The sequence below is a fragment of the Rhineura floridana genome, chromosome 9, assembly GCF_030035675.1.
Source record: "Rhineura floridana isolate rRhiFlo1 chromosome 9, rRhiFlo1.hap2, whole genome shotgun sequence".
Classification (NCBI taxonomy): domain Eukaryota; kingdom Metazoa; phylum Chordata; class Lepidosauria; order Squamata; family Rhineuridae; genus Rhineura; species Rhineura floridana.
The window spans coordinates 119657626-119767440 of record NC_084488.1 but is presented as its reverse complement, the minus strand read 5'-3'; the positions used below and the strand labels follow the sequence as shown (position 1 = coordinate 119767440).

Below are 109815 nucleotides of genomic sequence, written 5' to 3'. Positions count from 1 at the left end.
TTGAGTGATTTTTCCCTGTTGTGATACCTTGATGAGCATTACCACCTATAGTCTTAACGCAGGAGCGACTAACTCTTTTGGGGCAGAAGGTCACTTTGACCCATGGCCAGTCCTCTGAGGGCTACATAACTGGGCGTAGCTGAAATGGAAAACTAATTCATTTTATTTTCATCCAAAGTCAATTTGTTCCCTTACTTAATCCCCTCCAAATGCATTCTATTTGCATTTACTTATTTCTTTTATTTTATTTATTAGTAACTGATTTCCCCCCCTCAAAGCCTCTTCTCCCTCACCCAAATTTGCCCCAAATAAATTTATTTTTTCTCACCAATGTGAGTAATAGGTAATGCTGATTTCATTACTTCTATTGTTTATATTAAGTGCTAGCTTCTGAAGGCATCACAGCAGGAGAAACAATGCAGGCAACAGTGAACAGAAGTAAATAGGCTGCTAATGAGTAGCACAGCATTAGTAACAGCTTCCCTGGAAACAGCTACAGGAAAGATTCAATTGGATGTTTTGGGGGTTTTTTAGAAGCCCCAATTGACTTGAAAGTAGCAAAAATTACAGGAGAGCACTTGGGGAAACCTGGGAAATGGAAATGGACTGCCTTCAAGTTGATCCTGACTTATGGCGACCCTATGAATAGGGTTACTTGGTAAGCGGTATTCAGAGGGGGTTTGTCATTGCCTCCCTCTGAGGCTGAGGGGCAGTGACTGGCCCAAGGTCACCCAGGGAGCTTCATGGCTGTGTGGAGATTCGAACCCTGGTCTCCCAGGTTGTAGTCCAACACCACTACTACTTCACTGCTAGTGAAGGTAATTAACCAAAAAAAAGGGGGGTCGCAAAAAATGTTTAAAAAAGGCCAGAGAATTGCTGGGTGGCCTACATGGGCCATATATAGGCCATGGGTTAACCCCCTGTGGTCTAACTGAATGGGGCAGATCATAAATGCATTATAGATGGAAAGGGATGGAGTTGTGTGTGGCATCTGACCACATTGCATGGTTATTACGTTTGATCTTGAGCTCAGCTTTGCTTTGCTTTTTTCTTCATTGTTTCATGGCAGATGCCCAGCTCAGTTAAAAACAACCTTTTTGAAGGAGCCAGGGTCTTCAGGAAAGTCAGCAGTCTTTACAGTGGTGATAAGTTTCTGGTTAATGAAAAGTAGGTCAAGGGGAACTTCTGTGCTTAAATAGCTTTGTTTTTCATGTTTTATCATTAGTAAACACAGCACATCCTATTCAAAGGCAGCAATTGTTGAAGAAGTAGGACAGTTGATTGATGGGGGTACGGAATTAGAGCAAGTGAGGGGACAGCTCTTCTTCCATCATTGGAGTCATGCAGTATGTTTCTGAATTATCAATTAGCGGAAACCTCAGGAGGGGAGAATGCTGTTGTGTTCAGGTCCTGCTTGCAGGCTTCCCGTATTATTGTATTTTATCTCTTTTAATGTACGTTGCCTAGAGTGGCTAATTGCCAGATAGGCGACAAACAAATTAAATATTATTATTATTATTATTATTATTTAGTTGGCCACTGCGAGAACAGGATGGTAGTTAGGCTGTGGACCTGATCCAGCAGCCAGGCTCTTATGTGGTTATGACTAGAAAAGGAAGTGTGTTGCATTTTTGGGGAAATCATTTCCAGAGGGTTGGAGAAGATGAAGAGGTGGGTAATCTGGCACAAGTAAAGAGGGAGCAGAGATTTTTCTACTGAAGGCCATCAGTGACTTTTAATATAAAGGGAGTAGAAAAAGAGGAAGGCCAAACAAGCAGGGCTGGTTCTAAGGGGCGGCCAGGTGGGGCACTGTCCTGAGGGCCCCTGGAGCTACATGGGTCCCTCCGCTCCCCTTCTGTGATCCGTGGCAGGAACCGCGGATTGCAGGACAGGAGGAGCTTCTGAGCTGCCTGCTATCCCCAGCTTCACCTACCTTTCTGCTGGTTTTGCAGTGCGCGCAGGGTTGCCATCAATCAAGATGGCAGCCGAGGTTTCCATAAGGGGCTGAAGCCTTTGCCGCCATCTTGGTTGATGGCAGCAATGCACACATGTGCGTGCCATCAACCAAGATGGCGGCAGAGGCTTCAGCCTCTTACGGAAACCTCGGCTGCCATCTTGATTGATGGCCATCCTGCGCTCGCAGTGTGCGCAGCCACAAAAAACAGCAGAGAAAGGTAGGTGAAGCTGGGGGATGGCAGCAGCTCGGAAGCTCCTGTCCTGCGATCCACGCTCCTGCCGCAGATCGCGGAAGGGGAGCGGAGGGGCCCGGGGCAGGCTGGTGCCCAAGGGCCCTGGCATGCCTGGAGCCAGCCCTGCAAATGAGATGGATTAATCCCATAAAGGAAGCCACAGACTTGAACTTACAAGATCTGAACAGAGTGGTTCATGACAGATGCTCTTGGAGGTCGCTGATTCATAGGGTCACTATAAGTTTTAATCGACTTGAAGGAACACAACAACAACAAACCCTCCCAAATGTCTGAAGCCTCAGGGCAGATGAGAGTTGCAAAAACAGCATTCCAAACAGCCCCCTCCAACCTGTGGCCTTCCACAGGTTTCTGGATTCCAAATTCCCCCAGCTGCCATGGCTGATGGTCAGGGATGATGGGAGTTGTAATCTTAAAAAAAGAAAAAGAAACCCTGGAGGGCACCAGCTTGGAGAATGCTGTACAAAAACAAGATCTAAAGAGATAATGTTTTCACAGCAGGGATGTTGAAGTTCAAGGCCCACTCTCTGCTGTGTTTCTTGCAGGAAATATATCCACACATTTAAAATCTGACCAGGTAACAGCTGTGCTCCACTGTCTGGGCATGATGGAGGAAAGCCGGCCCTTCCAAAGCTCTGCTCCTTACTCGGCATAGTCACTAGAGGGCAGTATCGTTCCACCCAATAACACTTGCCGACAAAGGCCACATTCACGCTGTACATTTATTTCACTGTTATTCCACTGCAAGCAGCCGTGGCTTCCCCTAAAGAATCCTGGGAAGCATAGTTTGTGAAAGGTGCTGAGAGTTGTTAGGAGATGCCCTATTCCCCTCACAGACCTACAATCTCCCAAGTGGTTTAATGGTCCTTCTTCCCAGAGAACTGGGAATTGTAGTTCTCTGAGGAGAGTACGAGTCTCCTAACAGCTCTCTGCACCCTTCACAAACTGCACTTCCCAGGATTCTTTGGGGCAAGCCATGATTGTTTAAAGTGGAATAATAGTGGAACAAATGTAAGTGTGAATGTAGCCAAAGTCTTCGGTTCAGCAGTTTCCGAAAAAGGCATGAAAACTATGGTGGCGTTTATTTTATTAAGACATCTGCAGCCTGGTCTTCTGGTGGGAGCGAAGATGTATCTATCTCATCCATTTCAGCTGACAAGCTCCAAAATGCAGTTGATTGTTTGAAGAAAGGGTTGCTCAGTTTTGCCATTGTGGCAACCGCATCCAACTGAATTCCTGAGGGATACCTGAGCTTGCCCCCTCTCAGGTCACCTGTTCTGTGCCACCTCTCGTTGTGAATTAAGATTGCCGAGGATGCAGAGTTGAATCTTGCCAGTGGCAGTCATCTCCATGGAATTGCATTTGCAGGGATTTGTTGCAGCAGAGAGAAATTCCATTAGAGTGTTGCAAGAACACCTGCACTTGGCTGACTTTCTCTTCTAAAGATACAGGATCAGTCTCAGGCCCTGAACCTGGCACCCTAGAGCCAAAGTGCAGCAGCATCTGGAGGGCCAAAGGTTCCCCACATCTGCCCTAATGCCAGTCAGTGCTGCAGTGCCCATCAGCCTTCTCCGTGGGCCATTGCAGTGAAGGGGGAGAATTTAAGGGCCTGGGAGGTCACCAGGTGATGTCCAAGTAATCAGAAGTGCAAGTGATTCGCTCTTTGATGAGAGCCTTTGTACTGGGCCTCTTTAGGATAGGAAAATGTTTCAACAACAAACCAAACGAGCACTGATATGGCTGGGAACACCAGCCTCCCCATTTTAACTTCACAAGAATCCTGTGAGGTAGGTTAGCTGAGAGATTGTAGCTGACTGGCCCAAGGTCCCCTAGTGAGCTTCATTGTGGATGGGTTATTTGAACCCTGTTCTCCCAGGTCCTAGTCCTGACTTCCCAAACCTGGTGCCCTCCAGCTGTTTTGTACTACAGCCCCAGCCAGCACAGCTGAAGCAGGCTGTCCTACTGCATCACTCTCCTAATCCAGGTATGGGGAACCTTTGGCCCTCCTGATGTTGCTAAACTACAACTCCCATAATGCCTTGCCATGGGCCATGCTTGCCTGGGCTGATGGGAGTCAGCTCTGGATGCCACCCAGAAATGTGCCCAGTAGAAAGGCAAGACTCCGCTGTTTCCTTCAGGACACTGCTTACGTGGGTCTACCTTGGCGGAGAGTTGGTCTCACAAGAAGATGGAGGCGAGAGGCCCACCTTTAGCTTCAAGTTGCAATGTGTGAGCTATTTATTCATTTTTAACTATATCCGTCCAACGTCCTCGTCCTTGTTTTCTACTCCTGCTTTTCTCTCTCTTTTCCACAGGCTCTTTTCCCTTCACGTAGTCAAATGCAAACCGAAGGGAAACAAGAATGTAAACGCTGACGGTAAATGGCAATTAAATGCAAAAAAGTACAGCCTGTGAGGATTCAACTAGAGCTCAAATGTGTACAAAATCAGCACAGTGATCCTTTCTGACAGCAGTAATTTGTGATAACATCAGTAATGTGTGAACATGCTCTTGTTAGTCCTCCCCAGGGATAGCCCACCAAGACTTCTTGTGGGTCTCTCTCTCTCTCTCTCTCTCTCTCTCTCTCTCTCACACACACACACACACACACACACACACACACACACACACACACACACACACACACACAGAGTTAAAGAGGAAAACACAAAAGCAGGACTACAGCTGAACATCAAGAAGACTAAAGAAATGACAACAGAAGATTTATGTAACTTTAAAGTGGGCAACGAGGACATTGAACTTGTCAAGGATTCGTACAGTCATTAACCAAAATGGAGACAATAAAGAAATCGGAAGAAGGCTAGGACTGGCGAGGGTAGCTATGAGAGAACTAGAAGAGGTCCTCAAATGCAAAGATGTATCACTGAACACTAAAGTCAGGATTATTCAGACCGTGGTATTCCCGATCTCTATGTATGGATGTGAAAGTTGGAGAGTGAAAAAAGCGGATAAGAGAAAAATCAACTCATTTGAAATGTGGTGCTGGAGGAGAGCTTTGCGCATATCATGGACTGTGAAAAAGACAAATAATTGGGTGTTAGAACAAATTAAACCAGAACTATCACTAGAAGCTAAAATGATGAAACTGAGGTTATCATACTTTAGACACATAATGAGAAGACAAGATTTACTAGAAAAGACAATAATGCTGGGAGAAACAGTCAGTCTTCCCAAACGGGTTAGTGTAAGACATAACCAATTGCCAAGGGGCATTTTGCTTCTTGTGTATGGCACACTCACACAGTTTCATGAGGGCTGAGCAAGAGAGCTAGCTGCACTAGCACAGACCTCTCTCAGGGTGCTTGTGGGACTTAATACTGTAAAATGGGTCACTGAAGAATCATAAACGTGTCATCAGCACTATTGCCTGAATTTCTGTTTTATATGCTTTTAATTGTCTTTATATTGCGGTTTTACTGCTTTGAGGTTGTGTGTTTTGTTTTAATGATATATTGTTTACTTAGACTGCTTAGAGATTTCTGAAATGCAAAGGGCACAGAAATGCTGTTAAATAAAACAAACAAATATTTTATAAAACATACCCAATTTTCCCTGGAAAAAGCAAACCTGGATTAAATGAGGGGGCAAAATACTGGCTGGCATTATTTTTTCCTTGTTGTTAAGTGCCTTCAAGTCGATTACGACTTATGGCGACCCTATGAATCAGTGACCTCCAAGAGCATTAGTCGTGAACCACCCTGTTCAGATCTCGTAAGTTCAGGTCTGTGGCTTCCTTTATGGAATCAATCCATCTCTTGTTTGGCCTTCCTCCTTTTCTACTCCATTCTGTTTTTCCCAGCTTTATTGTCTTTTCTAGTGAATCATGTCTTCTCATGATGTGTCTAAAGTATGATAACCTCAGTTTCATCATTTTAGCTTCTAGTGACAGTTCTGATTTAATTTGTTCTAACACCCAATTATTTGTCTTTTTCCCAGTCCATGGTATGCGCAAAGCTCTCCTCCAACACCACATTTCAAATGAGTCACTTTTTCTCTTACCCGCTTTTTTCACTGTCCAACTTTCACATCCATACATAGAGATCGGGAATACCATGGTCTGAATGATCCTGACTTTAGTGTTCAGTGATACATCTTTACATTTGAGGACCTTTTCTAGTTCTCTCACAGCTGCCCTACCCAGTCCTAGCCTTCTTCTGATTTCTTGACTATTGTCTCCATTTTGGTTAATGACTATGCCAAGATATTGATAATCCTTGACAAGTTCAATATCCTCATTGTCAACTGTAAAGTTACATAAATCTTCTGTTGTCATTACTTTAGTCTTTTTGACGTTCAGCTGTAGTCCTGCTTTTGTGCTTTCCTCTTTAACTTTCATCAGCATTCATTTCAAATCATTACTGGTTTCTGCTAAGAGTATGGTATCGTCTGCATATCTTAAATTATTGATGTTTCTCCCTCTGATTTTTACACCTCCTTCTTCTTGGTCCAATCCTGCTTTCTGTATGATATGTTCTGCGTATAGATTAAACAAATAGGGTGATAAAATACAACCCTGTCTCACACCCTTTCCAATGGGGAACCAATCGGTTTCTCCATATTATGTCCTTACAGTAGCCTCTTGTGCAGAGTATAGGTTGCGCATCAGGACAATCAGATGCTGTGGCATCCCCATTTCTTTTAAAGCATGCCATAGTTTTTCATGATCTACACAGTCAAAGGCTTTGCTGTAGTCTATAAAGCACAGGTGATTTTCTTCTGAAATTCCTTGCTCCGTTCCATTATCCAAGGTATGTTTGTGATATGATCTCTAGTGCCTCTTCCCTTTCTAAATCCAGATTGGACATCTGGCATTTCTCGCTCCATATATGGCAGGAGCCTTTGTTGTAGAATCTTGAGCATTACTTTACTTGCATGGGATATTAAGGCAATAGTTCGGTAATTACTGCATTCTCTGGGATCCCCTTTCTTTGGACGTGGGATATATATTGAACAATTCCGGTCTGTGGGCCGTTGTTTAGTTTTCCATATTTCTTGACAAATTTTTGTCAGAATTCGGACAGATTCAGTCTCAGTAGCTTGTAGCAACTCTATTGGTATGCCATCTATTCCTGGTGATTTGTTTCTTCCAAGAATTTTAAGAGCAGCTTTCACCTCACATTCTAAGATTTCTGGTTCTTCATCATATGGTTCCTCTGTGAATGAATCTGTCATCCTTGCATCTCTTTTATAGAGTTCTTCAGTGTATTGCTTCCATCTTCCTTTTATTTCATCTCAGTCAGTCAGTGTGTTCCCAGTGTGGCATAGTGGTTAAGGTGTTGGACTATGGCCTGGGAGACCAGGGTTCGAAACCCCACACAGCCATGAAACTCACTGGGTGACGTTGGGCCAGTCACTGCTTCTTAGCCTCAGGAAAACCCTATTTATAGGGTCGCCATAAGTCGGAATCATCTTGAAGCCAGTACATTTACATTTAGTGAATCAGGTCTTCTTATTATGTTTCCAAAGTATGATAACCTCAGTTTCATCATTTTAGCTTCTAGGGACAGTTCTGGTTTAATTTGTTCTAACACCCACTTATTTGTCTTTTTCGCAGTCCATGGTATGCGCAAAGCTCTCCTCCAACACCACATTTCAAATTAGTTGATTTTTCTCTTATCTGCCTTTTTCACTGTCCAACTTTCACATCCACACATAGAGATAGGGAATACTGTGGTCTGAATGATCCTGACTTTAGTGTTCAGTGATACATCTTTGCATTTGAGGACCTTTTCTAGTTCTCTCATAGCTGCCCCCAGTCCTAGCCTTCTTCCGATTTCTTGACTTTTGTCTCCCTGATTTGTCTGCCCAACATTTGCAGAAAGATTGGACAACATTGGCTATTTGTTGAGCATTCATTCTAATTTGTTTGTGGGGCAATCATATGATGTTGCAACCAACAATTATTATCCTACACTTTCCAGTACATTTCCTCATCACTGTCTTTATTGCAAAAAGGCTGATTTTTTTTGGGGGGGGGAGTGGGTTTGTTGTGCAAGTGTGTCAAATCAATTTACAACCTGAATTTGCTGGTATGTGATTGAATCCTACCTGAAAATAGGGACAGTCTGGAAACACCCACAGTGATGGTGGTGTAAGCGCCACTTCTGTCTTCCATGCCATGCTCAAAGGCATTTGCTTATATCCTGCAAACCATTTGGGAAACTTGCACTGGGAGATTCCAGGTTGATTTCCATATGATGCTCATTGTTTGGCTTCCTGACTGTTTTTTTTGTTTTGTTTTGTTTTGAGCATTCATGGGGAACATTGCTGCATTATAACGCCCATTCCCTCTGACCATTGGCAATGTTGGCTGGGGCTGATGGGAAATGAAGTAATTTGGAGGGAAACAGGCACTTTCTGTTTTGACTTTTAACTGCCTGTTGAAAACATTTCTGTGCTTCCAGGCTTATGCAGGCAGTTGAGAAGGTATCTTTCTGTAATACTTAGTGAATGATTCTTGTTTTGAATTTTTTCATGGCTTTCTTGTATGTATAAATGATTGCTGTAAACCACTTTGATTTTTTTAATGAATAGCAGTATATATATATATATATTTATTTATAAACAAACAAACAGGTTCCTTTCCTGTTTTAAAGCTAGAATGCTTGATTGCTTGCATGTATTTACTTATATTTTGGGTAACAATGGCTCTCAAAATGATCCATTCAAAGTGGGATCAGGCATCAAACAGGGATGTGTCATTGCTCCGACCTTATTTGCCATTTTCATTGCCATGATTCTACACCTTGTTGAGGGGAAACTTCCCACTGGTGTGGAAATCACATTTCGAACAGGTGGAAAGCTTTTTAATCTCTGTGGGCTGAAAGCAAAAAGTAAGGTAATTACAACCTCTGTCATAGAACTTCAATATGCTGATGATAATGTTGTCTCCCCACATTCAGAGGAAGATCTTCAAACTATCCTAAATGTCTTTGCAGAAGCATATGGAAAGCTTGGCCTCTAGCTCAATATCAAAAAAACCAAAGTGCTTCATCAGCAGGTGTGAACTAGTCCCTCTGTAGCACCACCAATCCAGCTAAATGGAGTGACACTGGAGAATGTTGATCACTTTTCTTATCTTGGCAGCCATCTCTCTGTAAAAGCTGACATCGATGCTGAAATTCAACATCATCTGAGCTCTGTGAGTGCTGCATTCCCCCAAATGAAGCACAGAGTCCTTGAGGATCGGGATATTCGCAGGGAGACCAAAATACCTATCTACAAAGCCATCGTACTACCAACCTTACTGTACACCTGTGAAACATGGACCATCTATAAACGCCACTCCCAACTTCTTGAAAGATTCCACCGATGCTGCCTCCAGAAAATTCTGCAAATTACTTGGGAAGATAGATGAACTAATGTTTGTGTATTGGAAGAAGCAAAGACCAGCAGCATTGAAACAACGATCCTTCAACATCAACTTCACTGGACCGGCCATGTTGTTCGAATGCCTGATCACCGTCTTCCAAAGCAGCTACTTTACTCCCAACTTAAGGATGGAACACAGAATATCGGTGGACAGCAAAAGAGGTTTAAAGATGTTCTTAAAAATAATCTAAAAAAATGTAACATGAGCATCGAGAACTGGGAAGTCTTGGCCCATGAGCATCCCAAATTGAGGTTGGCTATTATCAAAGGTGCTATGGACTTTGAAGAAGCACAAATACAGAGTGAAAGGGACGAACAAGCAAAGCAGAAGGCACGTCAAACAAATCCTCATCGCAACCGTCTTCCATTTGGAAACCTATGTCCTCACTGTGGGAGGCTGTGTGGATCTAGGATTGGCCTCTTCAGTCACTTACGGACCCACTGTTAAAGACTTTATTTTGGAAGACAATCTTACTCGGTCACGAGTGATCATCAGTGAAATGAATTTCTTTATAGGTAGGTTTGCAAGCTACAGTTCTGCATTGAGCTTGAACTTTACCGCTTACGTATAAGGCAGCTTACTATGTATCTATGTATTTTATATATTCAGGCGAGAGATTTCCACTGGAAACCAGTCCTTTGGTTTCAGTTTGGCAAGGCCAAGTGCAGCAGCTTTTGTTTAAAACAAATAGCACCACACAAACAAAGCCACTGTTCTTTCTGTGGACAGATTTTTCCCTATCAGCAACTTGCACTCACCACATTAAAAAAAACCCCTCTTCTTGAACACCTGCAGAGAACAGCTCTAACTGCCAACAACATTTGGCACCCGTAGGATATTCTGGAAATGGGCCAGGTCCCAAGGCCCCTGCCAGCTTGCTTGTGGTCTGTCCAGCTAGCAGCAGAACACCTCACCTGCCATCACCCACCCCGAAGGGCTGTTTTGTTTCATTGCTCACCTGACAGGCCCTTGCTCTGCTTACCTTCTGCACACCTTTGCACAGCAGGATTAGTGCAGCCGGTGGTGCATTAGCAAACGATCAAACATGCAGGGTTCAGAAAAGGGGCAACCCAAATGATCCTGTGATGAGGTAGAGGCAGTTGTGATAGCAAGGGACACTCTTCCCCCCCCCCGCCACTCCCCCTGGCTTGGAATACTGTGTTCTAGTTGCCTCACCTCAAAAAGGGTATTGTAGAGCCAGAAAAGGGCAACTGAAACAAGCATGGGTATGGAGTAACTCCCCTATAAGGAAACATTGTAGTAGCATTTGGGGCTTTTCAGTTTAGACAAAACAGGCATTTTAGCATGTATTTTTAAATTGTTTTTAAAAAATGTCTTTATACAGAGAAGGGTGGGCAGAGAAAAAAACAAAGCTGGAACCAGTATCTATGGTGGCAGCAGTGAATGGTTAGTGTATCAGTAACAGGTATCCAAAGGCAACCCAGGGCTGTAGTCTTTAAAGACATAAAGATATGGGTGGGGGGTTGTGGCCTGAAAGTGTACCTAGACACTTAATAGCAATCTGTAAAAGGAGGAGACTAAGGCAGTCTCGGCAGCATTGCTTTACTGCGTGTCAGGTAGTGATGCCTAGTGGTGGGATTGTGAGAGATCCGTGCCGGGGCCAGCACAAGAGAGGAGGTCTGACAGAGACTTGACAAAGGGAGGGTTGGCGGGTAAGTTAGGTTTTGGGTGCCTCATCCTTAGCCTTGCACAAGAATTGGCCATGGCATTACAGTGGAATTGTGACACTATGGAGTAAGAGGTGCAACAGGGGCCTGCTGTACAGTGCTGCATTGTGGGAGTGCTCCTGTTCAGCCGAGCAGCCAGCTGAGCTCCTTTCTAGGATATCCCAGTCCATCCTCTTTCTGTCTCCCCCCCCCACCTCCAGATGCTCACCCCTTCATGGCCACTGAGCATGTTTGCTGAGGGTAGGGATGGAAAGATCTGTCAGTTTCAGTTCTCTCCGTTTCTCATTTTCCCAATATTAAATGCACTTCTCCACATTTCTGCAGCAATCTGCGGATTTTAAAAAAATCCTCATGAAAATTCTTCATTTTAGTGTGAATTTTTCCAAACACACACATTTTTGTAGGCAATTATGACAAAGGTACACATTTTTGCAAGCCATTTCTCAGCATTTCATGCCTTTTTGCATATTATTTTCACTCGTATTCATTTTTATGTACACTTTCCCGATACATGTATTTTTTGTAAATGTTGTTTAGTTGGTGAACTGCATCCCAAAATGGTAACAAATGCGAATTTCAAAGGATGGCTGTGTTTCAGTTCTCAAATTGCGAATTTGATAAATTCTGCTTGAAATGCGAACTGAATCAAAATTCTCACCCATCCATAGTTGGGGGGAAGGAGAACGATTGCTCCATTTTTTCTTTTGTCCCTCTGCAAAGTTCAGAGTTCTGAGCCTGCTAATACCAGCATGGGTGGTGATGTTTTGGCTACCTAAAGATCCACATTCAGAGAATCTCTGAGTGTGATAGTAGTCAGTAGGGTCACCTGTCACCTAAAGGGCATCCCTTCAAGTTATACAAGCCCTGTATTATCTGGTTTTCCATACTTCTTGCATGTGCAAGATGCTGCTGCTTACCTGACATGTACCGCACATGCGCATGCACAGAGCCTTGTGAAGTGAGCCTGCACATAGAATGCTAGCACGGCATGGAGGGAGGCTCTTGCATAGCTTCTCCCCGACATGCTAGTTAAAAAAATTCCAGGCAGTTAAGAATGTTCATAAACATTCCAAGACTCCTCAGCACCAGAGTTACCAGTGAACTTATTTCAATGGACTGAATTTATTAGACTGAAACCAAGGCTCTTACAGAAAACAGGTATGGAGATTTTCAACAACTGCAGCCTGTGTTTGTTCCTCCTCAGGTTCATTCTGTTCCATTTGATGTCGAGTTTATCTGATTTTTGGAGTAAATTGGCAACTCTCTTTTTCTCAGTGTCTTACATGTGTTCTAACCCCTCATATGGCTCTACAACCATAGTCAAGATTATTCCATAGAGAGTAACCAAAGCTGGCTTTGACTTTTCAAATGGATATATAGATTAGTAGTAACAGATTCCACCACACTGATGTTCTTTCAAAATCTGCCTTTATTTACAGTTCAAGTCAAATCACATGCACACTTCCCCCCCACATTTAAGAACAGCGATTAGCAAAAAAGATGCATTAGAATTTTAAAATAGCAATTAAATATACAAAAATATAGCTTACAAAATAAAAACCCAGCATACATTTTCTTTGTCTTTTTTTCTTAAAAAAAAATTCTGCTGCAGAATTTCATTTATTTATTTTAGTGTACAAATGTGTCTATGAATCCAGGTGGATCTCTAAGGTCCATAAACTCTCTCAAGAGTCACACACTATTTACTAAAAAGGTTGCCGGGTGGTGGGGAACGGTAAGACTAAACCTGGATGGTCTCAAAAGGTAGAAGACTATCGTAAGCCTAGGCAGCTATCACTGCAGCTACTGAACGTCATGCCATATTATTAACCGGCTACTTGGAAATGTTACCCTATTCTAGAAGGGCTAGGAAGAACAGTCTGTGCCAGTTTTAGAAAAGAAAACTCACACTGTACAATATAACACTGAAAAGTCCCTTCCCTGTATCCTTTGAACAACTGCACATATTGACAGATAAACAAAACACACTTCCCAAAAGGGAGTTCAACGTTTGGGACAACATCCTGACTCCATTTGTGTACACCAATACACAGTTAATCCTGACCATGGATTCCCCACCCTCAGAACTTGGTGAGGGCTAGAAAGTTGCTGTTTAAAAATTATGCTATCTGACATTTTCAGGAAGCCCAATTTATAGCAGAAGGAAAACTGGACTCTAACCTGCCCTGATCGGCTACCTAGTGGAGCCAAACAGGAATATTTTTACTAAATCCAATGAATTCCATTGCTTGGAGCCTAGATAATTTTACACAGTTCAGATTTTGGCCAATGGAACTGAAATACCAGTTGGAAAAATGTGGGTTCCACTCAGTAGTGTAGTGGCACATTCAGAAGTTCAGGGTCCCTTCATGATAGTCACAGCCACGCTCCTCCCATCCTTTTTTTACCTGCTGGGTTGAGAATGAGATTCTTGTTAATGCCTCCTCCCACAACAACAGATGTCCCTAGGAGCCAATCAGCACGAAAGGGGAGAGTTTTAACTACTAAGAAGAGTCTTCTCAGTGGGTGACTCACCCCCTTTCACACTGTTGGCTCCAATCAGCAAGGAAGGACAAGGAAGCACGTTAGAAGGCTCTTCTCAGTGGCTAACACACTTTCCTTTCATGTGGATTGCCTTGTAGGGTGCTGGAGACAAAGGGACCCTGCTCCCAAAAAAGTAAAGGGTCTAAGCGCCTGTGAGACCCTGGACGACTACACCCCTGGTTCTACTGCAGAGACTCATCCATGGCTACTAGTCACGATGGCTGCCTCCAGGCGAGACGCTGGATGCCCACTGCTGTTCCCCAATTGCTCAGGAACTACGTACAGTGGGAGAGATTTATTGCCCTCATGTTCTGCTGCAGGCTTCTCGTTACGGCATCTGGTTGTCTGCTGTGGGAAACAGGAAGCTGGACTGGAAGGGTCTTTGGTCAAGCTAGCAGGGTTCTTATTATGTTCTCACACCTCCTCTCGCCTGGATTTCACAGGCGATCTCCACCACCAAAAAATATCTGCACTTAAGACTAGCAAAGCTGCTAAGACTTCAAATTCCAGGGCCACCGTATCTGTCATCTTCATTTTATTTATTTTCAATTCAAACGCATTCTAACTCTACATGTGTGTGTGCCCTTCTGTGCTGGCATATGGGATTCACACTGTGGGATAAAGGGCCCCCCTCCCCTATTCTGGTGCTGGACCCAAGAGATTGATAACCTGCCTCTTCTGCAGGATGCGGACAAGGCCTTGTTATTTTCCAGGAAGTTGTCCATTAATGTGACAGGAATTTTTGAGATCTGCTTCTCCTTCCCTCTCAGAGAACTTGAGGAATCCGAGGCAGAAATTGAGCTAGCGTGGCTCTCAGGGGCCTAACAGAAACCATCAGACCGCTGGTGGATGTTAGCCTAACTTTTAACCAAATATGTTCTGTGCATCATTTTGGGGTCTCTAGGCACTCGCTCTTCCTCAGAGAGCTGTGGGTGGGCTTGGCTCTATTAGTGCTCTCTATCCCACATATGAGAGAGAGAGAGAGAGAGAGTTCCTCAGCTGTTATGGATAATTCTGAAACCATGTCAGGATTTTCCTTGCTGTTGTTCTGCTCCAGAAGCCACAGGCAATTCGGCATGAGGTAACCACCGGCAATGGAACTGTGGGGCACAGTCCCCCCCCCCCAAGGAGCGCATGGAGTCTCTACATCCTGAGATGTGAGGGGGCGCATGTCACATGCAAGTTGCCTTCTGCGCTCCTGACGTTTGTCTCTCACATTGCTCTCGGCTTTAGGCCTCACCCCATCCTTCAGCATCCATGCCACTCAATCCAAAGACCAGCACCTGACTTATACACACGTCCTTTGTAAAGTGCTCTTGTCAAAAAAGTAAAGCCAAACCCACAAGGCTTGCAATTTTGCCTTCTGGAGGCGCTGGTGGGCTCTGCGCTACGGATGTTTCCGCAGTCCGAGCACCTGTCCTTTCCTCCTTCGAGTGTGTCCTGGAAGCTCTTCACGAGACAAAAGGAACCCTGGCAGAGCCCCCAAGGCCAGAAGCGGCAGGTCCAGAGAGCGGCGAGTGTCCACATGGCTCTGTTGGGCGATGGGTTGTGCTGGAAAAGTGTGCGGCTTGTGAGCAGCTATACGATGCTTGCTGCCCCGGGCAGGGGCTCCTGTGGGGGTCCGTGGGGGTCCGGCTTGCTGTGAAGCTGGGCCAGCTGGAGAACGGCCATGTTGCAGAGGGGACACACCTTCCGCACCTCCAGCCATTTAATGAGGCACCTGTCGGGGGGACGCAGAAACAGCACGTTCAGTTCAGGCAGCCTCTGTCAGCAGCCATAAGGGTAGGGCAGCCCCCCAATTAAATAACAACAACAACTATTATTATGTTGTTTACTTTTAAATTGTATTTATTATTGTATAGTTTTAACTGGTTTTTATTTTCACTGTACTGAGTTGTTTATACACTGCTTAGGGAGGATTGCAATTAAGGAGTATATAAACTGCCAAAAACAACATATGTATTACATCATGATCATCATTATTATTAGGTATATGAATTTATTATCATTATCATCATCCTCATCATCATTAATAATAATAATAACAGTGATGATGATGATGATAATCCATGGCGGGGGCACCCTAACCCTAAAAGGTCCTCTTCCCGGTGGCGTTTGCAGGCACAGAGAAAATCTCCAGACCATATATACAAAATCCTTTAATCAGAGATGTTAGGGATTGAACCTGGGATCTTCTGCATGCTAAAGTACAGCCCTGGGCTATGGTCCCTACCCATGTGACACAAGGTCAAGGTCATTTGTCCATCTTCCCCAGCAATGCATACTCTGACTGGCAGTGGCTCTCCAGAGCCTCAGACAGAGAAGGTCCTTTCCCATTAACTGGTACCTGATCCTTTAAAAAGAGAAGCTGAGAATTGTACCTGGGACCTTCTGCATGCAAGGTCGGCACATATCCTCTTCCCTAAGGCTTGGAACCCTTACATTGCCATGCTGAGTGACAGGATAGCTCCAGGTACCAGATGCTGCTCAGGGAATGCGTCTGCCTTCCTCTGCTGGCGAGATTCTCAGCGTCCTCCTCTCGGCTACTTTTGAAAGTTAGAGTACTGATCTAGATAGGCCAGTATAAATAGTCCTTATACCAGGTGTGGGCAGCCTTTGGCCCTCCAGATGTTGCTGAACTACAACTCCCATCAGCCCCAGCAAGCATGGCCAATAGCCAGGGATGATGGGAGTTGTAGTTCAGCAACAACTGGCGGGCCAAAGGTTCCCTGCGTCTCCTTTGTATTCTTAAAAAAGCCCTTGTATTTGCAACTTCAGTCTATTGGCTATGTCCCATCTACTTTCTAAGCCCTGCCAGCCATGACCCTTTTAATTGGAGGTCTCAGGCACGTTCTCCATGCATGTTGATGCTCTACCACTGATGCTCCTTTAATTGTGCATGGCAACAGATGTACAGAACTGGGTGCCCCATGGCCTGAAATTGCATGACAGGCTTTTCCCTCTGGGGCTACCACTGTTATAGGACCTGCCTCTTAGATTTAGGCACAATGCTCAAGGAAAAGAAGGAGTCAGCAGCCTCACCAGCTGAGGCCCATCTGCAGAGATTTCCCTTCCCTTTCCCCGCTCCCCCAAATGTACAGGTTGCCAACAACACAGAATGCCCCAGAGGTTTGCAAGAAAGGCTGGAGGCTTTGGCAAACATTCATCTCTGAATTTCTGTGCGCTTACTTTCTGTGGAAGGCATGCTTGCATGGACAGATTCCCAGCTCATCTTTGGGCTTGAATTCCTCCAAACAAACAGCACAGATCTGAAAAACGCAACAAGGGAAGGAAAAAATAAAGATCAGCTAATCACATACAGAGACAGAAAAAAAACCCATTTTGCATTCATAATGGCCGTGGACAGATTTCAAAAGAAAAAACAAAGCATTTCACACTTTCATAAAAGGACAGGGAAAGACTGCTAATGCAGCTCACAGAGTCAGTTTATTATATTTGTATATGCAATAAAACAATAGAGGAATGCTTCCAGAATTTTAAAAGGGGGAAAAATCAAAATGCAAGGCATCTAACCCCACCATACAGGATGAACATCAACAGAAATGTCCTCTACACAACTCAGAAGATACAGCTTCATCAACACAGAGCCAACCAAATCTTTGTATTTAATGTGTGTGTTGTTTAAAAGCAAGTGGCAGTTGCTTGTAAAAAAACCCCCAATCCAGATTGGTAAGTAAGCAAGACTTCTGCACGCTCAAAGTCTTGAGCTCCTTGTGAAAACCAACATGAAATAAGGAGAAACAATCAAACAAATGGTATCCTAAAATGAAATAAGAAGCATAGGATGTTTCTTGGGCCCATATCAATATGCCTTTCTTTGTTAATATTTTTAATTTATTTTTTAGGTATAACAAAACAAACAGAACAGTGGGGTACAAAACCAGGAAATTAAAAATATTGTGACATCGTGTTAAGAATCAAGGAAAGTATGTTAAAAAATACAGGTTTTTCTGCACCTAGACACAAAGAAAAAGAAAACAACAGAAGGAGAGTTGTTCACCTTTACAAAATCCATAGACTGCGGAATATCTCGAGACCCTTCCATCCTGTTCCTGTGGGCAACTGGCTGGACACTGTGGGAACAGGATGCTGGACTAGATGGGCCACTGGCCTGACCCAGCTATAGGGCTGTTCTTAGGTTTAACCTCAATATTACTATCTGCCTCGTTAGTATAAGAAATAAAGCTCCACCATTCTGTGACAAATGCATCCTTTTCTGTTCTACCTTTTGCAATCTTTATCTTTTGTGTTTTCCTATCAATGCTAACTGTCAGATTTGGTTGTACCACAAGAGGATGGAGATGCCCTTCAGGTCTATACACCACACATTTAAAGCAGCTGTCACACTACTCTAAACAACTCATGGTTTTCCCCACCCCAAAGAATCCTGGGAACTGTAGTTTGTTAAGGGTACTGAGAGTTGTTAGGGGACCTCCTGTTCCACTCACAGAGCTACAGTTGCAGAGTTCCCTGGGAAGAGGGATCGATTGTTAAAGCATTCTGGGCCTCTCTTATCTGCTTGACCTTGTATATGATGAAGATTATCATCACCATCCCTTTCATATAAATACAGAACCCAGTGGGGCTTCTCTTGGCCTGTGGGCACTGATGCCTCCATCCTGAACTGGTTCAAGAAGTCCAGGATTGACACAAGCTGAGTTACAAAGGTGTGAAAGCAAAAGATGCTCCTCCGTAGAATGCACTTGCTGCCTTCAGCATCAGTAGAACCAGAAGGAGAGGGGGGGGGGGTCGGGGGGGATCTTTGCACCTATCCTATGGTTCTCCAGGAGTCTGAGTCAGAAGAGATACAAAGGGAAGACATGATTCACTAGAAAAGACAATGCTGAGAAAATCAGAAGGGATCAGAAAAAGAGGAAGGCCAAACAAGAGATGGATTGATTCCATAAAGGAAGCCACAGACCTGAACTTACAAGATCTGAACAGGGTGGTTCACGACAGATGCTACTGGTAGTCGCTGATTCATAGGGTCGCCATAAGTCGTAATCGACTTGAAGGCACATAACAACAACAAAAACTCATCTTTGGCCAAGGCATTTTGCTGCCTGTGGCGAAGGACAAGATGGCTCCTCCTGCCCTTTGCATGCACCAAAGCCAAGTGGACAAAGAGCTCCCTACTAGAGATGGGACGGCATCCTCCACTGCATCTGAGGCAGCAGCCTTGCTTGGGGTGGCCAGGACAGGCCATGCAGGACATACAGTGCTGTCCTCCAACAGAGGGGACTGGCCACGGTCGCTTTGTTAGTAACAACCAGGTGGCTGTCTCTGCTGCTCCTCCCCAGGATGTGCTGCCTGAGGTGGTTGCCTCACAACAGGGCTGGCCTCGCCTTTCACATATGTGCCTGCCAGGTTCCCCTGCCCCCTTTCCAGAGTTTCAGAATGAGGGGGCTGCCCTGCCATGAGGCAAAGCGAGCAAAGGCAGGTGCTTCAAGCGGCAGATTCTAGGCACCAGTTTAGTGTTTTTGTCTGCCGCCCAGGGCTCTTTCTGGGAGGAAGGGCAGGAAATAAATTTAATAAACAAACAACAACAACACTGGTGCTAATAAAAGCGTTGGACTATGGCCTGGGAAACCAGGGTTCGAATCCCCACACAGCCATGAAGCTCACTGGGTGACCTTGGGCCAGTCACTGCCTCTCAGCCTCATGAAAGCCCTATTCGTAGGGTCGCCATAAGTCGGAATGGACTTGAAGGCAGGACATTTACTTTTTTAAGGGTGACAGAAGGGAAAAGGGAAGACCACAACCCAACTGGGCATTTCTCTTGCACATCTCCTGTGAGTTCAAAAAGAACCTCCTAGTGGATTGTGCCCCACGAGGGATGGATGTGGGTCCAACTTGGATTTTTCCCCATGGGCACTGATGCATTTGTGGGTCATCCCTATTCCAGGCTCCCTAACTGCATTTTTTAAAAAAAATAAAGATTTTTTAAAAAAACCATTCAGGCCTGAAAGCTGCTGGAGGGAAAATGCCACCACTAGGTGCCATTCCCCGCACCCCGCTCCATCCCAAATTTCCTTTAAACCTAATCCCCAGTCAGCATTTTGAAAGGAGTTTAAAGGGCACAAGATGATAATGGAATACTGGAGGCCACTTTCTGTCAAAAAACGCTCTGGAGGATAAAAAAAAATATCTCTGTCCATATATTTCCCTGGCGAAGGAGGCAAGTTTTCTGATTTCACTAGGTTCTTCGTCAGATAGAAAAGTGAGCCATGTTCTAACTTACATTTGAGAAGGCTCTCCACACTATTTAGAGCTGATGTGAGCACAGAAAAGGGAACACAATACCCTCTGGATCCCAGGCCTTAACCTGTACCTCGCAGTTCAAAAGCAACTTTGTCTCTTAGCAAAGCTGGGACTGGAGGAAAATGTGCCCAAGTAGGAGCCACTTCTTTTGAGAAAGACACATAACTCCTTACCAGCCGTCTCCAGGGCCCACTGGGACTCTCCAGCCAGCATAAGGATTTATAGCATATATAAATAACTTCATCTCTGTGACAACTGGCAAGGGCAGCCCAGTTGCATAACCAAACTTCTTCTTTTTTTCCTTTGCTTTACTTCCTCTGAGCAGCAGGGTCGTGTTTGTGCTGCATAAAGTCTGGGCTTTGAGCTCATATAGTGGGGGCCAGCACCGCCCACCCTCCCCCCTTGTCTCTCTGATGTCCCAAAGTTTAAATTTAGAGTCTTTGCGACTCACTCTGTCAACGCTGATGGCGCCACAGTAATTTAGGAGGGCTCAAACTTCTCTTCCCTCCTTCCCAGATTTCAACAGTTAAAAGAGATCAATAACATCCTTGTTGAGCTCAGAAATAGGTCAATGACAAGGTGATCCAGATGATGTTTCATTTTACTGGTGAAGGAAAGAGGCAAGCTTTCAGACAACACTGGGCTCTTCTTCAGACAGAAAAACGAGTCATGATCTAACTTGCCTTGGGAAAAAGCTCCAAGTTATTTATAAAGAAAGTTCCCAGGTCATGTGACAGAGTACTGAATGTTAGAAGGGTTTAATGCCTTTCTGGACATATCTAAATTTTTGTGTATGTTTAACTGTTATGGTTCCCCAGCTCTCCACGAAATCCTAGAAACTGGAGTTTAGGGAGGGTATTCATAATTTTTTTAATGGAGATACCCTACTTCTCTCACAGAACTATACTTCCCAGAATTCCCTGGAGAGATGGACTCATTAAACCAAGCTGAGTCTGTTGTACAGATCTGCCTGGCGTGTTCTAGCTAGGGATGGTCTCATCTGTTAATTTTGATTACTCATTTTTTCCAATCAACTCTCCACATTTCACAACAGTTTGCAATTTTTCTTTTTTTTTTTAAGAAAAGATCTCATGAAAACTCACTGGCATTTTAGTCAAATTTCTCTTAATACACATATTTGCATGCAGTTCCCTGTCTCCAATATCCACACTTTTGCATGTTATTTTCACTAATATATGCATTTTTATGCATGTTTTACCACAGTATATACATTGTCTCTTGGCTGGAGAATTGTACTGCAAAATCCAGAAAAGTGCACATTTCAAAGGATGGCTGTGTTCCAGTTCTTATATTGTTTCAGACAGTGCAAATTCTGGGAGGAAAAGCAGGATATAAATTTAATGGACTGCCTTCAAGTTGATCCCGACCTATGGCGACCCAATGAATAGGGTTTTCATGGTAAGCGGTATTCAGAAGGGGTTTACCATTGCCTTCCTCTGAGGCTGAGAGGCAGTGACTGGCCCAAGGTCACCCAGTGAGCTTCATGGCTGTGTGGGGATTCGAACCCTGGTCTCCCAGGTCGTAGTCCAACACTCTAACCACTACGCCACACTGGCTCTCATAAATGTAATATAAATAAATAAATAAATGTGGACTGAGTTGAATTTCTCCCACATCCCACTATAGTGGCACTACTGGTGCAGTTGTGACTCCTTTCAGACAGAAGTAACTCGGCCACCGCTATCCGTGCCCCGGTACTCTCCAGTTTAGGCAACTGTACCAAGTATGTGGGGCTGCCCTTGGAGACCATTCAAGAGACGTCAAATGGCTTGAAATACAGCAGCTAGGCAACTGACTGGCAACGGCTGTTTGGAGCATCTTGCTAGTTTTAACAGAGCTTCAATTCCCCCCCCCCAATACATCTCCAGATGCAATTCAAAGTTAATCTACAACACTCAGGGCCAGGGTTATCTCCAGGACTGAATGCTGCTGTACCAACATGTCTGTGCTTTGCAATCATTTTTGGTGTCCCTTTTTTGGATTTCTGTGGTTGCTGAGATCAGGGCCCTTCCAGACTGTTGGTTTTCTTGTGGGTGTATTCTGCAACAATAGTGCATTAGTGGTGGATTTATACTGGGCTGTCCACACGTCGTTCTGCTTTATTGTTGCTCTGTGATGCATCTCCTGTGTTATTGCATTATTGCCATCAGGAGGGGACAAATGAGCTTGTTGGGGTCTTACTTCACTCTTGTTCTTATATTTGGTTTTAATGTTTCTCGTTCTTACATCCTAAGTCACTTTGAGATGCTTCCATGTAAAATGAGACAGATAAATATAATTATAACAATAACATCCTTTGAGATACAGCTATGCCGGCTTTATTGCCAAGGGTAAAAGGATGGATGGCAGAAGAGGATGAACTATGCCTTGGTTGTCCCCCCAGCTTAGCAGAAAAGGAGGCAGTTGAAATTGCATGGCAAGGAGGAAAGTAATGGCACTGAGAACTAGGGATGAGAGAGATATTTGGTGCACAGTTTAATCTGAACCTACCTAATTCACAATTCCTGAAGCACCATTTGCACTTCTCTGCATTTTGCAATGCAGGACCCCAACTAAAACATGCATACAAATATGTGTATATATTAGGGGAAAATACATGTATTAGCAGTGGAGGCTGGTGGTTCCGTGTCAGTGGGGCAGTGGAATCTGCTCTGGGTTTTAGTTTGAACTTTCAAGGAGCTGCCCAGGGTGCAGCACTGACATGGAGCCACCAGCAGCCACTGTGTATTAGTGAAAATAACATACAAAACTACCTTGCAGATTAGGGGAAATGGCTTGCAAAAATATGCATGTTAGGCAAAAATTGCATATAAAACTATTTTAATACTTTGGATTTTTATTTTTTGACATTGCCTTTTTTCTTTTTTCTTTTTCTGTAAACTGTCCTGTGACTATTTTTGTGAGGGGATTTACAGAAATGTCTTAATACATAAATATAATCAAATAAATAAAGATATGAGACAAAATGTGATCAAAAACGCACATGAATTGTCATGCTGACTTCTGATGCAGACATGAGGAGAACTGAACTTAAGACTAGAAAAAACAGGAGTCTGAAATAGACAAGATTTGTCCATCCTATTAGGAACATTACAATAAAGGCTTTAAAAGGCGTCTAACGTGATTTGGTCCCCAAAGTGTGTGCCTATCTCTTTAGTTCCACTGCTCCCTCTGGCCAACCAGGATCACATCCGCATGATATATTTAAGGCACACGGCTCCCCCCCCCAAAAAAAAGAATCTTGTTCAGGGTGCTGGAAGTTGTAGCTCAGTGAAGAGTAAACTACAGTAAACTAAGAGTAAACCAAGTAACTCATCAACAACAAAGCATGAGGCCACCGTGCAACTGTTCCAAGACACCACCAAAATGCAGCACACAGATCACCACATAGGCTGAAATGGCATTGTTTCCTGTCCAAGCTCAGACACGGGTCCCATTTGCACTGCAGCTTTAAAGCAGTATCATGCAACTTTAAACAGTCATGGGTTCCCCCCACCCCGAGAATCCCAGGAACGGCAGTTTGTTACATATGCTGAGAGTTGTTTGGAGACCACTATTTCCCTCACCCCCTCTAGGATGCACACCTTAATGTGGTGAGGGGGTTTGAGAGTGCTGAAGGAGCTGAGAGCAATGCCGTCCGGAGCCTAGACCAAGAGGCTAGACTCCTAGCAGGGGCACCCAAGGCGGAATGGTCAAAGCTGAGACACCAGACTAAGATGCATCTAAACTCAGAGGAAGGCAATGGTAAACCACCTCTGAATATCTCTTACCATGAAAACCCTGTGAACAGAGTATCCAAAATGCAACACGAGATTGTGCTGGAAGATGAGACCCCCAGGTCAGAAGGCACTCAACGAGCTACTGGGGAAGAACAAAGTACAAGGAAGCCACAGACCTGAACTTCCAAGATCTGAACAGGGTGGTTCACGACAGATGCTGTTGGAGATCGCTGATTCACAGGGTCGCCGTAAGTTGTAGTTGACTTGGAGGCACATAACAACAACAACAACAAATGTCCCTCACAGAGCCGCAGTTCCCAGAGCTATTCTGGGAATTGTAGATGGGACCACGCTCACGCGATCAGAGGGATAAGTAAGCTAAAAGCCATGGAAACAGCCTTTAGATCAGGGGGTGGGGGAAATCTTTTCAGCCCAAGGGCCACATTCCCTTCTAAGCAACCTTCTGAGGGCCACTTGCCCGTGGTGGGCATGGCCAGAGGCAAAAGTGGGCAGAGCAATGAATGCAGATTCTATCTGTGTACAACAGTATAACTTCTACACACGCTCCTCTCTATCCTGCATCCAGGCAATCAGGAAGCACTGTCGGAGTTCAAGGACACATTGCAGCCAGGCAAAAACACTCAAGGAGAGGGTGAAGTGGGGCTAGCGAGGGCCCTGGCAAGAGTTCCAAGGGCCAGACAGAAGGTCCTGGAGGGTGGGACCCTGCTATAGACTCCATTCTACATCAAGCGTGCATGCAGATGTTCAGTTCTGAAAAAGCAATGGAAATTGTTTTCTCCATTGTGGCATAAGCCCATGGCACTGGTAGCCCTTCAGAGTTGTAAATAGGTAACTTGGGAGGGCCTCCCCACCATGGGTGGGGCAACACCAGCTTACCTCATGTAGGTTGAGCTCTTTGACTTTTTCCTTTAGAATAACCTGCAAGGAAAGAGGATACATTCAAGACGGAGGGACTGTACCAGCACAAACATAATGAAAACGAAAATAAATATTACAAAACACGATCTGCTGGCCTGATATTCACAGCAGCCCGTTGCTCCAAAATTCTTGGCTGCAAAAGTCTAAAAGCAGCTTCAAAATTACAGCAGCTCACCATAATATAAGTGCAGGGCAGGCTAAAAAGGACCCCCACCACACAGCCAATGGAGCCGCAAACATATTACCCATTCATAAAATGTAAGGAGAAAAAAAGACGTATGTATTGAATGGCTTCTATGGGATCCTTAAAAGGGAAGCATAGTACATTCCTCTGCATGTGTTACTGAGTAGTAACTCTCAGGTCCAGTTTGCATGCCATGTTAAGCCAAACCATGGTTTAATGTGGACAGGCAAGCATGCAAAGGTTGTATCCAGCAAAGTCATTCCGTTCACATCAGGACTTCTGCTTGTGCAATGGAACTTCTTCTCCTCCCCCAGTGACCCTTCCAAATCTGTTCTGAGGTTCTCCCCAACTCTCCGGAGCAGATTTGGAGGGGGACATGGGGACAGGAAGTTCCATTGTACAAGTGGAAGTTCTTGCTCTAACAGGACAACTTTCCTGGGTAAAACCCCAAACTCCCAGAGAGAAGATCGCAGCTGCTTTGCTCTGTGCCTGGTCCTGCTGTGCTGCTGTAAGCCAAGCAGAGGTTTGGCTTAGCATGATGCCCAAACACAGGTGTTTGCTTTATCTCCCTCCGGACAAACAACAAGCCATGGAACAAACATTGGCTACAGGTTATGGTTTGTCAGGAGCAAGATAAACTATGCCAGTACGCGTCACAGAGTCATTCCTAGTTACCCCCATGTTCATCTTTTACCCCTCGGTGGCAAATTCTAAATTGCAAGTTCCCTGGGGCAGAGGCCAAGTCTTCTGGCTTGTTAACTCGGCAAAGTGCCATGCACAGTGTGTGGGAACTGTATAGCTTGAAAACCTCTTTTAGTCACAAGTGAAATTGTGGGCAAGCTTTTCAACTACAGAGAGAGCGAAAGCGAGACTTACCTGTTTGTAGGCATACAGCTCTTTGTGGGCTTGGTGTCTAAGTCTAGAAGCCAAGGAGAAAAAGAAGAATTAGTATGAGGAAAGCAGATTAAAAACATACACAAAGGAAGAGAGCACAAACCAGGAAGGTGCTTTTCAACCTTGTCTGCCCAAATAAAACCACACAGTAAAATGCTTACTCTAGTTGGGGTAATCACAGCATTGAATACTTGCCTAATTATTATTATTATTATTATTATTATTGGCTTCATATAGAAAGATTAGATGCCAAGGAAATCATTATTGCCTTCTCGCCTTTTAACATTAAGGGGATTTTCCCCCCCAAAAAGTATGAACATTCGCCCACACAACTTCCCGTCTGCATGGCGCCTTTTGAAAGCAGGGATGGGGAACCTGATCTCCCATCATCCCTGCCCACTGGCTACGGTGGCTGAGGCTGATGGGAGTTGGTGTCCGACAACATCTGGAGGGCCCCTTGCAGGTTCCCCACCCCTGTTGTAAAGGGATCTGGTGCAAAAGTCATCCCCAGTGGAGAGCGCTCTGATTTACCACATGGCCAAGCAAATGTCCCTGGGCACCCTCCCTGTGTTGAAACATTGCTTCCGTTTATCCAGAATGCTGGATAGAAGAGTCTAGATTTTTCACCCTTTGCTAACCACCCCGCCTCCATCCTCCAAGGACTCAAAAGGACACATTGATATCACTTCACACCCATGGAATTCCACAAAGAATGCAAGGAATTGTAGTTTGGGGAGGGTGTCAAGAACTCTGTTAGGACTTTTGCCTTCCCCTCACCGAGCTAGAGTTCCCAAGACACCATGGGAAGATGGGAATGACTGTTAGATCTGTGGGGTAAACGTGTGCTTAGTCTCCCTGGGTAGTTTCCAGGTTCGAAGGCGATGCCAGTTGACAGCAGGAAAGTGAACGATTGCAAGTTACCAAATGTTATCATACTGCAGAGAGGGAGAAAAATAATTTTTTTGGGGGGGAGGTAGATTTACCTCCATGGATAGTACACTTAACCTCTCCGAGTTCAAAGAGAAATCTGTAACCAAACAGTCAGCACAGTCTAGAAGAAAAAAAGTAGTCAAAGCCTTATAGTTTGCAACAGGGTTGTGTTTCAAGATGCAGTATATCTGACTAGAGAGCTTTGGTGGGTCTAATACACACACACACACACACACCCCTCTCTTTCAGAGAGGAAATGCTAACAATAATAACAGTGCCCCTTTACCACCTGGAAAGTCACTTTTTTAAAAAAAGAAAAGAACCATCTGTATGATGCAATTATTTTTCTGCTTCTTGTTTCACTGGCTCTTGAACAGGCAGAATTCTGAAGAATACCGCAAACACTTTTAAAGACCAGGAACTTGTTTTTCCAGCTATAAATACTCCTGGGGTGATTTTTTTTTTTTTAAACAACTGATGCAAAAAAGAGCTACATAGATTGAAGCCTGAATTGGTACTTCTGGGTTTTATTTTAAATCCTGCATTTTCTTCAGGCAGCATGCTTCTGAAAAGCAGTTGCCGGAAGCCTCAGGAGGGAAGAGTGTTCTTGCACTCGGGTCCTGCTTGCGGGCTTCCCCCAGGCACCTGGTTGGCCACTGTGAGAACAGGATGCTGGACTAGATGGGCCACTGGCCTGATCCAGCAGGCTCTTCTTAGGTTCTTATGTTCAGCTACAGTTCTAATGCAAAAGAGGGCTTTATCATTCTCGCCACCCAACCCCACCCCATTCCACTGGTGCTCCTTGCAGGAACGTGTACTTTCTTGCACAGGTATTCTGCCCATCAGAACACGGGAACATGGACATTCTGCACAGAACCAGTCGAAGCAAGGATAGGAAACCTGCAGCCATCCAAAGGATGTTGGACTCCAACTCCCAGGAGCCCCAGCCAGAATGGCCAATGGTCAGGAGTGATGGGAGTCCAACGCTGTCAGGAGGGCCACAGGTCTCCCATCCTGGAGTTAAAGGGTAAGGCTAAAGTTTCCAAGTGGTATTTCTATTTAAAAGAGACCTTTTTCCAAAATCCTGGATAGGAGCTGCTACGCCAGGTCGACAGCTCTGATTTAAAAGAGGTCACATCCCCAGCATACATTTAAAGCACATGGCTTCCTCCAAAGAATTCTGGGTACGGTAGTCTACTCTTCACAGAGCTACAATTCCTATCACCCATAGTAAATTACAGTTCTCAGGATTCTTTAGGAGAAGCCACGTGCTCTAGGTGTGCATTAAATGTATGCTGTGGATGTGACCATAAGCTAAAGATGGTTTAGGACATTACTGGAAGTGCACAGTACAGCTTCTCATGAGATTGTACCTCCACAATATAGACAAAAAGGAATCATTCATGCTCCATATCAGAGTCTTCCTATGTGTGAAAAAGTTATTCTAGCTTCTTACGGGTGTGCTGGCTTTTCCATGCAGGGAGATTTTGACAAAAGCAAGCAAACCTCTACGCACATTCCGTGGTGTGGTACAGTCTCATGTAGACTCCATCATGCGCCTTTACTAGATGTCTCCAAAAAAAAAAAAAAGGCTGTTCACAACCCATGATAGAAATCTATGGACAAATGTGCTACACACAATGAAGAATGGGAGATCTATGCAGCGCTTTTAAACCAGATGCTCTTTTTTCTATACGAATTAGCAGAATGCAATCTTTGTAGACCAAGTTGTCAGAGACTCCATGCAATAACAGTGCATTAGTACAAAGGACTGGATTTAACAGTGAAGTAGAAATGGCATCTATGTACCTCGTGGGACAAAGACATCCTGCATCTTTAGCTTTGCAAAAGGAACAATGAATGACTTGTTTAATCTGTGCACAATTTGAGCTGACAGCTTCGTGTTCTAATATCCATTCGGTTCTGCTTGCAAAAGGCATTAACTGCAAAATGAGAATGCCACAAATTTGGGATAGAGCAATGGGGGGGGGGAGTCAACCACAGCTGGAACATTTCCATTGACCTTGTCAACCTACGGACACCTCCTTGAAAGTTTGGCCTAAACCCACTGACATGGTGCCAACAGCCTCTACTGCATTAAACTAATATAGTGCTCCTTTAGGTTTCTCGAACCTGCTCTTGATCCTGTATCAAGAAGGCAACCCTCAAAGTAGCCCTGTGCCAGCCTTCACCAACCTGGTGCCCTCCACATGTTTTGGGCTATAGGTCCCATCAGTCCAGGCCATTCTGATACAGGGTGCAGCTCACTCTAATTAAAATATTCACAGTGATGGGAGCATAATTTACGGGAACTCAATGCTGGCCAGGTGAGGTCAGAATGGTTAAAAACAGAAAGCACTCTATTAAAAACAATTATATAATGGGAAAACTAATGAGAAGTCTCCCTGTTCCTGTTTCCAGAAAAGAATTATCTTTGTGTCATGCCCATATCACACAGGCACATAGACAGATTGGACAGTGGAACTTCCTTCCACTGGAGATTTGAATCTTTTCTAGAAGTGGTGTACAAATCACTTGATTTGAGATGGGTTTTAATGGCAGGTGCAAAATCCACACAGTAGTTTGCATTCTTTTTTATCAATGCTAATACTAATACACCTCATTTATAGGGCTGAATGATTATGGCCCAAATAGGGAACAGGTCACCTCTTGGTGCCATCTCCTAAACAAACCTCAGCTGTATATAAAACTATCTCAAATCACCCTTAGTTCTTGGAAATGCTACCTGTAGTCCTTTAATGTCTGCAATCCAGAGTACGCTTCACAGGGAGTAAGCTCCATTAAACTCAGTGGCCTTCACTTCCAAATAGACATGCTTCAGAGGGCACTGAATTCCCCCCCCCCCCCGAAAATAAGTAATCTTGCTGAACAACAGTAGTTCCCAAACCACGTAAGAAGAGCTGCACTGGATCAGACTAAAGGCCTGTCCAGTCCAGCCTCCTGTTTTCCACAGTGGTTAACCTGTGGACAGGATCGCATGCTGTCCTCAGCCAAATTTCAAAAGTCCTTTGCAAGCACCCAGCTCAGACCTCTGGCAAGAGCAACCTGCCCCCTCACCTGGCAGCCCACAGGGCAGGTAAGAGCACGGTGAGAGAGAAAAGGGGGTGTCAGAAAGGGATAGAAAAAAGGGTGCCTCATCCAGTTTTTGTCTCTGGCACTGCCAACTTCTGGCTTCACCCTCAGTTGACACGTGGCCCCTGAAAGATTACCCCTAGGGGAATGTGGCCCTGGACAGGAAAAAGGTTGCCCACCATGCGCTAAACCATAGTGTAGTGTGATGAGGACAAGCCACAACAAACCTTGGACTCCTATGTTTCCCTTGCCTCCTCCAACATGGCCACGAGGTGGAGTTCAGAAACGTTCACTTCCAATTAGCCACAGATTAGTGTCCAAAGTCTCAACTGCAGTTAATGTTAACTGTTGTTCCTTTAACCAAGTCAGCATTAAAACCAGAGCTTGGAAAAGTTACTTTTTTGAACTACAACTCCCATCAGCCCAATCCAGTGACCACGCTGGCTGGGGCTGATGGGAGTTGTATTTCAAAAAAGCAACTTTTCCAAGCTCTGATTAAAACCCATAGTTTAAAGTTAGCTTGTTTCAAACAAACCATAGTTAGCATCAACCACAGTTTGTCAGTCTGGATAACAAGACAATCTGTGGTTAAGAAGACCTGAATGCTTCCAAAGTTTGGTTGTGGCTCATTCTTGACGCACTAAACTATGGTTTGGCACGATGCCCAAATACAGTCTCCACTTTTACTCTGAGGGACACAACATGCAGAGTTACTGCCGAGCAGATAGTTTGGAAAACTCCCGTTTGAAGCTAAGCTCCGTGCAAGGTACTACACAAAAAGAGCTAATTCCAAACAATAAAAACCCTTTGTTTCTGACTGCCAACAGCAGCCAAAATGTGTGTTGCCCACTGAATGAACATCCATGGGGTTTCCCTTCTGCTTCAGTGGCCGGCATGTAGATGATCTTAAAACCAAACACAAAACTCCCTCCAAAGATCCCACTTGAATCCATTTTATCTCCAACGCTCAAAGTTCCCAAGGGGCAGTCATTTTGCAAAGGGCTGCTTTTTCCCACTTTGTTCGGGCTAACAAGTCAATCCTGTTTCATTAACCTCTGAGCGATGCTGCTGAGTGATCAGTTTGCACACAGGAGACTTTGGAAGGGGAGAGTGGAGGAGGGAAAAAAATACCAACCATTTCTTAACCACAAAATATGTTAGTTATTCATTAGAGGGAAGCAGAGTTGCCTTGAAGTGTTAAAAACAACAAACTACTTGACCAGTTTGTTTCTGCATCCCAGCACCTGTGAAACTGAGACGCCAGGTGCCTGTGTGACAAGGGGCTACACCCTTTTGAAAGGGCCAAATGAAAAGGAACACAATTTTTCCTGAGCACGAGGAAACAAACAAGCAGATAAAAAATAAAGCCATTCACAAACCAGCAACTGCACTGTCAAATTACTTTTCTGAGCAAGCATCCTAAGATCTGCTTTGAACAGTGGTAGCCAACGTGGTGCCCTCCAGATGCCATTGGACTCCAGCTCCCATCAGCCTCAGTCAGCATGGCTAATGGTCAGGGATGATAGGAATTGGAGTCCATCAAACATCTGGAGGGCACCATATTGACTACCCCAACTTATAAAAGCAAAGTACTTTCTGTACGTGATCTGATAGAAGCAATCGTGCAAAACGATTAAGAGGGCATCTAATTAAGTGACTGAATGAATGATTCTGCTGTGAAAGCGGAGCGGGGTGGGGAGAATTAAAACAATTTCTCAGGTGTCAAAGAGAATAGAAAACCAGATAACAGAGCGCCAAGTGAAGGAGGCAAATACATTAGGGTGTACTTATGTTTGCATAAGATGAGAAAGTCAACATTAAATACATTAAGCCTGATGGGATTTGGAGTACCTGGTGGGGAACAGGTGAAAACAACCAGTTACTGATGGAGAGAACAGACAATTGCTCTACGTGCAAAAAAAAAGTTCTAACTTGGTAAACATTTCAAAATAATGGTGTTAAGGTAACAAGAATTCCCCACCACCAATTTTATTTTCATGCAGCGTGTTTTCTGCATGCATCTCGTGGTTAGAGTGTCAGACTAGGCCCTGGGAGACCAGGGTTCAAATCCCCACTCAGCCATGAAGCTCGCTGGGCGACCTTGGGTCAGTCACCAACTCTCAGCCTAATCTACCTCACAGGGTTGTTGCGAGAATCTGGAAGGGTGGGAGAGCTATGTATGCCACCTTGAACTCCTTAGAGTAAAGGTCAGATATAAAAGTAGTAACAACAGTAACAATAATAAATCCACAGGCAGCCTAGTCTTGTAAATGGGTCATAGAATCATAGAATAGTAGAGTTGGAAGGGGCCTGTAAGGCCATCAAGTCCACTCCCTGCTCAATGCAGGAATTCAAATCAAAGCATTCCCAACATATGGCTGTCCAGCTGCCTCTTGAATGCCTCCAGTGTCGGAGAGCCCACTACCTCTCTTCAGCCTGTACCCTGATCACAAGGAGACTGGCAGACTTGGATTATGGGTGGGTCTACTCTGAGTAGGACTGAGCTGAATACTGCCCTACCTCCTTACTTGCTGTGCCACTAAGACAGCAAGTCAGGACTGGTGACTACAGGCTTGTGAACTCTATCACCTGCTACCTGAACTTTGCAATTGGAGATGCCACGGAATGAATTTGGAACCTTTTGCATGCATCTATTACCGAGATGCTGTGCCCTTCAAATCTTCAGATGGAAACCTCTGAGCCAGGGAGTTGAGCAATAATCCACCTCCTCTCCCTACAAACGACAGGATTTGGGGAACATGCCACCGCTATGGGGAACATGCCACCGCTATGTGGCATGTTCCTCCTGGCACAAAGCCACACCTCACAGGTGGTACACAGTAGTGTAGCGGCAAATTCAGAAGTGCAGGGTCCCTTGATGACAGTTGCACCACGCCTCCTCACAGCCATTCCCCCTTCTAAGATTACACAATAAAATGAGCTTTCAGTCTCCTACTTTGTTTGGGGCACCTTCCCTAAGTGATGCCTTGCAACAATCAGTGCAGACCTCCATGTGTTGCCCCTTCAGCTACATCTACTAAATTCTGTGCACATAAATGGGTAAATGTACTAAGATGTTGTAAGGTAAGGAACATCATTTGCTGAGTTGAGTTTCTTTTCTTGGTTGCCATACTAAGGGGAGTGTGTGAGCTACTGAGAAGAGACTTCTCGGTGGCTGATTCGCCTCCTTTCACTCCAATTGGCTCCAATCAACAGGAAAAGACACTGACAGAGTTGGGACCCTACTCCCCCCAAAATAAAGGGTCTCAGACCCCCCTGGGACCCTGGACGACTACACCTTTCGGTGTATACATTACAAACAGGACCCTGAATAATGGTTCTTCACACTTGTTGAGTTGAGCACAGCTTCCCTCTTTCCACATGGCGATCTGCCTGGCGAAGTCAACGTGGGTTTCCTTCTGTGTTTTGCCTCTCCCAGCTTCTCCATGTCACACTGTCCTTTGATTAATTTCCAGCTGCTTTGGACTATAACTCCCTAGTTGGCTGGGGCTGACAGGAGTTGCAGTCGAAAACATCTGGAAGGCAACAGGCTTGTGAAGGCTGGTTGAAAGTGCCGCTTGCGCAACTGTACATTTAAACAATCACAATGCCGAATTACCATTCATTTAACCTATTGTCTTTCAGCCTTGAGTCTCTGGATGTTGTTGGACTACAACTCCCATAATCCCCAGACAGCTTAGCCAATGGTCAGAGTGATGGGAGTTGCAGCCCATCAACATCGGGAGACTCGCGGGTGCCACTTATGGGCTTCCTGTTAGGGCATCTGATCAGCACTGTGAGATGTATGTGTACTGCCTTCAAGTCGATTCCGACTTATGGCGACCCTATGAATAGGGTTTTCATCAGGCTGAGAGGCAGTGACTGGCCCAAGGTCACCCAGTGAGCTTCATGGCTATGTGGGGATTCGAGCCCTGGTTTCCCAGGTCGTAGTCCAACACCTTAACCACTACGCCACACTGGCTCTCTCGGCACTGTGAGAACAGGATGCTGGACTAGATGGGCCATTGGCCTGATCCGCCCCCTGGGCTCTTCTGATGTTCTTAAATGTTCTTACCTGATCAAGTAGCAGCAGAAGAGTAAACTCAGGATGAAGACAAATATGGCGGTACCAAAGACCACAATGTATATGTTGAGAGGCAGGTTCTGGAATCCAATGTTTGGCATCCTGAAACTGTAATGCTGGAAATCTGAGCTCATGGATGGTCTGTCAAGAAAAAGAAAAACAAGGCTGTGAGAGTTCTGAATTAGTTATTTATTTAAAACATTTTATAACCCACCTTTTGACTCAATGAACCCCAAAGCCGATTACAACATCATTAGAAGAAATGACGATGCAAATGATTAACAGGAAGATGCATAGCGACAGTGCAAACAAATTGGGATGGACGCTCAGTGTCCTATAACAGTATTATAGCCATATAACCTCCCCAGAAACAGAACAAGGGCTCACTAAAGGCCGGATGTAGTCTAACCTCTGTTAAGCTTTGTGCAAAGCAAATCGGAAGGAACGCTCAATAAAAAAGGTCATCTGGAGGAGTCCCTAGGCCAGGCAGATACCTCTGGGAAACTTATTAGTGAGGGCCAGTAACAGCATTCTATCGCTGTTGTTCCCAGAGATATATTGGCTTTGAACATGGAGATTTCATTTAGGTGTAACCATCTTGCAAACAAATCAGAACAAATGCTCAATGCAAACCGGACATAGTTTAACCTCCATGTCAGTTTTGTGCAAAGCAAATCAGGATGAATGCTCAATGAACAAACAGACAACAAGACTGGCCTGTTAAAATAAGGGAGCTTTCTATGTGCTTCTGCCTTTCGTTTGCTGCTAGATGGCTTTAACCCAGTCCCTTGTTCGCTCAACCCCCTTGTTGCACTGCAAAAACAAACTGGAGAGGAGTGTGTGCAGAGAAGCTGAATGCCGTACAGGTTTGTCTACCCACCCACTTAAGGAAAGCTCTGCTCACGAATCCAGGCACAAGCCTAGCATTGCTAAAGCATGCACACACTGAAACAGAGATATAAAAACTTTTGCAGCCCACCTCTGATCTTCTCAACTGTTTTCTGCCCTAGACTTTCATGCAAGTGTGCTTTAAGACACTTAAAAAACATTTCCTGTGCAATTAAGACTTACATGCTATGCGGCATTGGAATGAGCGGCAACAGGGCAGACACCAAACCCTTAAAAATGGGTCGAGAAAAGTTCTCTTTTAAGTGGCTTCTGGCTAAGGCGAACAATGTTTTTTTGGCAGTCGCAAGGAACAGCCTCTCATCCGGCAGAAATTCCCTCCTGGAAGTTTCAACCGCGCAGCTCTGCTTGGCTCCCCTCCAAGAGTGCTGAAGCCTCTGAATGGATCGCAGTCTTGGCTTGGCCAGGTAGAGTGATCCCACAGGCAGAGAGAGTTTTTCCCCTTTTTATTTCCAGGCGTGGCTTCCCTATCATGGTGTTATTATGTTTGGCTTACACAGGGGAGGCGGTAGCAGAGGAGGTTTCCATTAACCATGTGGTAGAGCCAGAGGAAAATTACAAGCGTCATAAGAGTGGGATTTTACAACGTTTCACACGCTTCTCTTCCCCTGCCCCCATGGAAGCTGCACAGCTGCTTGGCAGGTTTTAAGCTATATTCCTCCTTTTTCTAAGCATGATTGACCCACCCGTAGGATGGGGGGTGGGGGAAGGGTGTTAGCCCAGAACACTCCCCCTCCTGTTAGGCCTGTTTCACATGAAATGGTTTCCATGTCGGAAGGGGTGTGGGTGCATGCACGCGCGCCTGAAGCCAGTGGTGGTGGTTAGAGTGTCAGACTAGGACCTGAAAGACCAGGGTTCAAATTAAGCTTTAAAGGAGGAAGAGGAGGGCAAATGTGCCAGCCAGGAGAGTCCGCATCAGAGTAAGATCAGTAGGTGCCAGCCTTAGGCCCAGACCCGGGGTGGGGGTGAGGAGCCAGAGTCCTGCGATGAGGCCTAGGCTGCCTGCACTTCAGGCAAGTTCTGCCTCCAACATCGAAGCTGGACGGATCCCAAGCTCAAGAGAGAAGCATCACCTCAAACGTCAGCCGGAGACCTGGTCTGTCCGGATAAGTGCCCGACAGAAGGCGACGTCTCCTCGGGAGTTAAGGTCTGGCTGAAGGGGGTTGATAGGAGTCAGGTGAGGTTGGGCATTCCAGCAGCTCCAGCTCGAAAACCAAAACAAAACACAGGTCTGTACCTGGCCTGTCTGCTGACCACCTGTTGACCCCAGACAGGATCACGGACGACCTGCTTCTTGATGTGCCCTTGCCCTGATTTGGCCACAGACTGCTTGGACCCTGACTTTGCCTCATGCCTGGACCCTTCGTTGCCGACTCTGCTTGTTTGGGTTTTGACCTTGGACAGGCCCTGGATGCTGCCTCGGTGTTGTTGTTGCTGGGAAGTCTCTTGCTACCTCAGGAGCCTGGTCAGAACAGGACACTAAGATGGAGGAACACTGTGCTGTCTCCACCCCTCAACTTAGATTTTTCCTCCCAGGCTGCAGAGGTGCGGCATATACATTGCTCCTCACCTTTGCAGAGAAAAAGGTGCAATTAAAAACAAAGCAGAGGTAGGGAACTGGTGGCCCTCCAGAAATTGTTGGGCTCAGGCTCCCATCAGCCCCAGCCGGCAGGGCCAATGGATGGGGGAGCTGGAGTCCAGCAACATTTTGGGGGGGATGTCTCACAGATACCCCATCTCCTGCTATGACGCAAAACTTTGACGCAAAAAGATTGCATGAGGATCCATTGCTGAGATAACAGGAATGACACTACACTGCTGTGATTTGTTGCATGGGAGACCGATAACTTGCAACTGCAATAGGGAAGTTCAGTGGACAGACCAGGAACAAAGGGTTTTGTCATCAGTAAAAGGAGGAGGGGGGGAAAGAAAATTTAATTGTGTGTATATGAAAGCATTACATAATTCTTCAAGTTCGCAGCAGTGCCAATGATTTTTACAATGATCTTAAGGCCAACGATCACAAGGGTTTTGACTTTTTCAGAGAGACTTTTTAACACGTAACTATTTGGCCCAATCACATGCATTAGAATGCTTTGGGAACGGCAAAGATTTATTATGAATTTGGCTTTGAAATATATTTTCATGTATTTGAGCTTAGGGGCAAAATCCCACAACGTCGGCTCTGCTGGGAAAGCAGCTTCCAGAGGCATGGCTAGGGCTCCAGGACCTTAGCACTTCCCCACGCTTTTTCAAATTAGGAACAGAGGAAGCTGCCTTGGACTGAGTCATACCACTGGCCCATCTAGCTCAGTCTTGTCTACACTGACCGGCAGCCAAAACCCTCCAGAGCTTCAGAGTGGATCTCTCGGAGCCCTGCCTGAAGGGGCCTGGGACTGAACCTCAGTTCTTCCCCATGCAAAGCGGAAGCTCTGGCACTGAGCTGCAACCCTTCCCTTAACTTGTTTACAGGGCTGCTGGGCATGCTGCAAAGCACAGCAGGGGTAAGGCCACAGCCACCCTTTCCCTCAATTTGCACCTATATGCGTATAATATATGCAAATTTTATGCAAAACTGGTGAAATGGGCCTGTGTCCTAAGCCTTTTAATACCTAGGGAGGCTCCTGCCAGCTCTCTTTGGATCTCGGCATCTCCAGGCAGGACTGGAAATGTCCCTTGCCTGAAACCCTGGAGAGCCACTGCCAGTCAGTGTAGTCAGTGCTGAGCTAGATGGACCAATGGTCGGCATGAGGCAGGTTTCTGTGTTCCTTGTGTGTCCTGCGGGCATTGTTTTTCCGTGCCACCCTGTACCCGTCGCATGCAGTACTGTTTCTCTTATGCTGCAGTTCGTCTTCTGCCAAAAACTGCATTATTCATGCTGCTGTCTACTGTGGCAAAATTATGTAACTTACATAATTAACGAGAATTACTTTGTTGTTATGCATCCCATTAATGTCAATGCAAAGGAAATGCAATGCAAATAGGGAAAAACGTGTAATCAATTACGTATGGTTTGCAGACTGAAAGCAACGACAGCGAACAACAATTGCATTTGCTAGATTGATTTCCGTTCTGGATCTGGCATGAATAACCAAACATCGGCAATTTCCACTCCTGTTTCTGTTTTCAATGGAATTCTCCAGGATGCCTAGCGTCCGGTCTTTTAGATTGCAAGCCTGAGGGCAAGGGGGCCTGTCTCAATTGTTATTGGCTTTTGTAAGCCACTCTGGGAGCCTTTTTGGCTGAAGTGTAAAGGTATAAACACTTTTACAAAATCAGATCTGCATACCCCGGGCAAAAGGGGAGGATGTTTTGCAGGACTGCCAACATATCAGTATGTATAGGGGAAATCTATTTTTATTCCTGAAACATATTCTCTCCCCCCCCCCTCTCTCTGTGCATATATATATGAACGAGCCTTTACTGAATTAAAAAATTTAGCAGATGAAACTTTCCCAGGAACTTCATGTCCAATGCTTGGGGCGGGGGAGGACTTCACTTGCTACAATTTCTGCACGTAAAAGAGTGGCTTAAGGGACTCTGCCCGGAAAAAGCTGGCAACCTTATTTGTAGACCAATTTGTGCAAGAAAAAAAGAGCTAGACATTTAATGTGCCAGTTTCAATTTTCAGGTGGATGAAATAGGAACTATTCGCAAAACACACCTGGCACATCCATATTTTTAAAAGCTACTTGGCGCCTGATTAGGTCTGGCTAATCATAGTGATCCTGTGTGATAAGGGTTCATGAACAGGACGATGTCACACTGCTATTCAGCCAATCAGATTTGACTGCGTGATGAAGTCACAGAGCGCAAAGGCAATTGGGACAACATAGATGCAGAAATGTTGGCTTATTCAAGTTGTGATGAAAAGCTGTCTGCAAGGAAAGGCATTTTTCAACACTGCTGAAAACACGTTTATTAAGGCAGGGGTTCCCAAACTGTGGTCCATGGACCACCAGCGATCTGCAAGGTTCATTCAGGTGAAGAGGCATGTCCACGGTTAAATATTCATATTTATTTTTAATTGTATTTTATTGTTTCTTTTATTTCTTATACTGAATTTCTGTGTCACAGTTTGAATGTTATGGAATGCAAATTGTAATGCAATAAAATACACCGTAAGAAATGAAAGAGGCAATAAAATACAATTAAAAATCATACAGCATCTAGCACATTACAATTGCTACAATAGGCAGAAAATCATTATGTGGCCCATCAAGACCATACGCAATTTTCAAGGGGGCTGTGTGTGCAGGGAGGGGGTAGAGTTTGGGAACTACTGCATTAAGGGAACAGTGGTTTCTACTGAACACTGTTCAATGCTGGGAACTCAGATGTATTTTTCCTTTTCTATATTTTCTGAAGACTCAAAACTGTGTTACTTGTTGCAGGGAGATAAGATCCTCATCACCCTGCTCAAGCTCTCATATCCGCTATGACTACTAACTCTCCATGGAGTGTGAGGTTATGGATGGTGATAAGCACCTATTGGATAGCACCCATGACATTGTTAGCAGTAACTGCCTTGCCTGCCCTACACCCCTGCCATTCTGCAGCAAATAGGGGTATGGGCAACTCTCCCTACAACAAGGATACTTTGCTGCTACTGCTGGATGAGAAGAAGCAGGTGTAATTGAGCTAAAAGGAGAAGAGAAAAGAGGAGAGTAAACAAGCCAAACCCAAACTGCAGCTGACATTTGGAATGTTTGCGTCTCTCGATGTTTTCCAGCAGAAAACGAGGTCACTAGTACTATTGCCTAAAGTATTGTGTATAATTCCCTATGCTTCATAAACAGCAATGAAAAGGCTGCAGAGGAGGCTAACTGATACAGAAGATTAATTAATTGGGGCAAACCAAGATAAGCACAAATACACATGCACACACCCCTCTCGCACCTCCTCTGGCTAATATTTCTTTGGTCAACATCAGAACCTTTTCCCTGAAGCCACTGAACAGTCACGCACAAAAATGCAACCTCATCATTTGTCATCTCAATTAGCGCTCTTTATCATAACATAGGTGTTTGAAACGTCCCATGCTTCCCCCACCCCACTGCAGCCTGCGTATCCTTGGATTTCGGATGATGATGATGAAATCAGATGCTTTAGTACACTGATTCCCAACCTGGGGCCGTGACCCCCAGGGGCCCCGCAAAGAAATCCAGAGGGGCCGCGAACAGTAAAGAAATGAATGATTTATTATTGCTTTTTAAAAAGTCTTCACTCCTTGGACACTGTCTGATTCTCACTACTGCTGCAGATGACACCTTCCCCTTGCTCCAAACAAGAGGGGAGGATTTTTGCTGAAGAGCCAGAACGTCTTTCAGGCGCACCAAGGGCAGGCATCTGCCTATAAAATACATGGCAGATGCCAAAGGAGGGTGAGGGTGGAGATACCAGGAAGAAGAGGGGATTACTATCACTGATTCCCGTCTCCTTGCACTGCCCCTACTGGCAACCCCTTGCTTAGAATGAGAGGAGAGGGCTTCTTGTGAAGCAAAAAGAAGCAAGCCTGCAAAGAAAGGCTGCTTTCCCCCTTACCGCCTGGCAGCCAGCCAGCCTCCCTGGGAGGAGGGGGTCACGATATTTTTTGAGCTTATAAAAGGGGTCCCGTACTCATAAAGTTTGGGAACCACTGCTTTAGTACCTTTCCCTCCTACAGCTCCCTTCACCTGCAGCCCACATAGCCAATTCTTCTAGACAAGGCTGTTCTACAAATAGAGAGATGACGCTTTTCTTTCACTGCTACCAAACTTAGATTTTAGTTCCTTGAGGGTAGGGTCAGTCATCCCCCTCGCCCACAAAAGCTAAATACTTTGAAGACAATGTACAGCTGGAAAAGGATATGGAGCAACTCCCCTATGAGGAAAGGTTTCAACCAGTGGAGGCTGGTGGCCCCGATGTCAGTGGGGCAATGAATCTGGTCCAGGTTTTAGTCCAAACTTTCAAGGAGCTTCTCAAGACGCGAAAGCTTTTGACTAAAACCCGGAGTGGATTCACTGCCCCACTGACATTTGGAGTCACCAGCCTCCTCTGGTTTCAACATTTGGGGTTTTTGAGTCTGATTAAGAGGAGACATGATAGAGGTGTAAAACGTTATGTATGGTGTGGAGAGAGTAGGTAGAGAGAAGATTTTCTCCTTCTCTCATAACACTCATGGACATCCAATGAAGCTGAACATCGGAAGATTCAGGACAGACAAAAGAAAGTACGTCTTCGCACAATGCACAGTTAATCCGTGGCTCCTAGAAGAGGCAGTGATGGCCACCAGCTTGGATGGATTTAAAAGAGGATTAGACAAATTCATGGAAGATAGTACTCTCAATGGCTACTAGCCCTGATGGCTATGCTCTCCCTCTATGGTCAGACACAGTATGCTTCTGAATACCAGTTGCTGGACACGCATAAGGAGAGAGACATTCTGTTGCACTCAAGTCCTGCTTGCAAGCTTCACAGGCATCAGGCTGGCCAATGTGAGAACAGAGCGTTGGGCTAGATGGTCCTGTGGCCTAATCCAGCAGCCAGCTCCTTACATTCTTCAGATGCTATATTAATCGTGCGCAGTGGCACACATTTAGAGGGAAATAGGGGTGTGTGAGAAAAAGTGATAAGATGCAGAATCTGAACAACTCTTCACCTCAATGTAGAGCTCTCTAACCACACCAGAACATGGTGTTCAGAACAGTTTGGAAAACTGGTGCTGCAGTACTCATGTCTAAGCATTCCATTGCTGCTGCTAGCACTTGGGAATTTGAAATTCTATTCAACATTCTGTCCTTGAGTCATCGTTTCCCACCCCATCCCATTTGTGAAGGTTTTGACCCTAGTGACCTTTCCACTGCTTTTGCATGAGGTGACGATTGTCCACAGAGCTCTAGTTCTCATAGAGGTGGTTGTAACATTTCAGGCTGCCACTGGGGGCTAACTTTACTGAATGCTCATCCATGCAATCAATCAATCAATCAATCAATCAATCAATCAATCAATCCTTACACATAGAAAACTAGCTTGTCAAGAAAGAAAAGCAGAAGAGAGCCTTCTCCATCACATGCTAATTTCTTTGTTTTGATTTAATACTCTTCCATACAAGAACGTCTAATGTGTGCAAGAGAAGACTTGCTATGTGCATGCACTGGGAACCAACACTGTTGTAGTCCGGGCGTGGGGAACCTTTGGCCCTCCAGATGTTGCAGAACTACAGCTCCCATCAGCCCTAGCAAGCATGGCCAATGGCCAGGGACGATGGAAGCTGCAGTTCAGCAACATCTGTGGGACCAAAGGTTCCCTACCCCTGTTGTAGTTAACAGAACAGGAACTTATGCAGGAGCAGCCTCCAGAAAAGCCTTTTAAGTTTTGTATCAAATTGTTTTCCAATGCACATCAGTAGTCCTCGCACAGCACAAGGTATTTAGGGAATGACTGCGATGGAGTATTAGGTCTAGACTTGGAGGCAACCCAATTTCAGAGCCCAGCTCAGTTTTCAGTATTGGGCAAATCACTGTCTTCCTGGCTTCATCGTAAGGTTGTTAGGAACATAAATGAGGTAAGCACTGTAAAAGCAGCCTGGTTAATAAATAATTAGTTCTACTGCTTGTGCGAGGAAATGTGCACGTATGTTTTTGGGTGGAGTCTACACACAAATTTTAGGAGTCCCCAAGCAGAATATCACTCCACAGAGCTATTCTACAGCTCCCTTGACCTGGAATATGGTTGACAGGAGAAAAAAAAATCTGCTTACAACTCAAGAATATGCAACCTTATTTGGGCGCTCAATTCACAGTTAACCAAAAGTGGGGGTGTCCTGAGTAGTCCCTCCCCCTCGCATTTGCATGTAGACTGCAAACATCTGAAAGAAAGGGGGTCCTCCATGCCTACATGCTTCCATGCAATCTGGAACCTCACTCATTCAGGGAAGCCTGTCCGCACAATGGCTTCCCCATCCATTTAGACGTTTGCATCGTACGCATGGACACCAGGGGGAGGGCCAAGTCCACATGGCCCCACTTCCCACCTGTAAGTTGCTGTTAACCGTGACTAGAGCGCAATGGCAGCTGGTGGGTCCATGTCAGTGGGGCAGTGGAATCCACTCCAGGTTTTAGTCCCAACTTTCAAGGAGCTGTTCAAGGTGCTTCAGGGCAAAAAATAAGTCCAATGTGGACTGTGTGTGCTCAGAATAATAATAATAATAATAATAATAATAGTTGTTGTTGTTGTTGTTATTGTTATGTGCCTTCAAGTCAATTACGACTTATGGTGACCCTATGAATGAGTGACCTCCAACAGCATCTAATAATAATAATAATAATAATAATAATAATAATAATAATAACATTAATAACAACAATAATAACAATAATAATAATAATACAGTAAAACGAACTCACAATGACAAGGTCATGCCTTCAGTGCACACTCCCTGCATCATAACATACACAGAACAGGACCCACCCTATTCTTCTGATTGAAAACCATTTTAATTGATTTTAATATTGTATTTTTACATTGTCATTACATTGGGTCTTTATGGTGAAGGGTGGGTAAGAAAACTTAATATTGAAAAACAGCAACATTCTACAAAAGAGTGTCACAGAGCTCTCCCCCACCCCATCAGCCATGGATTGTAATGGCTGGAAAATGGCAGGGGTGGAGTGGAATGCCCTGGCTGGCTGGAACCCTGAAGAGGAGCCCTCCCCTTTTTTTTTAAAGGAGGAAGGATATACTGCAACATTTTGTTGCAGTGCTGCTTAATCCCTTCTCATGACCTCCTTTCCCACAAACCTCCCACCTTTAATTCTTCTGTCCCAAAAATATGCCTAGTTGGCACAGTCATCCCTCTTTGCCCTTCCCTCTCTTTGACCCACTCATACAGGAGTAACGATAAGGCAGCGGGAATGCATTATGCAGAAGATTAGGCATGTGGGGCAAACAAACAGAAATGCACACGCACACAAAACACACCCCTCGCGCCAACTCCAGCAAAGTTCCCCCCGCCCCTTGATCAACAGCAGCTGCCTTCTCCTTGAAATTATTGCACAGACATTTCATTATTTGGGGTCACTGGCAGTCTCGATCTCGCTTTTCACTTTAAATGTGGCCATTTCAATCTTCCATGCTTCTTAGAGATGTTTTCACTCCAACCTTCTCTTCCTTTCCGTTTTTTGTTACCAGCCTGAAGTTTCTATGGACACAATATATATAAAAGGGAATTCCTTTTGTGTTCTTGTCGCCTGCTTTAAAGGGGGATTCGTGAAATTCATGGAGGATGAAGGGTGTCAGTGGCTACTAGCCATGATGGATGTGTATGTATTGCCTTCAGGATCAGAGCCACTGTGCCTCTGAGGATGGCATTCAATGCTAATCCTACTCAGAGTAAACCCACTGCACTTAAGAGACATGACTACTCAGTTCATTAATATCAATGAGCCTACTCTGAATAGGACTTAGACGCATACAACCCCGAATGCCAGTTGCTTGGAACTGCAAATGGGGACGGTGCTGTTGCATTTGGGTCCTGCTTGTGAGCTTCCCTTGGGCATCTGGTTGGCCACTAGGATTGCCAGGTCCATGGCCTGAGACTGATCCTGTATCTTTAAGAGAAGAGAAAGTCAGCCAAGTGCAGGTGTTCTTGCAACACTGTAATGGGGAAAAACACAAGGTGGAATTCTCCCTCCCCCCTACAACTTTTAAAGACACAGAAGAACTCTTGGTTGCCAGGCCCAGCGTCCAAGAGGTCTTCTGTGTCTTTAAAAGTTGTGCAGGGGGAAGGGAGAATTCCACCTTGTGGGTTTTCCCATTACAGAGTTGCAAGAACACCTGCACTTGGCTGACTTTCTCATCTCCTCAAGATACAGGATCAGTCTCAGGCCCTGAGCCTGGCAACCCTAGTGGCCACTGTGGAAAACAGGCTGATGGACTAGATGGGCTTTTGGACTGATCCAGCAGCAACGCTCTTATGTTCTTGAAGACCACGCATGGAGAGTCGGTGGCCTTCCAGATGTTGCCCGACCGCTGGGCCACACTGGCTGGGGCTGGTGGGAATTGGGAGTCCCCCAACCTCAGGGGGACTGCAGATTACCCATCCCTGCATCGAGAGCCAAGCACAGCATAGGCAATACTGAGCTAGAGAGAGTAGGGTCACATCTGCACCATACATTGAAAGCACTATCATACCAAAGAGTCATGGCTTCCCCTCACAAAGAATCCTGGGAACCATAGTGTGTTAGAGGTGCCGAGAGTTGTAAGGAGACCCTCTATTCTTCTCACATAAGAACATAAGAAGAGCCTGCTGGATCAGGCCAGTGGCCCATCTAGTCCAGCATCCTGTTCTCACAGTGGCCAACCAGGTGCCTGGGGGAAGCCCGCAAGCAGGACCCGAGTGCAAGAACACTCTCCCCTCCTGAGGCTTCCGGCAACTGGTTTTCAGAAGCATGCTGCCTCTGACTAGGGTGGCAGAGCACAGCCATCATGGCTAGTAGCCATTGATAGCCCTGTCCTCCATGAATTTGTCTAATCTTCTTTTAAAGCCGTCCAAGCTGGTGGCCATTACTGCATCTTGTGGGAAAATTCATTTAGCTTCTCTGCAATCTCCTTATCGTTCTTTAGTACACCTTTGACTCCCTTATCATCCAAGGGTCCAATTGTCTCCCTAGATGGTCTCCTGCTTTGAATGTATTTATAGAATTTTTTGTTGTTTGTTTTTATGTTCTTAGCAATGTGCTCCTCAAATTCTTTTTTAGCATCCCTTATTGTCTTCTTGCATTTCTTTTGCCAGAGTTTGTGTTCTTTTTTATTTTCTTCATTCGGACAAGACTTCCATTTTCTGAAGGAAGACTTTTTGCCTCTAAGAGCTTCCTTGACTTTGCTCGTTAACCATGCTGGCATCTTCTTGGCCCTGGTGGTACCTTTTCTGATCTGCGGTATGCACTCCAGTTGAGCTTCTAATATAGTGTTTTTAAACAACTTCCAAGCATTTTCGAGTGATGTGACCCTCTGGACTTTGTTTTTCAGCTTTCTTTTTACCAATCCCCTCATTTTTGTGAAGTTTCCTCTTTTGAAGTCAAATGTGACCGTGTTGGATTTTCTTGGCAATTGGCCAGTTACATGTATGTTTAATTTAATAGCACTGTGGTCACTGCTCCCAATCGGTTCAACAACACTTACATCTCGCACCAGGTCCCGGTCCCCACTGAGGATTAAGTCCAGGGTTGCCATCCCTCTGGTCGGTTCCATGACCAACTGGTCTAGGGAATAGTCATTTAGAATATCTAGAAACTTTGCTTCTTTGTCATGACTGGAACACATATGCGGCCAGTCTATGTCCGGGTAGTTGAAGTCACCCATTACTACCACATTTCCTAGTTTGGATGCTTCCTCAATTTCATATTTCATCTCAAGGTCTCCCTGAGCATTTTGATCAGGGGGACGATAGATCGTTCCCAATATTAAGTCCCTCCTGGGGCACGGTATCACCACCCACAACGAATTCTGTGGAGGAGTCTGCCTCTTTTGGGGTTTCGAGCTTGCTGGATTCAATGCCTTCTTTCACGTATAGAGCGACTCCGCCACCAATACGTCCTTCCCTGTCCTTCCGATATAGTTTATATCCAGGGATAACCGTATCCCACTGGTTTTCTCCATTCCGCCAGGTCTCTGTTATGCTCACTATATCAATGCTCTCCTCTAAGACCAAGCACTCCAGTTCTCCCATCTTGGTTCGCAGGCTCCTAGCATTAGCGTACAGGCACTTGTAAGCAGTGTTTCTCTTCAAGTGTCTTTGGCACTTGTGGTTAGGCCTGTGGTAATTTTGCTCTTCTGAATTTATATCCTGTGCCCCGCTCTCACAATGCCTACTTCTAGGCCTACCCCTTTTAAAATTTCATCATTTCTTTGGCTTTTATCCCAGGGGGGAGGTTTATTCCGAACCGGACCTTTCTCAGCTCCTGTCGGGTTTCCCCCCTCAGTCAGTTTAAAAGCTGCTCTGCTACCTTTTTAATTTTAAGTGCCAGCAGTCTGGTTCCATTCTGGTTCAAGTGGAGCCCGTCCCTTTTGTACAGGCCCGGCTTGTCCCAAAATGTTCCCCAGTGCCTAACAAATCCGAACCCTTCCACCCGACACCATCATCTCATCCACGCATTGAGACTGCGAAGCTGGGCCTGTCTGGCTGGTCCTACGCGTGGAACTGGTAGCATTTCAGAGAAAGCCACCTTGGAGGTCCTGGCTTTCAGCATCCTACCTAGCAACCTAAATTTTGCTTCCAGGACCTCACGGCTGCATTTCTCCATGTCGTTGGTGCCAACGTGCACCACGACCACTGACTCCTTCCCAGCACTGTCTACCAAACTATCTAAACGACGGGCAATATCCGCAACCTTCGCACCAGGCAGGCAAAACACCTTGCGGTCTACACGCCCATCACACACCCCACTGTCTATGTTCCTAATGATTGAATCACCCACTACAAGGATCCCTCCACCCCCTGGAGATATATCCTCGGCATGAGAGGATAGCTGCTCATCCCCCAAGGAATGGGTCCCTTCTAAGAGATCGTTTCCCTCTTCCTCAGCTGGATGCTCTCCTTCCCCGAGACCATCGTTGTCCATGATAGCAGAGCTACACTTCCCAGAGTTCCCTGGTAAAAAGGATTGATTGTTAAACCACTCAGGTAATTGCAGGGGTCTCCTAACAACTCTCAGCCCCCTTAACTACAATCCCCAGGATTCTTGGTGGGAACCCACGACTGTCTGCATTGGTATAATACTGCTTTAAGTGTATAGTGCAGACAGGGCCTAAAAGTCTGAATCAGTATAAGGCAGCCTCAGATATACTTCTCGTATTAAGGCTTCTCCATCTGTAACTAGGGGTGGAAAGATCTGTCTGTCTTGGCTCTCTCAATTTCTCATTTTTCCAATGTTAAATTCAGTTTACATTTCTGCAGTGATCTGTGAGTTTATTTATTTTTTAAATCCTCATGAAAATTTTCCACCATTTTAGGGCTTATTTCTCCAAATAAACACATTTTTGTAGGTAGTTTTGACAAAAGTACACATTTTTGCAAGCCATTTTTCATCACATCATGCCTTTTTGCATGTTATTTCCACTCATTTATTCATTTTTATGCACACTTTCCCGATACATGCATTTTTGTAAATGTTGTTTAGTTGGCAAGCTGCATCCCAAAATTCTAATAAATGCGAATTTCGAAGGATGGCTGTGTTTTGCTTTGCATATTGTTTTGTAAAGTGCACATTTGATAAATTCTGCTTGAAATGCGAACTGAATCAAAATTCTCACCCATCCCTACCTGTAACCCTGCCAGCTGGGGAAAGTAAAGAAGTTGAGATGGTGGTGTGTGTGCTTGGTAAGGAAAACCGGTAGTTGCAGGAACAGTAAAGCACTCCCTGCCTATAATTTTCTCCAGCAACTGCTCTCGCCCACCCTGCATTTACCTTATGAGACAAACTCAGTGTTGGGATCCCCATGCAATTGGCTTTGTAACATACTGTTCCACCCTTAGGTAAGCCATTTGCCCACCTCATGCAAAACAGGGATGATAGAGAAGACTGAGGGGGAGATATGATAGCACTCATCAAGTCCTTGAAAGGTTGTCAATCAGAGGAGGGTCAGAATCTCTTCTTGATCGTCCCAGCGTGCAGGACGTGGAATAATAGGCCCAAGTTGCAGGAAGCCAGATTTCAACTGAACATAAAAAAAACCTCCCTAACTGTTAGAGCCATACGACAATAGAACCAATGACCTTGGGAGGTGGTGGGCTCTCCAACACTGGAGGCCTTCAAGAGGCAGCTGGACAGCCACCTGTTGGGAATGCTTTGATATGGATTGCTGCATTGAGTCTACTAGTCTATGATTCTTTAAACGCTAAACCACATCACAGGGCTGTGATAAGGATTACAGAAGTGATATATGTAAAGCACACTGGAATGTTCCATAAAAGCTAAGAATTATTACAGAAGTTAAAAGGCAGGGTATTAGCTCAAAAACAAAGTCTTAAATACCAAATCAATTCAGCTACTTTATGAATAGGATTTTTTTGCCAGAATCTCAGCTGATGCTTGAAGGAGTGGCTTCAACATAAAAACGGTCAGAATTCTCACTAAAACAAATTAACCGTTGTCAAATAAAATAAAATAAAATAAAAAGTACAGCTCTATATTTCGGTTGCAGTCTTTTAGCGGAGTCAGTCAGGAGCCCTTCTTGTGAGAGTCTTCCCCCTTCATTTCCTTCTGAAACATGTCTTAAAGAAATACCAGTCAAATATTTCTGTGATCATTTCAGAGATAAATTTTGCCTGTGGCTTAAAGGCAAGATTAAGACGATTTTCAACCAGATACCTGAAACGAGCAAATTTCCACACATTGCTGGCTGAAAAGATGAAACTTTTTGAAGTTTTGACTCTCTGCAAGGCTGCTATCACGACAAGGCGAAATTTAAGGTGGAAACAGCTACATTCTTGACGGTAATTAGTTTAAAAGAAGGAATGAAGTGCTGCCTGGTGGCATTTTGCCCTTACCTAAAAGCAACCGACAACTTGAAAAATGAAATGGACTGCCTTCAAGTCGATCCCGACTTATGGCTACCCTATGAATAGGGGTTTCATGGTAAGCGGTATTCAGAGGGGTGATCTTTAGCTGGCTCTTGACACCCAGGAGACACGAGCGGGGATTTCAACTCACAGACTCTGGACTCCCAGCCAGGCTCCCCTCCCCACTGGTCAACTTAGGTGAAGCTTAATTGTCTGAGTAAGGCATGGATGCCCACTCCATAATGCAGCCTTCCCTGGCCTGGTGCCTTCCCGATATCTTGGATTACAACTCTCATCAGCCCAGGCAGTTGTAATCCAAAATATCGGGATGGCACCAGTTCAGGGAAGGCTGCCATAATGTGTGATCAAGCCATAGCTAGGGATGGGGGAGAAATTTGATTCAATTTGCATTTAAAGCAAAAGCGATCAAACTCGCCCTTTCCAAAACAATATGAGAACCAGAACACAGCCAGCCTTCACAATTTGCACTTTGCCAAATCTTGCAATGCAGTTCTCCAACCAAACAACGTAGAGAAAAGTGCGGATTACAATGTATTAATGAAAACAACACAAAAATGAATTATGTTACAAAAAGTCTGCTTAGAAGAATCTGTACATTAGTCAAAAAACTGAATACAAAAGTGGTTGTTAGTAGAAATACGTACTAAAATACCGAAGAATTGTCATGAGGATTTTAAAAAAATAAATTCACAAATTGCTTCAGAAATGGAGAGAAGCGAAATTGACAGATCCTGTCATAGCCCAACCAACTTTTGCCACAAGCGCCACCCATGCAGTGTGATGTCATCACCGCCACAACACACTGAGAATGGTGGGTTTCATTTCTTGTGAAATTGCAAACACGTCCTCCAAGATCTCAAAGATGGACCTATATAGAAGATTTAATAATAGCAAAATGAAGGCAAAATCTCATTTTTTAAAAACAGTGTTTAAATCAATTAAAAATAGCTCAGTACTTGACTCAGTGCAAGCATGCCTTCCTTCATGCTTTCCGCAGAATGGATGTGTTAGAAATTTTTATTATTATTATCATTATTACTATTACTATCATTATTTATCAACAACAACAACAATAATGTTGTATAAAGTGGCCCAAAGTGAAATGTTGATTTGAGGGCTGAACTGATGTCTCTCTTGCACAAAGCACATAATGTCTTACATAGTGTCTGGTAATGCTAATTCATACCCCAATAACTGCTTTGCTGGGTCAGATCAAGACCTTTCAAAGACCAGTATCCTGCTTTCTAAAGTGATCAGCTGGTGCCTTCCTCAAAATGGCTCTTTCTGTTCCTTGGTTTTGTTTCTGTCATTTCTCCCTTTCTGATCTGCCTTTGTCCTCTGTTCTCCTCAGCTTATACAATAGCAAGGACTTCAGGACCAAAGAGCCACCAAAATGTCTACCAGGGCTGAGGTGGGTGAGAAATGCCAGTACTGTAGTCACACGTAAAGTGAGATGGATTCATAATCTGATATGGAGAAGGTTAACACATCTTTGAACAAATGACAAAACTGCTGGCAAGTGAGAAAGACCACAAGGAGAGGGAGAAAAACGCCAAAAAGGCACAACAGCCACAGAGAGGACAATTACAGCAGGGTGCTTACTTGGAACAACGTTCCAAACTGGCCCTAAGAAATAGTGCAAGCCATATTCCTCAAGCCGCAAACAGACAGCAGAAATATGGCACCAGGGGTGTCCGAGGGGAATGTTTAGGATGTCACAGCCCTAGCACTGATTCATTGTGGTTGCTTTCAAAAAGGTCTCAAATCAGGCTTGAGGATCCACCATGCTCAGTAAGACCGAAGAGGAGCCTGCTGAATGAGGCCAAAGGCCCACCTAGTCCAGAATCCTGTTCTCACCGTAGCCAACCAGATGCCTATGGGATGTCTGCAAACAGAACCTGAGTACAATATTGCTGTCCCCTGAGGTTTCCGGCAATCGGTATTTGGAAGCATATTGCCTCTGAGCACGGAGGCAAAGCATAGACATCACGGCTAGTAGCCACTGATAGCCTTATCTTCCATGAATTTGTCTAATCCTCTTTTAAATCCATCCAAATTGGTGGCCATCACTGGTTCCTGTGGGAGTGAATTATATATGCTGCGTGAATTCGTACTCTCTTTTGTCTGTCCTGAATCTTACAACATTCAGCTTCATTGGATGTCCATGAGTTCTAGCGTTGAGAGAGAAGGAGAAAAACTTTTCTCTATCCGCTTTCTCCATGCCATGCATAGTTTTATACACTTCTATCATGTCTCCTCTTGCTCGCCTTTTCTCTACACTGGAAAGCATAGGGGAGTTGTTCCTTCCCCATGATCATTCTGGTTGCCCTTTTTAGAACCTTGTCCAACTTGATAATATACTTTATGAGGATGTGGACAATCATGCCAAGAACCCTGGACACTCGGCTTATTTTCCTAGGAAGATCTCTGTGAACCAAGTGTCAATCATCTTCAAGACTTCAAAGATTAACAGAAATCTGCTTAGCCCAAACCAGAGAAACCTATACCTTCTTGGGGAAAGAGGCAGGAGCAAACTCAGAACCCAGCAGGATACTTGAAAAATCAATTAATGGATGAGAACCTTCTGTTGTGCCATTTAGTACCCATTGAGGATCTACTACCGCAGGGATAGCCAACATGGTGCCCTTCAGATGATGTTGGACTACAACTCCCCTCATCCCCAACCACTGGCAATGCCAGCTGGAGCTGATAGGAACTGGAGTCCAGCAACATCTGGAGAACACCACGTTGGCTATCCCTGTACTTCCTTTTCTAGAAGAAGAAGAAATAAACAATTTTAAATACATGCAAAAGCAAGCTTTCCCATCTTGAAGGCAAGGGAATCACTGGTTAGCCCTCATCTTGAGTACTGTGCCAAGTTCTGGACACCACACCTTAAGAAGGTTGCAGACAAATTGGAACAAGTTCAGAGGAGGGCAACAAGGATGATGATCAGGGGACTGGAAACAAAGCCCTATGAGGAGACACTGAAAGAAGTGGGCATGTTTAGCCTTGAGATGAAAAGACTTAAGGGAGATATGATAGCACTCTTCAAGTAATTGAAAGATTGTCATGCAGAGGAGGGCCAGGATCTCTTCTCCATCATCCCAGAGTGCAGGACACGGAATAATGGGCTCAAGCTACAGGAAGTCAGATTTGAACTGAACATCAGGAAAAACTTCCTAACTGTTAGAGAGGTACGACAATGGAGCCAATAACTTAGAGAGGTGGTGGGCTTTTCAACACTGGGTGCCTTCAAGTCGCAGCTGGACAGCCACCTGTCAGATATACTTTAAGTTAGATTCCTGCATTGAGTAGGGGGTTGGACTCGATGGCCTTACAGGCCCCCCCCAACTCTACTATTCTATGAAAAGTGTCCTGTTAAACGCCAAAGATATTTCCCATCACAATCCCAGGGAAGATCAAGACCAACCATACCTTTGGTTATAATGCTTGTTGCTGTCACAGATTAACATGGTAACCCCTTTGCAATCCAAAACAACAACACAAAATCGGCATGGTAACCCATCTTTATTAAAGTGCCCTTCCCATTGACTGAAATATGAAAACAATTTCTTTGTAAAGCACCTACAGAAAACCAGAAAGGAATGCTATTACACTTTTTAGGAAAGGTCAAGGAAAAGAGAAAGCCAGTGTGGTGTAGTGGTTAAGGTGTTGGACTACCTCACTGGGTGGCCTTGGGCCAGTCATTGCCTCTCAGCCTCAGTGGAAGGCAATGGTAAACCTCCTCTGAATACCGCTTACCATGAAAACCTTATTTGTAGGGTCGCTGTAAGTCGGAATCGACTTGAAGGCAGTCCCAAGGAAAGGAAGGGTTGCCTTTGTTGTTATGTGCCTCCAAGCCGACTACGACTTATGGCGACCCCATGAATCAGCGACCTCCAAGAGCATCTGACATGAACCACCCTGTTCAGATCTTGTAAGTTCAGGTCTGTGGCTTCCTTTATGGAATCAATCCATCTCTTGTTTGGTCTTCCTCTTGTTCTACTCCCTTCTGGTTTTCCCAGCACTATTGTCTTTTCTAGTGAATCATGTCTTCTCATGATGTGTCCGAAGGATGATAACCTCAGTTTCATCATTTTAGCTTCTTATGATAGTTCTGGCTTAATTTGTTCTAACACCCAATTATTTGTCTTTTTTGCAGTCCATGGTATCCGCAAAGCTCTCCTCCAACACCACATTTCAAATGAGTTGATTTTTTTCTTATCCACTTTTTTTACTGTCCAACTTTCACATCCATACATAGAGATCGGGAATACCATGATCTGAATGATCCTGACTTTAGTGTTCAGTTAAAGTTTGATTTCCACAGACTTTTAGTGTAGAGGACAGTGGATAAGGAGAGGATATCTCAAAACACAAGAGGAATAGGGGCGAAGGGAGACTGGAAGGTAAGGAACGGCAACAAATAAGAAATAAAAGTCTAAGGAAAAGCGGAGATTTGGGGTTGATAGACAGCTCTTTTGAGCTAGCTAAACTACAATAAAAAAGAAATACAAGAGAGAGCAAGTGTGTGTTTGTGTTTGTGTGAGAGCGTGTGTGTGAGAGAGAAAGACAGATTGGTAGTTTCCAAGAAATGTCAAAACGTGGGCCAAGAAAACACCATGGATGTTATTTAAGGAAGAAGGGGAAAGTTCAGAGAGGCTCTGCTCCAGGTGGTTGCAATTTCTAAGTAACTATTTTTTTACTTGACCAAAAGGGGTGTGAGGGGCAGGGGGGTGGGGATGAGAAGAGAGACAGCAGTAAGATATTAACTTATTTCACATTTTATTTATTATTTCTTTTAGGTTTATAACAGCATTTGGAAACAGCCTGTTTGAGAAGGCAGCAGGACAACAACATGAGGTTACCGCCTGCGGTGCACGTATGTGACGGCTGTCGGATGGAATGGCTGCCCAAGGCAGATCTAATATCTAATCCAGAATCATCCAAGATGCTACGTTATGTTCCTGTGTGTCGATGCCAAGGCTCAGATTGTTCTCTCCCCAAAGGAAAGCAAGAGAAGAGATGCACAGGGGGTATTACGGAACGCCAAGGAGGTACTCGTCGAAAGAAATGACAGGAAACTACCAAAGGCGCAAAATTATGGATTTACAAGAGGAGACCAGTTTTATGTTTGTGGATTTGCTTTTTGGTTTTGGGATTAACTTCTGTGTTCATTTCCACCATTCCTTCTCGTATACATTTACCACGTGCACACGTGTGGGCTAGATTCACCTCCCACACACTCAGCTAAAAAGCTTGGTGCATGACCTTGGGCCTGTCACAATCTTCCTCTCAGCCTAACCTACCTCACAGGATTGTTGTGGGGATAAAAGTGTGTGTGTGTGTGTGTGTGTGTGTGTGTGTGAACCATGTACGCTGCCTTATGCTCCTTGGAGGAAAGACTGATATAAAAAAACTAAATTGACCAATATTTGAGGCAGCGCTGCCTACTTCCTCTTCTGCTGCATGCCTCCACACCAGCACTACGCAACACTGCCCATTCCTGAGCCTTGGGGGCCAACCACTTAAAAAAACCAAAAAAGCTGTGGGCTGTTCACAGCATGTTCACCAACATTCTGCAATACCTCAGCAGCTGAACTGAGCTCATTTCAACATAAGAGAAGCCAGAGCTCTTAGAGACAATAGCTGTAGAGGTTTCAAACACTGCAGCTTCAGTTTGTTTGAGGGTTCCCCTGACACCATTTGTGTTGATTATCGGACACTTGGGTGCAGACTGGCCATTTTCCTGCAAATCTGCCTATGCCTTTTTTTTAACCGATGCACTGCACATGTCTCTGTGACCATAAAGAAAGCGCCATAGGATGACCCAGTTTCCAGAATGCTGCTTGCAGCTGCCAGAAAGCAGAGTGGAGTCTTTTATGCACTGTGCCCTGAGATGGATCAGAGCACCACCAATATTTACTTATTTATTGAATTTCTTAGTCGCCCATCTGGCTGGCTATCCAGCCACTCTGGGCGACAATGCCTGCGAGTGTCCATTGGATGGCTTTAAAACAGGACTGGACAAATGCATGGAGAATATGGCTATCAACGGCTACTAGCCACAATGGCTATGTTCTCCCTCACTATTGCAGGCAGTATGTCCCTGAACACCAGGTTTTTGGGACTCACAAGTGGGGAGAACACTGTTGCGCTCAGGTTCTGTTTATGGGCTTTCCATGAGCATGTGGCTGACCACTGTGAGAACAGGATGCTGGACTAGGTGGGTCTTCGGCCTCATCCAGCAAGGCCCTTCTCAGGAACATCAGGCGTTACCTTACACTGAGTCCATCTAGCTCACTATTGGCAACAATGATGTTGCAGCTCTTCAGGTTTTCAGAGAGGAGTCTGTCCTAGCCCTATCTGGAGATGCGAAAGATTGAGCTTAGGACCTTCTGCATGCAAATCAGCTGCTCTACCACTGAGCTATGGCCCTTCTCCTAAATGTTCTTAATGCATTAAAATGCACTTCAAGGCCTTTTCAAGACCTTAAAAGCCCAGAACAGCCTTGGGGATTTGAAATGCTGCTTTTCCAACCACACTTGGCTTGCGTGCTCTCTCTGTCTCTCTACCACTCATGATCAAGGGAAGGACTAAGCAGCCAGCACATAAAAGTTACCCATTATCAGTTAGCAGATTTGCAAACTGGGCTATAAAGTTGTGACACTGTAGGCAGCAGTGATGAAATGCAAACACGGGGGGGGGAGAGGGAGGGATGGAGGGGAGGCATCTACCAATGCCCTGTGCCGAAGGGGCATGAACATCCCCACCCTAAACCTCTGAATGTCAGATGAGCCAAGAGGATATCTTCAAGGCAACTTTGGCCCTGTTGGAAGCCGGCTTGCACCATGCTTTGAATTTGCACTTAATATGCCTTCCAAAATGCATGTACAGCAAATTCAAAAGCTGTTCATTTTAAGATGGTGTCAGCAAAGGTCTGGGAGGGGGGAAGAGAGTTCTGCACCAAAAGGACACAAAAAAAGGTCCTAGGCTATGGTCTGAAGGCATTTGGTGGAAAATGAGATTGTCATATCTAGTGTTTTGCTTGCATTTCTCACAAGCCTGCTGAAAAACTGCACCACTTATGCCATTCATAATAAATCAGGATTTGTTGCCACTTAGAATCTTCCAGCTTGCCCTGTGTGATCAGTGTAAGGTCACCACTGTTGCACATTAGTGCACATTGGAAGGTTACATAACACTGCAATTTCCTTGGTGCACCCTCCTCATTTTTTTTTTTAATTTTGGCCTCTTCATACAAAGGGATGGAAGTATTGATTCAACATTTCTAGAATCACAGGTGTTTGTCCCCGGAGTTGACAGGAGATTATGTAATATAAAGAAAGACTGATGAAGCTGAGAATGCTTATCCTTCTTTGTACAGCGTCAGCAACGCTTAGGGGCAGTGTAGACAGTTACTTCATCAGAAAGAGAGACAGATCTCTGTCCTCAAAGACTACATTCTAAAAGGCTAACAATGACCTCCTTGATTAAACCATGCCCAGCACCTTACCTATGGTTTGTTTACTGCCAACAAACCATGATCTGAAGCCATGGTTTGCTGTTTATTTATTATTTATTTATATATTAAATTTATACAGCACCCTTTGTCAAGAGATCCCAGGTGGTTTACTACATAAGAGCCTGCTGGATCAGGCCAGTGGCCCGTCTTGTCTAGCTTCCTGTTCTCACAGTGACTAGGGGAAGGCTGCAAGCAGGATCTGAGGGCAAACAGCAGCGTCCCCTCCTGCAGTCTCCAGCAACTGGCATTGGGATGCATACCACCTCCGACTATGGAGGCAGAGCATGGCCATCATGGCTACTAGCCACAAATAGCCTTATCCGCCATGAATTTGTCTAATCCTCTTTTAAAGCCATCCAAGCTGGGGGCCATCACTGCCTCTTGCAGGAGCAAATTCCATAGTTTGAATATGAGCTGTGCACTTTCTTTTGTCTGTCCTAAAATACATAGAACACAATGTAGGTCATAATATCTATACCATACAAAATAATAATTATGCATAATAAAATGCAAAGTCTCACAACATCAGTTATTACCTACTTATCTCAGGTACAACTGTAAAACGTAGCACATATATAACAGCAGCAACCTAAGAAATAAATAAGGAAGGGGGAAATCAGAAGCAGGGCATATAAAATACAAGAACAACGTACTTGTACATAATCTATTCTCTGTACAAAAGCAGAGCTTAATTCCCCCTGCCAGTGGCAGAAAATGACAGGCTCTCCCAGCTCTCGCCTGGGAGATTTGCTTTCCCCTCCCAGTCTCCCACCCTGGAAGAGCTCCACTTCCCTGCCTCTCACACAGGGTCCTTCCTCCCTCTTATCTGCCACTTTCCTGTGGGTAGAGTCCTCGTCCCCCAATGGCATCCCAAAAGGGAAGATCCCAAAGGGGTAATCCCCTGTGGGGTGTCCCCTTGTGGTGACCCCTACCTGCATTGGCATGTCACTTGGCAGCCCGCTGCCTGCAGTGTGACCTGCTTCTCTCTCTCCATCCTGAAGCACACTTTCAGGGTGGATACAGTCCACTTTGCTTGCCTCTATGCAGCGGCAGCTAATCCATACTATCCCATGCACCAAGTCAACAGCCAATTGGTGTTAAAGAAAAAGAAAAAGGTTGGCCTACGAACCTTGGTTTGGTTTAACTATGGCTTGGCATTACATGTAAACCCGGAACCCTTCCTTAACCATGGTTTGTTCAGCTCACCCAACTGTAAAGGCACAAAGCAAGAGCAGGTGGAAAGCGAAAGACTTTGGTGGAATGATCCATGGTTTATTTGACTGTCTGTGGGACAACCTGCGGTTTAACTGATGGGGTTTTTTAAGCAAACCATGGCTTAGTGTTACGTGCTAATCAGGCCAATAGGTTAGACAGAAGGGGAGGGAAGGGATAAACAAACATTGCAAGGAGAAATGTGAATGCATGCATGTATTTATATCGGTTACAGCTGGGAGCAATGATTACCTGGTTGTGCCAGGTGACCCTCCAGATGTTGTTGGACTCCAACTCCCATCAGCCAGGGATGATGGGAGTTGCAGTTCAGCTACATGAGGGCCACAGGTTAACCGGCTCTGGATTACGCCAGTAACCACAGAGAAAAGGCAGATGATGTTGAGGGATCCGAAATAAGAGAGAGAAATGAGGTGGCATTCAAGGCTAGTCCTATTCAGAGTAGACTAGGGATAGGATCTTTGGAATTCCCAGATGCATCCAAACTCAGAGGAAGGCAATGGTAAACCACCTCTGAATACCTCTTACCACAAAAACCCTATGAACAGAGTATCCAAAATGCAACACAAGATAGTGCCGGAAGATGAGACCCCCAGGTCAGAAGGCACTCAACAAGCTACTGGGGAAGAACAAAGGACAAGTAACAGGGTGGTTCATGACAGATGCTCTTGGAGGTCACTGATTCATAGGGTCGCCATAAGTTGTAATCGACTTGAAGGCACATAACAACAAAATATTAGACAGGCACCATCTCTGTTATCTTTTTGGCATCTGCTGAAGACCTTTCTCTTTCAGCAAGCCTTTTAAGTAGAGACCTCCTCTCAGTCTGCATGTGTATTACAACTGCTTTTTAAGTTGTTTTGTTTTAATATGTTTTCAAAGATGTTTTGTTTTAATATGTCTTAAACACATTTTAAAAGATGTTTCAAAGTGCTTTTAGTGCTTCTGTCTGCTGACTTGGGCTCATTCTGGGAGGAAGGGCAGGATATAGATTTTAAATGATAATAATAATGATAAAATTCAAAGGGCTGGAATCTGGATCTAAACCAACTATTTGTAATTTATGTATGGCTTGCTTGTATCAGCATCAGTTGCTCAATAGACAAGTTACTATGTAAACAGAAAGACGGCCAAAACAGGACATAAGATACATGCATGTTCCAGTTTGTGTACATGAATGTCCACAGATGACATAATCAAGTCAAGGAATCAAAAGTAGCTGTAAAGAAAAGAGGGAAATTCCTGGGGGTCTACACATTTGTTGATGTATGGAAATATGGCTGGGTAGATGAAAGTGTGTTGACGGATATACAGAAAAGCACATAAGCTTCCTTACAAGGTAAAAGTAGGGGGGTGACACTTTGAGCTCCTTGGAGGAAAGGTGGGATATAAAACATAAACACACACTCATACCCCATAGAATGTAAGATCATCTGGGTCCACCCCACCCAGTGCAGGATCTGTAATGCAGGATGCAACTAGAGCAATCCCTGACAGAAGGCCATCCAGCTTTTCCTTAATCACCTCCAAGAGAAGGGGAGCACGCCACCTTCTGAGGCAGGCTGACATCAGGAAACGTCTCCTAATATGTAACCAAGATCTGCTTCCCAGCAATTCCCCTCAACTGGTTCCAATCCTGCCCTCTGGAGCGATAGAGAACAAGTCCTCATCTGCAGTATACATTTATTCCACTATTGTTCCACTTTAAATAGTCACATCTTCCCCCAAAGCATCCTGGGAACTACAGTTTATTAAGGGTGCTGAGAGTTGTTAGGAGACCCTTAATTCCTCTCACAGTGTCTTTTAACAATCAATCTCTTTTCCCAGGGAACTCTGGGAACTGTAGTTCTACTGGGGGAATAGGGGTCTCCTAAAAACTCTCAGCACCCTTAACAAACTACAGTACCCAGCGTGCTTTGGGGGAAGCCATGACTGTTTAAAGTGGTGTGATACTGCTTTCAATGTATTCTGCAGATGGGGCCCAAATTTGATCCATCTTCTGTGCGACAGCCCTTCAGATATTTGAAGTTCACTCTTAAGTCTCTCCTTAACCTTCTCCAGGTCAAAAGTGCTCAGCTTTTCCCACTGTTCCTCAGAGGACTTGGTTACCAGATCGCTCGCCACCCTGGCTGCCCTCTTCCGGACAAACTCTAGCTTGTCCTCCTTAAAAGAATGGCGCCCAGAACTGGACACTGGACTGCAGTGAAAGTGACCGTCTTGAACAGAAACTTTTGTGGAAGGCTAAACTTACATGGACAATATTGAAAAGGAATGAGGGAAGGTAGTTAAATAGAGATGAGCGTATAATATGTATGATGAAGTGTTTCAGACAACTCTATTAATTGGTACACTTCCCCCCACCCCCGCCAACAAAGATGGATGCAAGTCACAAGCAAGGTTGGCAGAGGCAGAAGCAGCCCTTGAATTTGAGCTGGGATTTTTTTTGCACACAATATTATTTTATTTATTTATTTATTATTTGATTTATATCCCGCCCTTCTTCCCAGCAGGAGCCCAAGGTGGCTATCCACAGACAACCCATGAAATGCAATGAGAAATTTACAACTGTGAGACATCCAACTTCTCATAGGAAGGTAGGAACCTGCCTTACACAGAGGCAAATGATTGGTCCATCTAGCTCAGTACTGTTTACTCTGACTGGCAGTGACTCTCCAGGTACAAACACAGGATTCTCTCCCAACCCTACCTGGAGATGCCGGAGACTGATTTGGGGACCTTCTGAGTTCAAAGCAGATGCTCTGCCAGTGAGCTGCAGCCCTTCTCCCTAACATATGGCTTTCTGGCATTAACGTTTCACTTCCCGGATTATATTAGCCCAGCGACTGATTCTTACGCAGAAAGAAAGGAAGAAAAAAGAGGGAACCTGTACCAATTATGTAGCACAAGAGTTATGCTCACTTCCAACAAAAGAAAAGGTAGGTTCCCCAGGGACATGCTGCGATTCTGCAGAATTAAAAGAACACCGAATGCTATATGACTCACAGTCTTGTTTTTTCTAAATAGGAAGTTCGTAACTCCTACGATAGCAAAGATATGCATGAAGAATGCGTGCGGAATGTCCGGTAAAATCTAAGAAGACAAAAGCAGGGGTTGAAGACGTCCAAAGGTTGTGACTAAGTAAAACCAAAATGAAGTTTGCAATTGTCTTTATTCTTTTTTAAACAAAGCAACGTTGATTATGAGGAATTAATGTAAACTGCAAAATCTTTCCTGAGCACAGAGCCTGCATTGTCTAGAGCAGGGATGGCTAGCCTATGACCTCCAGGTGTTGCTGGACTACAATTCCCATCAGCCCCAGCCAGCATGGCCAATGGTCAGGGATTATGGGAGCTGTGGTCCAGCAAGTTCTAGAGGGCCCCGTTCGCCACCAATGACCTAGATGAAGAGATTCAATAATTTTCGCAGACGAACCTGGATACACTTGTAAGCTTCTAATGCTTGGACTGAGAGGGGCCTAAACACTGGCTGAGTTTTGCAAGGAACTTTTCCAGAAGGTTGAAATCATGAAGGCAATGATGAAGGCAGGGGAGAGGACGCAACAGCAACACAATTATGTAATACATCCTGACACCTCCCTCCTGCCCTCGTAATCATGGTTTATGTCAAAAGTTATTCCCGGTTCAAAACTTGCAGGCGGTAAGATGTGTCATGAAGACAAACTATCCAAGCTTAGGTTTTAACATATACAACACCTTAAACAGTTAACAAATTTATTTATGGCATAAGCTTTTGCTGACTAGTTTCCACATGTATCTGATGAAGCAGACGCTAGCCCACAAAAACTTACCCTATATTAAAAAATTGTTAGCCTTCAAGGTGCCACAAGACTCTTTGCTGTTTCTGCTGCCACAGAATGACACAGATACCTCTCTAGCATTATTATTATTTGTTAATGTATATGCTGTTTATATTAAGTGTTAATATCTGATCTGCTGTTCGGAGGGCGCCCTCCTTATTCCAAGTGCCTATATCCCTCAGTCAAGGAATTCAGGTCGCACAATTAAAGGTAGTTTGGCACTTTTGTCCACAAATTCACTTTCTCCCCCTTCCTCCAAAACAATCAGACTTTTTGCAGTACAGAAAATGCACTAAAAACGTGTGGGATAACCACTGCTTGACACTTTTGTGTAACCATCCCACACACACAGGCAAAAATAAATCAGAATGAATGCTCAATAAACAGTGTACAGTGTATAAACCACCCTGCAAGTGTAGAACAACCAAGTCAGGAGAAAATGCTCAACAAAGGCTGGCTCAGGATGATGGTAGTTGTAGTCCAAAAGCATCTGGGAGGCCAGAGGTTGACAAAGGCTGGGTTAGAGGGTCAAGCTAAGATCGAAGAGACCAAGCCAAAATCCCACTCAGCCGCGAAGCTCACTTTAGGCTAGGAATCCTCTCTCAGATTTGCCTACTTGACAAAGCTGATTTCATGATAAGACTGGGGAGGTGGAGAGGGCGGCCATATATGCCATCCTGAGCACCTTTCGAGAAAGGGCAGGATCAAAGAGTAATTAAAAAAACAAAGGTACTACAGAAAATAAAAATACACACACAGAGCCAGAACCCTAAAATGGGACCTCCTGGTATTTGAAACCAAGTCCTTCATGCACTTTCTGACAAATTATTATTTCTGTAGCATGTTGTCAAATGAACAAAGCACTCTATTTTTACCATCCATCCTGTCCTCCCAACAAGCCTGTATATCAGGTGCAAATGACAGAAGAACAACTTGGTCAAGGCCACCCACTGGCCTCGCACCTGAGCAAGAACTGGACCCTGGATTTTCCTCCTCCCAAAACGAACCTAGCCGTGTAGCAGTGGCCCAGTAGGAGTGGAAGGTGTTCAACAGCGCACAACCCCTGCTGGCGTTATGTGAGCACATTAAGGTTCTTAGACGTACGTGAGAAATTGCAGTAGCCATTGTATGGTGCAGTGATGGCTGGTGGCTCTGATGTCAGTGGGGCAGGGGAATTCGCTCCAGATTTTAGTTCGAACTTTCAAGGTGTCCAAGGTGAAGCTGCCACTAGTATGGTGCCTATCCTTACACGTCTAGTCTACAGTCTACAGGCATTCATTCCCAACCTGGTGCCCTCCAAATATTATGGGCGAGAACTCCCATAACATTACTGAGGTGGTGGGCTCTCCACCCCTGGAGGCCTTCAGAGGCAGCTGGACAGCCACCTGTCGGAGATGCTTTAACTTGGATTCCTGCATTGAGCAGGAGGCTGGACTCGATGGCCTTATAGGCCCCTTCCAACACTACTACTCTATGAGTCCCACCTGTCAGAACTACGCTGAAAGGGGCTGATGCGAGTTGTAGTCCAAAACATCTGGAGGGCACCAGGTTGGGGAAGGCTGGTGCAGCCTCAATGTTTAAATGCCACTAGAAACCTGAAAAAATGGCAGGCAGAATGGTATATTTGGTATATATGGTATATTTGGGACGGTTCCCGAGTGTTTTGCCTGCAGCCTTCTAATCCTTTTTCCACTTTGGCACATTAAACAGGGTCAGAATTACGCAAGGTCTGTGCTGGGGCCACTTCAGCGACTTCTTTGGCAGATCTGTAAGGAGCTTCAACTAACATGGGAAGGAAAGCTGAGGGACGCTTTGCATGATCCAGGTTGCAGGAGAACGTGGGTGTATGAGACGACCTGAGCTACTGTTCAGTGATAACGTGTGGAAAGATGGAACTTCACTTCCTCGGTGAGTCTACGGGTGAGCATCTGTAGTCTATGCAGCCCCACACAGGGAAGGTGCATTTCATCTTGCCTCATTTGCCCTTGTAACGTGTATACGTTTTAAATTGTGTTTTAAATTGTTTTTAAAAGATGTGTTTTTAAATGTGTATATTTGTTTTTAATGTTTTTAGTTATTGTAAACTGCCCAGAGACCTTCGGCTATGGGGTGGTATATAAATACAATCAATCAATAAATAAATATTGCCAGTTCCAGATGCACATTTTAGCAATCAACATACCAGAGAATTTAAAAGGCCAAGGCAGCATATGTCTTTTCAGTCAAAGAGTAATACAAGCTTAGAATTACAGGCTGTGGATACTTTACAATAGGCAATCTCTCAAAAAATGTATATATACAGCATCCCAAACTTATGGTGCAACTCTTTTTACTATGGCTGAATTCTCACAAAAAGAGAAGAGGCGGCTGCCTGCTCTCTGGACTGGATTGCTGCAGAAGGGGGTTCGCGCAATGGCACACTGCTCCATAAAATAAAATAGTTACTTGCACATGGAAAATTAGCATGTCAAAAAGAAGGCTAAGCTATAACTCTTCCTCCTAACATGCTGGTGTTCCACGTGCAAGGAACTGGGTTGTGCATGTTTTTAAATTGGAGAGCATTATATCCATGCAAGCTACATATACTACCTGCTGTCTGAACTGGTGCATACTAGGCAGATGGTGACCACCTTGTCTGATGTTTATGACGAATTAGGCCCAAGTGAACTTCTGAGTCTGTCGCATCGATGCCCCTTATGAATGTCACTAGAAGTACAAAATTTATTAATAAATATCTCTTGAGGGGAAGGGCCATGGCTTAGTGGCAGAGCATCTACTTTGCATGCAAAAGGTCCCAGGTACAATCTCTGGCATTTCCAGGTAGGGCTGGGAGCGACTTCTGCCTGGAACCCTGGCGCTGCCAATCAGTGTGGCCAATATTGAGCGAAGGGGACCAATGCTTAGTATACAGAAACTTCCTAATGTTCACCTGGCAAGCTTGACATCCCCAACTTCCAAGTGGACAACACTCAGTGAAGACTGAAATGCGGTGCAGCCCTCATAGTAGGTTAACAATGACTCTCAAGTGATGAGCCCATTAGTGGCTCGTTTGAAAATAACGTTATTGTGCCCATTTCGGAAAATGAAGCAGCATCAAAAGATAAACACTGAGCTCCAAGAGGAGGATTGCAGACTGAATTAGTCTCTGGTGCTGAAGGGATTAGGTTACACCTAAAATTCTGGGTAACAGCCAGGCTCTATATTTTGAAAAATGAGATCAGTCATTGCTTCTTTATCCAAGAATTCTAGGTGCAACCTGATACTTGCAGCATCGACCGGAGACTAATTCAGTCTGCAATCTCCAACTTAAGCCTCACTTCCAACTGGAGATCTCATGGCTACAACTTCCACCCTAACTGTTATTCTTTTCATTTTTAAAATTTGTGATACTAGTTTGTCTGTGCTCCCCACGCCCGTCCCCTGCCAAATATCCCCATCCCCTGCTTTGTGTACCATCTCCAGCCTGATGAAAAAGAGTGCTGGAGAGCTCAAACACTTGCCTGTTATTTTGTGACATTTTGCTTGGTCCTAATACAATTATTGCCCAGCTGTGGATTTTGGAGTTTTCTTTACCTGATGGGCCAACATGGCTGCCTTAAAAAATAAATAAACAAAACAATTAAAAAAAGAGTTGCCCTGAATCAGACCGGCATCTCAGCTCCAGTGAGACTGGCATATTTGAAACTGTGAACTGAACTCGTGGAACAAGTTAGCTAAAAATACTGTCATGGTAGCTATTTGGCAGAGTTACAGATGGCTTTGCACAAGCCTGTCTGCAAAAGAGAACACTGCATGTTTGAAAACGTGACTCCTTCCTTTGTTATGTATTATTTCAAAGACACGCACACACGCACCCCACCCCACACGCACCCCACAAGCCTACAAAATCCTAGGCAGATTGAATGGTTTTCCTGGCTCTGCCAGTGGGGAACACCTAACTGCGCAGCTGAAGCCAAGATTACAACACACAGAAAATAAATCAAACAGGATGAGCTGGTTTGGGTTTGGTTTTGTTTTGTTTTTCATTAGCCAGCAAGATTCAGCATTTTCATAGGGAAGCTTAACAAAGTACACACAATCTCCACACTAATCTTTATTTTTAACGTTTTTAACTCCTGGGCAGCTCCTGGCATTACAACAGCCTTTGCCAAGATGGTGCCCTCCAAATGTTTGGGGCTACAATTTCTGACTAGCGGGGCCAGCTCCAGGCATGCCGGAGCCCTTGGGCACCAGCCTGCCCCGGGCCCCTCGGCTCCCCTTCCGCAATCTGCGGCAGGAGCCGCGGATCGCAGGACAGGAGCTTCTGAGCCTCCTGCCATCCCCCCGCTTCACCTACCTTTCTCTGCTGTTTTTTGCAGCTGTGCGCACTGGGTTGCCATCAATCAAGATGGCGGCTGAGGTTTCCATAAGGGGCTGAAGCCTCTGCCGCCATCTTGGTTGATGGCACGTGTGCGCGTGCATTGCTACCATCAACCAAGATGGTGGCAGAGGCTTCAGCCCCTTACGGAAACCTCAGCCACCATCTTGATTGATGGCAACCCTGTGCGCACTGCAAAAGACAACAGAGAGAAAGGTAGGTGAAGTGGGCGGATGGCGGGCAGCTCAGAAGCTCCTCCTGTCCTGCAATCCATGGCTACTGCTGCGGATCGCAGAAGAGGAGCGGAGGGGTCCCTGTAGCTCCAGGGGCCCTCGGGCCAGTGCCCCACCTGGCCACCCTTTAGAACCGGCCCTGCTAGCTGGGACTGATGGGAATTGCAGGGCAAAACACATGGAGGGTGAGAGTTTGGCGAAGTCTGCATTAAGGCATTTCCTACATGTGAAACCATCTTCAGAGATCGGGGTGAACAAAGGAAGCTGCCTCACTGTGGCAGAACAATGACCTAACTAGCTCAGTATGGCCTACTACACCAAAACATTGTTGGACTATACCTTCCATCACCCTTGAGCGCTGGCCATGTTGGCTGGAGGCGATATGGTCCAACATCATCTGAAGGGCACTTTGGACACGTCCTTGAAATTTCAGACTAAAATCCAGAGCTGATTCCACTGCCCCACTGACATGGAGCCACCAGCCACCACTGAGTCCAGGGCTGTCCCAGTTTTCCCCAACCTGGCATCCTCCAGATGTTGTTGGGGCTCCAACTCCAATCACCCCCAGCCACTGGCTATAGTGGTTGAGGCTGATGGCAGTTGCAGCCCAGCAACATATGGAGGGCACACAGGATAGTCCGTTCTGACTAGCAGCGGCTTTCCAATGCCTCAAGAAAAATGCTGGACTAGATTCTTCTTTTGAGTGGAGATCGCAGGAATTGAACCTGCAGCTTTTTGTGCATAATGCACGCACATTGCTACTGAGCTGGGGAAGCAGCTAGGACCAAAACTCCATCTTTTCCCAGTGGTAGCCAACGTGATACCCTGCAGCCAGCACGTCCTATGGTCAGGTATGATGGGAGTTGTAGTCCACAGCATCTGTACAGTACCGTGTTACAGAGTGCAAAGCAAGGGCAGCCAACGGTCTAACCACACAGTGATAGCAACAGACCTCTGCCCGCACGGAAACAGGAAACACCACAACATCCGCAGAATATTACAACAGTTAGTATACTTACTTGTGTGTGTCACATGAACTTTCCCTTTTACTCTCTCTCAAATCCCCTTGCACTAAATCGCAGGAGATCTCCATTCTGGGCTTGATGCAGTCTAGCCTCTGCCTCTTGAGAGATGCAGACAAGTCATGCTTCTCAAACAGAAAACATAAAATCTTGATTGAGAAATACTTTTCCTGAAGGTATCAATGCAATTTAATCTTCAACAGCATGGAAACAATAATAATAAAACTTTGCACATTCCATTCTGGGCTATTTTTCCTTCCAAGAAAGAAGCTACTTGATGCTTTCACTGCAGCATTGCTGTTGTTGTTTAAGGTCTCTGTCCTGTCTACTCAGGTGATTTTCTTTTTTTTTAAAAAAAAGGGAGTAATTTGATTTGATGTGTACATTTCCCCCTTTTAACTGCTGTTAGCTATTGCTTCTCAGGGCATTTGCGTTTTAATTGCTCCTGCATAATTGTTTTGACTGCATTTAATGGTGTATGATCAGCTTTAGCCTATTTTGATTATGCTTTGATTATTTCATTAACTACAGCTGCATACACACCATACATTTAAAGCACATGGATTCCCCCAAAGAATCCTAGGAATTGTAGTTAGTTAAGGGTGCTGAAAATTGTAGCTCTGTGAGGGGTAAACTATAGTTCCCAGAATCATTTTGGGGAACTCCATGTGCTTTAAATTATGATGTGTAGACAGCCTTCCTTGGACGCCAGGAATGTCAGAAAAGTGGCATATAAATTTTCAAAGCAGAGAAGACTTATTTTCTAGGCCTGCAGTTCTTCATACTTCCTTTAAAGAGCCTGTGCAGTGCCTATGTATTCAGAGCAACCATATGCTGGCTTCAAGTACAGCTGAAACAGAGCTAACAGAAATATTTGCAGTTTCTGGTCCAGCATACATCTGGGAAGGATGGAGCTCACCACAAAACCAGGGCCCCGAAAGCATTTCCAAAAGGCAGCACTAGGCAGGAGTCACATTCATAGCTTTTAAGGACTAGGCTGGACAGTGAAAAAAGTGGACAAGAGAACAATCAACTCATTTGAAATGTGGTGTCGGAGGAGAGCTTTGCGGATACCATGGAGCGCAAAAAAGACAAATAATTGGGTGTTAGAACAAATTAAACCAGAACTATCACTAGAAGCTAAAATGATGAAACTGAGGTTATCCTACTCTGGACACATAATGAGATGACATGATTCACTAGAAAAGACAATAGTGCTGGGAAAAACAGAAGGGAGTAGAACAAGAGGAAGGCCAAACAAGAGGTGGATTGATTCCATAAAGGAAGCCACAGACCTGAACTTACAAGATCTGAACAGGGTGGTTCATGACAGATGCTCTTGGAGGTTGCTGATTGTTAAGGTCGCCATAAGTCGAAATTGACTTGAAGGCACATAACCATCATGACAACAAGGACTAGGCTTAGGTTCCTTCAATAGCAAAGAACTGAATAACTGAGGTGCGGTGCAAGTACATTTGCTACTTTGTCTGCTCACTAGGGAGGAAAATGTATTCACCACTGGTGAGCGGAATTTACATGACTGTTCCAATTAAGAATGCAGGCTGTTTGTTTACACTGGCACCCCCATGCTATCACATTTGAAAAGCGGACCTCTAACATTGTGCACTGACACTCTGGAATTTCCCCCTCCCCTTAAATATTAAATAAAAACCATTCCAGTTTCTTTTCGGCACCTACTGAAGACCTTCCTCTTTCAACAAGGCTTTTAAGCAGAGACCTTATCCCAATCTGTGTTGGAGTTGCTTTTTCAGATGATTTAAAGCTTTTTTAGATCCTCCGTGGCGCAGAGTGGTAAGCGGCGGTAACGCAGCCGAAGCTCTGCTCACGGCCGGAGTTCGATTCCAATGGAAGGAGGAAGTCGAATCTCCAGTAAAAGGGGTCAAGGTCCACTCAGCCTTCCATCCATCCGTGGTCGGTAAAATGAGTACCCGGCATATGCTGGGGGGTAAAGAAAGGCCGGGGAAGGAACTGGCAATCCCACCCCATATATATGGTCTGCCTAGTAAATGTCGCAAAACATCACCCTAAGAGTCGGAAACGACTCGCACTATAAGTGTGGGGACACCTTTACCTTTTAAAGCTTTTTTAAAAAGATGTTTTGTTTTAATATTTTTCAAACATGTTTTGTTTGAAGATGTTTTAAAGTGCTTTTAGTGTTTTTGTTTGCCGCTGCGGGCTCCTTCTGAGGTATAAATTTAGCAAACACAAAAACAAACAGAGAAGAGGAGGAAGGCAGGGAGGGCTAAGATAATCTCTGCAATTTTCTAAGCATTTTAAGCTATTAAGCCCTTGATCTCATTAGAAGGAATTAGAGCCCTTCATGGTTTTGCCAGCAACTTTTTTCAAAACAGAGGAAGTCTGCAGCCAAAAACAAGGCCCTCCCCCAAATGTTCCCATAATCAACATTGCCAGAAGAATCGAGCCACACTGCTGCAGCTAAAAAGCCCTCCCTTCATTACCCTGAAGGGAGATCCAATGTGGCACCTTCCAGATGATGTTGGACTCCAATTCCCATCCCATCCTAAGAAGGAGCTTCCACATTTAATTGTGTGGCTAGCCTTTTACAAACTCTACCCACTGCGGAGGAAATTTCTTCACTAGCCTCAGCCTCCCCCAAAGGCAGGCGACTCCCTAGCTTGACATACAACTTGCATCAAAGCTTTCTGCTTTTTTCTTAAGGTTCTAAGAAGGAAAACATGGGCACAGACACACACTGAATTAATTTCATATGGAGGAGGTTGACTGTTGCATGTCTGCATGAGTTCCTGCCCTGGATTTGCTTTGTTCTAGTCAGCAGGCATGTGCTCATCACTGTTTCATGCAGAAATGAGAAGGGACCGTAGCAGTGGAACAGCATGAACTTTGCATGCCGAGTGACCCAGGTTCAACCCCTGGCGTCCCCCAGTTCAAAGGATCACGTAGCAGAAAATGGGAGAGGCCTCTGACTGATGCTCTGGAGAGCCACTGCCATTCAGAAGAGATTAGGAACATAGGAATCCACCTTATACCAAGCCAGATCTCTGCCCCATCTATCTCAGCTTTGTCCACAATGACTGCCAACTGCTCTCCATGGTTTCAGGCAGACAGTCTTTTCTCAACCCTACCTTGAGAAGCCAGTGAGGACTGAACTGCGGATCTGCTGCATGCAGATCAGATGCTCTATCACTGAGCTGCGGCCCTTCCTTGACTGGGCTAGACAGCTATAAAAGTAGCTTCCTATTCTTCTTCCCTACACAAAGGATTGGTTCTTCCAAGGGCACGGCAATGTTACTGTTACACACTTTAAAAATAAAAGCTTTTTTTTGGCTGCAAGGAGCAAAGTTTTAATTCAGCGGGGTGGGGGAGTGTGCTTCAGATATCACAAGTTTAGAAACAGCTGCTTTATACAGCCGTCAAGACATAAACCACAAAGATGATAAAGTCTTATGGCATTCCCAGAAACAACTCAAAGAAAGCACTTTTTAATTTTCAAGTTCTCTCTCTCTCTCAGCAGTTAACTCCAAAAAGAAAGAAGAAATGTGGATTTGAAAGTTGTGGGTATTTCCAGATTTCTCAACATTATCATACACATATAGGGTAGTAGCACCGAAAACAACCACACATTGAGGCTCTTAGGAACTGCCATCAGAGTTCTATTACATGATTTAACTTCCATTGCATTTGAATCACCTTCCAGATGGGGAGAGTTCTGCTCCAACCTTCACTTGCAGTCATCCCAAAGTTTTACAAGCCTAGATAGGAGGTTGTTCACAAGCCATAAGCATTCAGAGCAGCAATATTGATTCAATTCCAGCTCAAACGGACCCAAGCCAGAAACAGTTGTGGCTTCAAAAATCAGAAGAGTTTCATGTTGCTCTGGACGAGAGAGGGATGGGAACTATGCATTTTTTTTAAAAAAATATGCTACCATAAATTTAGCAATAGTTTATCTCCCAGTCCAGGGTCAAAAGTTTAGATTGTATGCTTTGCGCGGCAGAGAGCTCGTGCCATTCTATCAAGTGCACTGAATAAATAAGAAGCATGAACCAGAAGGGTGGATCCTTGACACAGGAGTGTAACTGTATACAATGTCTACAAGGTATGCTGCCAAAACAAGTATTCAGTGCTGACCCCCCTTCTTAAAACAAGACAAGTGCCAACCCAATTCCATTTGCTCACAGTCCCCCTGCCAACAACACATATACACCACGGAAAGAAAAAAACGATAATAAGACGGGGCGTGACCAAGCCAAAAACATTGACATAAACCAAAGAGATCATTGCAACACAGTTACAACATCCACTTACTTTTCATCCTACAGATTAGAATTACATAACTGAGCAGAGCACGCACAATGCGCCAGTCAAAATATTTCTACACAAGAATCCCAGCTAGGACAATCCATTTCACTTCCTGAACGCTACAGATTTGCATATCGTCAAGCTTATATAACTCCACAGTCCATGTTCCAGCCAAAGGTGGATGCAGGGATCTCAGAAGAAGTCTCTCGCTGGCTAAAAGTGCACTCGCGGAATCCGGGCAACAAAGGGACAAATAGTCCCAGTTGGCCTGGATAAAACACCAAACGGTGACATCGCAAGACCAGAGGGGCCACAGAACTAGGTTTGTTTGTGCATTAGCTTCAGCCCAGAATCTTGACACTGTGAGGAAAGGCCACATTGCAGGGGTCAGGATGAATGTGTCAATTTCTGTTTTTTCCAGTGTTCTTAATTTTTCTAATTCTTCATTCAGCGTACCACAACCAAAGTTTTTTTTTTTAAAGTCCTCATGAAAATTTGTCAGCATTTTAGGGTGCATTTCTCCTAATATACACATTTTTGTATGCAATATCATTATTTTTACTATTTCTATTAATTAAATTTATATCCTGCATCTTCCTCTAGTTTTGCCTAGTATACAAGTTTTTGCAGTCTCCCCTAATATTCTTTCCACTAATATATGCATTTTTATGTATGCTCCTTCCTAATATACACATTTTTGTATACATTTTCCAGACCTGCCTCACAAAAATTCAGAGAAGCGCAAATTTTCAAAGGATTGTTGTGTTTTGATTTGCATATTGTTTTGGAAAGTGCAAATTAGGTAGGCTCTCATTAAAATGCAAACCAAGCTGAAACAAATTCATCATTAACAGGAGTTTGTCAAATCATGCAGTTTTTATAACGAGATCCCCTCTGTTTGCAAGAGGATAATGCCAGATGGAAATAGATCAGCTAACATTCCACTACACAACTTAGGGCTTCATGATGTGCCAAGAGAGTGAACCAAACACCTCTTGTATTGGGGATTTAGCAACAGAATCCTGCTAGAGATATTTGCGGGGGGGGGATTAACCTAGAATACAGAATTGCCTATAAAATGGAAAGCACACAGTCAAGGAGGTTAGCAGACTAGATATTTTTCCTTTTAAAAAAATCTCAATGTTTTAACTCAATCTGCTGTTAGATTGAAAAAAGTTATAAATGTAGACTTTTAATATGTTTGAATATTGGATTGTATCTCAGTCATACTCTAAGTAGACCCATTAAGGCTGCAATCCAATACACACTTACCTGGGAGTAAGTCCCATTGAACCCAATGGAGCTTGATTCTGAGTAAACATGGATTGCAGCCTATGTCAGTCAATTCCATTGATTTCAATGGGTCTATTCTGATAAGACTTATTTAGAGACAACTAGTAAAGTCAGATTTAATTTTAAACCTGGTTATACTGAAAACAGACACTTTTAAAAAAATCAAGAGTTTTTTTCATCTTATGATTCTAGGTTTTTATCCACTCTGATTCCTAAATATTAACTATTTCAGTTCAACTAAAAAGCATCTGAGATGTATATATAAGAAAACAGGTACCATATTTGCTAAACAAATAGGTTCAGTTGGCCATGCAGTTGTAAAGGAAACTACATTTTAACTATTCTCCATTCTGTGAGACAGTCAGTAACACAAACACAGAGGTAAAACGTGACGCCTTTCTCTACCACAAACACTCGTTCACTTTTTTGTTAGCATATGAAACCAAGTGAGTTTTGCAGTTATAATCAACTTGCAAGCTTCTGTGTCTTTCAAGTCAACCTCTTCAAATAAATCCAGCACCCAGTCAAGCCTCAGTTCTATCACAAGTGGAAATTGCTGGACCCTCTGGCTAGACTCCTGCCCTCTTTCCCAGCCCAATTTCTGCACTTGGATTAAGATCAGACCACAACTTACAGCAAGCTGGACATCTGAACGGAGATGGACATCTGTGAAGTTGCGAGTTTTAAAAACAAGCAAAATGTTAAAAAGCCCTAAAAAGCTCAAAGATAAGCACGCAATAATAGAAGCGATCAAAGAGAGAGCTCCACTAACCCCGAATCCCACTGGCTGCAAAGAGGACAGACAGCTGCAAGGAGGCTGGAAATTAGTACACAGTGTAAGAGCCCTGACAAAGCAAAAGGGGCTGTAACTGACAGGCACAACTGCTCTGCTCCAGGGTCGTAGCCAGCTAACCAGATATGGGACAGCCTTTCCATCAGTCAGGAAAGCCATGTCAAGTCAGGTACGAAGGTGGTAATGCTAATCCAGGTTGAAGATCCTGGTATGAATTGCATACAGTGCTGGAAATGCCTCATTGATACATACCATGTGGGCACTTCTAGTGATTCTCTTTGGTCTGAAGTTGTTGCCCATATTAACTGTGCATTGGTGAAACCCTTGAATTTTGCAAGGTGTCCATGTATTTTTAAATTATATCCCTGTTATATGGGGCTTAACGGCAGGGCAACAGTCCTAATGGTGGCTAAGAGACTCATACTTCGAGCCTGGAAGGACAAATACTTGCCAACTATTATGCAATGGTCTGAGGACATAAATGCCTTTGCAGCATTTCGGCGTACCTTCCATAAACACCAACTTCATCTGGATACATATTTGGACATTTGGATGGCACACATTGATCCAGATGTGTAAACTAAATGGATGCATAGATGCTTAATATTTCTTTTAAAGTGAGCTGACAGGTTCCCCCCTTTCTTTCCTTCCCCTCCTTAATATGAAATGGAGATGGACTGCCTTCAAGTCAATTCCAACTTATGGCGACCCTATGAATATGGCTTTCATGGTAATCAGTATTCAGAGGTGGTTTACCATTGCCTTCCTCTGAGGCTGAGAGGCAGAGACAACACTCTAACCACTACACCAGAGTACATGACATTTTCTCCTGCTTATTATCCTTGTTAAACCAAATTCATTTCAATTATTTGCCCACAATAATTTCCTTGGAACACAGGTGGAGGACCTCTTGGAGAGCACTGTGGCACTCAGGTCCTGATTACAAGCATCCCATAGGCATATGGTTGGCCTCTGGGAAAACAGGAATGCCGATCCAGTAGATCATAGGTCATAGTCCAACACTTGAACCATTACACCACACTGGCTCTCCCTCCTTAATACAACTACAATTAAAAAATCAAAAAACTTTTTACAACGACCTGAACAACTTAGGTCCAGGGTAGCTTCAAGACCACCTGGAGCCTTATATCCCAGCCAGATCACCAATATCATCTCTAGGAGCATCTCCGATTATCCCACTGACTTGGTGAGGTTCATTTGACCAAAGAAACAGAGACTTTAATGTTCTGTGGGATGCTCTTCCAGTACAGATTCAGCAAGCATCTTCTATACTACCCTTTGAAAATTTGCTGAAAAAGTTTCTCTTGCAGGCAAATTAAGAAAAATATTTTCTGTAGCAGCTAGCAGGCAATCTGCAATTTTAATTTTTGGTGCAGTTTTTGTTGTATGTATTGATTTTTAAAAAAAATGAAATTGTAGCATACAAGCATTTTTATAAATAAAATACCACCACCCAAACAAGCACCACTTGCAAGCACTTAGGAACCAAAAAGCTGCCTTATACCAAGTCAGACTATTGGTCCATCCAGCTCATTATGGTCTACACTGATTGGCAGCAGCTCTCCGGGGTTTCATGCAGGACTCTCAGCCTTACCTGGAGATGCCAGCCACTAAAATGTGGCCTTCTGCATGCAAAGCAGATGTTCTACCACTGATTCATGGCCCTTCACCAAGTTGTACTGAGAGGGCTTGTTCCTTTGCTTGCTGCCTATCAATTATGTAGATCACCCTAGCCCAAGCTGGTGCCCTCCAAGTATCTTGGACTGCAACTCTCATCAGCCCCAGCCAGCACGGCTAAAGGGAGTTGCACTCAATACTCTGGAGGGCACCAGGTTGGCCAAGGCCAGTGTGGATCAAAATTCTTCACACCACAGGCTGGATCTGAAGAAACGTGCAACTACACCCAAGGGAGGTTGGACCTGTGTTTCTTTGAACAGGAGTTGCCCGTGCCAGATTGCAAATGAGATTTGAAAAGGGAGAGAGTTCCCTAAGCGGTTTGCGATAAGAGGTGCGTGCCTACCACTCTGAAAAAGGGGGGGAAAACAGAGTCAAGAATTCCACCGGGCACACCTGTAGTAGCTCTTTTGAAGCTGGCCAATATGTAAAGGTATTGCTCACCAGTAAATAAAAGAATGAACGGTGTGGGGGGTTTTATCCTGGTTTAGAGCAAAAAATATGAAAGGCAAGATAAAGCTGAATTTACCTATGCTCGGACATCAGCACATGAGCAAACTGCAAGATCTCAGAACCAGAGAACAGTTTGTTGACTTACTAGGCTGTACTGAAGTGTGCAGCTCTTTTTATGCCTCCATCTACAGTTAATGGGGTGTTTAACATCTGCACAGCTAATTATGTGTGTGTGTGTGTGTGTGTGTGTGTGTGTGTGTGTATATATATATATATAAATAACAGGCAAAGGGAGAGAGAAACCAATGCATCAGTTGTAGTATGCATGGTGTGGAGAAAGCAGAGAGCGCCACGGTTTTCTCCCTCTCACATAACAGTAGAGCTCGGGGACATTCAACGAAGCTGAATGTTGGAAGATTTGGAACAGACAAAAAAAGAAGTGCACAGCACAAACTTAAACTATGGACGATAAGGCTACCAATGGCTACTAGCCAGAATGGCTAAGTTCTATCCCCACTGTTGCAGGTGGTATGCCTCTGAGGCCAATTTCTGGGACTCACAAGTGGGGAAAAGTGCTGTTGCACTCAGTTTCTGCTTATGGGGTTCTCACTGGGGCACCTGGTTGGCTACCAAGTACAGAGTGTTGCACTAGATGGGCCCTCAGCCTGATCCAGCAGGGGTGTTCTTATGAAGCAGCAAAGTAACAAGTTGCTGCTGGCTAAGATGTTGCCCTTCTTGAGCAATTTCCGGGTTGGTCCCATTCCAAAAGGTTTTGGCTCCTCACTGGAGAAGGATGGAGGAAGCTACTACTGCCCCACCCACAAAGTTGGAGAGTGCTGCTGCTAAGTGGGTGGGCTGTGGTCACCTAGCAGGGCTGGCACCAGAGGATGGCCAGGTTGGGCCCTGGCTGAGGGCCCCTGCAGCTCATAGGAGCCTCTCCTTAGGGTGGAAGGGTAGCACTCCCATTCCACAATACATGGCAGCATCAACTCCCAACCCTTCTGCAGATCACAGAGAGGGAGCTCCCAGCCCCCCAATACAGACCATGCGGGCCCAAGATACCCATTCACATGATCCACCTACTTTCCCCGTTGCCGTGATTGCTGTGAACGCTGCACACGCATACCTACCATCAACCAATATGGTGATGGAGGCTTCTATAAGGGGGTGATGCTCCAATCGGCATCTTGGTTGATGGCAGGTATGCACGCAGCATGCAGGGAGTCGACATGAAGCAACGGGAGAGGTAGGTGGAGCGGGCGGGTGGGCCCTGGGCAGGCTGGTGTACAAGGGCCCAGTTGTGCCTGATGTTGGCCATGTCACATAGCATAACTTCACCTACATGCAGCTCTTCCCAGTTACTCTGCTCAAGGAGGGTGGGTGGGATGGTGGCATTAGGCCAGCCCCCACCAATTTCAGGCTGCAGATTCTGCCCAAGAGGCTCAAGCACACTGGATGAACGTGATGCAAGCCAACTAAGCTCTCTGCATGTTTTATTTGTTCCATTTACCCACCCCTGCTCAGGTAGGCATACATGGCTCCCCTTGCTCTCTCATGTACATTGCAACAATCGCCCTGTGTGGTAGGTTAAGCTAAAAAGACAATGGCTCACCCACTATAGTCAAATGCAGGAAGCCACCTTTTTGTCAGGTCAGGCCATTGGCCCTTTTAACCCAGTCCTGTCTGTACAGGCAACAGGTCTCCATAGTTTTAGATGGAGGACTCTACCCAAGATCCCAAGGGCTGAACTCTGGGCATGGTGTGTGCACAATCACAAGGGAAATGCTTCTGATATTAGCAGGGAGAAGCTTGGGCAATTTCATGGCAGCTGGGCCATATGTTAGCTTATCTGGCAAAAACTGTGCAGTCATATATCCCAGGTCGCAGCTGTGTATTCTGAGCAGCAATCACACCTGCTTCATTTACATTTTATCTTTGCTCACAGAGACAGAGATAGATTTGCTCACCATATAAATCAAGATGCACACCACTTGCTTTTGCAGCCAAAGGGACAGGAGCCGACTGGGGAGAGGAGTGCTCAGGTTGGATTCGGAAAGCTTTCATTCATTCAAAGACAGTTTTGTAAACTTTTTCAGTGCTTGCAAGTTGAAGTAAGGAAGGCTGACATAATGCCACATCCAGCACGGCAACACTGTGCCTAAATCAGCCCCAAGAGAGGATTGATGCAAGCCTGACTCAAGTTCTTAAACACCATTTTAGGAAGCTTGGGTTTTGCTTGGTTTGATTTCAGCTGATTCTGGCCAGGCCAAGAGATTCATTCTGTGGACTTCTTGTCCCAAGATGACTCCAAGGCTAATGCAAATATTATGTAACCAAAGACCTCCAGCCAAAGGTCTGGTCTAGTACTTTGAAGAATTATTATTGTTATTAATATAAACAATGGAGTCTTAAAGATTAACCGATTTATTATGGCGTAAGCTTTCATAGATATTATTAACATGTAAAACTTAATCCACTCTGCTTCTTTAGACCCGTGGCTCTCCAGTCCACAAGAGCTCTGGCTCTGGAAAATCTCACTGTCGCTCTGCACATCAGTCACAAAGATGCCTTCTTGTCCCTAGACCCTGCTTGAGATTTCCCTCAGCCCCCTATTCCTCAGCACCTCCGCAACTTTCTTCATACTCTGTCCCTCAGCCATGGGCACCTCTACCGCTCCACTCCCTTTATAGCCATTTGCCCCTCAACTATCTCCAGTCTTGCCCATTTCACTTGTGACAATTTTTCAGATTTCTGTGCCCGGCTCCTTCCTCCCCCCCCCAGAATATTTATGAATATTCCATGGCATCACAAGAGCTCAAGCCAATGGCAAATAGTGCTGCTAGTCTCTCCCGAGATTTACACTGATATTACTTTCCTTTCAATAGTTTGTTGTATCTACTTGTCCTCTGTCCAGTGGCTGGTTTTGTACAAACTGCCCTCTTCTTCCTCTACGCTACTGAAGGGAAAGGGTTAACTCTTGTGTACTGTCGCAAAGCTGTAGACAACAGCACCTGCCACAGTATCTTTTGCAAACAAAGAATAAAGATAAGCTAACTGGCTCATTTGTGTGAATTTTATGATGTGCCTGCTTTTAATATATTCCCCAACAGGAAAAGGGTTCTGTGTAGACACTATCAATACTTCACCAACAGTGAAAAACACAGTAAGGTACTACATGAATCAATATACTGCTTCCTTTTCGATATATATTGCTTACACTGGATCCTCAGATGCTGGGGCAAAGAACAGCTGGGTGACACACCTTGAAACTCCTCAATCGGGAGTGTTGTGGCATGGAACGGACCAACAGTGACGCTGTGTTGATTCCTCCGTTTCTCATTCATCTGGTGAAAGGGGGTTCCGGGGACAGCTTTGTATGAGGTCCATTTCCTACTGATGAAAGAATACTGGAGACAATTGGTGTTTTCAGGAGCTCTTGTTCACCTGCAACTTGTACAAGTTGAACACAGTGGAGCAGGCAAGCCAGCAGCGCTTCCCTAGAAGTTAACACTATTTCCACAAGAGCAACAAGCAACTCAGGCTTCTGTCTCCTTCAGTGACCACGTTCATGCCCCCAAACTTACTCTGCTGTAGGAAAGATGACAAGGCATCCTACAGGCACCTTCAAGCAAGGGGTGAGGGTGCTGAAGGCCAACAAAAGCTGGAGGGTCACAACTCCCATTAGCCCTAAGCAGCAGGGCCAATGGCGATGGAGAGTTGGAGTCTGAAAGGCCTGGAGGGGACTACTCTGAGAAAGGCTGCCCTTAAGGTGCAAAACTATCCTTTGTTGTTAATGGTCACTAGAGAGCCAGTGTGGTGTAGTGGTTAAGGTGTTGGACTATGACCTGGGAGACCAGGGTTTGAATCCCCATATAGCCATGAAGCTCACTGGGTGACCTTGGGCCAGTCACTGCCTCTCAACTTCATGAAAACCCTATTCACAGGGTTGCCATAAGTCAGAATCGACTTGAAGGCAGTACATACATATACGTAATGCTCACAAACTCTCTCCAGGCTGTGCCAAAGCATATGGAGCATGTTCAATAGCTAGAAGCTACCAGCAAATGGTCTCAGGATGAGCCCCTGGCATCTCCAGATAGAGACTACTCCCTGCGTGAGACCCTGGAGAGCCACTGCCAGTCAGTGTAGACAATACTGAGTAAGACTGACCCAATGGTCTGACTACAATACTAGAGAGAATGTGTTTCTTGTGTGCTCTTAGATGGTTAAGGTGAGATGACCAATGGAGACTCCACCTACTCTGACACACCAGCTCAACAAAGAAAGCTGTCTCATACCGAGTCAAACCACTGGGTTCATCCAGTGGAGGGTTGTCTCCACAGGCTATCAGCAGCTCTTCCAGGTTTTCAGACAGGGAATCTTTCACAGCCCTGCTTGGGGATGCCCGGGACTGAACATCAAACCTTTGGCATGCGAAAACAGATGCTCTGCCACCAAGTTACGGTCCTTTCCCACAGGGCTGTGGAGTCGGAGTCGAAGTCATGGAGTCGGAAGCAATTTTGGGTGGAGTCGGAGTCCGTATTTTTTAATTTTTGTCGTATTGTGTTTTTGTAGTGTTTTTTTTTTTGTTTGTTTGTTTGTATATGTTTTTATGATTTTTATTATGATATATTGTATTTTATCCTGTTTGTTCACCGCCCTGAGAGCTATTCTGCTAAGGGCGGTATATAAATTGAAATAAAAATAAATAAATAAATACTGACTCAGACTCCGGCTTCAAAATAAAAACTTTAATAGGAATTTAGGAAAGTTTTCTTGTTCAGAAATTTCAATCAAATGAATATATTTTATGTTCTATCAATCTAGCCTGATGATTCACGTGGTGGTGATGAAATGCCTTGTGCTACCATTTTACTGCAGTAAATTTGTTATTACTAGTTAATATAAATTTGCCATTTATGAAGGAGTCAAGAGTCGGAGTCGGAGTCGGACAGTAGAAAAACAGAGGAGTCGGAGTCGAAGGTTTGGCGTACCGACTCCACAGCCCTGCTTCCCCAAACACATTGCCTTGGAAACAAGTCTCAGTTTTCAGCAAAAATTACTGTGTGTCCGTGGGCTAAAGGCACAGAGCCTAAGATTTCCATAACCCAGCAGTGTCGGGGGCTGCATAGAGCTGAGCTGGTGCCAGAACATACGTTATACATCTCACACACAAATCAAAGGAGTAACAAATTCTTGTTGTAAATATAAAGGAAACTGGATACCAAAACATCTCTTGCATTCCAAAACAAGGCCTCAGAGCATGTTTTATAACTTCACTTTCAACTGTGCAAGGATGCATGGAACCCTTAGTTAATCTTTAATACAGCTTTGGACCAGCGCTTCAAGTGGTCAACTGATCCACTAATATGACAGCAGGGAAGCGTTTATTTGCTTCAGTAAAGTCACATCAAGCAACAGAAGAACAAGCTGAGATAGTGTTCATATAAAGTCCAGAGCAGCCACAGTACGGTGCAGGACAGGGATGAGTGCAGCCCTCTTAGTTTGATTTGGAATAAATTCCAAAGTGGCACAGGGCAAGGACACCAACGTCACATTCCAGGGCCTGGAGACAGAAACCCTGATGAAGTCTCAGAACAAAGGAACGGACCTTCCCTGCCACACATCCCACTTCCTATCTCTGAGCAGAGAGGACTCCATATACAGCCTGAACAATCTCTGTGGCATCTTGCAAAGCTGAGGTCCATGGGAACTCCAATCTCCCATGACTCTCTGCAGCATCCAAGGGTCAAGATGTTGCTGTACCCTTTATGACAGTGGTTCCTAAACCTTTCCCTGCCCCCACCACGACCACTCAAAAATTCCTGATGGTCTTAGTGCACTGCTTAGTGGTTTTTTTCCTGCCTGTTATAGTGATTGTAATGTGCTGCGCTAGATTTTATTGATTTTTTATTTTACATTGTATTTTATAATATTACTATTTGCATTCTACTATAAATGCAGCAATACAAATACAATTAAAAAGCAATATGAATATTTAATGTGGACATGCCGTGGACCACCTGAATGAATTTCACAGACCACTGCTGGTTCACAAACCACAATTTGGGAACCTCTGCATTAGGACAACGGTGGGGAAGCCATGGTCCTCAAGACGTTGTTGGATTATGGCTCCCGTCATCCCTGACTCCCAGCCACGCTGATGGGAAGTGGAACTCAACAACATCTGGAGGGCCACAGGTTGCCCACCATTGCTTTAGGGACATCAATGGAGCCTACCCATTACTTCCAGTAAGTAGTGCAAAATGTGTGTGTGTGTGTGTGTGTGTACACACATGTGGGGAAAAGAGAGATGGTTGTAGCTCACTGCAATTCATGGCCTAAAGATGACAGCAGAACCCTGGTCAGCAGACCACAATATAATAAGTAATACTATCTTTTCGAGGGGTAGAGTTCAGTTGGACTTGCTCTTTTATACATACTGATGCACATTTTAGGTTGTTTTCAATGTTTGTCTTTGTAAGACACTTAGAGCTCACTTTTCTGAAAAAAGCAACTAACATAAATATGCCTCTATAATGGCTCAGTCTAGATCCATGTCTAGTAATAATATTATTATTACATTTATAGCCTAACTTTCCTCCAAGGAGCGCAAGGTGGCATAGAATCATTGTTCTCCCTTGCTTGTTTTATCCTCACAACAACCCTGTGAGGTAGGTTAGGCTGAGAGACAGTGACTGGCCCAAAGTCACCCATTGAGCTTCATGGCTAAGTGGGGATTTGAGTGCTGGTCTCCCAAATCCCAGTTCAATACTTTAACCACTACACTACAGTGGGTCTCACTCCACTTGACTGTTTACACCAGACACTTCCTCATGTATTTTTTTTTATTTTTGTGTGTTTTATTGTATCTATATTGTGGTTGCACCACCACACTTGCTCTAAGCCAATCAGCTCTGGACTTCCAACAACCTGGAATCTAAGCCATCTTTACCTCTACAACCTGCAAGTGGGAGAAATGTCTGTCTGAATGCTTTCTCTTCCCTCAATCTGTACACAGAGGAACCCAACGTGCCAGGAAGAAGGCAAGGCTAGAACCCTTCTCCCTGATACCCTTCTGTGTACAAGGAGTGCATAAATTTCAACAGTGCAAAATGCAATAATGCAGCTCCCTACCATCTATGGCCTGAAGCTAAGGAACAGTTTTTCCATGCAGTCTTCTGTTTGTATAGACTGTAGTAGCTGAAGTGAAACACAACAACTGTCCAGTAATCACACAGCTGAGAGGGAAGAGAAGGTCAGCTTTCTAGCCCTCTCCACTGAGACAGGATTCCCTGCAACTAAACATTCCTAATTTATTAGCCATCATCCTCCAGATCACAGTGTGCCAAGAGCAGAGGCGGCTCAGGATAGACCAGTGATTCCCAACCAGGGGGCCGCAAACCAATACAAAGAGTACTGCAAACAAGAGTGCAGACTGCAGAGGAAATGCCAAGGCTGCTGCCGCCGCAAGTGCAAAGGCGGGTAGGACAGAGCCTGCCTGCCTGCCTACTAGCCGGAGATTGTTGGACTCCTACTCCCGTCAGCCCCAACGAGTGCAGGCATGATGGGAGTTGCAGTCCAGCAACATCTAGAGGGCTACAGATTCTCCATTGCTACACTAGAGGGTTTACTTTTCAGCATGCATGTTCAGGATTTCAGTACATGAGACAGATTTCTCCCTGGAGGTGGGGTGGGTGGATTCATATTTGAGCTCGCTTAGAGAAAGAAACCAGTGATCCATAAAAACTCTTGGTTCAGCCATGAAGCTCACTGGGCAATCCTACCGCACAGGATCACCGTGAGGACAAACTGACGTGCCCGGGGGGGGGGGAGGGAAGGGAGGAGAGACCTGCATGCAGCCTTGAGCAGCTGTGTAGGAAAAAGAAGTGCAGGGAATAAAAATGAAACAAATAAAATCCTCTCTTCTGGGACCTTGTCTAGCTTGCACTTACCCACTTCGCTATACGCCATACGCACCACCCATCCCAGAGTATTAAAAGAGCCCAGCGGCTCGCAGAGCTCCGGGCAGCCCACGGCAAAGACTTCCACCTTGCAGGCACCCGGGACACAAGCCACCAGAAGCGCATCTCGCCCGCAGCAGAAGAGTGCCGGCTCCTGCCTGCTAGGCACCACTTGCTGCAAGCCGAATGGGTGCAAGTTGTACAGCTGCGCCATGGTGCCTGCTGGCCCCAGCCGCTTCCCGGGCTCCAGTCGCTGCTGCAAGAACTTCTGCCAGGGGGACCGCCCCACGCTGGTCAGCTGGCAGGTGGCGTCAGCCGTGCCCCAGATCCCAGCTGTGGCTTCCCACAAAGGCAACATCTTGGCCATGCAGTGCTGGCTGAAACCCAATATGGAGCCCATTTATATCCCCAAAAAGAGAGGTGCCGGGTTCACACGATGACTAACAGTGCAATCTTATACATGTACACTCAGAAGCAAACGCCCATTCTGTTCAGTGGTACTTACTCCCTGACAAGGGTGTAGTCCTCCATGGTGGTGGTGGGGATGTCTTTGCCATTTACTTTTTTGGAAGCAGGGTCCCAGAAGGGCCCCTAGGTCTCCAGTGTCCTACTGGCCAATTAGCATGAAAGGGGAATATGTTCGCCACTGAGAAGAGTCTTCTAACTTGCTTCCTTGCCTTTTCTGCTGATTGGAGTGAATCAGAGTGAAAGGAAGTGAGTCAGCCGCTGAGATTATTTTCAGTAGGTACTGTAACATGCTTCCTTTCATGCTGATTGGTTCCTAAGCGTTGGAATGTTAAACCACTCAGGGAATTGTAGCTCTCTGAGGAGAACAGGAGCCTCCTAACAACTCTCAGCACCCTTGATAAACTATACTTCCCAGGCTTTTTGGGGGGAAGCCATGAGCATTTAAAGTGGAATTATAGCAGAATAAATACATGGTGTGAATGTGGCCTGGTTTCACTCTTCTTCACAATGTGGGTTTCAGAAGTAATTATCTAAGCAGATTCATTTGGGGAGGGACCTGTTCTGGTGGGTGGGTGGGTGAGCAAGTGAGTGTGTGTGTATGCACGCGCACCTGCACGCCTGTGCGTATGGGTGTGGATGGGTGTGTTTTGGGAGCTCCTGTGTGTGTGTGTTTTGGGTGTGTGTGTGTACATGTGTATGAGGTTGGTGTGTTAAGCCCCTAGTTACCTAAGTTGACTATCCTTCAAATTTTGTTATAAGTTGTTTATATTCTGTAATCTGCCCTGGGACTTTCTGGTGAAGGGCAGATAATAAATATCATCATATTTGTTGTTGAGATGAATAAAAAATATTACTTAACTCTTCATTATGTATTTTTTTTCAATTAACAGATACTAAAATTACAACAATTAGCATGTAGGGGGTCACAAAAATTTTTGAGTTTAAAAAGGGGGTCCCGTACTCATAAAGGTTGGGAACCACTGGGATAGACCATGTCAGCTGCACTGTCTGGAATGAATGAATTAGAGAGAAATGAATTAGTAGAATAAGCTACAGAGAGTGGGCATCCAACCGGTGCCATGTGGACAAAGCTCTAGCAACTTGACCTGGAAGAACATCCCTTTGCAAGCCCAAATAGGGCAACCAAGCTTCATCTGAGCAGCGGCTTGGCTTCAGGACTTTAGGCCAAACAGTGAAAGTGGCACCTGCAGTGGGAAAAAAAACCTCCTCCAGACAGTGGTTTTCACACAAGCATTGCTGTGCTTCTCACTCAGATCTACTTGCCACCCACATACCTTGCCATCTGCCAATGTGGGTTGCACATTGGCGCAAAGCAAGCCATTTGGACATGCTCAAGGCATGTACCTAGGAGTCCAGGTAGAAGCCTTCTGAAGACGATCCAATACTCAAGTTGTAGAGAAGAAGTGTCATGTCCAATGACACTGCATGGTGATGTGGGGGACGCACGTACCCCACACGTGGAAGGCTGTCAGATCTTCCCCATTGATTCTTTTATGCTGAGGATCGGTGATCCTCTCATCTGAAGGAACTGAAAATATTAACTGCTGCTTACACCTGTTTTGAGACATTGCAATATTTTGCTGCACTGATTGGGTTTTCCATTCCCAATCTAAATATTAAGCAAATAATTAAGTTTAGATCCATTTGTAGATTAAACCATTAGAACTCTTTACCTCTCCAGTGCATTACCTTTTTCATCAGTCTAAGTTTACATCAGATCATAACAACCCATATTAGATGATGATGCTTAACATTTCTAGAGCACTTTCAAGTGTCCATCACACGCATTATCTAGTTGTTATCTTTACAGGTATTATTTATACATATTATTTATTATAATACATAATACTGCATAAAAGTATACATGATTTATACTTATTAGTTGTCTACCTCCACTGTTAGAGGCAGCATGCCCCCAAATACCAGTTGCTGAAAACCACATGAGGAGAGAGTTGCTGATGCACTCCAGTCCTGTTTGTGGGGTTCGCATGTGCATCTGGTTGGCTACTGTGAGAACAGGATACTGGACTAGATGGGCCGCTGGTCTGATCTAGGACGATTCATCTTATGAATATTTATATTCCACCCTTCACCTTATAGCCACAGGGCAATGTACAAAAATATTGTCTCCCATATTTCAGATGGGAAGACTGAGGCACAGTGGTAATGGCTCAGCTAAGAGCACCAAGTGAGTTCATGGCAGAGGGGAGAAATTCACCAGTTCTGCCTCTTAACGACAATTTAGGTGGTTCCCAAACTTTTCCCCCTACAGACCACTTGAAAATTGCTGAGGGTCTTGGCAGACCACTAAAAGATTTTTCTGTCTGTTTTAGCCATTGTAATTTTGTTGCTGTTATGTGCCTCCAAGTCAACTATGACTTATGGCGACCCTATGAATCAGCGACCTCCAGCAGCATCTGTCATGAACCACCCTGTTCAGATCTTGTAAGTTCACGTCTGTGGCTTCCTTTATGGAATCAATCCATCTCTTGTTTGGCCTTCCTCTTTTTCTACTCCTTTCTTTTTCCCCCCAGCACTATTGTCTTTTCTAGTGAATCATGTCTTCTCATGATGTGTCCAAAGTATGATAACCTCACTTTCATCATTTTAGCTTCTAGTGATAATTCTGGTTTAATTGTAATATGTTGTGCTAAAATTGCATTTTATTTCTTATATATTGTATTTTACTGTATTATAATTTGAATTCCATAAAATTCAAACTGCAATACAATAAAACAGAACACAAGAAGCAATAAGAATACCATTAAAAATCATTTGTAAATATTTAATCTGATGGATGTACCATCTCCCATCTTCAATCATGAATCTACAGATGCACTGTGGACCACCTGAATGAAGCTCAAGGACACAGTTTGGGAACCACTGTATTATACACACCAGCTTTCCAGAACCTCTCAGTTTCAGAGAAGTCTACATTAAAATATTCAACAATTCACATTGACCCTTATAAACAAAAAAGCTCAGAAGTGGTTGAAGTTTGAAAATTAACTCACCATTCTGTTAAATCAGCTACATATCTGCTCTATGCTGTACGCATTAATGTTTAATTTCCTCAAAACATCTAGTCTCAAATTAACAGTGCGGCTGTGTACACAGAAGTCAGCTACAAACAAGGAGGAAGGCAAGTGAGAGATCTGGAATTGAATACCACTACAGTTAACACTGTAAACATTTTTGTACAACTCTCCAAAGAAAATTACAAGCCTGATTTTTAAAATTTTATTTTTAGAATAACATACTTTTAAGAAATATTTTAAGAGAAATCCCCAGCTACGTACATGCAAAAAAAAGAGAAGACATAAAGGAAAACTTGACAAAAGGGAGGAATCTATGGGAACTGGAGACACCAAAACACAAAAGCCAGGACTACGAAGGCAGCAGGAAAAGCACACTCTGCATTTTGAAGGAGTCCTGCAAGTGGAGCCACAAAGCCAGCTCTGCGTGTTGCTAAGCACGTTACACGCACGATCAGGAACTACAAATGAAAAAGGACGGAGAGAAGACAGTCAAGAGAAATATGCAATCAAAATCAGTCACCAAAGGTCCTACTCACACAGGACAACGATGCAAAGGCTTTGGCACCTCCTTTGATATTTGCAAAAGGGAGTGTGGTGTGGAGGCCAGCATCAGGGGAGAAGCTAACACCATTGGCTTGTCCATGTTAACAGACATTAACAAATCCAGCTGGTCTATACAAAGTCTCTGCAAACGCCCGGCAGAAATGTCCATACTTCAAGAACCCCATTTAACACCCCCCACTGCCGAGATGTCTTGGCATTTGAACTAAGAAATGCCACATCATTTCCAAACACACATCTCCATGCCCTCCCAGCTCCAACCTCCACACATACATGTGCTGAATAACCCCATAGGGAACAACACCTCCCATTGCCCCACAGGGTGCCAGGCAGAGGATGGAGATCTCCCACTTCCCATGGCCTCGCCAGCCATCATCCCATGCATGCCGGCTCCACAGAGCCCTACAGAAGGGATGTCGCCTCATCTACTCCACCATCCCATTTTCAGACAGCCCCACAGAAAAGGCCTTCTTGGCTCCATCCCCCCCCCATCCCACAGAAGCCTTGGGAAAGGACACCGTCGTCCAGCTTTACTCCTCCTTGGGCCCATAACTCCTCAGAGTCAGTTGCAGGGAGCACATTAAGACTGGAGCCCCTGTACCCCAAGTTCCATACACTCCAAAAATGACTTCAGCACATCGCCACACAGCCCTATAGACAGGACTCCCCTCACCCGCCGACTCTGCCCCCATGGAAGAAATACATCCACTACTCCCCAAACTCCTCCCCACATCTCCTCACTGCCCCATAGATGTGACTCCCCTACACACACACACAGCCTCATGGAAGAACCACATCCACAATACGCACCCCATCCTCACCAGCCCCACAGAACTGGCGGGCGGGCGGGCTTTGTCATAGGAACAAAGCTTTCTGGCCAGCTGCCCCGTAGATCAGAGCCCTCCCCAAACAAAGGCTGGACTGCGAGTCTGTAGAAAGGACCACCCAGCAGCTCCCAGCTCCCCCTCCCTTTGAAGAAGAGGTCCAGAGACGCCCCAATCTGATACCCCACAGACACCCACAGCAACAGCCCCGCCACCCCCAAATCCACACCCACACCTTCACTGGCTTGAACCAAAGAAATCCCAGACAGACGCCTTTCTCCATGGGGAGGGAAAGAAAGAACAAGGGGAGGTTGGCACCCTATTGTGTCCCCTCCCCTCATTAAGACCTCACATCCCAAACCCCTATAGGTGCTGCAAGTGGGGAAAATAAGGAGACAGGGGCAGGCAACGCACCCCCCTTTGCTGTAAGTCACACAAAGGAACTGCTGTAGGTCTATGCAGCACAGCAAGCAAGCAAGCGGGGAGGGGTGGCATATAATGAAATTAAAAAAAAACCCATTTCCATTTGTTCCTTTATTTATGGCACGAAAAAGACTCAAAACAGCAGCCCCCATTTTGCAGGGGAGACTGGAAACAACTCAATTCCCCCCCCCTTTCCTTCTTACAATCCTCCCTCCCGTTTTGACTGTGGCCGGCTGGAATCAGCCCCGAGCCCCTCCGCAGAGGACAAAGGAGCAGAGAGAACCCAACCAGCTACTCACCCAGAGGAGCTGCTGCTGCTGCGCTGCTGCCTGTGCGCCGGCGGAAGAGTCTGCGCGGCTCCGAACGTTGACCGCCGCTTCACAATCACAAACGCCGACGGCCGCTTCACAATCACAAACGCCGCTCAAAGCCCAGCTGGGACACCACATCGGGAAAGGGACCCGGATGCGGAGCACTCCGCCCCCTCCCTCTTATCCCCCGCCCCTTTCTCCAAGCCCTCCCAACGGCCTCTGCCCGTCGGAGGGCAAAACCTGGGGGAGACTTCTCATTCCCCACTGCGCAGGCGCCTGTGCTCTAGGTATCCGCCTGCTTGCAGCTGTCACAGATGCCTGAAGTGGGCGCGATCCGGCGGCAGCCAGAGCACGACCCTTGTCCGAGTTTAACTCAGAAGCAGTGGTGTAGTGGCAGATTCAGAAGTGCAGGGTCCCCACGACCCCTTACCCCCTTTTTTGCTGCTGGGTTGAGAATGAGATCCTTGTTAAAGCTTTCTCCTGCAACAGGCATCCCTGTTGTTGTTGTTGTTGTTGTTATGTGCCTCCAAGTCGACTGCAACTTATGGTGACCCTATGAATCAGCGACCAACAACAGATTTTGGATACTCTGTTCACAGGGTTTTCATGGTAAGAGATATTCAGAGGTGGTTTACCATTGCCTTCCTCTGAGTTTAGATGCATCTTAGTCTGGTGTTTCAGCTTTGACCATTCCGCCTTGGGTGCCCCTGCTAGGAGTCTAGCCTCTTGGTCTAGACTCCTGACAGCATTGCTCATAGCTTCTTCGACACTCTCAAACTCTATCACCACTTTAAGGTGTGCAATAAGCTCAAGAGGTAGCTGGACAGCCATCTATTGGGAATACTTTGATTTGGATTCCTCCATTGATCAGGAGGTTGGACTTGGTGGCCTTATAGGCCCCTTCCAACTCTACTATTCTATGACTCTATAAGCATGAAAGGGGAGGAGTGTTAGCTACTGAAAAGAGTCTTATGAGTGGCTGCACTCTGGTTGGCTCCAATCAGCAGGAAAGGACAAGGAAGCATGTTAGAAGACTCTTCTCAGTAGCTAACACATTCCCCTTTCATGCTGATTGGCTCATAGGATGCTGGAGACATTGGGACCCTGCTCCTAAAAAAGTAAGGGGCCTAAGACACACACCTCTGGGACCCTAGACAACTACATCCTTGCTCCTAGCATGCTCCCCTGAGTTCAACAGAAAGTGGATCCGCACCATACATTTAAAGAACATCCAACATGCATTTAAAGTACATGACTTCTCCCAAAAGTCTCCCAGTCTGTGTCTGTGTTGGATTTGATTTTTAATATGTGTTTTTTAAAAAAACAATGTTTTAACCCTTTTTAAACCTTAAAGTTTTTTTTAAAAAAAATGTTTTTAGCGTTGTTTTGTTTTAATGCATTTTAAGGTCTGCTTTTCTGATGTTTTAAAGTGTTTTTAGCGTTCTTGTTTGCCGCCCTGGGCTCCTGCTGGGAAGAAGGGGGGGATATAAATCAAATAATAAATAAATAATAAAGGTATTATGGGAACTGTAGTTTGTTAAGGGTGCTACAAATTTGTAGCTCTGTGAGGGGGTAAACCGCATTTCCCAGGGTTCTTTGAGGGAAGTCATGTGCTTTAAATATATGATGTGGATCTGAAGATTTATTTTATTTATGATTACATTTCTATGCCACTTTTCCTCCAAGGAGCTACAAACATTGCTCTCCCCCTCCCCACTGTATCCTTACAATAACCCTGTAAGGTTGGTTTGGCTGAGAAACAGTGACTAGTCCAAGGTCACTCAGTGAGCTTCATGGCCAAGTGGGGAATTGAACCCTGCTCTCCCAGGTCCCTGCCCTACACTGTTAACTATTAGACCACACTGGCTGCAATGGCAGCTGTGCAGAACCCCTACATTCCCCCAGAGAATCTTGGGAACTGTCATGTGTTAAGGGTGCTGGGAATTGTTGTTTTGTGACGGATAAACTACAGCGCCCAGGATTTTTTTGGGGGGGGGGTTGTACTTTAAACATATGGTGTGTATGTAGTTTAGGGCAGGGCTTGGCAGCTGGGGGTCCTCCAGATGTTGATGAACTACAACTCCCATCGGCCCTAGCCAGCCTTGCCAATAGTCAGGAATGATGGGAGTTATAGTCCAACAACATCTGGAGGGCACAGGTTCCCCACCCCACCTAGGGTATAGGGTACCTGCTAACGTATCACCCAAAATGAACAAGAGAGCACAGATTTGCATACATCTTGCATGTGCTAAATGTATATACCCAGCTGCAAATTTAGAAATAATTATGGTAATTTTAAATAGAAATACAATATGGGCACATCCATATCATATATTTAAAGCACATTTAATGCACATTTAAAGCATGTGGCTTCCCTCAAAGAATCCTGGGAACTGTAGTTTGTTAAGGTTGCTGGGAATTACTCTAGGAGGAGTTAACTACCGTTCCAATGCTTCTTGGCTTCCAATGGACTAACTTGGTATAAGACTGTTTCCTAAGTTCCTGTGTTTGCTTTGACCATGGTGGTTTTCTGAGATTTTATGTAGAAACATTGGAAGGTTCCTTATGCTGAGTCAAACCATTGATGTATCTAGCTCAGTATTGTCGACTCTGCACTGGCAGGCGGTGGCTATCCAGGGTTTCAGGCAGGAGACTTTCCAAGCTCTATCTGGAGATGCTGTGGATTGACCCTGGGACATTCTGCATGTAAGGACGTTGCTCTACCACTGAAGCGTTGGCCCTTCCAGCCTAGCTCTGTCATCTGAGGTCCTCCCCAACCCTGTTAAACAGGACTGAATCCATGTCTTTCTACATGCAGAATATGTGCCGTACTTCTGAGTGCTTTGAGTGGGGATATCAGTGAGAGCAAGAACGGTGTCCCTTTTTTTCTTTTTTCTTCTTTGTGAACAACAGGCCTCCGAAACTGGCATGTCTTACCAACACTGGCCAGATGGCCTAGATGGACTTTGACAAAGAGTGTAGCTGGAACAGGAAAGCATTTTTTAATCCAGCTGGTTGCCAAGCACGAAACAGCACACTGTACTTGTATTTGTGTGTACGGGGTTGTGGGAGGCAGCTTTGGTTATAGGAAGACCAGCTTTTGCTGGATAGAGGTAGTGGAAACTGCTAGAGGCAGTGAGGGCCATGAAATTGCTTCACCCTGTTAAAATGTCCTCAGCAGGATAGTGAAAATAAATAAATCAGAGCTGGTGTCACCAGATTTTCCTGGTGCCGCCAGAGCTTGGAAAAGTTACTTTTTTGAACTACAACTCCCAGCAGCCCAATCCAGTGGCCATGCTGGCTGGGGCTGATGGGAGTTGTAGTTCAAAAAAGTAACTTTTCCAAGCTCTGGGTGCCGCATAGATTTGCTCAGAACTCACTGTAATCACCCTGCTGGTGACTGCTGCATACACACCATATATTTAAAGTACATTTAAAGCACAGTCTTTCCCCACCCAAAGAATCCTGAGAACTATCGTTTGTTAAAGATTCTGGGAATCAGAGCTCTAGGAGTTATAATCTACGGTTCCCAGGATTCTAGGAGGAGACAATGTGCTTTAAATGTATGGTGTCCTGCCACGTCTTCCAAGGTGAATTTATTCATGCATTCATAGTAACAATAATAATCACATTTAATCTAATAGCAATAACAACAATAACAACAAAACAACAACAACAATTGATGTAGCAATCCACACAAATGATTTCAATGATCCTTTTAAAAGAAACGATTGTTAGATAAACACAATGAAATGATCACGCATAACAACTTTCATATAGGTTCATATCAACTGCTCCCCCCCTTACAGAAGTATAGTCAACACCAGAATACACCCTTGGTCTCAATAAACTTGACAACATAGGTCTCTGTTGTTGTTTGGTTGACAACATGCGTAGACTATTTAATCAAAAAATTAAAATCTCTAAGTAGTTTTCCTAAAATAGTGTAAAACACAGATAAAAATAAACAGAATCAGAAAAAGGATAGATAGATAGATAGATAGATAGATAGATAGATAGATAGATAGATAGATAGATAGATAGATAGATAGATAGATAGATAGATAGATAGATTGTTGTTGTTGTTGTTGTTATGTGCTTTCAAGTCCATTGAGGATGCTTGCCTGATGTCAACAGGCAGGGAGTTCCAGAGAGGAAGTGCTGCCACACTAAATGATTGATTTTTGCAGATGCAGAACAAGCATGATATGACAGCTGTGGAAGTGGAAGTTCTGCAGATTGAAGTGGTTGCAAGATAATCTTTCAATTAAACTGGTCCTAAGCTGTTATCAGTGGAGGATGGTCTAGTCTAGTAGGATGCATGGGGCACTGTCCCACCAACCATCTGCCTGCCTTCTTACTTACAACTGGCCCAAGGGGTGGCACTGGTTGCCAACTTTCTCCTCCTTAGTCCTTAGTCCCTATAGAACATGATAGGGAGGAGGATGGGGATAAAACTAGAATGAGTTGGCTCCGCCTGTCATTGGCTCTGGCTCCACCTACTGTACGCGAAGGGCCGTAGCTCAGTGGCAGAGCATCTGCTTTGCATGCAGAAGGTCCCAGGTTCAATCCCCAGCATCTCCAGGTAGGGCTAGCACCAGCCTGCCTTGGGTCCCGACACCTGCACACACGCCCCACCTACCTACCTTTCCCTTGAAGTAAATGCGCTGTGCGGGCATGCCTGCCATCAACCAAGATGGCGGCCGAGGCTCCCTAAGGGGTGATGCCTCCACCGCCATCTTGGTTGATGGCACGCATGCGCATACCTGCCATTTACTTCAAGGGAGAGGTAGGTGGGGCATGCAGGCGGGCGTAGTAGGGGGTGCCTGGGAGCTCCCTCTCTGCGATCCGCAGGTAGGGCTGGGAAAGCACCCAGTCTGGAATCCTACAGAGTCACTGCCAGTCGGCGTAGACACTACTGAGCTGGATGGACCAATGGTCTTATTATTATCTTACTCAGTATAAGGTAGCTTCTTGTCTTCTCTGCTTTCTACTCTACCAGTCCCAACAGGCATCATCTACTACTGGGCTTTATGTATTAATAGTAACATCTTGAACTTGGCCCGGTAACAAATTGGCAGCCCTCTGATGGAAGGCAGCTAAGGTTGATAGATGGCAACTTGCCTAAGCCTGCCAGAATGTGTATGTGGAAGTAAGTTCTGATGCATTCGGTGGAGGCTTTTGGGGACTGCAGCCTTAGTGAGCTTATGGAGGTAATTCCACTGGAAGCAGGAGCATCACCACTGAGTTGTGATTGCCTGCAGGTGAGGCAGCTGGTCAGCTGCTCTCCTTGCTTGTATCTCCTCACCTGAATCCTCCCTTTACTTTTGGTTAACTCAGTGACGGAGGATGCACTTTGCATGGAGGAAGGCCCATGAGGGGTTTTGGCCCTTCTTTCATGTGCCAAAATCCAAGACAAACATTCTCAGTGAGGAATCTTTTGGCCCAGCGCTAGCTTTGCTGTTGCCTGCAGCAATGCCACTTTGAGATATGTGCTGTGCGGATGGCTTTCTGCATCATGATGTGTTCTGGCTTCTAGAGGAAGATCCAGGTAGGCTGACTGGTGAGCAGATAGTTCTTGCATCACAGGCTTGGACTACGTGCCTGCCAACTCTATGATCTACACACCTCATTGCATGCAGAAACCAATACCTGCTTTAAAAAAACACAAAAACCTTTCTAGTGTTCTGCAACACCCAGCGGCTGAATCCAGGGTTCTTTAGGTCAAAGACAGTGATTCATTGACTAGAGCGTTTGGGAATGAAGAGTACAAACAAATCTCTTTTAAAAAAGAAAAAAGCCAACCCAGTTTCTTGATTGGTGGAAATGGTACCAACCTCCCTTTAGAACGGAGATGGAGAAACGTTTTTTTTTCCTGTTGAGGGCTACATTCCTTCGTGGCACAGTGGGGAGGAGAGCCTGGCTGGGAGTCCAGAGTCTGTGAGTTCAAATCCCCACTCGGGTCTCCTCGGTGTCAAAGGCCAGCTAAAAATCACCCCCACAGTGAGAGGCTCAGAGGTCACGTGCCCTGCCACCTGTGCAGCCGTGGGCAAGCTGCATAGTCCCAAGGAGCCCAGTTGCCCCCCAGCTGGCAGTTGCGGACAAGGAAGGGGCTGGCTTGTGCAGCTGTGGCAAGCTGAGCAGGCCCTAGCTAGCTGGGGAGGACTAGCCTCAGAGGGAGGCAATGGGAAACCCCCTCTGAATACCACTTACCATGAACACCCTATTCATAGGGTGGCCATAAGTCGGGGTCGACTTGAAGGCAGTCCATCCATACACAGCATTTGAGATCCTTTACACTGGAGATGCCAGGGTCAATTTTCCATGCAATTTCCCAGTTGTTCATCTCCTGATGGGGAATCAGATCTATGGGATTCTGCCTGAGATTAGTCGGAAATCTGGGTCTTCCAAGGGTGACTTTCTGAAGAGTGTCCAAATCTGGTGAATTTTCAGCTGAACATCTGTGCATCACCCAGGAATTGGGGGCAGGGGGAGTGGCAGTGCCATAGGCAGGCCCAAAGCCAACAGTGGATGGGGCCAGAGCCAAAAGAGGGCAGGGCAAGCTGATGAGGGAGGGGTGCATTGTGCTGGCCAGAGATCTGAACGGATCACTTGCAAAGCGATTTCCCCCTTCCTTCCATTACCCCATCCACTTCAGTGTTCCCACTGTTCCCCCCCTTCTCCCTCCTTCTCTCTTTTTGATTCTCAGTTCCATATGGAATTCTGATGAGGGCCACATGAAATTAAACAAGGGCCACATGAAATTCAGCCAAGGACCACAGGTAGCCCTCCTTTGCTTTAGGACTTGTAGCCCTTCAGCTGTTGACAGATAGTCGAGATGTCACAGATGAAAACAAGAGCAGGGGTGGAGTCTGGTGGGGTCAACCCAGTCCAGACAAATGAGCCACAGGGAGAAAGTGGGAACTCAACATGCCTGCAAGCAGATGGTTCCAGTGGCAAAAGCTACACAAAATACATACACTCATAAAGTATACATATATGTACAATATTGGATTTATACCACCCAGAGGACATTGGTCCCATTTTGCAACCAAGGAATCATTCAGTTGTAGAATCATAGAATTGGAAGATATCCCCAAAGGTCATCTAGTCCAACACACAGCCAGTGCAGGAAACCCACTATAGCATCACCAACAGAAATACTGAGGGACAGCAACGAGTGACTTAAAAACAACCTACGCCACCTATTTCTTCAAGGAGACTCAAGGTGGCTATCAAGTGGGAATAAAAACAGAGTAAAACAGAGACTATCCCTGAAGAAATGCAATGTGCATTTTAAATTAACAGAATCCAACCTAGTTAAAAAAAAATCCTGCAGCACAAAAGTCTAAGAAGTGAGCCGGCAAATTCACATAATTCACTAAAGGCCTTTTCAAAAATCCTGGTTTTCACCAGTTACCTGAAGCAGTCTAGTGATGGGGCCTGGTGGACTTCAGTTGGCAAGGCATTTCACAGGGAAGGAGCCACCGTGGAAACAGTTCTGCTGCTTGTTGACTCCAGTTTCGCTTCCTGAGGTCGAGGGACCTAGATGTAGAGCTTGGAAAAGTTACTTTTTTGAATTACAACTCCCATCAGCCCCAGCCAGCATGGCCACTGGATTGGGCTGATGGGAGTTGTAGTTCAAAAAAGTAACTTTTCCAAGCTCTGCCCATGCAGGAAGGAATATGTGGAAGGAGACTAACCCAAAATGAGTGGCACTTCTGCAGAAATAACAGTTCAGTAACCATGAGAGTGCCTCTGAACATATGCTGAGTTCTTTCCCCTCATCACTAAGCAATTGCAACCTCCCCTCGCCCCACCCTTACAATGAAAAAGCTAGCCAATAGTAAAAACAACTAATTTGCATTCCACACCATACATTTTTAAGAGGTGTGTGTGTGTATGTGTGTGTGTAGAAATCCACAAACGCATTCAAAGGAACACATTTTATGCCAGTTTCTTTCCTTGCCTCAGTTGTTACGTGATCAACAATTACAACCTGGACATTGCCATAGCTGCAAGGGATTTCCAAACTACATAAGTATATATATGCATATATGTGTGGACTACGACCTGGGAGACCAGGGTTCGAATCCCCACACGACCACGAAACTCACTGGGTGACCTTGGGCCAGTCGCTGCCTTTCAGCCTCAGAGGGAGGCAATGGTAAACCATCTCTGAATACCGCTTACCATGAAAACCCGATTCATAGGGTCGCCAAAAGGCAGAATTGACTTGAAGGCCGTCCATTTCCATTTTGCCTAACCTAGTGCCTTCCAGATGTTTTGGACTACAACACCCATCACTCAACCAGCTCAGCTTGGGGATGCTATAAGTTGGAATATCTATATTTATATGTACACACACACACCTTCCTACCTGTTAGGCAGCCCCTTCTTTTTATGCCGATCTTGAGTTTTGTCTTTAGCTGTCGTTGCCACACATAGTGCAAAACAAAGAAATAAAAGTGAAATATGTTGTTGTTCTCTGAAAAATGGGGAGAAAGGGAAGAGTAGGAGAACCAGTGTGGTGTAGTGTTTAGAATGTCAGACTGCAACCCTGGAGACCAGAGTTCAAATCCCCACACTGGATGACCTTGGGCCTGCCCTCTCAGCCTCACCTACCTCACAGGGTTGTTGTTCAGATAAAATTGGGAGTGGGCGAACCATGTTTGCACGCCACCTTGGGCTCCTTGGAGGAACAGCGGGATGTAAATTTAACAATGATAATAAATGAAGTTTTCCCTAGGGCCACTTCCTCTAACACAGGAGGTATCAGTTTCTCATCCTCTGAGTGTCATCTGAGAAAGTGCTAGCGCTATAAACCAGAAAAGGGTTTTAGCCCTGGAAACCTCATAAAGGCAGTTACTTTGCAGGAGGAATCGAAACTGTTGTGTCATTGAAGCAAGTGCACAACTCTTCCTCCTCTCCTAAACCTACAGCCCTCAGCCTAACCTCAAGTTAACCTCAAATTCTGCTGGGGCCAGTGAGGGGCCCTTCTGCTTTCCTGGGCCACTGCTGAAGCCGGGCCCGGGCACAGATCCATTGGCCAGATCCAAAGTCATACCAGGGTCAAAGTGATTCAGGGTAACACTTTGTTTCGATGAAGCCAATTATCACCCATGAAGAAATGAGGAATGAACATTTGCTGACAGGTGCGGCTAATGGAAACTCTTTGTGTCCTAGGCTGTGAGGTAAAGGAATGGAGTATGTGTTTAAAGAGAAGACAATAAGAAAAAAGAAAAGAAACAGGAGCCTGATTATGGTCATCTACAGCCAAAGTTTTATATTTTCATGACACAAGCAAATACATAATTACATAATGTAATAATATTTATATGTAAATAAATAATGTAATAATAAATGTAATAATTTAATAATTTTAATTTTAACATTCTAACATTTTTAACATCTCAATTTATTTTTAGCATCTTAGTATGCTAGTATATTTGTATTTTAGTATGTTTAAATTGTTTTATAAATGGTTTTAATTGTATTTTTGCTGTCTTGCTTGTTGTGAACCGCCCAGAGAGCTTCGGCTATGGGGCAGTATAGGAATTTAATAAATAATAAATAAATAATAATAATAAGTGGGTAAGGGGAGCCCAGAGTAAGAGCGGAAAGATCTGTCTGTTTCAGTACTCTCAGTTCCTCATTTTTCCAAGGTTAAATTCAGTTCTCTACATTTCCCCAGCAATCTGCAGATAAAAAATCCTCATGAAAATTCTCCACCATTTTAGTGCAAATTTCTCCAAATAAACACATTTTTGTGGGCAGTTTTGATAAAGGTACACATTTTTGAAAGCTATTTTTCATCACATCATACCTTTTTGCATGTCATTCTCACTCATATATTCATTTTCATGCACACTTTCCACTAATTTATGCATTTTTGTAAATGTTGTTTCATTGGCGAACTGCATCCCAAAGTTCTAATAAATGCGAATTTTGAAGGATGGCTGTGTTTTGGTTCTCATATTGTTTTGGAAATTGCAAATTTGATAAATTCTGCTTGAAATGCAAACTGAATTGAAATTCTCACCCATCCCTATCCCAGAGGGAGAGGAAGGGGAGGTGGGAAGGGCAAAATGGGGGTGGGTGAGCAGCTGAAACAGATGGAGTGATGGAAAGAGATAAAGACCCTCTGTAAGTGATCTGTTCTGGTCTGTAGGAGAAGTAAACTGCCCCTCTCCAAACATCCTGTTCGGCAGGGAGGAAAAGGGAGTAGCAGAAAGAGAGAGGAATAAAAGGGAGCCACGCCCACTTCTAGCTCTAGGCCCACCCATTCCTGCCTTTAGCCCCGCCCATCACCAGCATGCAGCCTCAACAGATTACACACCGTATATTTGGTCTTCCTCTTTTTCTACTCCCTTCTGTTTTGCCCAGCATTATTGTCTTTTCTAGTGAATCATGTCTTCTCATTATGTGTCCAAAGTATGATAACCTCAGTTTCATAATTTTAGCTTCCAATGATAGTTCTGGTTTAATTTGCTCTAACACCCAATTATTTGTCTTTTTCACAGTCCATAGTATGCACAAAGCTCTCCTCCAACACCACATTTCAAATGAGCTGAATTTTCTCTTATCTGCTTTTTTCACTGTCCAACTTTCACATCCATACATACAGATCAGGAATACCATGGTCTGAATGATCCTGAGTTTAGTGTTCAGTGATACATCTTGGCATTTGAAGACCTTTTCTGGTTCTCTCATAGCTGCCCTCCCCAGTCCTAGCCTTCTGCTGATTTCTTGACTATTGTCTCCATTTTGGTTAATGCAGAGGTCCTTGACAAGTTCAATGTCCTCGTTGTCAACTTTAAAGTTACACAAATCTTCTGTTGTCATTACTTTAGTCTTTTTGATGTTCAGCTGTAGTCCTGCTTTTGTGCTTTCCTCTTTAACTTTCAACAGTATTTGTTTCAAATCATTATTGGTTTCTGCCAGTAGCACATGGCTTCCCCCAAAGAATTCTGGGAACTGTAGTTTGCCCTTCACAGAGCTGCAATTCCCAGCACTCTTAACAAACTACAGTTCCCAAGATTCTTTGGGGAAAGAACTGTATGTGTATACGCAGTGCGTGTATAGCATATGGTTCTCGCAACCTAGGAACATAGAAAGCTGCCTTATAGTGAGTCAAACCATTAATCCATCTAGCTCAGCAGGATTGGCACCAGAGGGCAGCCAGGTCAAGACCTGGCTGAGAGCCCCTGTAGCTCATGCCCCTTCTAAGGGTGGGAGGGTAGCATTCCCATTCCGCAATCCGCAATCCGCAGCAGCATCAACTCCTGGCCCTCCCCCAAATCGCAGAGAGGGAGCTCCCAGCCCCCCCCCATACAGACTGTGCAGGCCCACAATACCAGTTCACATGCTCCACCTACTTTTTCCATTGCCGTGAATGCTGTGAATGTTGTGCACGCATACCTGCCATCAACCAAAATGGTGGTAGAGGCTTCTCTAAGGGGCTGATGCCCCCATCACCATATTGGTTGATGGCAGCCATGTGTGTAGTATTCAGGGAATTGACATGAAGCAATGGGAGAGGGAGGTGGGGCATGCGGGGGGGGCATGCCATGGGCCCAGGGCAGGCTGGTGCCGGCAGTGTATCTCAGTATTATCTACACACTGACCGGTAGTGGCTCTGCAGGGCTTCAGGCAGGGAGTTTTTCCAAGATCTAACCTGGGACCTTCTGCGTGCAAAGCAAATGGCCTGCCAGTGAGCTACGGCCCTATCTCCAAGGAATGCAGCACTCAGCATAAGAAAAAGTGCCCCATCCCTTATCCTAAGACATCATTTAACAGGGATACGGACAGCAGTACTACTACGGTCCCAGATCAAGGGTAGCATGTGGCTGCAAAAGCCTTAGAGTTGTGCAAAATCAGCACCTGGACTATTATTATTATTATTATTATTATTATTATTATTATTATTATTATTATTATTATTATTATTATTATTATTATTATTATAGGAATGACTTATAGTGTAACTCTCACAGGAGAACTGTAACTCTCCTCCCTCCAAAATCATTTTAATATGGTCTGACTGATAGGGAAAAACCCTCTGCACATGGAAAAAAAGCCCCCGTGCATAGGGGGCTTGCACAATAGGCAACTGGGAGATCCCAAATTCTTTTTGAGATTTTTGACACAGGTAAGCCAGGAAGTCTGCAGGATTCCAAAGCATGCCATTCTTAAGAGTTCTGATTAACTGGGTGACATGAAAGACGCAGGCACTCCCCCCCCCCACTGTCCTTTGAAAATTGGCTTCTGACCGGAGGAATGTGTGAGCAATACATGATGGAGTCAAAGAACAGGGCAGCCTGGTCTTAAGGAGAGCCTCGTTGCTGCTGTGGGAATCCCCTGATCAAACAGGAGTGGAGGGGTTTTCCCAAGGCAAATTTTCTTTTCTTTTTTTACAATAATTTTTATTCAAATTTTCATAAAACATACAAAACAAAATCATAAAACATTCAAAGACAAAAAACAAAACAAAACAAAAATGATTAAACAAAAAATTAAAATGTTGACTTCCCATTTGTCGCAGATCAAATCAGTTATAGGTCTACAATATATAACAATCCTGTCTCTTAAATTATATTATAAAATCACTTTCCTCCAGTAGTTATCTTAATTAATCATCAAATCTCATAAACATTACTTTATTCTTTCCACAAAAAGTCAAAGAGAGGTTTCAATTCTTTAAGAAATATATCTATCAATTTTTCTCCAAATAAACATGTCGATTAATCCATCTCGTTAATAATAATAATAATCTTATTGTCATAACCATAGTCCAAATAAACATATCGATTAATCCATCTCATCAAAATCTGTTAGGTCCAATAATTTCAATAGCCATTATTCCATTATCCATATTAATTCCATCTTCCATCTTCAATAGTCCTGTTAAGTCCAGTAATTTCAGTGTCCAATCTTCCATTATCAGTATTCCATAATAATCTTGCTGTTGTAGCCATAGTCATATAATAAGAGTCTGATGGGAATTTCCTCTATCCCAAATATTTTCTTGCCATCAATTCTGAATAAGTTGCTGAAATATTGTTGTAAAGTCATATCTCTGTTCTTCTTGTTTACAAAATGCACTGGCTCATCTCTTGAGAGTTTTTCCATTGTCACATGGCTGCAGTTAATTCCATAGATTTTCTCTATATCAAGCTCCATCACGTCATTCCAGTCCAGAAGATTATCCAAGCCATTGATAACTTTATCTCTAATATCTTCATTAATTTCTTCAGAGATAACGTTAAATTCCAAACAGTAGATTTTATTTCTAATATCCATAAACTCCAGATCTTTTTCCAATTCCACATTTGTTCCAATCTCCAGGGCTTGTATCTTCCCTTTATTTTTTCTTTTCTCATCTCTGATCTCATTCTTCCTCTCTCACAGGATCCCCTATTTCTTTAAGCTCCTGCGTCATTTTGCTCAGTTCAATTTTCAGCTCCTTACTGCCCTGTCGCAGGGTTTGTTTCGTTATCTCAATCTCATCCATTATTTTCTGAAACATAATTACTTCCAGATTCTCAGCCACTTTCTTGATTGCCATTTTTAAAACCACGAAAACAAAACAAAACAAAAATAAAGAAGAACCACTTCTTATTTCAGCAACAATTGGGTTAATATTCCAGGCTTGATGACATCACAGTATAAACAGAGCAGCCTGCCTTATCTCTCTATGTTCAAGAATACAAAACAAATTTAGTTCCCAGCATCAAAACAGTTAGTGGCGTCGTGAAGAAGCAGATTCGTCAAAATAAAATAGACCAAAAAGAGAATAGTCCCAGACAATATAATGTTCCTCGGAATAGAAATCCCTCTTCTGTTTATATCTTTAGAATGCACTTCCAGGACAGCTTTTTGCAATAGAAACAGAGATAAGCTGTTAATTTCGTGAATAACAGAGAAGAGTTATAGCTCATCCAGAAGTTCTTTAAAGCTGATTCATTTGACAAATCTCTTTTTGCTGCAACAATTTAAACCAAGTAAAAAAAATAATAGAAAGAAGGGTGCTTGCCTGTTAGTCCATTTTCTCTTTGAAGAAAAGATAAACGTATCACATTAATCAGATAGAGCTTGTTCGGAAGTCCGTCCGGCATTGCTGGCTGGACCTTTTCTCATAAATTAATGAAATCCAGTCCTCCCAACAAAAACAGGCTTTTGAGGTTGATCTCTACGTTTCTCCCTGCCCGGGAGAAATTTCATCAGTCAAAAGAAAAAATGTTCTGACTGATTTATATCTGAATAAGCTTCTTTTGAGGCGGGAGCCCGTCTCAAAAGCAGGCACAAGCGAAGTCACCCTTCCCGGAAGTCTGTCCAAGGCAAATTTTCCAGATGCAACAAAAAGCAGTCAATGGCTGATTTCCACAAGAGTGTAACTCTGGAGGCTTCCAGAAGCAGACGATTTAGAGCAGAGGGGGAACCTTTGTCAGCCCAAGGGCCACATTCCCTTCTAAGCAACCTTCCAGGGGCCACATGCCAGTGGTACATAGGGTCGCAAGCAAAAGTGAGTGGAACAACACAGGTCAGTCTATTCTCACACCCCTCCTCTCTATCCTCCATCCAGGCGTGCAAGAAACATTATGAGAGGTCGAGGACACAATCCAGCCAGGCAAAAACCCTCAGGGAGCAGGGTGCAAAGCAGGGTCGGGGAGGGGTGTGGCCTGGGGAGAAGGGGTGTGGCCTGGGAGGAATTCTTTGGGCCAGATAGAGAGGGCCGAAGGGCCACATTTAGCTCCCAGGCCTGAGGTTTTCTGTCCCTGGTTCAAAGCACCTCGATTCATTGCTGTTCAGCTGTAAGCAGCATACCCACTCTGCTTCCAGACTTCTCACACTGTGTATCCAAGTGGGCACTTCCCCCTTTCACCAGTTTCAAATGTTAGAGCAGGGGCCATTTTCATTGGGACCATCGCAGAGGGGGAAAGGGCTAAATCATTACTTCCAGCCCCACCCTAATCCCCATGGGCAAGGTTGCCCAGCTGTCAATCTCCGGGTGTCACAATGTCATGAGATGAGCCATTTTCGTCCATGCGCTTCGAAATCAAACCGTGCAGGCCAATGCACAGCCCACAAAGAGCCTTTCAAAGCTGATTGTGAAGCCCTTTGCACAGGCCTTTTGCAGGTACTGTGGATCAGCTGATTGGCAGTCCCTGCTAATCCCTTTGGGCTGAGCCAGGTCTTTGCCTGCCCCACATCTGTTGGCATCATATGTGACATCAGGTGTACGGGCAGGTGGGCATGGCTTAGCCGAAATGGCCTCGCTGGCCAAGTTGGGAGGCCCAATTGGCCAAATTAAGCATGCAAGCTGGAGGCTCCCCAGCCCTGGGCTAAATACTGCCACCCCCCGCAGTGCACTGCTGATTCTGGCTGGACATCATTGCAGTGGAGGTGGGTGGGGAGGGGAAAAAAAGATATAAAGGCAATGGTGCTTAGAAAGAGAATGGTTAAAGTGACAGAGCTGATACCTAGAGAAGAGAGAGAGAGAACAGAAAAGGAAATGGCTAAAGCGATGTAAGAAATGGCTACAGCAATCTGTATAGGTCAGGATAGCAGAACAACAGGCCATATTAGGGTTGCCTAATATGGGAAAAACCACACCTATTACAGTGTTGCAAGAACACCTGCACTTGGCTGACTTTCCCTTCTCCTAAAGATACAGGATCAGTCTCAGGCCCTCACCACCTCCCTAGGTCATTGGTTCCACTGTTGTACTGCTCTGACATAAGGACAAACGTATGGGCCTTCCAACACTGGCATTCAAGAAATAGCTGGACAGCCACCTGTTGGGAATACTTTAAGTTGGATTCATGCATCAAGCAGGGGGATGGACCTGTTGGCCTTATAGGCCCCTTCCAACTCTACTATTCGGCACTGTTGGAGGGCTGTTTTAATAAGATTCCAGTTAGCAAGTGGATATGTCTCTGCGGAACTGGTGTAGTGGAGTCTGTAGAAGATGTTCTTCTATCTTGTGAGCTGTATAAAGAATACAGGAGGAGGTTAATTTCCCCTTTGGTAACTGCTTTGCCTAAGGGCAATCCCATTAATTTGGTGTTGATCTGTCTAAGTGATGGTCTAAGTGATGTGTCATCTTATGTCACTGCTAATGTCACAAAGTTTCTTCTCATTTCAGTGCAAATTAGGAAAAAATGTTGTCAACCCGCTCTTTAAAGAATTGTCTATGGGCTTTTGGAACTATGGTAGCTTTGTATCCTAAATATTTAAATCCTCCATCCTGTATGTTCTCTTTTTTATGTCTCTCTTTTAATATGTGGTCTGCGACCATAAAAAAAATGATTCATTCATTCACTATTCTATGATTTTAAATTAGTCATGTCCATTAACTTCAATGTGCCTACTTTGGATTCTTTGGGGGAAGCCATGTGTTTTAAACTTATGGTGTGCATGCAGCCTTTGTCTTCGTTTCCTGCAAAAAGCATGTAGCCTTTTCTGTGTCAAAACCAAGTATGCGGTACATCCAAGACATACTTTCACTTCTGTTGCAGAAGCTATACTCTTTTTCTGTATTCTGTTGCTGATAACTTATCAGCTGGGCAGTAAGAATTCTCATGGACTTTCCAGGACATCATAGCAGTTTAGCCAACATCTGAGCTCTTGCGTCTATAGTAGCCATTTGTCTATATTTTATATCTATCTGTTCATCTGTCAGTCATCCTGTGCACCCACCATGGTTTGATTGATGGGCTAGGCTGAGGACACACTTTTTACCCTCCTGTTTCAGGTTGTTCCAAGATTCATCATTCTAAGATTCTGTCTCAGTATGGATGTGAGCTGAATGCTAGAGGGGTGTTTACAAGGTTGGCGTTTTGCTGAACTATTTTTGGTGGCAGAATGTCAATAGATCAGTTCGCTCCGGGATAATAAAGTGAATAATGGGATTGATTCTGTTGAGGCCCAATCAGTTTGGAATGGATGTCCTAACAAGCTAGCATGCTATCTACCTCCTCTCCCTTTCTCTCTCCTCAGTTCTTTCTCCTCCTCTTCAGTTCAGGGGGAAGAAAACTGAGCTTACCTTGCACAGGAGGAGACAGTGGTTAAATTCTAAAAAAGAAATGTGATGGGTGTCAACGACTGTATAAAAACCACCTTTCCTATCTACGTAGGAATTTTTATTTTATTTTATTTAAATATTTATAAACGACACTTTATAAATAGACTAAACACACAGTAATGCAATAAAAATGTCAGACACATCAGTTAGAGCTGGTTGGCAAAGAGTCTCAGACTTGAAAGGCCTGCCTGAATAATAACATTTTTAGAAGCCATCTAAAAACATGCAGGGAAGACTCCTGCCAAACCTCTATTGGCAAGGAGTTCCATAGGGCAGGGCCAGCCAGACTAAAGGCTTGGCCCTGGTAAAGGTTGGCTGAACCTCAGGGGCATGTGAGACCCAGTGGTGACTGGTGGCTCTGATGTCAAAGAGCATCGGCGGTGCCAACAGCGCTCCATCAGAAGACCTTGGCATAATGTAATGTGAGAACAGTCCAGCTGGATCAGACCAAAGGCCCATCTAGTGCAGCACTTTAATTTCAGCCAGATGCCATGGGGAAGGCCACCAGCAGGACAGGAAGGAGCCCAACAGCACCTTCTCACTGTGGTTCCCCAGTGACAATCTAACCCTCTATGTGTAAGAGCTGTCTGTGGGCCCTTGTTGGCAGGACTGGCCTGACTGCAAAACCACCCTGAAGGCTGATAAACATTTTTAGGGGAATTAATGAAGCTGTGTATGACGTAAGAGGTATGCAGCAAACACCCAGATCCCTCAAAATGCCGCAGGAGGTGCATGGTTGTGCAAGATCTGGTGGTGCCTCAACATTCTCTACAGCCAATGGATCACAGACTCCAGAGCAACACGATGCTTTAATTCAGATATAATTAAGTCATTGCGTCAACTTCGGGTTAAGGTAGTTTGTCCTAATTGGCAGACCATGGTTTGTGATCTGCTGGCAAGCCAGAATCGGAAGCCATGGATCAAAGTGGTTTGGCAAAGCATGGTTTGTGCTGTGTTTTTTTCTCATAACCCTGGGGTCCAGCTCCCAATTTTTAGGCAATGAGGCCATGGGTGCGCAAAACAAATTGGAGTGGGAGAGGGGATTGCCTTCAGAGCCAGCCCTAGATGTCCCTACTACCCCAGAAGCACTGGCAGAATAAGGTCAATCTGGGGAAGTGACTGTAGCTCAGTGGCAGAACATCTGCCTGCATGCAGAGGTTTCAGGGTTTAATCCTTGGCATCTTCAGGTGGGTCTGGGAGAGACCTCCTGTCTGAAACCCTGGAGAGCCACTGCCAGTCAGTGTAGACATTACTGAGATAGACAGAGCAATGCATCTGACTCAGTATAAGGCAGCTGTATTCCTATTCCTGTTTTGCCAGCACCTGGCTGGTCCAAAGAGATTGCCCCCTCCCTTTGATTCTGAGCCCCAGTGAAACCACATCTGTCCCTCTCCATCTAGGTCAACAGCTGTTAAAGCAGGGTCCCTTTAACTGACTGAAATGAATTCTTTCACCAAAGGCAGAGTGAACCGCCCAGATGAAGATGCATCTCTATTTAAGGCTCAGTCTGAGGTTGCCCATTGCTGAAACAACATTTGAGCCTTGTGCTTTTGAGGCCTATGTGATTCCTGAAATTTGCCTTCAGAGACCCCTACACTCAGAGACCGGAGCGTTGAGCAGATGGAAAAGGAATTCAGACAAGCAGCTCTAAACCAAGGTTTTCCTGTGTGTTTGGAAACTCAAGCAATGATTTGGGCTCTGAACTATGGCTGGCACAAACCACGGCTAAGTATGATGTCTGAATTGAGCCAATGTCTTGGCATGTTCCTGTTCATTTATGACAGAGGCAGATTCTTAGAAAGCAGGAGTAGCCAATGTAGCGCCTGACAACTAAGGATGCTGGAAAATTTGGGAGAAAAGAGAAAACCTCCTGAAAACCTCACCAAGTGCACTGTTTGTCAGCTGGCCCTCACAGGCCAATCTCAGCTCACTTAGATTGCATCTTGTGCCTTCACTCCATGCCCCGGGAACTATTTCAGTTTGTAGTCTATCCATGGCTAGCTCTAACATTAAAAGCCCCCTCTGCAGACTGCTCCCCTGAGCACCTCACCTACATTTGGAGGTCCCAATAGGCTTATTTGGTAACTGCAGGGAAGCCACCATTTTATTTTCCAGCAATAATAATAATTCGGTAAATGACCAGCATTTTTGGCACATATAAAAGTAGAAGCATACAAAAATAGACTTTGCCCGAACCAGACACCAGATAATAATAAAATTATAACAGGGATTAAAATGATTGGACCAGCAATGCCCCAGAGCGACCTTATGTCAGCTGCCTGAGGGTGTGCTGACACTGGGCCTGAGTCCATGGTGATCAGTCCTCCACAAATGGAGTCACCTCTGGTGACCAGGAACCTCTTCCAGGCGACTGCATTTGTGAATGACTGAGCATGAAACTAGAGACCCCCTCAATGCTCTCTGCCCTTCTACGGGATATGAGAATACTTAGAGCTTTAGCAACCCCCCAGTGCCAGGAATAGCTGTTCTTTCATTTTCAGCAGGTGGCTTTGCACGTCTCTGCTTGTGCATAGCAGCCCAACTCACTCAAGTCCAACATGGGCAGTAACATCTGGTGCTCAACAGCATTAATTAGCTTCTGCTGTTGCTGTATTTAACCTCTAACCCTTTTAATTCTGCCTTTCAGCAGAAGAAATTGTTTCTATATCTGCTCTCCAATTATCTGCATCTCCAGGATCTTTGGTGGTTGAGATTTATATCCTCCTGGACTAAGAAAGCCTAGGAGGAGTCAGGCTTCCAGCATAATTAATTTAAACAGCCTACCTGCACTTGACGTCAGTGGAGTTAATCCAGTTGATGTGCAGATGGCATCAGTTGGTGGTCTGTGGGTTTGCCTCATTCTTGGGGGGAGGGGATGCATTGCTCACAAAATGCTTTGTGGAGGGCTTGTGGGCTGCCAGTCAAAATGGAAAGAAATATGGCATTTCC

The 109815-nt window shown here is 44.8% G+C and overlaps 1 protein-coding gene across 7 annotated transcripts; it reads right to left on the bottom strand.

Moving 5' to 3' along the window:
- Positions 1-14350: 14350 nt before the first annotated feature.
- On the bottom strand, positions 14351-89955 carry RNF24 (ring finger protein 24). Of its 7 annotated transcripts, XM_061583481.1 has the most exons (9): positions 89769-89955; positions 87638-87747; positions 67632-67759; positions 64612-64728; positions 33970-34119; positions 25854-25896; positions 24752-24793; positions 17022-17101; positions 14351-15552 (listed from the first exon to the last, which is right to left on the bottom strand). In XM_061583481.1, the coding sequence occupies exons 5-9, from the start codon at positions 34110-34112 to the stop codon at positions 15411-15413; spliced, it is 450 nt and encodes a 149-aa protein (XP_061439465.1). In that variant the 5' UTR covers positions 34113-34119; positions 64612-64728; positions 67632-67759; positions 87638-87747; positions 89769-89955; the 3' UTR covers positions 14351-15410. The 7 variants fall into 7 exon arrangements, with proteins under 7 accessions (XP_061439465.1, XP_061439461.1, XP_061439464.1 ...); XM_061583477.1 differs by lacking the exon at positions 64612-64728; XM_061583480.1 differs by lacking the exons at positions 64612-64728; positions 67632-67759; positions 87638-87747 and having other exon boundaries at positions 89769-89954.
- Between the last annotated feature and the right edge of the window lie 19860 nt (positions 89956-109815).

Coding starts and splice junctions, on each gene's coding strand:
- RNF24 (XM_061583477.1), bottom strand. Junction 34,120..67,631: donor AGTTCATGTGACACACACAA/GTAAGTATACTA, acceptor TTTTCTTGACAG/ACCATCCATGAGCTCAGATT. Junction 24,794..25,853: donor AGCTGTATGCCTACAAACAG/GTAAGTCTCGCT, acceptor CTTTCCTTGCAG/GTTATTCTAAAGGAAAAAGT.